This window comes from Bos mutus, chromosome 25, assembly GCF_027580195.1.
Source record: "Bos mutus isolate GX-2022 chromosome 25, NWIPB_WYAK_1.1, whole genome shotgun sequence".
NCBI classification, from domain to species: Eukaryota; Metazoa; Chordata; class Mammalia; order Artiodactyla; family Bovidae; genus Bos; species Bos mutus.
This window is the reverse complement of record NC_091641.1, coordinates 41,181,365-41,319,955: the sequence shown is the minus strand read 5'-3', so window position 1 is coordinate 41,319,955 and position 138,591 is coordinate 41,181,365. Positions and strand designations below refer to the sequence as shown.

The following is a 138,591-nucleotide window of genomic DNA, read 5'->3' as shown; positions in this document are numbered from 1 at the left end:
ACATATTCCAGGGGTGTGTTTCCTAAACACAAGGTGTTCATTCTCCTAAAACTGAAGCACAAGGCAAACTCGGGACGTTAACCTCAGACAACACTGCTGCTGCTGCTGTTGCTGCTGCTAAGTCACGTCAGTCGTGTCCAACTCTTAGCGACCCCATGGACTGTAGCCTACGAGGCTCCTCCGTCCATGGGATTTCCCAGGCAAGAGTACTGGAGTGGGTTGCCATTGCCTTCTCCGCAAACAACACTGGGTGTTCTCTAATCTGAAGTTTGTACTCATACTTCTTTCAGTTCAGTTCAGTTCAGTTCAGTTGCTCAGTCGTGTCCGACTCTTTGCGACCCCATGAATCGCAGCACGCCAGGCCTCCCTGTCCATCACCAACTCCCAGAGTTCACTCAAACTCACGTCCATCGAGTCGGTGATGCCATCCAGCCATCTCATCCTCTCTTGTCCCCTTCTCCTCCTGCCCCCAATCCCTCCCAGCATCAGAGTCTTTTCCAATGAGTCAACTCTTCGCATGAGGTGGCCAAAGTACTGGAGTTTCAGCTTTAGCATCATTCCTTCCAAAGAAATCCCAGGGCTGATCTCCTTTAGAATGGACTGGTTGGATCTTCTTGCAATACAAGAGACTCTCAAGAGTCTTCTCCAACACCACAGTTCAAAAGCATCAATTCTTTGGCGCTCAGCTTTCTTCACAGTCCAACTCTCACAACCATACATGACTACTGGAAAAACCATAGCCTTGACTACATGGACCTTTGTTGGCAAAGTAATGTCTTTGCTTTTCAATATGTTATCTACGTTGGTCATAACTTTTCTTCCAAGGAGTAAGTGTCTTTTAATTTCGTGGCTGCAGTCACCATCTGCAGTGATTTTGGAGCCCAAAAAAATAAAGTCTGACACTGTTTCCACTGTTTTCCCATCTATTTCCCATGAAGTGATAGAACCAGATACTATGATCTTAGTTTTCTGAATGTTGAGCTTTAAGCCAACTTTTTCACTCTCCTCTTTCACTTTCATCAAGAGGCTTTTTAGTTCCTCTTCACTTTCTGCCATAGGAGTGGTGTCATCTGCATATCTGAGGTTATTGATATTTCTCCCAGCAATCTTGATTCCAGCTTGTGCTTCTTCCAGCCCAGCGATTCTCATGATGTACTCTGTATGTAAGTTAAATAAGCAGGGTGACAATATACAGCCTTGACGTACTCCTTTTCCGATTTGGAACCAGTCTGTTCCATGTCCAGTTCTAACTGTTGCTTCCTGACCTGCATATAGGTTTCTCAAGAGGCAGGTCAGGTGGTCTGGTATTCCCATCTCTTTCAGAATTTTCCACAGTTTATTGTGATCCACACAGTCAAAGGCTTTGGCACAGTCAATAAAGCAGAAATAGATGTTTTTCTGAAACTCTCTTGCTTTTTCAATGATCCAGCGGATGTTGGCAATTTGATCTCTGGTTCCTCTGCCTTTTCTAAAACCAGCTTGAACATCTGCAAGTTCACAGTTAATTGTCCCATAATGACTTCTGCACACTTGTTAGGTTAATTCTCAAGTGTTTCATCTCCTTGGTTTCCGAGGTTGATGCAGGGGGCGGGTATGTATTGGTTATTTTGTGTGGACAGAAAACTCTGGATTTCTGTGTGTTAATTTCATGCCTTTGTGAACTCACTCACCGTTTGGGTCTGTTTTCCCCATTGATTCTTTAGGGCTAAGCCTGCTGTCCAATGCAGCTGTCACCTGCAGCTGTTGAATTTTTTTTTAATATTTATTTGGCTGTGTCAGGTCTTAGTTGTGGCACATGGACTCTAGTTGTGGAGTGTGGGCTCCAGAGCAATTGGTCTTCGTTGCCCCCCAGCATGTGGGGTCTTAGTTCCTCAACCAGGGGTCCACTGCACGCAAGGCAGATTCCTAACCGCTGGACCGCCGGGGAAGTCCCTCTAGTTGTTGAATTTTGATGCAAAAGCACTAACTGAAAGATTGGCCATCAGAATACAACTCTGCTTGAGGAAAAGAGTAGTCATGTATGGATTTTTTTTTTCCCAGTAGTCATGTGTGGATGTGAGAGTTGGACTATAAAGCTGAGCGCCAAAGAATTGATGCCTTTGAACTGTGGAGTTGGAGAAGACTCTTGAGAGTCCTTTGGACTGAAAGGAGATCAGACCGGTCCATCCTAAAGGAAATAAGTCCTGAATATTCATTGGAAGGACTGATGCTGAAGCTGAAGCTCCAATACTTTGGCCACCTGATATGAAGATCTGACTCTTTGACAAAGACCCTGATGCTGGGAAAGATTGAAGGCAGGAGGAGAAGGGGGTGACAGAGGATGAGATGGTTGGATAGCATCACCGGCTCGATAAACATGAGTTTGAGCAAGCTCCAGGAGTTGGTGATGGACAGGGAAGCCTGGTGTGCTGCAGTCCATGGGGTTGTAAAGAGTTGGACACGACTGAGCGACTGAGCTGAACTGAACAACCAAGGCGGATTTTTCCCAAGACTCTAAAGTTACTTCACTATCAGAAATTCTATATAGAAAATTAAATTTTGTCAGGGCTTTAAAAAAATATTTATTTATTTTGGCTGTGCTGGGTCTTCGTTATGGCACACATGCTCAGTAGTTACAGTGCCCAGGCTTATTTGTGGCATGTGGGATCTAGTTCCCTGACCAGGGACCGAACGTGGGCTCCCTGCATTGGGAGCTTGGAGTCTCAGCCATTGGACCTCCAGGCAAGTCCCTGTCAGTGCTTTTTTTGCACCTAGGGGGATAATCACGTGATTTTTCTCCTGAAATGTACCTATATAGTGAATTTTCTGTATCAAATTTCTGATAGTGTGGCAACTTTGTGGAGTATTGGGATAAATCCCCCTTGGTGTGGTGTCTTATTTTCCTCATACAGCGTTGTATTCTGATGGCCAGTGTTTCGGTTAGTGCTTTCGCATCAGTATTAGTAAGTCATGCTGGTTTGTAAATGTCTTCTTTCATACTGTCTTTATTGTGGTTAGGTTACCAGTTTTCTTCTTGCATTAGAAAAAGAATATAAAAGTTACCACCTCATTTCAACATTGTGGGATAATTTGTAAAGCTTTAAGACCATTTAGCCCTTAAAGATTTGGTAGAATTTATCTGTGAAATTTAGTTCAGTTCAGTTCAGTTCAGTCACTCAGTCGTGTCCGACTCTTTGCGACCCCATGAATCGCAGCATGCCAGGCCTCCCTGTCCATCACCAACTCCTGGAGTTCACTCAGACTCACGTACATTGAGTCAGTGATGCCATCCAGCCATCTCATCCTCTCTTGTCCCCTTCTCCTCCTTACCCCAATCCCTCCCAGCATCAGTCTTTTCCAATGAATCAACTCTTTGCATGAGGTGGCCAAAGTACTGGAGTTTCAGCTTTAGCATCATTCCTTCCAAAGAAATCCCAGGGCTGATCTCCTTTAGAATGGACTGGTTGGATCTCCTTGCTGTCCAAGGGACTCTCAAGAGTCTTCTCCAACACCACAGTTCAAAAGCATCAATTCTTTGGCGCTCAGCCTTCTTCACAGTCCAACTCTCACATCCATACCTGACCACAGGAGAAACCATAGTCTTGACTAGACAGAACTTTGTTGGCAAAATAATGTCTCTGCTTTTGAATATGCTATCTAGGTTGGTCATAACTTTTCTTCCAAGGAGTAAGCGTCTTTTAATTTCATGGCTGCAGTCACCATCTGCAGTGATTTTGGAGCCCCCCAAAAAATAAAGTGTGACACTGTTTCCACTGTTTCCCCATCTATTTCCCATGAAGTGATGGGACCAGACGCCATGATCTTCGTTTTCTGAATGTTGAGCTATCTAGGCCTAATTTTTGGGAGGGTAGGGTGGATTGGGTGGTTCATGGTAACTTTTTTCCCATGTAAGTAGGTCTGAGTTCTCCATCTCTAACAGTGTCGGTTTTGGTGTGTTTCCCTGGGATGTTTCCTATGTCTTCTATGTCTTCAGACTCATTTGTAGAGCCTGATGCCAAGTGGCCTCTTTTCATGATTTCTATTGTTTCAATGATTATTTGCCCTTATTACTTCTTATTTTGTATATCTGGCTTTCTCCTCTTTTCTCAGTTAAGTTAACTAATAGATGACATATTCTGTTAACTTAAAAATCAGGATTTTGGTTTACTAATCATGACTGTGCTTTTTCAGTTTTTCACCCTGGCATGTCTGTTCTCATTTTTTAGTATTTCCTTTCATATGCTCTTTATTGATTTACTTAGTTCTTTTTCTAAGCTTTTTTTTGGGTTGGGAATTTAACTTGTTTCATATTTTTAAATAAAAATGTTTAATACTGCAAATTGTCTTATGATCAGTGCTTTAAATGTATTTTAAAGATTTTGGTATGTAGTGTTTTCACATCATTATCTTGTTAGAAATTCTGTAATTTTAGCTGTTTTTGCCCACTCATCCAGGAGTGAGCAATTAAAAAAAATTTCCATGTGGAAGTCTTTTTCTGTCTTCTTTTTGATACTTCATAACTTGTGGCCTTATTGCATTATGATCAGTTTTGTAACATTTCCACATAGTGGAATTCGATTTCTGTGACTGTGCAACAGATTTCCACAGCTCGGCTTGAGTCACACCTGTTTACCATCACCTCTGGGCTCCGTGGGTGGGAGCGCTGCCCAGCTCACTGGGCCAGATCCGTGGGGCCGCGGGCTGTGCATATGCTCGGGGGGCCGTGCTCCTTGTGTGGCGGCGTCTGGACCGGCTCAGGTGGGAACCTGGAGCCGGTGGGGAGTGGGGTCAGGGAGCCATAGCGCCTTTGCGCATCCTCTTGCGGGCCCGCGCACACTCAGGGCCCAGAGCGATTGGAGGGAGAGGTGAACGGTTCAGAGGTAGCCCCGAGCACGGTCGTCCGCAGGCGGTAGGTGGGCTCCTTTCTGGTTGTGCCTGGGGGGCTCGGCTGTGAGCTCCTGGGTGAGGGGGGAGAACTCCAGGGGGCGGGTGGGTACTTCCAGGGCTGGGTTGGGTGAGTCACCCATGCTGACCAGGTGTCAGGTTGGTTCCCAGAGGCCACACGGAGGTGGAGGCCAGTGAGGGAGCAGGGCCCAGGGCCTCAGGCTGGGGGCTCGGCCATGCTGGGGGGCGAGCTTAGGTTGGGGTGGCGGCAAGGCTGGAGGCGAGAGTGGAGGAGGGAGTGGGAGGCTTGACAGGGAAGCAGGTGAGGGTTGGTGGGCGTGGCCTGTGGGGGCTGTCTGGCAGCGGTGTGTGCCGGGGTAGGGGAGCCTGGACGGTCTGGGGTCTTCTAGGTTGAGAGGCTGTTGGAGTGGGGTCGAGTTGGGAGCAGACCCCCAGCAGGTTTGGCTGCCCCTCAGGGGCCAAGTCCTGACCACTGGACCACCCAGGGTTTCCTTGCTGTCCTGTCTGGAGGTGACTCCACAGGACAGAGACTGGAGCTAGGGCCCCACTGTCAGAGGCAGCAGCGGGCCCTGCCACCACAGCTGGCATCAGCGCAGAAGTTTGAGTCAGGGTTGTGGGGAAACAGCCAAGGGGAGGCAGGCTCCTCCTCTCATGTGTGAGCAGGACCAGGAAACACATCTGTGTGCTTTTCGTTATTTGTTATTTTTCCCTTGGCCTTTCCTCACTGGCAGAATCTAAGACCCATGTGAAATAGGTTAGATTAGATTAGTGGTTTGAGAATCTCCACGGGGGATGCCCAGGCTGCTTCCCCTCAGTTCTACCCAGTGTTTGCACGACGTGGGGCCGCAAGCAGAGAGGCCCTTGTCCCTCGGTCCAGCTCTGCCCTTGAGCTCTGCCCACAGGCGCTGGACGTCGGTTCGAGTGAGGCCAATGTCCGGAGCCACAGACTGGTCAAGGCAGCTCCAGGGGATGCCCTGTGGCCAACACACAGGCTGTCGGCTCATGAGTACGAAAATCACCATGAAGCTGTCAAAATGGTGGAGGAATGAGGCATAGGGAGGCTGCCTAGACCAGACCTGGTCAGTCGGGGGGCGGGTCTTGGGGCCCAGTGCCAGCCTCTCACCTCCAGAGGTCAGTGTGACAGTCCTGGGGGTCCTGTTGGCATGGTGACGCTCCCTCGGGGTGCCCCTTCCTGGGAGCTGTTGGCAGGCAGTGGCGGGCCAGCACTCACCTTGGCTGAACCTGGACTTGTGGGGTTCACATGGGGATGCAGCCCCTTCAGACCTGGCCTCCGAGGGGCGGGGGCATCTGCAGGCCCACCCTGGGTCTGACCGCAGCTCAGCACTGGGCCCTGGGGAGCGGGGGTGGCTCCCGGGCTGGGGCCCCTGCCCTGGGGAGGAGACCCTGGTGTGACTCTGTGTGGGACGTGGTGCTTGTCTGCCAGCTTCTCCCACTTGGCACTGGTAGCCATCCTGCCTTCTCTGGACTGTCTTCCCCCTCCCACCCTGTCCCAGCTCCTCCAAACAGGGGTCAGTCCCCAGCTGACCGCTGTGTGGCTCTCCCCACTGAGGGGTGGGGGCTGTGGGTGTGTCAATGCCTTTTGTCAGGCTCAGGAACTTCTCATCCCAATTTGCTGAGAGGTGCTTGCTGTTTATCGTGAATAGATACTGAATTTTGTCTGATTTTTTTCCGCTTTTATTGATAGGATTGTGTGGTTTCTCTTATTTGGTCTTTTAATTGATTTTTGACTTTTGAAACAGCTATCCATTCCTAGGCGGATCCCACTTGATCGGTGACTTGTTTTCTATGTTGTGAGGGGGTGACGGTCTCTGATTTTCTTATTTGTCCTTTCTTAATTTGGTTTGGATAAAGCTGACCTGGGAAGTGTTCCCTCTTTTTCTACTTTCTGGAAGAGATCAGGTAGGACTGTTGTTATTTCTTCCTTAAATGTCTGAAGAATCCGCCTGCAATGCAAGAGACCCAGGTTTGATCCCTGGGTGAAGAAGATCCCCTGGAGAAGGAAATGGCAACCCACTCCAGTATTCTTGCCTGGAGAATCTCCATGGACAGAGGAGCCTGGTGGGCTACAGTCCATGGGTTTGCAGAGAGTTGGACACGACTGAGCGAGTAAACCACCACCACTAGAATTTACCAGTAAAACCACTTGGGCCTGGGCATTTCTCTTTTGTAGTTATAACTACAAATTCAATGTCCTCACAGTTATAGGACTATTCAGTACCTGTTACATTTGAGTAGGTTTGGTTGTTTGTGGTTTGGGGGGATTTGGTTCATTTCATCTAAATGATCAAAGGAGAGCTGTTCCTGCGTCTGACGTGGGTGTGTCCAGTGAGGCCAGGGCCAAGGGTGTGCCCCCAGGGCTGACCAGAGAAGTCATAGGAAGCCGGGGGAGGGAGTGCCCCCATCACACCTGCACTTGGGTGGGATGGTGGCTGTGCTGGTGTCCTGGGGCTGCTAAGTCAGATCCCCACAACCCGGACAGCTGAAATCAGGTGACATGCCCTGTGTGCCGTCTCCTCTTGGGGTGAGGACCTCAGCCTCGTCTCCTCTTAGCTCATCGCACCAGAAAGCCCCTATTTCAAGGTTATGTTCTGAGGTTCTGCGTAGATATAAATTTTGGGAGACACTATTCAACTCAACATTCAAAAAACTAAGATCCTGGCATCTGGTCCCATCACATCGTAGCACATAGATGGAGCAAAAGTGGCAACAGCGACAGATTTATTTTCTGGGCTCCACAATCACTGCAGATGGTGACTGCAGCCATGAGATTAAAAGATGCTACTCCTTGGAAGGAGAGCTATGACAATACTAGACAAGATATTAAAAAGCAGAGATATCACTTTGACAACAAAGCTCCATGTAGTTGAAGGGGGTAAGAGGATGAGATGGTTAGATGGCATCTCTGACTCAGTGGAGATGGTGAAGGACAGGGAAGCTGGGTGTGCTGCAGTCCGTGGGGCTGCGAAGTCAGGCATGACTTAGCAACTAACACCAACAAACTCAATCTGCTACTGCCAACCTATAGGCCCTCCCTGGTGGAGTTGATCCCCGTGTGGGGACTGAGGAGCAGGGAACCCCAGGCCTGGGGATGCCTGTCCTGAGACCTGTGGTGAGGGACACACTGGGGTGGACCTGGGACGGCCTCTCGGGCAGACCTGTGCGCTAAAGCCCCGGGGCTGTGGTTGGCAAGGGGCGTGCTTGTGGCACTGGGTTGGAAGCAGCTGGGGGAGGATGGGACCGCTGGGTCTGGGTAGTTGTCTGGGGGTGTTGGCTGGGCCTGATCCCCCAGGACAGCGCATGAGCTCTGAACGTGCCGTCCACTCCACTGGATGTGATGGTAAAAGGCCTCCGGGGCCGCGGTGCCCGGTGGAGATGGACAGACGGGACGGAGGGACGGCCCGGCCGGCTGCTTGCTGGGCGCCAGCCCCTGCAGCTGCACGCGGCCTCAATGGACTGAGGGGCTTTGATGGGGACACAGTTGGCCCCTGATAACTCGCTAATGGCGCTTCATATTTTTTCGTCTAGAAGAATTGTGTGAGTGTGAAGACTGCAGGGAGATGGAGGCCACTTGATGAAGAGCCTTGAGCCCACCCCTTAAAGGAACAAGGCGCGTTTCTCCCAAGGCCCCGACAGCTGGCTCCTCCAGCTCCAGCCCAGTGTATTGAGATGCAAATGCATGCCTGGCGGGAGCGCAGCTGCTGGCTGGCACCGAGGCCCTCGCCCCAGGTGCAGCCCCTCCGAGCCAGCGCCAGCCGGGACTGCCACGCGGACGACCCTTCCAGGACAAACGGAATCGTGGCCCCACGCAGGAGGAGAGGCAGGTGAGAGGCATTGTCTGGTTCTGCCGGCTCTGTGTCACCGCTTGCCTGACTTTCACCCCAAAGTGAGGTGTCCCTGCAGGTAGATGAAGGAAGCTTTGTGAACCTGCTCTGGTCCTCAGGGCCTGGGGGAGAGGGAGGAAGGGCTGGCTGTCTGGGGCTTTTGAGTCCCAGGTTTACAAACTCAGGGAACAAAGCCCTTCGACAACGGGCAAGCAACAAAGGGAAAATGTGTCGGTCAGAACACAAGAGAGGTGCTTGGGGCCCCTACCCGGAGTCAAGTGGGCACACACGGTCTGAGAAAAGACAAACACCCAGCTCCAGACTCTTACAATAAATGCAGCCTAAAAGGTCTGACACTATGACGAAAACAGATTTTTCCGTAGAAAACATTTTAATTGTGGATTGGAACAAATATGGAAGTTCACAAAACGTGAGCTCAGAAAATGTTCACAAACAGAATGTGGGTGTAACTGCCCCAGGAGGTGCCCCCCAGTGTTATCTGTATTGGCCTGCGCACCCATGGGGTCGAGTGAAATCATGTGGCAGAATTCGAGTGCAGTCAGTTGTCCATTCGTGTGGGTGCAGGCCCGTGTGTATTTCTCCACTCCTGAGAGGTGTCTGGGTCCTTAGTGATCCATCAGTGCTGCTGTGACCTCTTGTGCACGCCTGTAGTGCACGGGACATCTGTTTACACTTCTGTTGTGATGCTTCAGACATGGCACCACTGGGTCCTGGTGTGTACAGCATCCGCCTCAGTAGATGTCACCAATCTCCAATGGGGACCAATGCTTCTACTGCTCTCTGGCTTCACCAACACCTGGCATTGAAAGTCTTATTTATTTTAGCCTGCTGTAGTGATGGTTCAGGGTTTCTTACTTGACTGAGGGATAAGTGGTGGCATGCTGGAGCTGGCTTGACCGCCACACGAGACTGACCATGCTCACTGCTTCCAAACTCTGTGCTGAGTGATCTGGTGAGAGTATTTAATCATGGAAATTAAAAAATACTACAAATTAGGGCTTTATCCACAGAGTCAGTCATAATTTACATAAAACAAAATACACCTATTTAAGTGTATAGCTTAACGGTTTCTGAGAAACCCTGAAGTACCTGCCCTGCAATTAAGACAGAACATTTCCAGCTCTTGTAAATACTCCTTGTTTCACTTCCCAGTCAGCCCCTCCCCAGCCCGCCCCCTGGGGTTAACCCCTGATCTGTTCTCTGTCCCTGTAGTTGAGAATTTCCCCCTCCCTACAGCCTCGTATAAGGGGATGACAGAGGACGAGATGGTTGGATGGCATCACCGACTTGATGGACGTGAGTTTGAGGAAGCTTTGTGAGTTGGTGATGGACAGGGAAGCCCAACGTGCTGCAGTCCATGGGGTCACAGAGAGTCGGACGTGACTGAGCGACGGAACCGACAGCCCTGTATACACGGAATTATGCTCTGTGTATTCCTGTGTGTATTCCTGTGTGTATTAGCTCAGCATGTTTTCGAGGTTCAAGTTTGTAGCAATAATTTGATCTGTTTATTGCTAAGAATTATTTGTTGTGTGTTTACAGCACTATGGGTTCATCCACTTGCCTACTGATGGACTCCTGGGCTGCTTCCAGCTCTGCAATTATTATGAGTAAGTCTGCTACGGACCTGCTTACAGGTCTCTGTGTTTTCATACCTAGGAGAGGAATGGCTGGGTCATATGGGAGTACATGTTTAATGTTTTTTCAAAATGCCAAACTGTTTTTCATGTGGTTGCGCATTTTTATATTCTGACCAGTAGTGTGTGTTTCCTCTTCCTCTATTTTATGAAAGTTTGTGTAGGATGATATTCTTTTCATTAAATGTTGGATAGAACATACTAATCAGGCCATCTTGGTCTGAAGTTTTGTGAGAAGATTTTAAATTAAGAATTCAATTTTTAAAATTGTTATGGAACTGTTAGGGTTTTCTCTTTCTTTGTGAGTCAGTTTTAGTAATGTGTACTTTCATGGAATTCTTTTTCACTTCAACTGGCATGTAAAGTCTATTGGAATAAAATTCACAATATTCTCTTAGTTATCCTTTCAGTGTCTATAGGATCTGTAGTGATGTCCCCCCTTTTCTTCTAGATGTTGTAATTTGTGTTTTGTCTCCTTTTTGGCTCGTTCATTGTGGCTAGAAGTTTATCCCTTTTACCGATACATTTTTAAACTTTTTAAAAAGCAAAGATACTCATTTCTTTTCAAAAATGTTTATTATTTTTGACTGCGCTGGTCTTTGTTGCTGTGTGTGGACTTTCTCTAGTTGCAGTGGGGGTCCTCTCTGATTGCGTGGACCTTCTCTAGTTGAAGTGGGGGTCCTCTCTGATTGCGTGGACCTTCTCTAGTTGAAGTGGGGGTCCTCTCTGATTGCGTGGACCTTCTCTAGTTGCAGTGGGGGGTCCTCTCTGCGTGGACTTTCTCTAGTTGCAGTGGGGGTCCTCTCTGATTGCGTGGACCTTCTCTGGTTGTAGTGGGGGGGACTCTGGTTGTGTGGACCTTCTCTGGTTGCAGTGCGGGGGTCCTCTTTGATTGTGGTGTGTGGGCTTCTCATTGCAGTGGCTTCTCATTGCAGAACCCAGGCTTTAGGGCACATGGGCTCCGTAGCTGTTGCACGAGGGCTTAGTTGTTCCATGGCATGTGGAATATTCCAGGACCAGGGATCGAACCTGTGTTCCCTACACTGGCAGGTGGATTCTTAACCACTGGATCACCAGGGAAGTCTCCTTTTACTGATATTTTCAAGGAATCAGAGTGGGTTTCAGTGATTTTGTTCTCTAATGTTTGGTCCTGAAAGGGTTTTTGTTTTATGCAAAGGTCTTTGTTGGGAGTCCCCATGTCATCAGGACTGGGCGCCTCTTCCCTGCAGCCTGGGGTGCACTGTTCTGCCTTTCACGTCCTCCTGTACTGAATTATATTTTGTGTGTGTGAGTTCAGATACAAAATTTGATTTTTTTTCCTCCAGCATTTTTACATGGTTTGAGCCAAAGGGTTTTTGCAGTAGACCAACTCACTATAGTGAGATTTTATTTTATTTAATTAATTTATTTTTTTTGTAGTGAGATTTTAAAGGGACAACTTTTAGGTTAGAAAAAAGATATCATAAGAGAGATAGTGGGCCTCAACCTGGAAGCTAGCACAAGAAGACAAGAAAGAGGGAATTGCCTGGCAGTCCAGTGGTTAGGACTTTGTGCTGTCACCACCAAGAGCCTGAGTTTGATCCCTGGTCTGTTGTTGTTGTTCAGTCGATCAGTCGTGTCTGACTTTTTGTGACCCCATGGACTGCAGCATGCCAGGCTTCCCTGTCCTTCACCATCTCCCAGAGCTTGTTCAAAGCTTGTTCTGTTGAGTTGGTGATGCCAGCCAACCATTGAGTCCTCTGTTGTCCCCTTTCTTCCTGCCTTCAATCTTTCCCGGCATCAGGGTCTTTTCTAATGAGTTGGCTCTTTGCATCAGGTGGCCAAAGTATTGGAGCTTCAGCATCAGTCCTTCCAATGAATATTCAGGGCTAATTTCCTTTAGGATTGACTGATTTGACCTCCTTGCAGTCCAAGTGATTCTCAAGAGTCTTCTCCATCACCACAGTACTGATTTTAGTTCAGGGCTGAACTAAAATCCCACACACTGTGCAGCCAAAATAAACGAATAAAAAAGAAAACAAAGAGCTTCAGGTGGGTAAAAAAGAAATAACACCATTCACTATTTGCATGTAAACTACAGACAACTTAGAGATCTCATGGTTTGGTTCCAGCAAACTGCAGGAAGCTTTAGCGCAATAACGCGCAAGTCGTATGACTTTCTTTGTTTCCCAGCGCATACAAAAGTTACCTTTACACTGTGCTGTTGTCTATTAAGTGTGCAATAGCCTTTTGTTTAAAGAGCAGTGCGCATACCCGCCTTCCGTTTAAAAACGCGAATCGTCATCTGAGCCTTCAGTGAGTTGCCTTGGTGTTGATGTCTGCTGACTGAGCAGGGTGGCGGTTGCTGAAGGCTGGTGGCTGTGACAGTTTCTTAAAAGCAGATGTTTGGCACGTGGACTGACTCTTCCTTTGCGAGTGAGTCCTCTGCAGTAGGCAGGCGCACTGATAGCGGTGCACCCATAGCTGCTGTTCAGTTGCTCAGTCGTGTGGGACTCTTTGCCACCCCATAGTTGAACTTCTTTAAAAATTGGAGGCAGTCCTCCCAAACCCTGCTGCTGCTTTATCAACTAAGTTCATGTAATATTTTAAAGTTTTTGTTTCCATTTCAATAATATTCACAGCATCTTCACTGGAGCTGATTCCGTCTCAAGAAGCCACTTTCTTTGCTCATCCATGAGAAGCAACTCCTCATTCATTAAAAATTCTGTCATGAGATTGAAGCAACTCAGTGACAACTTTAGGCTCCACTTCTAGTTCTCTTGCTGTTTCTGTCACATCAGCAGTTACTTCCTCCACTAAAGTCTTGAACCCCTCAAAGTCATCCATGGGGGTTGGAGTCAGCTTCTTCCAAACTCCTTTTAGTGTCGATGAGTCCTGAGTCACAAAAGTTCTTAATGGCATCTAGGATGGTGACTCCTTTTCAGAAGGTTTTTAGTGACTTTGCCCAGCTCCATCCAAGGAATCACTGCCTTAGGACATGTGTTTCTTAATGACTTATCTTTGATCCTTGGGCTGCAAAATGTATGTTGTGTTAGCAGGCATAAAAATAACATTAATCTCATTGTTCATCTCCATCAGAGCTCTTGGGGGACCAGGTGCATTGTCAGTGAGCAGTAATATTAATATTTTGAAAGGAACTGGAATTTTTTTCCCTGAGCAGTAGGTGTCAACAGTGGGCTTATAATACTCAGTAAACCATGTTGTAAACAGATATGTTGCCGTCCAGATTTTGGGGCTCCATTTATGGAGTGCAGGAGGGTAGATTTCACATAATTCTTAAGGGCTCTAGGATTTTCAGATGGTCAGTGAGCATTGGCTTCAACTTAAACTCACCAGCTGCCCTAGCCTCTGACAAGAGAGTCAGCCTGTCCTTTGAGGCCAGGCCCTGACTGCTCTCCAGCTCTGAGAGTCCTAGGTGGCTTCTTCCAATAGAAGGCTGTCTTGTCTGCATTGAAAATCTGTTATTTGGTGTAGCCGCCTTCATTAATTGGCTCAGCTAGGTCTTCTGGATACCTTGCTGCAGCTCCTGCATTAGCACTTGCTGCTTCACCTTGTACTTTTTTGTCATGGAGGCAGCTTCTTTCCTTCAGCCTCATGAACCTACCTCTGCCAGCCTCAGGCTTTCCTTCTGTGCCTTCCTCCCTTCTCTCAGCCTTCATAGAATTGAAGAGAGTTAGAGCTTTGCTCTGGATGAGCTTTCTTTTAAGGGAATGTTCTGGCTGGTCAGATTTTCAATCTAGACTAAAACTTTCTCCACATCAGCAATAAGGCTGTTTGACTTTCTTATCATTCATGTGTTCACCGAAGGAGCACTTTTAATTTCCTTTAAGAACTTTTTCTTTGTCTTCACAACTTGGCTATTTGGTGCAAGAGGCCTAGCTTTTGGCCTGTTTTGATTTTTGACATGTCTTCCTCACTAAATTTAATCATCTTTGTTGTTGTTCAGTCACTAAGTCATGTTCGACTCTTTGCAACCCCATGGACTGCAGCATGCCAAGCTTCCCTGTCCTTTACTATCTCCCTGAGTTTGCTCAAACTCATGTCCACTGAGTTGGTAATTTCACCCAACCATCTCATCCTCTGTTGTCCCCTTCTCCTCCTGCCCTCAGTCTTTCCCAGTGAGTTGGCTCTTTGCATCAGGTGGCCAAAATATTGGAAAAAACTTTGGCTTCAGCATCAGTCCTTCCAATGAATATTCAGGGTTGACTTCCTTTAGGATTTACTGGTTTGATCTCCTTGCGTCCAAAGGACTCTCAAGAGTCTTCTTCAGCACCATAATTTAAAAGTGTCAATTCTTCAGCACTCAGCCTTCCTTATGCTCCAGTCATCTTTAGCTTGTGCTTTTAAGTGAGAGATGTGCAACTCTTCCTTTCACTTGAACACTTAGAGGCCATTGTAGGGTGGTTGAGTAATTGGCCTAATTTCAGTATTGCTGTATCTCGGAGAACAGGGAGTCCTAAGGAGAGAAAGAGAGCTGGGAGGATGGCAGGTTGGAAACAAATGTTGATCCATTAGGTTCACAGTCTTATAAAGGTACAGGTTGTGGCCTCAAAACAGTTAACAGTAGTGACATCAGAGATCACTGATCACACAGCACCATAACAAATGCAATATTCAAACAGTTATTATTAAGAGAATTAAATTAATATTTAAGTAAATATTACTACTAAAATGTGACATGGAGGCCTGACGTGACAAAATGCTGTTGAAAAATGGTGTCAACAGGCTTGATGCAGGGTTGTTTCAATTGTAAAAAGCACCAATATCTGTGAAGTGAGATGAGACGGGTCTGCCTGTGTTAGAACAAGAAGCTTCAACTTGTTGTGAGGGACGTGCTAAAGATGTCAAGGCAGTTTAGAGCAGTGGGGGCTGAGACCATGAGGTCCCAGGATGTATGATAAAGCTGTTATCATGTGGACCATGCACACCCCTGGGCAGGTGTGACCCCTGGAACAGTGAAGCACACAGCCCAGGGGCTGCAGGGTCAGCTGCTGCTCACTCGTCAGATCAGTTCCAGTGGATGAGGTGGCCACACACCTGCAGAGAGCGGGCAGAGGACCCCAGCTGTGCTCCACCCCGAGGCCTTGCTAAGAATCTCATCTGAGTTGGGAAGAGGGGGTTGGTGGCCTCAGCAGACGCAGGTTTAAGAATCACCAGCATCGCGTAGCCACGACTGCCCTTCTGTTTGCCCACCTTTCCTTGGCCTAGCATTGTGCAACCATGACTGCCCTTATCATTTGCTTCTTTCCTCAGCTAATTGGTAGTCGCGTGTGTGACTGTCTTTCCAAGACCATCAGTGCCCAAGTGTGGTCACAGGCTGATTCTGGACACCCACCTTCCATCCCACCCGCCAACCACAGCTACATGTTTCAGCCTGAGTGAATCCAGCCCTGTGCACACAGCAGTAAAGGGACAAAGCACTTAATCTGCCCTCCCCCAACCCTTTTGTGCCATGTGCTCCACACACATGGCAGCATGAGGTCTCCCAGCCCCTGGGGCAGGGTCTCAGGACACTTAAAAGGTTTTCTTTTTTGTTTTATTTTAAAAAATAGAGATGAAATTGACATTAAGATTAATCATTTTGCAGTGAACATTCAGTGATATTTAGTATATCAGTCTCATGCAGTTATCAACTCTATCTAGTTTCAAAGTATTTTATTACCTCAGAAAGAAGCCCTGAACCATTAGCAGTTGCCAACCCCCCCAACCCACCCATTCTCTCCTCTGGCAACCACTAGTCAGCTTTCTATCCTTATATTTACCTGTTCTAGATATTTCTATAAAAGGAATCATATAACAAGTGATCTTTTTGTCTGGCTTATTTTACTGGGCATAATGTTTTCATAGAAAAGCTATGACCAACCTAGACAGCATATTAAAAAGCAGAGACATTACTTTGCTGACAAAGGCCCATCTAGTCAAAGCTATGTTTTTTCCAGTAGTCATGTATGGATGTGAGAGTTGGACTATAAAGAAAGCCGAGTGCCAAAGAATTGATGCTTTTGAACTGTGGAGTTGGAGAAGACTCTACAGAGTCCCTTGGACAGCAAGGAGATCAAACCACTCTATCCTAAAGGAAATGAGTCCTGAATATTCATTGGAAGGACTGATGCTGAAGCTGAAGCTCCAATACTTTGGCCACCTGATGTGAAGAACTGACTCATTGGAAGAGACCCTGATGCTGGAAAAGATTGAAGGCAGAAGGAGAATGGGACGACAGAGGATGAGATGGTTGGATGGCATCAACGACTTGATGGACATGAGTTTGAATGAACTCAGGGAGTTGGTGATGGACAGGGAGGCCTGGCGTGCTGCAGTCCATGGGGTCACAGAAATGCACATGAGTGAGCAATTGAACTGAACTGAAAGTTTTATCCACATTGCAGTGTGTACTGGTACTTAGAAAAGAAATATTTGGCTGCGTTGGGTTTTAGTTGAGGCACGTGCGATCTTTAGTTGTCACATGAGAACTCTTAGTTGCAGTGTGTGGAATCTAGTTTCCCAGCCAGCGATCGAACCTGGGCCACCTGCATTAGGAGCATAGAATCTTATTAGCCACTAGGCCACCAGGGAAAGTCCCTGAGTTAATTTTTGAATATGGTGTCAGGTGAGGGCCTAACCTCATTCTTTAGCATTTAGATCCATTTTTCCCAGCATCATTTGAAAAGACTATCCTCTTTCCCCTGAATGGTCTTGGCACCCTGTCAAAGACCATTTGACCAAACATGTGAGGGATTCTCTAGGCTCTGCTTTCTATTCTGTTATCTGTGTGTCTACTTTTGTGCTATTACCAGTTTTGATTACTTTGTATTAAGTTTTAAAATCAGGAAGTGTGAGCCCTTCAACTTTCTTCTTTTTCAAAGTTGTTTTCATTATTTGGGGCCCTTGCAATTCCATGTGGACGTGAGGATTGACCTTTATATTTCTATAAAACAGGCCATTGGAATTTTGATAGAGATTCATCAACTTAGTAGATACTTTATTAGTACTGTCATCTTAACAGAATTAAGTCATCAAATCCATGGACATAGATGCTTTTCATTTTTGTACCTTTCAGTGTAGAAGTCATTCACCTCCTTGGTTATATTTATTCTTAGGTATTTGATCCTTTTGGATGCTATTGTAAGTGGTATTGTTCCCTTCGTTTCTTTTTCAGATTGTTCATTGCAGGTATAGAAACACATCTGATTTTTGCATGTTGATCTCATACCCTGAATCTTTGCTGAATTAATTTATTAGCTCCAGTAGTATTTTTGTGGATCACTGGACTTTTCTATATATGATTATATCATCTGTGAATATAGTTTCACTCCTTCCTTTCCAATTTCAAAGCCTTTTAATTATTTTTCTTGACTAATTGCTCTGGCTCAATCTCCAGTGCAGTGCTGAATAGCAGTGGTGCAAATGGGCGTCCTTGTCTCGGTGTTGATCACAGAGGTAAAGTTTACAGTCTCTCACCATTGAGGATGACATTAGCTGTGGGGTTTTTCATGAATGTTTGTTATGTGTGGAAGTGCCCTTCTCTTCCTAGTTTTCTGAGTGGTTTTATCATGAGAGCAAATGACTTTCTTACATCAACTGAAAGACTTTTTTTTTTTCTGCACCTATATTCTGTTACTAGAGAAGGAATGGCAATCCACTCCAGTATTCTTGCCTGGAGAATCTCATGGACAGAGGAGCCTGGCAGGCTACAGTCCATGGGGTTGCAAGAGTCGGACATGACACGGTGACTAAACCACCACCACCACATTGCTAATGTGGTGTATTACATTGATTGATTTTCTTACGTTGAACCACTCTGGCATTTCTGGGGAAAATCCCACTCAGTCATGGCATATAATTCTCTTAATATGCTGATAGACTTGTTTTGCTAGTATTTTGTTGAGGATTTTTGTTATAAATAATTCTGATAACAGAATTATCTCTGTTCATAAAGGATACTGGTGTCTTTGTCTGTCTTTGTTACCAGGGTAATACTGCCCTTATGAGACAGGAAGTGTTCCCTCCTTTTCTGATTTTTTTGGGAAAGAGTTTGGGAGGGATTTGTGTTAACTTTTCTTTGAATTCTTGGGAGAATTCTGTAACAAAGCCATCTGCTTCAGTCTTTTTCTCTGCTGGGAAGTTTGATTACTGATTCAATCTTACGTGCAAGAGATCTCTTCAATTTCCTTTTTCTTCTTGAGCGTTTCATGTCTTTAGGAATTTGTGTCGTCTAGGTTACCTGATTTGTTGGGCACATTTGTTCATACTGTTCTCTTGTGGTCCTTTTTATGTCTGTGATGTAGATAGTAATGTCCCACTTAGCTTTTTTGATTCTAGTTGTTTGTATCTTCTCTTTCGTCAGTAAAAGCTCCTGTTTTGTCAATTCTGCTGATTATTTTAGGAACTTTAAAGGTTAAGTTTTCTGAAATGTGAGTTCCACCTTTGGAACTGAGTCCCTGAGCGCAAAGGTCCATGGTGTCCTCAGGCCACAGGATATAGGGTGGGAGTGGACCTTGGGGACAGGTTGTCATGATGCTGAGCAAGGGAACCTCTCGGCAGAGGGACACAAGTAGCCTTCTGGGAATTCAAGTGTCCTTCGTACCAGAGTCTGTTCACTTCTGAAAGGGGTGTTGACCCAGCGTGCTGGCGGTGTGGGGGCGAGGGGCGCTGGGAGTGACGAACAGGCTGATAAAGCTCAGGCAAAAGGCTGCCTCCTAGTCCCTGCGCGTGAGCACCTCAGTCCCTGCCTCTGGCGTTTGCTGTGTTAAGAGGAGACCACGGTCTAACTCATGAAGCCCTGCAAGCGCAGCCACTGTGTGAGGGTCCTCAGCTGTGCTTAGAAATCGGGGGAACAGTTAGAAAGACAGTAAGTGTGCAGCCTGAGGAGAAGACGGAAGGCAGACCTGGAAAAGGTGGCAGGAAGGAAGAGCACGCGTGCGGGTGAGACAGAGAGCAGGACAGCTGACCTGAGAAGCCGGAGCGGCTGCTGAGAACAGGGGCGAGTCGGGGCGAGCAGGCCTCAGCCCCTGGGCGGCCTCGAGCGGGGCAGTCGAGACAGGTAGCCAGGCACTCAGGGCCGCTCAGGCTTCCACGTCTCCATGGGCCATTCTAAAAACTGACAGCCTCAGGAGATGGTCCTGCCCCAGAGGGGCCACAGGCCAGTGTTTGCCGACCCTGTCCCTCCAGAGCCGGCAGCCTAAGAGCGCGGAACTTCGGGCCATCCCTGCGTGGATGCGGAAGCCTGGATCTGACTGAGGGTGGGCGTGGCCTCAGCGTTTATCATCTCCGAGACAGAAGACCTTCTGGCAAAGGGATGACGCCCAGAGCCCCTTTGATGGAGGCAGGCTCTCACACACCCTGCTCATGGGGACAGGACCTGTGCTGAGCCTTTTGCTCCGTCCTCAAGCAAGAGGGAGGCAGTGGGTCCTCCCTGAGACAGGCCCCCAGCTGAGCCCCCAGCCAGACTCAGTGGGTCACCTGAGCTTAGCTGCTGCTTGGTGACCGGAGGCCCAAGTCCTGTCTTGGAGCAAGAGGGCCGAGTGCAGGGCCCTCGAGTTGGAGAGTTGTGGGGAGGTGTGGGGCTGGGCCTGGGCGTTGCAACCATCACCCCATTCAGACTGAGGCAGCCACAGGGGCAGAGCGCTTTGCAGGGGAGAAGCCCCCAGATGGGGTGGGGGTCTCATCGAGGGCCAGCCTGTCAGGCAGAGGTTTCCATGAGGCGGCAGCTCGAGAGAGCGGGTGGGAAGAACTGACCTTAAATTTCCAGTCCCCTAGAGGGTCAGTGCCCAGGCCACACTCTGCTCACCTCTCTTGCGAGCAGGCCACCCCTTCCTGTGTTGGGAGGATACCTCTGCCCCTGCCTAGAGCGGACTCCTGGTTTTAGAAGGTGAACCTAGGACCCTGTGCAACAGCCCGTACCTGACAGAAATCCAGTTCCCAACCTGCAGCTGAGCTTCTTGTTGAGGAGGGTGGATCCTTACCCACCAGGACCCCCAGCACTCAGTCGCCTGTCCCAGGAGGGGTGAACCAAGCCCCCACCTCATGTCCCTGCCCCGACCTCCCCACCAACAGCTGACTGTCCTGACACTGGACAGAGGCAGCTTCGGTTGGAGCAGACACGCGTGTCTGGGCCTTTCTCTTGCATCAGGTCAACAGTGTATCCAGCACTGGGGGGCCAGCGTGAGCCCCCGCCAACCCGTGTGTGACCAGGAGCAGCTGGAGTCAAGCAAAGGCAGGAGAGGTGGCCCTGAGTGTCGTGAGCACCGTGAGCTCCCAGTGCAAAGGCCCTGTGGCCCCAGGTGGCTGGTGGGTGAGCGGGATGAGAGGACGCAGGGGAGGGGCAAGGTGCCGGGTGGAGACCCCAGGTTCAGGCTCAGGGAGGTGGGCCATGGGAGGGCTTTGCAGGAGGGTGGGCTCTGACTGTCCTCGACAGGAGGGTGTGGGCCTCAGGACAGGCTCTGAAGGTCGGGGTGGGGCCGCTTCTGACCAGTGGGGACCCCTCAGGGACCCGAGCCTCTGGAGGCACGGGCAGGTCTGATGGGCCTTGATTTGTTAGTGGGCCATGCGCCCACCCTGATCGCACCTGGGATGTCCCCAGGGGCGAGAGCACGCCACCGGGTTCCTGGGCCACCTTCCTGCTAGCACTCCTGTCCGTGGCTCTACCCACGGCTCCGCCCAGCCTGCAGGTCTGAGACCACCGTCTGTGTGTCCTAAGAGGGCCCAGGGGTCCTGGGACCAGCATGTCTGGACTGAAGCCGAGAGAAGAGCCCACACCGGGGATCCGAGTCCCGACGGCTCCCGGCCTGATCCCTGGGCGGCGCTGAGCCCAGAGTGTGGTGGGCAGGGCTGCCAGGGCGGGGACCCACCACGGCTCCTGGCAAGGAGGCCACCTGTGGTTCTGGGGCCAGGGGGCCACCCCGAGCCAAGACACAGTGTCTCTTCAGGCCCCCTGCCCGTCCTGGGCCCCACAGGGGCACCCCTGGTGCTCCCACCCACTGGCAGTGTCCCCAGGACAGCCCCCCGGGAAGGGCCCAGGCACGGCGGGCCAGCGGTAGCTCCATGCAGCCATCGTGGGCAGACGTGCTGGCTCCAGGCTCGGTGTCTGAGGCCCCATCTGTCCCGTGGTAGACACAGGGCGCCTGTTCGCCTGCGAGCAGAACACGGCCTCTCTGTTGGCACCTGGGCCGGCTGGCCCCCAGGCAGGCGGGGGGGCTCTGCACAGACTCACGCTTGTGCCCACCTCAGTCTGGTCTCCTGGCCTAGACCAGCTTGTTCTCGTGGGGACCCTCCGCATTGCGGCAGGCGCCGTGGATGACTGGGGGGGCAGGTGTCCACTCACCGCTGACGTCAGGTTGTGGAGGTTCTGGGCTGCAGCCCAGGAGGGTCACCAAGCAACAAACCATTAATCCAGTTCCACCTGAAGTGAGCAGGCCACAGAGCGGCTGCCCTGGGGACCCCGCACCCCAGCGTCCGGGCCGGGGCTGACCGCTCTGCTGTGCCCCCCTGCCGGGTCAGGGTCAGGGAGCAGGAGGCTCCAGCGTGAGATGGGGCACGTGGTCACAGGTGGGGGAGGACCTCGATCAGGGTTGGTGGGGGTAGCCCACCCAAGGAGGACAGAGGCCCTGTCTACACCCTTGGGCATTGGTCACTGCAGGGGACAGTGGGTGCAGGGGTGTGTGGGCTCTGAGGGGAGTCCCAGCTTCTCCCACACAGGCACCTCCTGCATGGAGTGGGGACCCACTCGGGAGCAGGAAGGAGGGGCAGGGTTTTCTCCTGGCCACACTGGCACACAACACGCTGGGCCGAGGACCAGCCCACTGGTGCCAAGGACCCAGTGTGGGTGCTGCAGGCACGGCTGGGGGCAGAGGCTATGCGGGCAGCACTGGGACGCCAGTGCCCGGGGCCTGCTGACTGGGAGTGCAGCCAGGGAGGGGGCCTCAGGACCCCGTGGTGAGCAGCGACGTGGGGCCCAGGCAGACGAGGAAGCGTGGACCCCATCCAGGCCAGCAGCCCCTCCTCTCTCTCCAGCCCTGCTTCCCACACGTCCTTGTGGACGGAGATCCCCACTCAGAGCAACCAGCCACTGTCTTCCTGCTTTATTTCCTGCCACGAGCCCTGGCCGCCTCTACTCGGGTTCCGGGTACGGCCACTCCCGGGACGTGAAGTAGCCCCTCAGGTCCTGGCGGCTGAGCGGGGGGAAGTAGGGGCCGAGCCGCCTGCGGATCCACCACTTGCCCTCGGCCGCGTGCCTGCCCCCGGGGCGGCTGAACTTGTATCTGTAGTGCTCTCCTCGGACCCACCTGCAAGGCGAGGGCAGCGGGCAGCCTCGGCCCCTGGACGGCCCTGGGCACAGAGCTGGGCTGTGCCCGGCCAGGAGCAGCCAGAGGCCCAGCCCGTGATGGCGGGCAGCGGGGCTCGGGAGCAGAAGGGCCAAGCTTCAGGGCCTGCGGACTGAGCCTGCGGTCCTCAGTGGGTATGTGGGGCCTCGGGACTGCTGTGTCCAGGCCTGGTTCTGGGCCAGGCCGGTCCCCAGGGCAGAGCTCTGCATTTAGGGGAGAAGCCCTGAGGGGCAGCCGAGGCTGCAGCGGGGCCTGTCTGGCAGGGGCATCTCACCTGGGGGGGTCCCGGCCCTCAAAGGGGTTGCGGGCCAGCAGGGACAGGGCCTGCGCGTCGTTGGCCAGGAGCTTGCCCGCCAGGTGGATGATCCACTCGTTGTGCTCGTAGGTCTGGGGGTGAGGAGAGGACGGGGCACTCGGGGTGCACACAGCTGAGAGCCCCCACGTGTGTGCACCCCGCCCCTCCCTCCTGACGGCTGCCAGCCTTCAGGCTGCCGGCCTGGGGGCCCTGGCGCAGCACGCTTGGCAGTCAGCTCTCCTGGGTGGGCTTTCCTGGGGGCCAGAACCCCGGGCTGTTAGTCCTTCCTGTTCTCGCCGCCTGCTTGCTCTCCTGGGCGCCTCCCCACTGTCCTGTCCTCGGAGACCTGGGTGGAGTGGGGCCAGGCCTGGCTTTGTCATTGGCAGGACCAGGGGTCCCAGACACGTGACTGAGCCTCCCAGAGGCTGTCGTCCTGGGCGGGGGTCACAGTCCTGCCGGTTTGCTCGGGTCTGAGCGAAGGTTCCGCGGATGCTGGCTGCCCCGCCGCTGGCCATGCCTGCCTTGTCTGCTCTGGGGGAAGCACTCTGAGAAGCCGACAGGGAGGCCCGGCCCTGGGCACCCACAGAGCCCCAGCACAGACTCCCTTACCTCATCCTGTGTCTGCAGGGCCTCCCCGCCGAGGGCCTCACCTGGAAAGCCGCGAACCACATGAGCCAGTCCAGGCGGTGGTGGTACGGCGAGATGAGGCAGGGGCGCCGCCTCGGGTCCCCGGGCTTGCACTTGAATTCGTAGTCCTCCCAGGCAGAGTCGGGCGCACTGGCATTGGCGCTGGCTGTGCCCTGCAGGATGACCTCCGTGCGCTCCCTGGTGATGCTGGCAGGGACGGGGAGGGGCTGAGTCAGGGCTGAGCCTCCCCACCCTGACCCCCGACCCGAGCAGGCCACGGTAAGGCTGGGGATGCAGGCGGGGGCTGGCCGCATGTGCAAGTCTCCCCCGGGGTCTCAGTGGCCCTGAGGTACCTGCCAAAGGCTCCGTACGTGTTGACGATCCGGAGGGGGTTGAAGGAGCTGTTCATGACCTGCCGGGGGCTCAGCAAGTTGAGGACCACCGGGATGCTGAGCCAGGCTACCAGAATGCCCAGCGCCAGGTTGACCGTGCCCCGTGCCACGCTGCCTGCTGGGAGGGGGCACAATGGGTGGGCTGTGGCCCCCAGGCCTGGCCTCTCTGCGGCCCCTTGGGCCCACGGAGACCAAAAGAGGTACAGCTGGTCCCTTGGGGAGTCTGGGAAGGGCTCCCACCACGTGCAGCCCCTTCTCCCTAAGCCTAGGATACCTTCCAGGCTGATGTGGAAACACAGCCGCTCCTCTCAGCCCTCCTCCAGCCCCCAAGCTGTCCCAAGACCTGGGCTGGAGCACCTGAGGTCACTGTGCCGGGGACCAGGACACACCGTCCATACCACGCAGGCGAGTGACCCTGCCCAGGCGTGGAGACACTGCTCTATCTCCCAGGCCACTGGGGTGGGCATGGGGCTGGGTGCCATAGCCTCAGGGGTTGATTGGCACCAGACACGGAGACCACCTGGACTCCCCAGCCACGCCCGCCTTCCAGTGTCACCCACCGCGTGTCCGCGGGGCCCCGGCCCCTCGGGTCTCCTCCTCCTGAATCTTCAGGACTTGGTCCTTGAGGCGGCCAGGCCCTGAGGGAAACAGGCCGCCCAGGGTGGCATCATCGAAGCAGGCGAGGCTGGGCACGATGGTCAGCCAGTTCAGGAAGCTCAGGTTCCCGCTGATGATGAGGACCACCTGCGGGGAGACAGGCTCCAGCCACTGCACCTCACGAGCTGTGGTGACGCACGGGCCCGGGTCGCACCCTTCCCGAAGCCTGTGCTGATCCCAGGTGCCCAGCCCCCTACCCCACCCAGGCCACTTGCCCTGCCTCCCTCAGACTGGCCCAGGGATGCCCATGTCCCAAACGACCTCAGAGGTGGACTCTGCCCTGCGCCTCTGGTGAGACCCCTCCTGCTGACCCTGAGTCTGGCCTTTGCCCCCGTGTGGAGGCTGCTGGGGTTCTCAGCTTCACAGCCGGGAAAGGACAAATCTGTGTCTGTGGCAGCTGTCACTGTGACCAGTGAGCAGCAGGCCCAGCGTGGCTTCGACAGCCAGCCCCGGGGCCCTGCAGCGCGTCCCTCCCTGGGACGGGGTCTGGATGGGGCTCCTGCTGCTCCCCTGGACCAGGACTGGGGAATGCGCTGGTGCCTGCGCCTGTGCCAGCCCGGCTTCCACCACGGAGTGACCAGGCACGAGGCCGGCCCTGGGCCCGAGTCTTCCCCGGGACAGGCAGCCTGCGGGGCAGGCCTGCACCTGGACGCGCCTTGGCTGGACCTGTCTTCGTGAACCTCCCAGTGCTATCTGCCGGGTGGCTGCCCGAGAGTCTGGTCACTGCCCGTCTTGAGAAGCCTCCATGGGCCCAGCTGGATCCGGCGAGTGTCCCTGTGAGCCTGGATGACCAGGGTCCAAGAAGCCCACACGTCCTCAGTCCCTGGGGCTTGGCCCTGAGCAGACAACTTGTGAGAACTAAGGCCCCCCGCGTGCGGGACGGAAGGGGCGCCGCTCCCCGGCCCGTCCACGAGTGCTGCCGCCTGCGTCCGGGGGTGCCTCCCAGCCAGAAGCTCCACAGGGTCCCTTCTGGTGACCGCATGTCTGTCAGCTGTTCTAGAGACTCAAAGTGGCACATTCTACTTGATGCAGGCCTGGCTGTCAAGGGTGTGGCCGGGAGTGGGGTGGTCTTCACTCAAGGCAGAAGAGGCTGCAGGGTCATGCCCGCCCGTGTGCCCGGAAGGCGCCTCTGAGCACAGGGCCCCAGGGCCCCAGGCCAACTGCACACAGAGCTTCTGGGTCCCTACAGGAGTGACAGACACAGGGGAGGAGGCTCCAGGTGACTCAGCAGGGGGCTGGCTGGAGGCCAGGGAGGGTGAGGGGAGCACCCGGACACCCCAGGGCCTCGCTGAGTGCAGGTCCTGGCAGAGACTTTCATTATTTGGTTTTCAAAGAGGTGACATTTTCCACTTTCAGGAAGTCCAAGTTACACTTTTAAAAAACTTTACAATTTTGCTTTTTGCGTCCCATCTAAGAAATCTCTTCTTCATTCAGAGATACAAAGATCTAAAAATTTTCCAGGTCTGGCTATTATGTTTAGGTCTCGGATCTATTTCAAATTAGCTTTTTGGGGAAGGTGTGAGATAAGGGTCACACTGGCTCTGCTTTGGTCCAGGCTCTGCCCCTGGGGGTGGTGGGGCTCAGACCTGCAAGGAAGCAGGGGCTCTGGAACGACGGGGGTCCCAGGTGTGGGCGGTCCATGCGGCGGTGTCTACAGGGAGACTGCCTCAAACACCACCTCAGAAAAGGGGAAACGACACCAGGAGCTGCAGGTCAGCAAGGTAGAAGGAAACGGGGATCAGTAGCACCAGCAAGTAAACAGACCCTCAGTGACAAGAGACCCTCAGTGACAGCAGACCCGCAGTGACCACAGCGCAGTCGCCATGGTGATGAGAAGAGTAAGGAGGACTTCATCAAGTTCAGCTGTCCAACCAGATGGTCACATTTCTGCAGAGCAGTCAGACCCGGACCAGCCAACAGCCCCCAAGTAGCAGAGTGGCCAAGTGCCCACCCAGGTCGTTTGCGTGCGTATCTGCCGCCCATGGGCTCCTCTGCTTCATGGGTCAGGGTTGAGTGGGGTGTTGAGGGAGGAGGTGAGACCACAGGCCCAGGCCGGAGCTGTGCAGCCAGGTGAGGCTCAGCTGATACCCACTCCTTGATTTATCGTTAAAGCTGCGTCTCCATCCTGGTGACCAGGGAGAACATGTGGTCACAGACACCAGCCTGACCCAGGTTTAGCGAGGAGCTGGGTTTTTGACCAGTCAGTTTCATGGACCATATGGGGTTTCACAGAGTGTGATGTGAGATGTGGAGTCACAGCTCTCCCTGGATTACTTTGGGATTTTTTGGCTGTGCTGCACAGAGGGGGAATCCTACTCCCCCAACTAGGGATCGAACCCGTGCCCCCTGCAGTGGAAGTGCGGAATCCGAACCACTGGCCCACCAGGGAGGTCTCTCCCTGCATTACTCTGGAAAGCTAGTTTTCCTGGTTCTGAGCCTAAAAATAATTTCTATGTTTCACTGTCTAGGATGTTAACAAACCCTGATGCCCAAAGTGGCCCCACTTGCGCCTGCCCTAGTCTGGTGGTCTCTCCCGCAGCCACGCCCAGCCCCTTGAGGTCCCTGGGCCTCTGGTCTTGAGCTGGCAGGGCTGCTCGGGGCTGACGGGGCTTTGCCCTGGGGTTTGCTGAGACCGCAGGATCCTGAGGGTCTGGGCTGGGGTGCCAGCAGGCCCTCCACCACCACGGGGGCGGCAGGGGTCGTGCGGCCTGGGCCCAGCTCCCCCTGGGCAGACCTTGTCTCCAGACCAGCAAGTCCTTAGATGCTCCACTGGTTCCTCTGTGTCAGCACGGGCTTGGGGGGCTGTCCCTTCACCCCTCCTGACAGCCCCGCCAGCGCACTGTGCTTGCGGGTGGGCTGCTCAGCCGGATGGCCGCTCTCTCCGTGGTTCAGCTGTGCAGCACGGCCACTGGCACTGGAGACGGAGGTGGGGACACGCGGGGCCCGGGGCTGCCATCCGGTGCAGCTGTGGGGCCACGTGGGTGGCAAGCCCTCTGCTTACTGCCCAGTTCTTGGCTGAGACGGCCGCCAGAGCTGGGGAGAAGCCCCTGGCGCACTGCAGCCTCCGTCGCGAAGACACCTCTGGGTCTGGCCCTGGGGGCCCTGCCCATGTTCCACAGCCCTTGAGAAGGTGCGGGGAGCAGCCGGCCCCATCCATTGTCACACTGCCCTCGGGCCTAGTGACTGCTCGGGCCCCGCGGGCAGTGGATAGGCGGCATGTGCTCAGAGCCGCAGGGCTCTGGGAGAAGCCACCAGTCCCACCACTCCAGCCACACTCAAACTGCCCCCGTCACGCTGCGGAGCAGGGCAGCTAGGGGTTTCCTGGAGCCACCCGCCCACGTTCACCCCAGGTGGCCCAAGGGCGGACCTCCCAGGTGTGGCTGGTGCAGCCTGCACCCTCACTGAGCCATAGCCTCGCCTTGCGGCCACATGGGCTCCCGAGACCCCAGAGGCGTCCAGAGAAACCGAGGCAGGATGCTGCTAGCCTGAAGGACCCCGAGGAGTGAGCATTATCTGCTCCTCTGCACCCTCGCATGTACACATGCAACGCTGAAACCCAGACAGGCGAGCAGCAGAAGGAATGATGCTCAGGGAGAATCGTGATCTGGGAGACCGAGTGGGGGCTGTCTGTGATGTGGCGCAGGCGCACGAGGCCCTTTGAGGGAGATGATGCAGCAGAGCCAACAGCTCCTAGACTGACTCCCGGACCAGAGCGGGCGGTGCTCTCGGGCCTGAGGAGGCCTGGGATGAGGGTGCCTGACAGTGTACTGGAGCGAGACCTCAGCCCACACGTGTTCTGGCCATTTCCCATTTCCGAGGATGAGTCAAAAGTAAAACAGTGTAAGCCTTTAGCCTGAAAAATGTTAAAAAATTAGAAGAAAGGAAAGAAAAGTGAGGAAGGCAGCCCAGGGAGGCAGGACACCTGCCAACTGAGCTTGGAGCCCTTCAGTGGTCTCCACTCAGCTCCAGGAATGAGAGGGAGGTGGGCAGCAGCAGGAACGTGAAGAAGGGTGATCAGGACGCAGGGTCCCTCCTGAGAGCTGAGCTGAGCATGAGGCCTGGCAGTGTCAGGACCCGCCACCCCTACCACGGACGAGGATCGAGAGCAAGGCCCAGGGACACTGGCATCGCCCCTGTTCCCCGCACACTTCCTCTGCCCTGCTGAGCCAAGTTTGCCAAGACCCCACCACCGCCGCCTCCACCCCAAGAGCAGGGCTGCACCTCAGGGCTGTCTGCCTTATGCTCAGAGGCCACACAAATGACTGCATTTGGAAAAATGAAGCATCTGAGATGCCGGGAGCTGGAGGGGCTGGCTCGCCACATGGGCACACGGCAGGGGGCTCAGGAACCGAGAGCTGCAGTCCCGCCTCGGTTCCCTCGGCCACGGAGCTCGGAGGATGGGGCCTCCTCTGTGAGGCCGGGGTAAGTGCTTGACCCACCCAGGGCGTGTCCTCACTGACCTTACTCGGGTCTGGAAGACCCCTGAGTCCTGGGAACTCATGTGGAGAGACACTGTGTGTCCAGGAGGCTCACAAAGCGATTTGTAAGGGAATCAGCGGCTGTCAGGAGAGAATCCGCAACACTGGCGTCCAGCAGTGACTGAAAGGTAACAGCCTGGAAGTGCTGAGTAGCCTGAAGGCACAGGCAGAGAAAAAACCTGCCCGGGGCAGAGTCAGAAGCCAGAACGGGCTGAAGCCGGTGGCTAAGAATGTGAAAACAGCTACTGTCAAAGATTAAGGGGCTTAAGACAGTCCTAAGTAAGAGAAATATGAAAATGCCAAAGAACTGGGCGGTAACTCGAGAGTTTAAAAAGTAACATATAAAACAATTCACTGGATAGGCTTTTGACAAAACTGACACTGTAGAAGAAGGAGTTGGTGAATCTGAGCCAGGACCACAGGAGCTCTGTGAAGTGAGGCACTGGGAGAAGCAGACCCGAGCAGGGCCTGGGGGACACAGCCAAGCAGCCTGGCAGACTAGTGACCTAAACCCCGGGAGGGGAGGGGCGCAGAGGAACATAAAGAGACTTCTCAGTGATGAGAACTACATACAGATCACGGAAGCCTAGGAAATCTCAAAACAGGATAAACTCGAAGAAAGCCACACCCAAGGCACACTGAATCAACATGCTGAAAAACTGAAAAAGAAAAATCACAGAGGCTGCCAGAGGGGAGGAGTCATGGCCAGAGGGGTGGGGCTCAGGGCCCCCAGACTCCCCAGCAGAGACCCCAGAGGGCTGAAGGGAAGTCACTTGCCAGCAGCCTCTGCTAAGAAATGTTAGAAAACTACGGGACACAAAGGGAAAGTGGGCGAGCAGGACGCGCACGCCGGCAGGCAGGGGCCGGACACAGCAGCCTGTGGGCTGCTTAAATGAGGCAGTTGCGCAGCGTGGTCGCAGCTGCTGGAGTGACGGCTGCAAAGCTTTAACAGTGACTGCGAACTTGTGGTTGTGACGAGAAGACCCCACATGCCCAGCAGGGTTCCCTGGGGGCCTTTCTTCCCCTCATTTCTGTTCCAAGCCAGTTATTTCCCATTCGGGATGAGAGCCATCGGAGGGGCCCTGGGTGCCTCTGGACCCACGAGGGCCACGGCCCTGCATGGGCGCAAGGCTTCAGCTGGCGTGGCTCCCACAGCGATGACGCTGCACATGCCCCCCCAGCTTTGGTCTGGGACCCCATCGTCTCACTGGCTGTAACCCAAGCCCTCCTGGAGAGACAGACACCAGGCCACCCCTGGGGGCCATAGTCTCTCCCAGCCGCTCATGGCAAACATGGCTGGTCTGACGGCAGCCGTTGGGGGCCAAGGAAGCACCACAGGGAGGGGTCGAGTGGCTCAGCACAGGTGGGGCTGGGACCCCTGGAGTCAGCTCAGACCCTGTGTTTTCTGAGGGGGGTTTCTCCATCTTTGAATGGCCCCACCAGTGTGAGCCCTGGCACTCCTAGCCAGAGCTGTGGGGGCCACAGGCCTGGGGCCACGCAGCCTTCCGAGGTCTGGGGCAGTGCGTCCACTCGGTGCCTTGGCCTTGCTGGCTCGGTCTTTGAGTTCTGTGTCCTGAGGAGGCTTTGCTGGTTGGCCTCAGCCTTCTGCCCAGTGACCTCGGTGTCCCGGCTGCAGACTCAGCTGTAGGAGTTACGGTATGGGGCCAGCGCCAGGGTGGTCCTTTCTTCTGACAGCTGTAGGAGGGCCAGGGCCACAAGCTGCCCCCACGATGGCCGGCGTCTGGCTAGCCTGCCCTGGGCGTGGTCCTCCGGCCACTGGCTCAGGCTCCCCAGCTTTGGAGCCCAGGAGATGAGGACACTCCCTCATTGGCACGGCCACCTGAGTGGCTGTGACCGTCTGGATGTGGCAGGAGGGGCTCTTGTTGGGGGGGTGAGGCAGGGCCCCAGGTGCTGGTCCACAGGCCACAACCAAGAACGCCCTGGCCCGGCAAGTTCCTGAGGCCCCGCAGTTTCGGCAGCCTAAGTCTGTGTGTGGCCCTAACGACCTCTGAGCAATGCCTAGCTTTCCCATCCCAGTCCTGCCTCAGTGGGTCCCCTGGGCCCAGAGACACCCCTCCCTGTCACTTCACTGTGTGCCCAGCTGGGGGGTCTGACCCAGAGAATGAGGTTCACCAGAGCGTTTGGGGATGGAGGCCTGTTTCTAACATGGCAGCGGGAGCCCCAAGGACTCAGGAGGCTGTCGTGGCACCCCTGTCCAGCACACGCTGGCCATGACCCCGTGCCAGGGGCCAGTGGGAAGATGAACTGTGAGGTGTGACCTTGGGCCCAGGAGTTGCCCCTCAAGGAGGGGTGGGTGCTCGTGGGTGATATTCTGTGGCCAGAAGCCCCGGGCAGTTGCACTGTTACCCCAGATGTGGAGAGGTCACTCAGGCTGGTGGGGGCAGCTCTCTGTGCCCAAAGCTGTAGTGATGTCCCCACAGCGATGTTCCTTGGGCTGTGGCTGATGTCATGGAGTTTAGAAAAAGCCGGACGTGGTGGGAGGTAGGGACGGGAGTCTGGGATGTGACTTTGAGTGGACCAGGAGCCACGGGCCTGGTTCACGTCGGGATAGGAGGTCCTGCTGGGCCCACAGCAAAAGCTGACCACTGGCCTTGCAGGGTCTCTCCTTGGCAGAGCATGGGGGTCCGAGGTCGAGGTGGTGCGCCTCCCCATGTAGACAACAGGCTGTCTCTGGAGAACTCGCAGAACCTTCCGGAACAGCTGTGCAAACTGAGCGTGGGAGGAGGTGCGAGTGCTCACATCCTCAGCCCTCTCCTGGGGAACAAACGGAAACAAACAGAGCCAGGGACCCTCGGGGTTGCGGGTGTGGAGACAGAGCAACATGCAAACCCACAGCACCCAGTGCCATGCCTGCAGAGGGCCGTGTTCCCGGGAGGCGGGCTTGCAGAGCCGGGGGCCATTCATCCTCTCTGCTCTGGAGAGCTGAGGCCTGGCCCCAGGAGGGCAACAGAGCAAGCCTCAGAGAAGAGCCGCAGCCTGGACCTGTCCTGGGCACCATGTGGATGGGGGAATATGACGCTGGGACATGCCTGGACCGAGGCTCCCAGGGCCTTGGGGGACGGAAGGCGAGTGCATGGCTGGCCTTTGAGAGTGACGTCCAGGGCCACAAGTTGGCCTGATCTTTCAGGGTCCAGCTCTGGCTCTTCTCTGCCCAGTGTCCGTGTGCCACCACCGTCTACCACTGTCCACCCGGGCAGCAGACCCAGAGCTGGGTGGAGAACCAGCCATGTGGCCTGGGAGCCATCTACCCCTGAGCCCCTCAAGTCTGCATGGCCCCCACGGTGGAGGTGCCAGCACCCTGGCCCAGGACACACTCAGCCAGGCCAGTCCAGTTAGAGGGTCCTCATCCTAAAATGCCATGAGACATCACGTGCACTGGGAACAAACAAAGGCATTTTGAGGCTTCTGGGTCAAATGTCAACATAAATACCTTCCCAAATCCTATTTTCAAGTAGCTAAACCCGTCTACCTGCACCAGTAACCCAAACTTCCTTCAATTATTTTTTTGTGACATGGCCATTTGCTTTTGCTTACCGCTTGCCAGAGCTGGGCTCAGATTTCTGTACAGAAACTAGTCAGTGAAGCCTGAGGGATGCCCGGAGGGCCCCTGCCACGTTTACAGCCCTGAGAGGGTTCCAGTGGTCCCAGGCTGGTGAAAGCAGCTGAAGCAGCAACTCATCAATGCCCCCACAGCCTCAAGAGCGATTCACGGTCACCCTGGTGACCATGCAGGCTGAGCAGACCCAGGTGCCCGTGGAGGCTGTGCTCCAGGCAGGTCCTCCGAGTTGCCTCGGGAGCAGGATCCATGTTCTTCATCGCCAGAGCAAAGGGGAGCCAGCAGTTGGGCATCCTTTGCCAGTGGAGGACCGTCCAGTGTGAGGCTGTGTCTGTGCTGCTGGACCTCAAGGGTGCTTGAGCCTTTGCCTGAGCTGAAGTGTGTGCACGGCAGGGACGTGGAGGAGCACCCCTGGGCTCCTGGGGGTGTCCCTCCTCAGAGGCTGTTGGGAGGAAGGGTCACCGGCCAGCCAGGGTTTTGCCCTAGAGTCAAGTCCGGAAGAAGCTGTGGTGCATCCAGACAGTGAAATATCAGTCAGCAGTAAGAGATGAGCTCTCTACCCACAGAAGGACACAAGCAACCTCAGCTGCACGTCACTAAGTAGAGATGCCAGTCTGTAAGGGCCAGTCTGTACTCTTAGCTCAGTTTTTCTGTAAATCTAACACTGTTCTTAAAAAGACGGTTGATTAAAAGCAAAGTAGAGCTTAAAATACTGGCAGCAAAAGCAGGTGGGTAGGGGAGACCATGACGGCACATTGAAGCCACAGGACCGTCATGGCGGCAAGGACAGGGATTCAGCATGTGCTCGCCTGAAACAGTATACTTGGTAATTAGGAGAGGGAAAATAACAGAATGAGAGAACCCTCAGAGGAGAGCTAAACAAGGGCAAAGAGAAAACAAAGCTTTGGAAATAAATGCACCTGCTGAAGTACAGGAACTTTTCATTGAACGAGCATGAGGCTGGTTGGAAAAGAATCTGCTCTGAGCATCATGAGTGACAACTCCCAAGAAAGGACACAAATCCAGACTGCAAAATAGGAGACTACCACACTTGTTCCTTGACCAGGACGTCTAAAAGCAGATAAAACGGACAAATTCCAAGGAAAATGTTTGCCATTAAAAAACCTACAGAAAACAGAGACCCTTAATGTTCAGCAGCCACGAAAGGTTGTCAGTGGCCACACAGACCCCGCTCCGCCCACCACCCCCTGCCCCGGCCGAGTGGAGATGTCGGAGCAACAGTTCCGTCTTGTCTGCGAGGGTGAGAGTGAGACCCAGAGCAGAGCCAGACACGGCCAGTGTGGACGGAAAACCACTGAAGAACCTCACTGACAGTGCGAAAAACCCAGACAAAACGGTAGCAAGTGTACCCAGCAACGTGTTGGCATGTACGCAGCACGACTGAGTTTGATTCATTCTAGGAAGGTAACTGACTGTGGCTGCATTTTTGCTAAACCTCACCCACTCATGACTAAAAATACCCAAAACAAAAAACACAAAATTTCTAGTAAACAAGAAACAAGAGAACTTGGTAGAAGCAGGCATAGTAAACAACCAACCAAGCCGCAGGCTCCCTCCTGGTGTGGGGTCCCTCCCCCGCTGGCACCACGGAGCCCACGTCTGGGGCAGCTCGACATGGGCCCCATGCCGAGGAGCGGGAAGATGGGGGCACGGTTCGCGGGGCGACGGGGGCCCTGCGGGTCCACCCCCACAGGTGCGGCAGACGGGATGTGGGAGCTCAGGTTCTCTGTGGGCGCGGCTGCTCACCTGGAACAGGACCTGCAGGGCCCCGTGGACGATGCACATCCGCCGTCCGAGGAAGATGAAGAAGGGCACCACCAGCTCCAGGAAGTGGTTGCTGAGGGTCTCGAAGCGGTGGAACCACCACGGGGAGCGGTGCAGGAAGTAGGCCACAGGGTTGGGCACCGGTTGTGTCTGTGGGCGAGGGAGGCCCGGAGCTGTGCCTGGAGGTCCCCGGGGACCCGCCCCCTGCACCCTACCCTGTGCGCCCCCTGGTGGCCCTGCCGGAGAGGCATCCCCTCCAGCAGCTCACGCGGCCGAGTTGGCACTCCTAGACTTCCCGTACTTCTGATGCCGACCCCTCAGGGACCCCCGAGGGCCCTGGTGACCAGGTGCTCAGAGACGGGGCGGGGGGCACTTGTGCTCACAGCGCTGAGCTACTCGGGCGCTGGCAAACCCCCATGAAGGGATGGGGTGTGGGGAGGAGGCGGGATGGCGGGAGCTCACACGTGGAGTTCCTCTCCGAGGACATGCAGGCTGGGGGCACGGGGTCCCGGCCCCATGTGTGTGTTCCTGGGAATGGCCTCCACATGTGTGTGGGGTGGGCGGGCGCGGCAGGTCCCCAAGGCCTGTGTGTTGACTCAGCCGTGGCGCCGGCGCCCAGGGCCCAGCTGACGGGCCCTGTCCTCCCTGCACATGCAGCCGTCCGCAGAGGGGCCAGCTGTGCCGATGCTGTGTGGGGCCGGGGCAGCCGCTGTGGACATCCAGCTGTCTGTGAAGGGCACGGTGCCGGGCGGGACACCAGGCTTCTGCGGCCCCAGACCCAGTGGACCCACAGCCCCACCGACTCGGAGTGCGCCTCTCCGTGTCTGTGCACAGCGGGTCTGACAAGGGCACTGGGGTCTGCTGTGCACTCCCCCTCCGGGGCCCTGTGTCCTTTGCACACACACAGCCCACACGTGCACGCATATAGACAGCATGGCTGCCATCAGCCATCAGAGGAAGTGAGTGTCAGTCAGTCGTGTCCAACTCTTTGCAACCACATGGTCTATATGTCCATGGGATTCTCCAGGCCAGAATACTGGAGTGGGCAGCCTTTCCCTTCTCCAGGGGATCTTCCCCAGGGATGGAACCCAGGTCTCCCGCATTGCAGAGGGAAGGGCTGGGCCAAAGGTAAACGGTACTCATGGTGGTAACTCCCCCTGGACACGGCTTAGAGCCCGGCGAAAGGAAGCACTCTCCTACAGCTGCCAACCATGCGGCCCGTGCACCCTGGCCCTGGGTGTGGCTGAGGCCTGACCCTCTCCCTCCCCGCCATGGGTATGATTCCTCGCGGATTAGCTGTGGACGCTGAGGCGCCTGGTGTGCGGTGGGCACATGGAGATGCCGGTCAGAGTGCGCAGGCCCAGGTGCCTGGAGGGTGTAGTGTCCCACTGGACACAGGGAGGTGGGGGCTCCAAGTGCGACGCCCCAGGGAAGGGCCACCAACCCCCCTTGGGAGAATGTCTTCCTGCTAACTTCTCAATTGGACATGATTTCCATCTTACAGAGAAGTCGTTGTTTAGTTGCTCAGTCATGTCCAACTCTGTGACCCCATGGACTGTGGCCTGCCAGGCTCCTCTGTCCACGGGATTTCCCAGGCAAGAATACTGGAGTGGATTGCCATTTTCTCCTCCAGGGGATCTTCCCGACCCAGGGATTAAACCTGCATCTCCTGCATTGGCAGGCGGATTCTTTACTGCTCAGCCACCAGGGAAGCCCAGAGAAGTTGCAAGAACAGTAAAGGAACCTGGATGCCCAGCTTCCCAGGTGTCCCTCTTCTTCCAGCCCCTTCCTCCTCGGGTAGTTTTCTGTGCCTCCTAACACTGAGCTGTGATGACCTTGTGTGGGTCTCGTAGGAGCACAGTGGCCATGACGCTCTTCTGCTTGTTGCCGATGACGTCCTGGTCATGAGAGCAGCCGGGGCCTGGGACCCGCCAGCTCCTGCCTCTCTAGCCCCCTTTCTGGGCACCAGGACCCTGACTCTGGGACCCCCAGCTCCTGCCTCTAGCCCCCCGTCTGGGCCCCGGAACCCCGACTCTGGGACCCCCAGCTCCTGCCTCTCTAACCCCCATCTGGGTGCCAGGATCCCGACTCTGGAACCCCCAGCTCCTGCCTCTAGCCCCCCATCTGGGCACTGGGACCCCAACTCTGGGACCCCCCCACCCCCTCGAAGGGAGCAGGCCGAAGCCGCCCCGGGGAAGGAAGACATCCCGCCTGACAGGTGGTGCCCAGACCGGGTGAGAACGACAGGGCTGGTTTGAGGAGCTCAGGCAAAGAGGGCTGAGCCGACGCCAGGAGAAGGTTGTTCTGAGGCCAGATGCCCTTGGGTGAATCACGGAAAGGCCCCAGCATGAGCCTGAGTGTGGTCAGCAGGAGCAGGAACAGGGATTTGGAGGGCCCGTCCTGAGGGGATGGTGGGCTCAGCCTGCACCCACGCCCCCACCCACCCCTGGCCGCCCTGCTCACCTCATAGTGGAAGTCCATGCAGGTGAGGTCCTGCCAGCACTGGTCCCCTCGGATCTTGATCAGGCCCTGCAAGGATGGAGAGGACCGTGAGCCACCCCTGGACAGACATGCAGGGGTGACGCAGAAGGGCAACTGCAAACAGTGTTCCTGGAGGGAACATTCAGCGTCTCAGGAGTAACAGCAAATGCAGGAAAAAGAAACACTCTCCATTTTACGTCAGTTCCTCCTGTGTTTCTTTAAAACCCAGCTTTTAGACTCTGAGCGTCATCACAGTAATGCAACTGTGAGGTTTTAGAAAAGGCAAATTCATAAAGCACGAGAACACAACCTGACTTAGAAATGCCAAGATGGGGGAGGGACGATGTCCCACTGGGCCTCAGAGAGAGTATCCACCCGCCGCTGACATGATGGGAAACAGCACATGGGAGACCCCAGCACTCAGGCACAGCATGAGGGAGACCTCGGGCTCAGGGACTCCTCTGCCACCCAGTCCACTGGGCAACCCGCTGCAGAGAGGGGCTCCTATGGGTGAGCTTCCCGGCAGCTCTGCCAGTCTCCCCGCCAGGCAGTGGCCAGCATGCTGCTCTTCAGTGGCCATGAGGGCAGTCAGCTCCCGTGCCTGCCACACATCCTGTTCACTTGCCTTTGGGAATCACAGCTCCACCTGACCCCCACGTAGTCAGAAGCCATCTGTCCCCTGGCAGGAGTGAGGCTGTTGCTTGACACAGAGGTTCAGCCCTGATGTCTGTCTCAATGGACAGCTGCCCTGGAAGGTGAGAACCGCGTCACAAAGACAGCAGCCTGTATGGGAAGGACTCTGGGACGGTTGAGGGCTCTGAGCCAAGAGTAGACAGTGTGAGTTGCCCCACCTGTGGTGGCCAGCAAGGCGGGATGCCTGCCCAGGAGATGAGACGTGCCCCACTCCGGCCTGGCTGGGAGCAAGGAGCCCACAGGACGGGCCGAGGACACAGCCAGCTCCTGGCCTGGGCCCCTGTGGGAGGCAGGGATGCCGTGGCACCCGGAATAGACACAAGAAACAGTGGAGCCCTGTGGCAGCCACACTGGCCAAGTACCTGTGTCCTGGCCGAGCTCACAGGCCAGGTGAGTCTGCCGTGGGGCCCAGCAGCGAGTTCATACGTGTGTCCCTTGGAGGCCGCAATACCCAACTGTCCTGGGCACCATCCTCCCTGGTGGCTGTCCAGCAGTGCCCCCGGGGGCCTGGGCGCCTCGCAGTCAGGTGGAACCACGCCCGAGGACCTGCTTGCCATGTCTGCAGACTCTCGAGACAGGTCACTCTGGGGGCGGGGTTGAGGCTCTGGAAAGGGGGTTTGCTGAGATCACGGACGCGCTGAGGAGACAGCTCCCAGCATGGACACCCCAGACTCGGCTGCATCTGCATAGAAGCAGCGCTGCAGACCCCAGCATCCTGTTGGCCGAACGCCCCGCTGGCTCCTGAGGACAACGTGCCAGTTCACACGACGCTCCCCGTGAGCATGGCTCCGCTCCCTACATCCCCCGGAACCTGAGAGTGGCACTCTTTGGAGATTCACGCCAGGCAGAGAAGAAAAAAAACAAAATAATTAAAATGTCATTCAAATTCTAAGCTGATATGAGACACTTAAAAATCTGAAATGTTCTTCTGGGAGCAGAGGATAATTATATTCCTCCCATCTATTGATTTCTCTCTACAATGCAGATGTCAGATTTTCCACGGATTTTTTTTTTCTTCCAGAGTAAGTGTCAAAGGAACAAAGCCTTCTTTGAGCCTTTTTCAGCCCAAAATTAATTCCAAAAAAATGGCACAGACAGGCCAGTAAGACACCAAGTGACCTGCAGCTGTCCGCCCAGCCCCTGCTCTCCTTGGGGAAAGGGCAAGTGCCAGGACCTGGGAACATTCTGGGGCGGCTGAGGGGGCCCAGGCCTCACCTCGTGGGCAGCGGGCGGGGACAGTGCCCAGGGGACGCAGAGGGGCTTCTCTCTGAAGCTCACAGGTCCCAGAACTCGCTTCTGAAAATCTCCCCCTTGGAAATGGGAGAAAGAAGGCCTTTGGCCACAGAAAGAGCATCGCTTGCTTAATGCTACATCAGCCCCACACCTAACTGGGTGAGGGGCTCCCAGCCTGTGGCAGGGGGAGGGGTGACGGCCTCAGGTTCCGAGCCAGCACCAGCTCCCTCGCCAGCGCCCCAGTGTTGCACATGCCCTGCACCCCGTTCTCCCCTCCGAGTCTGCTCCAGGAACCCCACTGTTCATCTGTAAGCACAGGTGGCCGCCTTCTGCCTGCTCCTCCCACAAGTGGACACAGCACATCTGCAGGTGCAGGAAGGGGGCCGGCTCTCCCTGGAGCAGGCCTGCTGGTTGGGGATGTGTCCACAGCTGTGGGCATGCGGGCTGGGGTGCCTCAGTTCTGATCAAATCTGGCAGCGCCCTGCATCTTCTCTGGCTGCGGAGCTGACCCACGGGACCCCATGTGCTCTGTGAGAGGTGGGGGAGCCCTGTGTCCCGTCTCCTGATGACGCAGCATTTGAGGGTCACGGCTCAGCGCTCAGACCTCACCTGAGTGCACATGGGTCTGCTCGGGGTCTCAGGACTGAACAGTCCACATCTGAAGGGGTCCCAGCCAATCCGGGGCCACCACGGGCCCCTTCTCTCCAGGATGGGGCAGTGTCTGCTTTCAGAATCCCAGGTGGGGTCAAACAGAAACCTGCCCTCTGAGCTCACCAAGGCAGCACGCAGGTGAGGGGCACTGCATCGGCTGTGGGGGACTCTCTGGGCTGAACGTGAAGGGAGGGAGGGAAACTGGATAATGCTGGTGGGGGGGTCATCATGCCCCCTCCCCAAACCCCGGAAGCCTGTGAAAATTGCCCAGATGACCTCTGCCAGGGACAGACCTGCCAGAGCTGCAGAGCGGGTAGGGGGGACGGTCCAGGGCCCCCCACCACTGCAGGTCCAGGCACCGCTGTCCTGCTGTGGCTGGTCAGAGACGAGGGACGGGGAGGGGAGCTGCTGTGAGGGGGTGCAGCTGGGTAGAGGTCAGAGCCCTTGGACAGTGCTCCTCAGGGTCCCAGGATGCCTCCCAGGAGCCGGGGTGACAGACTGCAGGCTCCACAAGGAAGTGGCCGGGATGCCTACTTGATTTGTTCTTGGGGGGTGTGATGTGTTGCATCCCCGTGTTTCTTTTATCACGTTAATAAGATTTTTACTGCAGGGACTAACTTCGGGAGAGGACGCTCTTCCTACTGAGCATCTGATCTTCTTTGTTGAAACGGCACTCAAAGCTCATTTTCTCCTTCTACACAGACACCCAGTGATTTTGGCACTGTTTGCAAAATTGAGTTTCCTTTTCCCTTGACCTGACTTGGTACCTTGGCTCAAAGTCAGTTGACAGCAGAGGTGGGTCTCTCTCCAGACTCTCCTCTCCTCCACGGATGTATTTTTGTAGTTTAGATCAACCTCATACTTCAGCTTTAAATTAACCTTAAGAATCAGGAAGTGTGAGTCCTCCAACTTTGTTATTTTTCAAGATTCTCTTTATGTGAATTTTAGAATTGACATGTCTTTCCCTCAAAAAAGCCCACTGGGCTTTTTTGATAGAAATCACCCTGAATGTATATATACATCCAGGTGAAAAAGACATCTTGACAATACTGAGTCTTCTGCCCCATGAGTGGGGGACACCTGTTTGCTTACGTAGGTCTTACGTTCATATCAGCAATATTTTGCAGTTTTAATGCATGTCTTCTACATCCTTAATCAGATTTATTATGAGGCATTGGAGTTTTCAAGCAATGGCCCATAGTATTTTCAGAATTTTATTTTCAAATGACTTCTTTATAGTATATGATGGACCATTCATTTTTCACATTGACTGTATCCTGCAACCTTGCTAAATTAATGTATTCACTTCGGTAGCTGCTTTTTAAGATTCCCGGGGTTTTGTATAATCACATCTGTGAATGTTTCACTTCCTTTTTTGGAATGTTTGTGCCTTTATTTCTTTTTCCTGTCTTATTGCACTGGGATTTCAACACAGTGTTGGAGAGCAGCACCAGAAACAGGCAGCAGGCCTGTCTAATCATGCGTGGATGCTCTCCCTCATCACGGCGCAGGAGCCCCCCCCCCCGAGATGACCTTGCGTGGGCTCCTCGGTGTGCTCTGTGCTGAGACGGACAAACAGCTCTTCAGCTTCATTCTGCTGCTGTAGTGAAGTGTGTTTCTGAGGTAAGCCACACCTCTCATGGCCGGGCTCGATCTGCCGGTGTTTTGCTTGGAGTCCCCGTGTCTCTGCTCGTGAGGGATGCTGGTTGGTTTTCCTTCTGCGCTGGCCTCCTCGGGTTCTGCTGGTCACGTGAAAGGACCTGGGGAACGGCCCCGCCTCCGCTGTTCTCCCGGGTGTGTGTAGGACTGCCCTTACTTCCTCTTTAGATGTTTGATGTCACTGCTGAAGCCATCTGTGCCTACACATTCTTTCTGGAATGGTTTTTTACATTTTGTTACAAATCCAATTTATTTACCAGATAGGAAGCCCTTTCGATTTCCTCTTTCCTTCTGTCTCAGTTTTGGTGAGCTACATTTGTGAAGGAATTTGTCCATTTCATCTGTGTTGTCAAATTTACTTGCCCAAAACTTTCATGATAGTCCGGGTGACTTTATGGCTGAGTCTCAGACAAAACCGCCTTTATCTGAAGAAAGTGTTTTCTCGTGGGCCTTCAATCACGGCTTGCCCTGCTGCATCCTGGCCTCTGCACAGTGGGTTCTGGGGGTGTCTCTTTCTCCAATTTAGATGCAGTTTTGTGTGTTAACCAGACAGGTGTGGTCTGCACACCAAGAGCTGGGGATCCCAGGGTGTGTGTGCAGGTGTGAGGCTGGAGCTGTGGGCGGTAACCAGGCCCAGGCTGTCCTCCGCAGCCTGCAGGCATGCGGGTTGCCCGGTGCAGACAGAAAAGCGCATCCTCGTGCTGCCCCTGGGGGGCCCGGAGGCTTGTCCTCCTGCCGCGATTCTCCGCGGTCTCCTTTCATGCTGTGACCTCTCCATTTACGTCAGGTAAAAACCACCTGCGTCAGGGACTTCCCTGCTGTCCGGTGGTTACGGCTCGGTGCTTTCACTTCTGGGCCCCGGTTCAGTCCTTGGTCAGGGAACTAAGATCCTGTAAGCTGTGTGGCATGGTCAAAGAAACCCCAAAACAAAACAACAAAAAACACCACCAGCTCCGGCGACAGCAAAGATGCAATTCTCGGTGAAAACTGCTGACTTTAGCGGTGATGTTGCTTAGTGAGAATTTAGGGTCCTAAGTTCTTAAGTCTTAAAATGTGAAGCAATAATAAAAACAACATGGTACCTGGGGAAAGGTAGTGAAAGGCGTTGGAAGAACTGTAGAGAGAACACGCAGGAGAAGAAAAGCCACACGAACAACCTAGTTAAGCGGTGCAGGCCGACAGGCCCCCGCCCACACCTGGCAGCCAGATGGTCTCCCCACCCTCCCCCAACATCCACCAGCAGGGCGCCCCCACTGACGTCCAGCAGCAGACAGGTTCCTACGGCCCTTGCTCTGGCGACACTGCGTCTTCTGGCTGCCGTCCTCGTGGGCCCTGGACGTCTCTGCGAGGCAGCCCCTGCCCCAAGGCAGGTTCCTACAGGAAGAAGGCCCGCGGCCCCCACCTGTGGTGACGCCCCTGCCCCCCGGCTGCTATGGGGACAGTTTGGGGCCGTCATGTCACCTCCACGTCTGTGGAAACGAAAAAGAAGATGAGAACCCGCGAAGCACAGGCCAGGCCTGCAGTCTGTGCGGGAGACAGGCGGGAAGCGGCGGCACCTGGCGGGGCTGCCGGTCAGTCTTTCCAGGGCTTGAAGGATGTGGCGTCACCTGCTGCTCCACCCAGGAAAGCCCGGCCCTGGGGTGTGTGGGGCTGTGCTCTGTGGGGCTGACGGGCACCCAGCGCGGGGACGGCTGTGTGCACACCCGCCTGTGCTCAAGCCTGCCCAGATCGCTCCCTCTCCTGAATGACCCGTCGTCAGTGGGGGCTGCGTCCTTCCCAGGCTGCACACAGAGGCTCTGCCCGCTGTGTTGAGTGCGCCCCCAGCCTGTGGCTCGCCGTTTCTCAGTGGTGTCTTTTGAAGAGCTCAAGATTTTAATTGTCCAGTTAACCCATGTCTTTTCATTAACAGTTAGTGGTTTCTGTGCTGTGAGCAGGCTTCACCTCTCCCAGGACTGCAGATGTTCTACATTATCTGCGAGAGGTGTCTTGGTTTTATGTGTTTGTCCACCTCAAACCGCCTGTTGTGGGAGGTGTGGTGGGGCGGGGGTTCGTGCACCCAATGGACACCCAGCACCTCTTGTGGAAGCTCCTTTCTGTCGTAGCCGACTTGGCTCGCTGCCTTGTCCAAATGTCACCTGACGCTAATGTCAGTGTGGCGCCGTCTGCACGCACTGACCCGCCCGTCACTGCAGCCTCGCCTGACGTCAGTGTGGCGCCGTCTGCATGCGCTGACCCGCCCGTCGCTGCAGCCTTGCTGGCGCCTCCCTGGCACCTCGAGAGCCACGGTCCCTGGAGCATCCGGGACCCATAAGTAGCATGAAGCCAACTGCTTTACTCCCACTCAAGACTCGGTCCTGGGCATTTCCGTGCTCACCAAACAATCAGTTCACCGATTTTGAAAAAAAACTCTTCTAGGATTATGTTGGGGCTGCATGAAATCTATCGACCAGTATGGGGACAACTGACTGCTGGCCACGAACAAGGAAGACCTCCTTGCCCAGGGCTCCTCTAGGCACCGTCTAGGGGTTTTCAGGGCCCAAGTGTCACACTTCTGTGAGTACTTCCTAAGTATTTTATGGTTGTTAGGGTTTATCTGCGGAGATAAAGGCAATGGCACCCCACTCCAGTACTCTTGCCTGGAAAATCCCATGGACGGAGGAGCCTGGTGGGCTGCAGTCCATGGGGTTGCTAAGAGTCGGACATGACTGAGCGACTTCACTTTCACTTTTCACTTTCATGCATTGGAGAAGGAAATGGCAACCCACTCCAGTGTTCTTGCCTGGAGAATCCCAGGGACGGGGGAGCCTGGTGGGCTGCCGTCTCTGGGGTCGCACAAGAGTCGGACACGACTGAAGCGACTTAGGAGCAGCAGCAGCAGCAGCAGCAGGGTTTATCTGTAACTTTGTTTTCTGACAGTTTTTGCTAGCAGGTGGAAACACTGGCCACATCCTGCATGTGGGTCAGCTTCACTCCCTAATTCTGCAGCCCATGTGATCATCCATGTGTGGGATGAACACAGATGATTTCACTTCCTCCTTCCAGTCCTCAGGGCTTTCATCACTTTTTCTTTCTTTAAAGACAAGCTAAGATCTTCAACACACTGCCGAGTAGCCATGAGGAGAGTGGCCAGCACTGCCCTGTTCCCAAGCTTATAGGAAAAAACATTCAGTCTTTCACCATTTAGTCTGATGTCAGCTGTAGGCAGTTTGTATATTATCTTTTATCAGGTTGAAGACATTTCCTTCTATTTCCAGTTTGCTAAGAACTTTTTTGTTAATTGTGAATACGTGTTTAACACTGTCTAATGCGTTTTCTACATCGTATGAGACAAATATGTCGTCTGATCTCTTTCTTCCTTATGTCTGGCAACGTGGTGAATTACCTCGGACTGCAAGGAGATCCAACCAGTCCATCCTAAAGGAAATCAGTCCTGAATATTCATTGGAAGGAGTGATGCTAAAGCTGAAACTCCAATACTTTGGCCACCTGATGTGAAGAACTGACTCATTTGAAAAGACTCTGATGCTGGGCAAGATTGAAGCCAGGAGAAGGGGATGACAGAGGATGAGATGGTTGGATGGTATCACTGACTCAATAGACATGAGTTTGAGTAAACTCCGGGAGTTGGTGATGGACAGGGAGGCCTGGCGTGCTGCAGTCCATGGGGTCAAAAAGAGTCAGACATGACTGAGCGACTGAACTGAACTGAATTCACGTACCACCAGCCTTGCATCCTGGGAAACCGTGTGGACCTGAACCCTCCAAGTACTCTGGACCACCTGCTGACCGTTCCTTGAGAGTTTCTGTTGTGCTCTTGAGGAACACTGCTCTGGAACCTCCCTGTCTGAAATATCATTGTCCACTGGCCTCAGGAGTACGCTGGGAAGGGTTCCCTCTCGTGTTCTCTGAATGAGTGTGTGTGGGTTTGTATTGATTCTTCCTTAAACATTTGACTGGACTCGTCAGTGGAGTGGTCTGGGGCTTTCGGTGGGAGGTGTTCACTGACTCAGTTCACACGACAGCTCAGCCCCGCAGGCCCTCTCGTGTCGGTGCTGCACACCCACCTCTGGGTCCTCTCAGTGCCCACTGCCCACGCACGAAGCTGCTCATGCTACTTCTCTTTAACGTTGTATTTTGAAGAAAACCTTAGACTTCAGGAGAGCTGTAAAGATGGCACGGAGACCCTGCACACGTGTCCCTGCTGCTTCAGCCCCGTCCGGCTCTCAGCAGCCTCCCACGGACGCCCTGGCTGACGGCTCCTCAGGCTGTAACGCACGGTGTGACATGGATCCTCGAGATGCTGGCAAAGACCATCCAGGACGACCTGCCGGGCTGGTCCCGGGGGCGTAAGGCACCAGGTCTGCCCAGCTCCCACGGACAGACCCCTGCTGCTGCCCCTCCTTTTCATCAAGCCAGCCCTGTCGCTCTGCTTTCCTACAAAGCACGGCGAATAATATCCAGTGTACAGATAGAATCAAGTAATTACAACTTCTACTGCACCTGATAATCTTTTATCCAGCTGGTGCTCACTGTCAATCAAAACTCCATAAAAGGTGCTTTACAACATGCTAATGATTCACCGCCTCTGAGGCGTCGTGGGAGTTTGCTCAGCAGCGAGCTGTGCTCAGCAGCCCGACGGCTCCGCCACCCTGGGCTCTGCACCCGCTTGGCTGGGCTCCACCCTGGCCCTTGGCTTCAGTGCCACACACGAGGCTGCCATCATAGGAGATCCTGACATAGGCCTTTGAAACACTGCGTACGTTTTCATGCTTTTTAAAGCCAGCTGAGAGAGAAGCCAGAGTCGAGCCCTAGGTGGGCAAGGAACTGCTAAGACAGATTTGAAGCTAAGAATGCCTTTGCGCTGTCAGGACAGCTCGTGGTCTCCTGTTTCATCAGAGGGACCCGTGAGCCATACCCACTCCAGTTACGTGTGAATGAGGGAAGCACTGCACTCACCCTGGCGCCTGCACACACGGTCACCCGATGCAGGGTCTCCCAGTGCCGCAGCCACTCCTATCTGATTGGGTCAGGAGCCCGTGCCACCCCTCTGACCGCTCCCTACGGAGCTCATCCCTGGCACCTGGTGTCGGGGCTTGGGCAGTGTGCGGAGCTGAGAGCATGGCGCCTCGTCCTGGGGGCATGCCGTCCTGCTGGAGGACCGACGCTCACTGCAGCCTGCAGGAACGAGGGTGTCGGACACTGTGCTGCAGGGACGCGGCCCCCCTGGTGTAAGACACCCTCGAGTAAACGGAACACGGGTGAGGAGGGGCATAGAGTCCCGCCGAGTCACAGTGGCTGCTGACGCCTGGAGAACTGCGGCTCTGAGGGGGCCGGCAAGGCTGGGGCAGGGACGCGCCCGCCACCTGGGCCCCACTCCCTGCAGGCGCGTGGTTGCCCACGAGGAACAGCTTAGAGCAGATAGACGCCAGCCCGTCTGCACGGTGTGACTCTAGTGGAACAAGCAGGGCAGAGGTGGGAGGCACCGACCACAGAGCTGCGCGGCCTCTGCCTGGTGAGTCCCCTCACTCCTAGTTTAAGCTTCTGGAAGCTCGCAGGTGTAGCTAAAACTGAGATGTGCTCTTCTGCCGGCCGCGTAGTGGGCAGGGGCCTGGTCCGAGGGCTGGGAGGAGCGTGCGGCAGGAAGGGGGACGCGGAGCATACGGCCTTCGGGAGCGACACCGGTCACACAGGCAGGTTGGGAGGAGAGACAGGAGGCCTCCCTGGGGTGGGGTCGGACACTCCGCACACCCTAGGAGGGCAGGGGGCAGGGGTGACAGGGGCCTCCCTGAGTGTCATTTGTCCCCTGGGCCTCGGGGGAGTCACGGGCTCAGAAACAGGTCCATGGACCTCAGGGAAGTGGCAGGAGGGCATGTCCCCCCCCGGACGTTAACGGGTAAAGGTTGTACTCACCGCTCCAAGCATGATTCTGAAAATCAGCCACCGGAAGCCCCACATGACGACCCGGGACGTGGGGGTGCCCCTGGGCAGCGCAGACAGCGTCCAGAGAGGGCACAGGAAGATCCCCAGGAAGCCTGTCTCCAGGAGCTGGGACTCCCACCCTGAGGAACAGAGAGCACGTGAGCAGCAGCTTCCTGGGGCACCCGCGGCAGAGCCCAGGCAGGATGGCCCTGGGAGGTGCTGAGCGCAGAGCAGACCATGATCCCGGCTGCCCCAGGGAGGGGGAGCCGGTTGGGAGTGGGGGATGCAGGTCCAGGCCCTGAGTGGCTCAGCCCGGTCCCACCGGGTGGGGGCTGGTCGCTCTTCCCGCCGGGAGCCCGTGTGAGGGACACAGGTGTGGGCAGCACACCCAAGTGCTCAGTGTTTGTGAACATCTTCCTCAAAACCCAGACAAACCTGAATGAATTCTGAACCCCGTCTGCGCTGCTCGCTCTGAGACGCACTGAGTGTTCAGAGGAGAAACGCACAGATACGGCGACGCCAACGAGTACAGCACCAGCCAAGGCAGGTGGAGCTGGTGGGTTTGTGGGTTTTCCCTGCACAACTGCTTGAAACTCGGCAGCTTGAAATTTTTCCTAGTAAAATATGGAGGCAGAAATCCCACTGACTCTCATTCGCTTTGTCTGAAACTCAGTTCTCCTCTTGTAAAGAAGCGGGCGAGTTTGCTTTTTAGCGGCACCTGGGAGCGGCGGTGTGGGTGTCACGGGGTGGCCCCGCCCGCCTCGGCCGAGCCTTCTGGGCTGTGGGCTCTGAGGACAGCAGTGCACCCCACGCAGTCTGGAGGTGATTCCAGAAGCAGAAGAAGCCTGGATGGTGCCGGGGAGGCGTGCTGTTAGGAGGGAGCTGAGCAAGGTGGGCCCCAGAGCCCCAAGGGGGCTCTGTGATCAGGAGAGGAAAGCGGAGCCCAGGGTGACTGGCCAAGGGGAGAGGGGCCCGCTGGCCCCCCAGGTGCTGCAGCCAGGACAGCAGGAAGGGCCTTCCCCGTGTAGAACCTCGAGGGTCCGCACACCGGAGCCACCCACTTCACGTCCAGGCCTTGTCCTCCTTGTGGACACGGATGACCTGTGCTTCTTAAAGCGCTTCAAACCCCCTTCCTGTCTCAAAAGGAAGCAGCAGACTCTTCCTTTCTTGACAGCTTCTCTGGTGTTGTCCTGAGAGGTTGTGATCATTAAGTCTGGACTGCTTTCCAGCGCCACGGGGACATTCTATAACCTGCGGTCTACAGCAGCAGAACGTGGAGCGGCAGTAACGTGGCTCCGGGCGGACTTCACTCTGAGAAGGGCCCTCACAGGCTGCTCAACCCCACCCGCCTCTGCTCGGCCCCGCGAGTGGGCAGACCCCAGAGAGGCCAAGGCAGGAGCAGCACATGCCCACCCGTGAGGGGCCCGCCTCCCACCTCCCTGGAGGCCCTCCACAGCTCGCAGGGCCCACGTGGGTGGGTGGAGGGGGTCCCCAGAGCCCGGCCTGCCTTCCCTGTCACCTCGCTCTGCACAGACGCGACACACAGAATTTTAATGTGCTGCCTGAGTGACACCCATCAAAGTGACGTGCAAACGGCGGCGCCCAGAGAGCTGCTAAGTGCCGGGAAGCAGGTGACGGGCCTGCCGCACCCCAGGGACGCACGTGTCACCTGCTCTCCCGCCTGCTCCCTGCTCCCGGAAGCTGCCTCGCCCTGCGGGGCGTGGGCACCCCGTCTCGCCCTCCAGGCTGAGGCCTGCTGCCATCAGCGCTCACTGGCACCCACCTGCTCTGCATCCTCCACTGGGTCAGCAGCTGCGGCGCACACAAGGAGCCCCATTGTTCTCTGCGGCCCGGGACAGCCCTCCTCCAGACGCACACCCTCGGCCCTCGCCGAGCGCAGGCCCGTCGTGGGGCTGGAAGTTTCCGCCTGCAGCAGGGGACCTCCTGCCAGGGGCTTTGGGGTGGCGGTGAGCAGGCGGCCAGGAACCTACCTGACCACACCGCCCGCAGCTCACACTCCCACCGCTGTGGCTCCGGGCTGGCTTCCTGGACACTGCCCAGGCTGGCCCAGCATGTGTGGGAGGTGTCCTTGCGAGCTTGAGGGTTGGCACCCCACCCTGCATGCGGGAGAGGAGAGCGTGGGTAGCTCCGTGGTCCCCCTTTCCCGAGGAGCCGCTTACCCACCGTCTCAGGGGACAGCCCGACAGGGACACGAGGTGTCGACCCGTCCCGTCCTGACCGGGGCTCAGGCCGGCCGCTGACGGTGGTCTCCATTTCTGAGTGCAGACACACTCCCCACCCTGCAGGCTGCGGGCACCTGTGGGCCAGCTTGGCTGCAGGTGGGCAGACCGGAGCTCCCAAGCGCCTCTCTCCTGGCCCATGCCTGCCGGGGCTGCTTGCGGCCAAGGGAGGCCCATGGTGTGCTGAACACTGCCCTCAGCCTCTCGGCTGACCTCACTCCCCACACCTGGGGCACCTGCTCCCCAAAGAACTGCTCCTGGACAAGGTGCCGGCGTTCAGCCCTGTCCTCCGGGCCTGTGAAGAGTGGAGACGTTCTTATGTTGAGGACCAAGGATCAGAAAATTCGCCCCCGGGTGGCCTGCGTCGCAGAGCACGTGGCCACCACAGGGTGGGCATCGCGCTGCAGGACAGACGTGGGTGGGGCCAGGCTGTTCCTGTGAGAGATGCTTGCTGACCGTTGGGGGCTCAGAGGGGGCTCCCAGGTGCTGTGGTCAGTCACCCAGGGTCATGGGCAGCACACACAGGGAGGAAAGGTGACCTAAAGCAGGTTTCAGCGGCCATGGCCGCCCCAGGGCTCCGAGAGCAGCTGAAGCCTCACAGCCGCCTCAGAACTGTGACAGTTACTTAGGAGAGGAGTTAAGTGCGGCAGGCGAGGATGCTTTACAGATGACAGCGCCCTCCGTGGGGTGAGCAGGAAGCCCATTAGCCTCACGGTCAGGAGTGGGAGACGGCGAAGGCGCCTCCCCAGGGCGCGGGGCTGCAGGTCTCCAGGCAGAGCAGCCATCCACTGCTGCTGATGCCAAGGAAGGGCCGTTTCACACCTGGGACATGTCCTGGGGACGCTCCTCTGTCCTGAGGCCACACCTCCTTCGAGGGGGTGGAGGGTGGGGGCTGGGGTCACAGGTCAGCCGGGAGACGGAGGGGCCGGAGCAGCAGGCGGCCCCCCCTAAGGAACACAGTTCCAGAACGAAGGGCAGCTTTGCTGTGCGGTGTCCGGCCAGGGGGGCGAGCCGCACAGCGGTTAGCCGGACACTGAACCTCCACCCGCCCTTCACCCAGATGGGACCCCTGCCAACACCGCCGTCCATTCAGCACTCCCTGCCCAACATGCAGCTAACATGCCTCCCTTCTCAGTTGAGACAAAATACAAAATGAGACCAGGTGAAAAGCACAAGGGAGGCCACGCAGAAGCTGAGGGAAACTCTCCCACTGGTGTTTACATAGCCGCCGGCCGCCGCACGTCATGGGACACGCGTGTCCATCTGTTCCCGCCTGGATGGGGCACCAGGAGGCCGCGAGCCTGTCCAGTGAGGGCAGGAGCCCCTCACGTCTACCTCGCACCCCTCCCAGAGGCCCCACGTTGCGTGGGGCCTTGCCTAGGTCCGCTGACCCCTCCAGCTATTGGAACCGCCGGCAAAGATGCCCTGTCCTCAAGGAAGCTGGGCCACCCTCAGGCCCCAGAAGTACTACCGCTGCCCGCCTAGACGTGTGGCTGCTCCTGCTCGTCTTCCGTCCCCCCACTGCCCCAGGCTGGGTCTGGCCTCCACCCCAGGACCCCATCTGCCCAGGAATCCTCTGGAGCTGGTGTGAGCTCGCAGGTCTCCTGGGATAGAAGCCTCCTGGTCACTTCTCACATCTGTGAAGATTTCAGCCAGAGCTTGGATGGTGAATTTGAAAGAGCTGGTTAAAGGCTTCACGCTTTAAATAAAATAATTTTAAATTGCACGCTCCCAGTTAGGAAGCATTTAGCAAATTGCCAGTCTGGGTTTCACGGACATCCTTGGGCGCTGCAGGAACAGGAAGTGACCCGTGTGACCTGCGCGGTGACCCTCCTCCCGCTGCACTTGGTCACGGTGCTGGTTAATACTCGGTTGCTGTGGCAACCAGACTTCAGCGCCCCAGGTGTCCCGCTGCTCTGGTCCATGCAGGTGTCACCAGCCAGCCCAAAACAAGATCCACAGTAATGACCTTGGCTGGCTTTGCGGGCTTGGGGTAACACACAGGAATGCTTCCTGTCACCGGAAATGAGACTTGGCAACAGATTTCTCAGGATTAACATATTCCGAACATTTAACATATATCAGGCTGGAGGGCACGGTGCCTTACTGTTTCTTTGTCTTTTGTTTCCTGTGCATGAGAATTAGCTGGCTCGTCTCAGAGAGCCGTGTCAGACTCCTCGCGAGAGGCGGGCGGTGCTACACGGGCCCACCGGACCGAGGGCGAGTTCTGATCCGCCTCCGCGCTGGCCACGCAGGGCCGACGCTCTGAGACTGGAGGAGGTCGGGGCGGATCTGCATTGTCGGCTTCAGGGGACAGCTCCAAGTCGCCGTCCTGGGGCTGTGGTGCTGAGTCTGAACAAAGTATTCAGGTGTAACTCTGAACACAAAACTTATTCCAGAACAAAGCAAGAGATGTGTTTTTCAGAGTGATGGCTTCCGTGAGGAGGCGGACGTGGGCTGACGGATGCCTCTGACCGTGTTTCCACTCGGGCAGTGCAGGCGCCACCAGAGGCAGGAGTGAGGGTGAGCAGAGCCCGCCCCGAGTGTGCGACCCACAGCCCCCTACGCAGAGCGCAGACGCGCGGGAGCTTGCGGGAAGGAGGGCAGGACCCGGGCACGCCGCGTCCTCTGTGCAGCAGGGGCTCTGCGCCAGTTCAGGTGCAGGTGAGACAGAGGGCGCCGCCCAGGGCCGCCGGCTCCCAAACCAGAGCAGCTGCTGCCGCCCGCACACCCCGACCTTTTCCAGCGGAGGCCGCCACGGGCGCTATGGCAGCACGGCTGATTCTGGCACTCTCAGAAGGGAAAGAGAGGAAGAGAGCTATCCAGGTACTGAAGATGAGCCAAGCGTTCACGGTGCTGGCTGTCCCGAATGCGGGTCCTGAACCAAGTGGCAGAGTGGTGGGGGCGGGAGGGAACGCACGACAGTGTTTATGGCGAAAGCCTGACCCTTACCTCACTGTCTTGTGTAATGGACCACAGAGAGACCCACTCCCTCCATTCTGGACGGTGCTTTTCACCAAGTTAAGGCCTGAGCATCTCATGGATGTATCAATAACAGACCACCACACAAGCCTCCGGACAAAGCCACACACACACATGGAGCACAGGAAGGAGGGGCCCAGCCACAGAGGGTCCGGGAGGCCTGCGGCTGGAGGGCTGCCTGCAGGTCGGGGCCTAGCTTCTGTGCTTCCATCCCTGGGTCCCGCTGCTGCTCTTGAAGGAGATCAAACATCTCTTCCTTAGATGAAAGGAGATTTCTCACCGTCCAAACGGACAGAACCCGAGACACAGCACAGACGGCATAGGCGTAGACTGAGCTTACCGGGCGCCGATGCAGCGCGAAGTGCCTGGCGGGGTCCCAGTGACCCCTGCCCCCAGCCCCGGCCTCGGGCACAGAGGAGGAGGCAGCCAGGTGAGGAGCTCTCTGCACCCGTTGCTGGGCGTCTGGAAGCTCAGACCTTGAGATCGTCCCAGCCCCATCCTGCCTGCTCGACTCCACGCCAGAGGGCCCTCTTGTAAGGACTGTCCCCAGGGAGGATGGCCCATTTGTGGGATGCAGGCATCCCTGGGCAGCACCTCCTGCCAGGCAGCGGTCCCAGGAGCAGGCCAACTTTGGGACTGGCCAAAGACGGGTCCTATTTGGCGGCTGGACACCCTGCTACCCTCCAGCCCTGAAGACCTGTACCCTCCTAAATCCCAGGGTGCTGGGCCCCGCCCCAAACCCAGGTGGGGCCTGAACCTTGCCTGCACCCCACCTTCGCCTCCTCTTTGCTGAGACTCTGAGACTCGTCCCAGGGCGTGAAGCCCCTCCTGTGAGGTGGAGACACTCCTCCAGCCTGGACAGCCACCAACAGGGCTTTTAGAAGCTCTTGTGGATAACCCTGGCCCAGCTCACGTCCACTCACCTTTGACTTCACTTATTAAAGCTAACTTATTAAAACTAACATTCATCCTTAACAGAAAGCAAAAACGTTTAGTGAAGATAACTCAGAACCAGAGAGAAGTAGGAAGCGACCTGCTCACCCAGGGGTAAAGCTGGTTAACTCCTTGGTCATGGATTTCAAAACAGCTTCTAGAGGCAAGATGGAATAGAGGACACACTGCTTAACGTGGCGTAAACATGGCCCTGCACGCTGAACAGCACTGTGCTGAGTGAACCTTATCGTGGAGCACGGGAGCAGAAGTAGCGTGTATGTAACCAGCTCCCCACCTGAGCCTCAGACTCCCCCACAGTGGGGCGCCCTCCCTCACCTCCTGGTCCTGCTGCAGGAGCCCGAGGGGCAGGCCACCGGAGGTGCACGACATGCTCCAAAGGGGCGGGCACCAGCCTGCCCAGTCCTGAGAAAACAGCTGCTGCTGCTAAGTCGCTTCAGTTGTGTCTGACTCTGTGCAACCCCATAGACGGCAACCCACCAGGCTCCACCGTCCCTGGGACTCTCCAGGCAAGAACACTGGAGTGGGTTGCCATTTCCTTCTCCAATGCATGAAAGTGAAAAGTGAAAGGGAAGTCGCTCAGTCATGTCTGACTCTTAGCGACCCCATGGACTGCAGTGCACCAGGCTCTTCCGCCCATGGGATTTTCCAGGCAAGAGTACTGGAGTGGGGTGCCATTAGCAGACAAGCCCAATTTAGTCTCCAGTCCAGCTGCAGTGTCCAGGGCTGGCTCAGTAAGATGTCCATGGAGCGGCTGGGCGGAGGGCTCCAGGGACTCTGAACAGACTGGGAAGCCACGTCAGATCTTTTTGAGGCCGTGTTGACACTTTTCATCAGGATGAGCTGCCTGGTGAGGGTGGACTTGGGAGCTCTGCCTCAGCCGCCCCCCAATATTGCGTGGCTGGGGCTGTGGCCCATCCCACTGCCGACTGGGCTGCTGCTCAGGGGCTCTGCCTGCAGGGCTTCCACCCAGCGTTCCACCTGGGTCCAGCCCAAGACCCGGCCTTTGTGCAGAGCCCGAGGAGGCCCCCAAGCTCCAGACACCTCACAGCAAGCACAGCTGCTCCACGGACACTCAGGACACGAGGACTCGGGGTTCTCGACATGATGAGCAAGCGCACCACCAGCCCGGCTTCTGAGCCAGGTGCCTGGAGCCCCACTGAGACTCCTGTCTAGGGGGCTGCCCGCTGCTGCCAGTGACCGCTCAGAGGACCTGAGCCCCACGCCCCCTGCAGGCTTGGAGCTGAGACGCGCTCCAGCGGGAACCAGGCCGATGCGCTGTGGGGAGGGTTTTGGCACCCACCAAAGACCTACATCAGAGGTAGTGGGGGTGCAGGCCAGAGGGGGCTGGAGGAGCCCCTGGGGAGAGCAGTCCCTGCTGAGGCCCACGTGGGTCCATGGACACCACGCAGGTTTCACCCCTGAATCCGGTCTGTCTTCTGAATGCTCAAAAGACAGGCGCTGAGGCTGAAGCCAAATGGAAAACCGTGTCAACTGGACATGAACTGGAGACGAGCAAGCATCCCATGACGAGTGCAGAATCCTGGGTTAAGGAGGTGGCCCCTCCCCGGTAAGCGGAGGACATGGCCGCCGGGCCTGCTGGATGCACTGGGAGCTGCTCACGGGAGGAAACTGTGCCGGTGTCGGTCTCCGTTCAGCGGGTCCACCCGGACAAGAGCTGCTATTGTGACAGCAACAAAGCATGGCTTCCTAGTTTAAAATTGCTGTTTTAAAATATCAAAGCTTTCACAAAAGGAACTGGCACATAGTTGCTGACCCAGGCCGACCTAACAATGTCTCTCCCTGTTACCGTGCTGGCAGAGGGTAGGCTTGCTGACGCTGTGTTCCTCCGGCGCCCAATGACGGGGCGTGGGAGCCAGATGCTCCAGGGACGCACTCCGGACTCGGGCCGCAGTGGGCTCAGAGACAGGGCCTTCTCCATGGGCCGCAGTGGGCTCACTGAGACTAAGGCCTTCGCGCGCTCCTCAGAGCCTTCCAGGCTCAGGACACAGGCATGTCCCTGGCACGGGAGCAGCGCCGGGGCGATGGGAATGAAGCCTGCCTGTTGGCCTCGCCTCAGACGGGTGACGATCAATGCTGAGGAAACAAGGACGAGGACCATCTCGCCAGCTGCTTTTAGCTGTTCTGTGCAAATGTGATCAAAAAAAGGGCTTCTTAAAAACGACCCTGACGATGCACTCCAGGACACCTCCGGGAGGAGGCGGTAGGGAGGTGTTGCGCCTCGGGCCTCATGCCAGCACAGTGAGGCTCCTGGCCCTAGACCACAAGGGCCCTGGGATGAACAGGGCAGCGAGTCATCAGTGGTACCTGCTCAGACAGAGCGTCCACCTGCCCACTACCCCAATCCAAGGCCTTGGAAGTCCCCACTCCAAATGGTAACACTGCGCAAGCAGAGCCTCTGTGGACTGAGGGGCACTGACAGGTTCTCACGTGTCACATTGGTAAGAAATAAACAGTGTTGGGAGGGGCCGAGCCGCTGTGCTGGCGAGTGTGGAAAAGCTGCTGAGTTTAGCATGATCAGAGATGAAAAACAAGGCAAAGGAAGAGGCAGCCAGGGAGTGCCCTGGCCATCCAGTGATTAGGGTTCTGGGCTTTCACTGCCTGAGTTCACTCCCCGGTTGGGGAAATGAGATCCCACAAGCTGTGTGGATCCCGCCAATTAGAGAAAATTATTACACTTCACTATCAGCTTAGCACTCAACAATATTCACATAGTTGCAGTGTAAAGACCAAATATTAACTTAATGACACTTGTGATGGCTGACCTGAGATGGAGGAAGAGCGTTAGGGAGGTGGGAGAAAAACAGCGGGAAGTGCACGGAAGACGTCCAGAGGCGACACAGCAGAGGCACCAGACGGAAACACGACCGGATAACAGAAACACAACCAGATAAACACAACCGGATAAACCCAACAGAAACACGACAGGATAAACCCGACAGAAACATGACTGGATAAACCCGACAGAAACCCGAAGGAAACACGACAGGAGAAACCTGACAGAAACCCGACGGAAACACGACCGGATAAACCCAAGAGAAACACGACCGGGTAAACCCAAGAGAAACACGACCGGGTAAACCCGACGGAAACACGACTGGATAAACCCAATGGAAACCCAAAAGGCAGAACTGCTTGGGGAGATGGAGTCACCCCGAGAAGACGACGGGGTGAGCGCAGGAAAACCACGGTGAGCTGTTTGTATTACAGGTTGTGTAATACGTCTTGAATTTCTAATCCCTTCACACACCTAACTTAAAGAATAATGAACAATCTTCAGGCCATACTCTCTGGTTGCAGTGTAATAAAATCAGAAACTGACCAACCAGAGATAACCTACAAAGCCTTAAGCGTTTGGAGTTTCTGACCCTCTTTAAACAGCACCTGGGCTAAAGAGGCAGTAACACCTGAAGGTTATGAAATTGCGTGTCTGTGCCTTGTCGGGGACACCGGGCCTCAGCCCACAGGGGCCCAGGACCAGTCACAGGGGGGTGACCACCCGTCTCCACGCTTTCATTTCAGGTAAGAAGAGTGGACAAGTAATGAGTTAATCAACTCAAGATCTTAGAAAATACTAAATTCCTTCCTCCCAGAAGGAAGCGACCTATAAAAACTAAAATTTAATGAGCCAAAACACATTTTAAAAAATCTGATAAATAAAACCAGTTCTTTGAAAGGAGCCACATGGCTACTGTGCAGTGGGAGGGCGGAGGGGCCACACAGGCTCTGGTCGTCGCAGGAGAGTCGCGTGGGGCTGGGCTTGGGGGCAGGGGGAGGGCGGCTGGTCAGCAAGCAGACTGGGGCTGCAAGACCAGCCGCGGGCCTCTGGGAACCGGGTGCCGATGAGCCTGCCTCGACAGCCTGGGCGATGGCACCCAGGAGTCTTCTGCCCATTGCGATGCTCATCATCAGCTATACTGTGAACTGAAAAGGAAACACTGGCCCAACACCTACGCGACTGGATAAAAGTACGAGGCAATTTAGAAGATTCCAGACAAAAGCCCTCAAATTCAGGGTTTCTTCAGTATTCTAGAATTCTGCTTATTCTGTTTTAGAAACAAACGGGTAACGAGATGTAATGGGAGAAATTCAGAACAACTAAAGCCTCAATAATTATGTAAACAAGAAAAAAGTCTTCAAAATATATTTTCTTCTCAGTTCCACTAAGTGACGGTCACCAGATTCTGCCAAGTGAGAAAAGAGAAAGGCGGGACCCGACATGGTCGTGCGGGGATGCCAACAAGCTGTGTCCACGCTTACAGAGTTGAGCAGGCTCCAGGTGAGGACGGAGGTCAGGCAGGTGCTGAACATGGGGTGGCGCCTTTGGTTCCCCCACCCCAGCCCCTCCCCTGGGCAGTGGGTCTCCTGCACTGTGCTCCCTGTGGCCGGGAGGGGACAGAGAGGAGACAGCAAGGCCCAGAGCATTCTGAGGAGGCTCAGGCCAGAGGGGCAGGTGGCGCTGGGACCCCAGCGAGGGCCCCTTCCCGGCCACGCACGGTGAGGACACAGTGGCGCCTCCTGCCTCCCTCTGGGAACCACCAGCTCCTCTGGGTGCATGGCAGCCCCGAGTCACCTGACCTAGGCTCTCAGTCCTTTCCAAGGACACGACCAGACACGAGGCCAGAACCACACAGCCCAGCAGCACCCACATCTCTGGGAGGTCAGAGGGCTGGGACAAGGGAGGCAGGGCTCGCTGGAAGGGTGAGCTCATGGCAGGGTGTCCTCAACTGCCTCTGATCACGGGAATTTAATCACAAGAAACTGCTTTCTGGGACATGGGGCTGATGTGAGGGCCAGGCAAAGCTCGAGCTGGCTGGCAAGGGTCTGAAAACGCTTTGGTGGCCTTGCTGTGGCCGTAGCAGCTCTGAACTCGAGGCTGGCCAATCGCTTCCTGCAGGCAGGCTCCACTCCAGCACTGACGGGTTTTAATAAAAACTTCCAATTGGGCCAGTAAAGCCCTCATTAAGCTGTTTTTAAAGCATGAATTTAAGAGAGGTAAGGGTCACAGGGAGCCTTTAATTTGCAACAGCTGGCGGGAGGTGCCGCTGTCACAGGGAACGGGGGTCAAGCATCCAGGCCACTTAAACATGCGGCTGCCTGACCAGCCTGGAGGCAAACCTAACAGGCGGGGGCAAGGGCGGGCGCTGCTCTGCACCAGAGACCCGGCGGCAGGTGACCCAACTCAGCCGGCCCGCAGCCCAGGCTCCCTGCCAGACCCCTGCCAGCCCCGCTACGGCCTCCTGCACGGCCCACTCATGTTTATTTCAAACACTGTGGTTCACCACTTGAGGTGCCGCCTGGAGGATCCGCTGTGCTCTCGGCTCACGTGCACAACACGTGGCACAGCTCACGTGGGTCACCCCCACCGGCTCCGTCGGGGAAAACACGCCAGCTCAAACCTTCGTTCTCCAGTAAAGCCTGCTCTCCTATGCTGTGACCTACTACAACTTGATAAAATATGCCTTTGTAAACAAAGATGAAAACATTTTATCTTTCTCTACTTGATCCTGCCAGAATTCGCTTTCCAGCTGGCTCTCCTGTGGACTTCATGGTTTATTGCAACTGGATTTTAACTAGTTACACGAATCATTGTTTTGTCTCCAAATTGTTTGTGCTCCATGTCTCCCTGCTGCATGGTGGCTTTGTCAGGGGTGCTGGTGGCATTACTTGGATCCTGTTGTCTCTTAAGGCGCCCACTGTGTAGCCTGGACGCTACTGAGGATGGTTAAACATCTTGGGGAAACAGATCACATTTAGGATTCATGTAAAATAACTGTGATAGTGTGATTCCCAGGCATGGGAAGAAGCAACAAGGGAAAACATTTCCTGGATCATAGTGGTAAGTAATAAGATGGAGGATCCAGAGAATCTTTAATTATCAATGGGGCCTAATCCAGAAATTAGCAGCTGGAACAGCATATCAACAGGAACTTTCACCTGACGCAGGATGAGCCTCCAGTATCATGGGACAGAACTTGGTCATGTAATGTCTCCCAAATATTGGTCGAATTCCAGATCAAGAGGAGGAAATTGAGAAATGGAGTATTTCCTGCCAAATCAGTAAACAAAGGCTGTCACAGCCCTCACTGATTGCACCCCTTCGATGTGAGCTGGTGAGCCCCGAGGATACTCAGGATGTGGAAACTCGGGACACCAGCGCCAAGAGCTGAGGTGCCCATCAAGGAGTGATTCAGTGAGAGCAGACTCATGCGTCTTCCCACACACAGAGAAGCGCTGAACTCGGCATATCTGGTTTTCTTTAATTTACAATAATCTTTTGACATTCAGACAGCTCAGTTTAGTCGCTTAATTGTGTCCAACTCTTTGTGACCCCATGGACTGCAGCACGCCAGGCCTTCCTGTCCATCACCAACTCCTGGGGCTTACTCAAACTCATGTCCATTGAGTCGGTGATGCCATCCAACAATCTCATCCTCTGTCGTCCCCTTCTCCTCCCGCCTTCAATCTTTTCCAGCATCAGGGTCTTTTCTAAGGAATCAGTTCTTTGCATCAGGCGCCCAAAGTATTGGAGTTTCAGCTTCAGCATCAGTCCTTCAGGACTGATCTCCTTTAGGATGGACTGGTTTGATCTTGCAGGCCAAGGGACTCTCAAGAGTCTTCTCCAACTCCACAGTTCAAAAGCATCAATTCTTCAGCACTCAGCTTTCTTTATGGTTCAACTCTCACGTCCATACATGACCACTGGACAAACCATACCTTTGACTAGATGGACCTTTGTTAGCAAAGTTATGTCTCTGCTTTTTAATATGCTATCTAGGTTGGTCACAGCTTTTCTTCCAAGGAGCAAGTGTCTTTAATTTTATGGTTGCAGTTACCATCTGCAATGATTTTGAAGCCCCCAAAAATAAAGTCAGCCACTGTTTCCCCACCTTTTTGCCATGAAGTGATGGGACCAGATGCCATGATCTTCATTTTTTGAATGCTGAGTTTTAAGCCAACTTTTTCACTCTCCTCTTTCACTTTCATCAAGAGGCTGTTTAGTTCCTCTTCATTTTCTGCCATAAGGATGGTGTCATCTGCATATCTGAGGTTATTGATATTTCTCCCAGCAATCTTGATTCCAGCTTGTGCTTCCTCCAGCCCAGCGTATCATATGATGTACTCTGCATGTAAGTTAAATAAGCAGGGTGACAATATACAGCCTTGATGTACTCTGTTCCCAATTTGGAACCAGTCCATTGTTTACGTCCGGTTCTAATTGTTGCTTTTTGACCTGCACACAAATTTCTCAAGAGACAGGTAAGGTGGTCTGGTATTCCCATCTCTTGAAGGATTTTCTACTGTTTGTGGTGATCCACACAGTCAAAGGCTTTGGTGTTGTCAATAAAGCAGAAATAGATGTTTTTCTGGAACTCTCTTGCTTTTTCTATGATCCAACAGATGTTGGCAATTTGATCTCTGGTTCCTCTGCCTTTTCTAAATCCAGCTTGAATGTCTGGAAGTTCTTGGTTCACATACTGCTGAAGCCTGGGTTGGAGAATTTTGAACATTACTTTGCTAGCAGGTAAGATGAGTACAATTGTGCGGTAGTTTGAACATTCTTTGGTGTTGCTTCTTTGGGATTGGAATGAAAACTGACCTTTTCCAGTCCTGTGGCCACTGCTGAGTTTTCCAAATTTGCTGGCATATTGAGTGCAGCACTGTCACGTCATCTTTTAGGATTTGAAATAGCTCAACTGGAATTCCATCACCTCCACTAGCTTTGTAGTGATGCTTCCTAAGGCCCACTTGACTTTGCATTTCAGGATGTCTAGCTCTAGGTGAGTGATCACACCATCGTGATTATCTGGGTCGTGAATATCTTTTTTGTACATTTCTTCTGTGTATTCTTGCCACTTCTTCTTAATATCTTCTGCTTCTGTTAGATCGATACCATTTCTGTCCTTTATTGAGCCTATCTTTGCATGAAATGTTCCCTTGGTATCTCTAATTTTCTTGAAGAGATCTCTAGTCTTTCCTATTCTATTGTTTTCCTCTATTTCTTTGCACTGATCACTAAGGAAGGCTTCCTTATCTCTCCTTGCTAGTCTTTGGAACTCTGCATTCAGATGGGTATTATCTTTCCTTTTCTCCTTTGCCTTTAGCTTCTCTCCTCTTCTCAGCTATACCATTGGCCCTTTGTTACAAAACTTCTACATAACCTGGCTACTGCCTCGGCCCCCTTGGAGGAGTCCTCTCAGAGTTACTAGAGATGCTGCCTCCTGGGCCTAAGTCCTAAAAACTCCCGCCTGATACAACATGACTCCCCACCTTCAGGCTGTGACTGTCCTTCAGGCCCACGTCTTCAGGTTTGTTAGTGTTTTCCTCAGGTGTGCCCACTCTGCAGCAGGCCTGTTTCTGTGGGCTGTGCATCTCCAGTAATCTGTCATGGTGTCAAACACCGTGTGTGGAGAAACAGCAGCTACTGAGGTAAAAACAGTCACCCAGAAACGTGCCCCCTCCGTGGGCTGTGGCCTGCGCCACCGCCCTGAGGACCACAGGCTGCCCGGTGTCTCAGCACGGCTGCTGCACCGCCGGTTAGCTTACACTTGACTTCTGCTCCCTGTAAACTTCAGTCCTGTCCCTGCTTGTCCATCCTGCCCTTGTGGGTCCCCTGGATGGGCACTGAGTACTGGTGCTCTGGCTGCAAGTACACTTTCCTAGGGACACAACGTCCACCGTTAACTTCTCAAACCTACCTTCAGTTCACACCGAGTCACTCCACAGAGGAGGAGGGTCCTGCCCCCACCGTGTCTGTCACAGGCGTCCTCCTTGCAAGACACGTGCCTACTTTCGCTTTAAACCTTCCTGTACTTTATTTTTTACATCTGTTTATTTATCTGGTTGTGTCGGGGCTTAGCTGCGGCACGCAGGACCTGGGGTGCAGCACATGGACTCTAGTTGCAGTCAGTTCGGTTCAGCCACTCAGTCGTGTCTGACTCTTTGTGACCCCATGGACTGCAGCACGCCAGGCCTCCGTCCATCACCAACTCCTGGAGTTTGCTCAGACTCATGTCCATTGAGTCAGTGATGCCAACCAACCATCTCATCCTCTGTCGTCCCCTTCTCCTGCCTTCAGTCTCTCCAGCATCAGGGTCTTTTCCAGTGAGTCAGCCACGTCAAATGGCCAAAGGATTGGAGCTTCAGGCTCAGCATCAGTCCTCCCAGCTGCATGGGCTTCACTGCCCCAAGGCATGTGGGATCTTAGTTTTCCAACCAGGAATCAAAGCCATGCCCCGTGCACTGGGACGCGGGTTCTTTACCCCTGGGCCACCAGAAAGCCCCTGTCCCGTGTTTTGGAGCAGGAGAGGGGGAAACGCAGGTTTCGTGTCCCGGCAGGTGGATGGTTCCCCTCCTGCCACCCTGCCCCTGGACTGCGCCTCCACAAATAGTGCCCCTCGGCCCCCTGCACCTGTGCCCCGAGGTGCAAGGCCCTTTGGGCTCCCTGTTCCTCCCCCCAAAGGCTGGGCTCTGCTCCTCAGTCCAGGTCCCTGGGCTGGTGGCTCCTCCTCCTCCATTCATTCCTGACCCCGCCCCCTGTATCCAGCCCTACCCGTGAGCTTTTATTCCAGACATTGTAGTTTTTTCCCCTGTGGCCCTGGTCCTTCATCCCCTTGTGCTCGGGATCCTGCTGTGGGTAAGGGTGTGACACCCCTGGGAGAGCACGTCTGTTGTTTCAACTGTGCGGGCAGCCCCTGGCAGTCCACCTGTACACGCGTGTGCAGGCCTGGGGTCAGCAGGACTGGCCCAAGCCCACAGGAGAATCAGTGGCTCCTCCACCGGCTCCCCCCGACCCCCAGCTCCTCCTGGATCCTCAGAGCCGAAGAGGACAGGCTTCCCTCAGAGAACCGTATGCCCACGCCAGCCTTCAAGAAGCACTCACACTCATGGAGACCCCACCCAAGTCTCCACCCCGACACCCCCGCCTCCATCCTCACCCGGGGCCTCTGTCCAGCGCCAGCCCCGCCCCACGGCCATTCTTCCCTTGGGAGCCCACTGGACAGAACCCAAAGGGAACCCACACAGAACCAAAGAGAGATGATGTGCGCCACTTTGTCCCAGTAATGGCTGCGAGACAGTCCAGGAAGCCCATCTGCAGTCCCTGCTCGAGGCCACAAGCCCCAGGTCATCTGTCCTGCTCATCGCAGGTGGCCCTGCTCTGCTGGTGAGGGAGTGACCTTTGAGGAGTGAAGCTGAAGACACTGACCTCCGACAGAGGCCAGACAGAGACCATGACGGGGGTGGCCCTGGATGCTGAGGTGAGGCCAGCGCAGGAGGTCGCCCCCACCACCACCCAGCGTGGGAGGTCACCGCCCCGCCGCCCCCCACCCAGTGCAGGCCTCAGAGCCACAGGGAGCCCCTGCTTCTGCTCCCAAGCTCAGAGGATTGGGGTCCAGACTGGCCACACTCCCCAAGCCCTGCATTTCTGCCAGCTCGGGGGCCCGTGGGGTGGCGCTACCCACAAAGCACAGTGGGACCCGCAGTCTCCGGCAGAAACCCAGGAAGACCCAAGCCTGTGGGGCCCCAGGAATCCTGCGTCTTCTGGGGTGTCCCCGTGCACGCCGGGGAGTGAGGGCCGGCCTGCAGGGCACCATGGCCCTTCAGTCACCAGCAGGAACGCCAGTGTCGACATCCTGGACGCCGGCTGGGTGCCCACAGCCAGCATGGGAGGCGTGATGGGCAGAGGTGTGAGGCGGCATCTGGCCTCATTTGGCGGAGACTGCGGGTGAGGACTCAGGCCCGAGGCAGCCGGTGCAGCCGCGGGAGACGAGACCCATTGGCGTGAGCAGCCGACACCCGGATTATGTGACCGCCACTTACCAAAGGAGTACCTGAAATACAAGAGGAGAAGAGCTGTCACCAAACAGCTTCAAATTAATGCATCGCTTTACCTGCTAAAGAAAGACTGACCCACTGTCTCCAAACAGAACAGGCACAGGTTGCAGAGGTCAGAGGTCACATTACTGAGCCACAAGGAAGAAGGGCCCTCAGGTGGCAGAGCAAAGTGGAAGCCAGGGGGAGAGCGGTCTTCAGAGGTCTGAGTGGAGGTGAACCTGAGGAAAATCTGCACTCAAGTGTCTGAGTGGGGGGCTCAGTGAGGCGCACCTGCCCTGGGCGTCTGAGTGCAGGTGAGGTGAGGGGAGACCTGCCCTTGTTTACTGAACCTGGGGCACACCTTAGGTTCCCAGGTAACCGTCACTGACAGGAGTTTCTTACTGGCCCCACCGCACAGTCGCACTGCAGGCCTATGCCCACAGCAGGGCATGAGTAAGTATGTTTGGAAAAGTACATGTAACGCTCTTCACCCCTGAACAACCTGGAGCCAGGCGGGCTGATGCTTCTGCAGTGGAGTGGTTTTTCTTAGAGGTTTGGTGAAAAGCCTGTGTAGATAGATGGGGCTCAGGCAATTCTGATCCCCGTTCAAAGGTCACCTGTGCTTGGTTTCACTGCAGTGATCTCCTTCAAGCACTGTGAAAATGTCCTACCCCGGAATCGTTCATTTCAAATGACACCACGTTACGCTGAGCACAGATTATTAGAAAAGCAGCCCTAAGGGGAGCACGTGTCAGACATGCCTTCCCTGAGGGAGTTGGGGCCCTGGGGAGCACACACGTGTGTGACCCCAGGTCATGGGAGGGAGCCCCACAATGTAACGTGAGTGGACCCAGGATACTCCTCACACCATGAATCCTCTCCCCAGGTCAACACGACGCCAGCAGGCGGACCCCGGGATAAAGGGCACAACTGCCTGGCTCAGCGAGTGCCCGTGAGTGAGGACCAGGCACTGGCCTTGGCTGCACCACGGACAAGCCACATGCCTGCTCGGTGGTGGCAGCCAGACGCGGAGGCCACAGGTGTCCCCAGCCGTGTGAGGCACAGACAGGACACGGAGAGCGGTGCCGAGGGTGAGTGGGGACGCAGGCTGAGGAAACGTTTTAGAGGTAGATGGTGGCTGTTCTTGCATAAGTTAACTAGTTACATTTTGTGGTATGTAAATAGAGATGCTTTAAGACAAACATTTGTTCAATGAAGTATTGACACGTGAAAGGACAGGGAGTCCGAGATTTGCAAGCCCCCAGGGAGGGGAGGGCAGGTCCGAGGGGCCCCCGAGCGCCTGTTTCCTACACCAGGCACCTTCCCCCGGAGAAGGTAGGACGCAGACCCCATCAGCCTGGCAACCAGACACGCGGTGAGGCCAGGGGCCCTTCCTCACGGAGTTGGGGTGCTCATCCATCCAGCCCGAGAGAGGCGGGCTTCCCACAGGGAACACCGCTTGGAGGAGGAAGACAGGAAACGGCTTGAGCTCTCTGATGAGCAGGAGCCTTAGTTTCCACAGTAAACCCTTTACAACGGCCAGTCACACGCTGCCTGATGGAAGAAGTAAATTCTTCCAATAAGTGACCTTGGTGAGCAGAGGAGAAGAAGGGGCTGACTGTCCGAACCTCACGGAGTGGACGCTGCCGGTGTCTCTCAGAACCAGCTGGAGGAGCCTGGGAGCTGATAGGGCAGCTGGCCAGCCCGGCCCCCGCCCACAGCCTGGCCACAAGAGCAGCGTCCCTCAGTGGACTCGATGACAGGCCTCTGCTGAGGGCGTTAGGAAATGCCTTCTCGTATCTGCGCCTATTCTGAATTTTAAATCTCAAGGCTGCCTGATACAAGATTTTTAAATAGGTAGTTACATCTAATTATGTGAAAAGCTAAAAGGTATTCATTAGACTTTTACAGCTTTTATTGTATTTTTAACAGCCGGAACTTATGTTAGAAAAGGTAGCCATTCACAGAACCAGTTTGGGGGATGGTCTATTGTTCTGGTTTTTAAAGAAACTCAGGTGCACCCTATTCTAAGAGATTCAGATTTTGCTCCCAAATGGTTTGTGTGAGCGCCTCACCTCCAACTGTCTGCTAGAGACAACACTGCCACCACCACCAAGGGTGGCCCACAGCTCACTGACCACTCATCTCCACCGGCAGGAAGGCAGAGAACTGAGGTGGGGGAGCCCCCCGCCCCCGCTTCTGTGTGCATAGCCCTCGGCCTCGAGTCACCCAGAGGCCTTTGCGCCAGGTGATTGGAACACTGAACCGGGTTCCTGGAGATGTTTCACTTTGTAGGAGGGCATCAGGGATAAATATTTTATCTGCTCTCCCCTGGCTGGTGGCAGGGGGCGAGGAGGGGCAGCGTTGAATCTGCGTAATTCTTCCTGCCTGTTGCAGAGGAGCATTTCTCCACTCGGGAAGCAGGTGGACGGGAATTTCTAACAAAGCAGGTTCTTTCAGGCTGAGCCTGTGAGCGCCCCTGGAGACAGCTGAACAGAAGCAGCGCTGGACGGGAAGGCCAGAGGAGCTAAAGCAGTGGCCTGGCCATGCAGCCAGTGGGTGACGGCCCCTCCTCCCCAAGCTAAGGAACACAGGAGCCACCATGGCACAGAAGGCCACGTCCAGTGCCGTCAGCGGGAGCAGAGAAGGCCCATGTCACGTCCGATGACCACGGGCAGTGGGGAGCCACCATTCCCGCAAGGCCTGGGGTGTCCCCATGGGCACAGGGCCCCCCTGCACAGCCATGCGGTGGGGATGGCACTGCACTGCTGCCCAGACCTTGAAAAACCATAGCATCAAATCCACTTCTCCAAATCAAATTCGTCTATACCAGGGCCGCGGGCAGGAGAGCCTGGACATCTTGGAGTCTTAGGCCAAGATAAAGTTTTCCTCCTTAGCGGCCACGATGCAGGGGTCCCTCAGCACCTCTGCGGCCCTTGGGCATCAGCTCCCAGCCCTTTGAAGTCGATCCTCTGTCCCTTCTGCCAGAGGCAAGTGCCAAGGCGGCTTCCTCTGCAGGAAGGGACTCCTGGAGCGCCCAACCTCGCTCCAAGTTTCCAGAGATAATCCTTTCTTCCTTGTGGGGGCCGGGAAGGTGGAGAGCGGGGAGGGCGGCCACACGCCGCCTTAAGCACAACAAAGAAGCCCTTCAGGATTCCTGCCATGGCCAAGCACAGATAACAGAACCAGAAACCCAGCCTCTGGGGGAGCTGACACTAACCGAGGAGCCTGGGGCCGAAGGGACAACTCGGGCTTCCCGTGCATCTGAGCCGGTCAGTCCCTGCGAGCCACTTGCAGCAGCAGTCCCTGAGCTCTGGCTCTGCGTCTCTTCAGTGTCCCTGACCCCCAGGACACTCAACTCCCCCATCGCACAGTCCCCAGCGCAGGAGGCGGGCAGCATGGTCTCAGGTGCGGCCGTGGTACTCCCAACAGAATCAAAGTCACTCCCGAAGCAGGAGGCTCCTGGGTTTGGGCTGAATGCAACCAGCAGTGCCCCCAAAGCCTAAGAAAACGGGCGGTCTTTTCTGAACTCATATAAGAAGACAGTTTGCTCACTCGCTCCCGCTGCCAGGAGGCCTTGCTAGGCTCAGCATAATGCCCCTGGGGCCCCGAGTCACCGTGCCCCATCCCAGGTGCCCCATCCGCCCTCTTACCAGATCTGTCCCACGTTGACCAGGGACATGTAGAGGACCCAGAGTGCAGCCATGAGGACCATATTGGCGCAACCGGAGACCAGGATGAACGAGGAGATGCCCAGCCCTAGGAGAGCCAGGGCGTCCAGGTTGGCATCCATGTGAGACCAGTCCAGCAGCCAGAGGATGGTGGGGGCGTAGCTCAGGGCATCCCAGCTGACTCGCCCTCCGAAGTGCCGCTGCACGCTCTGCAGGTACGCCCTGCAGGGCAGCAGTCCCCTGTCTCCGATCAGCTGCTTGTTCTGATGGAAGGCCACCAAGAATGCCACAACTGGAAGGAAGAGAAGACAGAGCAGTGTGAGCAGGAGCACAGATGTCTGTGGACACTTCCCGGACATGCGGGGCCCGGCCACGGGAGGAGACTGGGCAGGGTCTGAGCAGCAGTTTGGAATCAAAGTGTGGACTCGAGGAGTCTGAGTGTTTCACAAGTCTCTGGGGAGAAAGTAGAAGATCCGACCCGGAAAAGTCACAGGAAACAGGTATAGGCACACACACCTGTGTGCTGCTCCTGCGTGTGCACGGTGTATGTGTGCATACACAGCACACACGCGTCTGTATGAAGTATGTGACCGCTACACAAAATGGTTAGGTAACCATCCCAGAGGGAACTTTGCTTAAAGAAAATTTACAATAAAACACTTATGTCAGAAACGTCGAAAGGCCTCAAATCTAAACTTCTACTTTAAGAAATCAGAAAAAAGAGCAGATTACATATAAAACAAGCATCAGAAAAGATATTTTAAAAAAGAGGTGACATCAATGAAATTGAAAACAGGAAAAAGAAAACCAAACCATCAAAATCTTATCCTTCTTCGATAAGATGAATATAATTAATAGAAGTCTAGTCAGAATAACCAAGAAAATGAGAGAAGACACCAATATCAGGGATGAAAAAAGGGACACTGCTAGAGATTTCACAGACAAAAAGATAATACAGGAATACTGCAAATCTAAGATCATAAATTTGACGACTTAGATGAAACAGACCAATTACTTGAAATACATAAACTACCAAAACTCACAAAAGAAGAAATAAAGATAATACATCACAACCAACCAATTTCATCTCAGAAATGCAAGGCTGGTTCAACTCTCAAAGAACAACCAATGCAATCACCATACTAACAAGCTAAATAAGAAGACCATATGATAGTATCAATAGACACACAAAAAGTACATGAAAGAATTTATTCATTCACGATAAAAAATTTTTTTTAGCAAACTAGGAATAGAAGGATACTTCATCAATCTGTAAATGGTGGCTACAAAAAACCTACACCCAAGTTCATACTTAGAGATTAATGGCAATACTTTTCCCTGAAGCCTTGAAACAAAGCAAGACTCTCTCTTCTCTCATTACTCCAGTAACACTGCATAGGAAATTCTAGCCAGGGCAATGAGGCAAGTATAAAAAATAAGAGCTATATAGATTAGAAAGGAAGGAAGGAAACTATTTCTATTAATACACTGCCTCTGTAGAAAATCCCCCAAAATCAACCAAAATTGAAAAGAAGAAAAAAAAGCCCTCATAGCACTAATAAGTGAGTTTATGAAAGTCACAGAATACAAGATTGACAAACAAAAGTCAACTGTATTACTATATACCAACAATGAACTATTGTAATCTGAATTTTTAAAAAATTACAACAGCCACCAAACACAGGGTCTAGACTAAAAACACTGACAAAATATACACAGAATCTGTATGTGGAAAACTACAAAACATAATGAAAGCAATCTAAGGAGATCAAAATAAATACAAAGATTCATTGTGTTCATGAATTGGAAGAGTCAGCATCATTAAAAAGTCATTTCTCCCCAATTTGATCTATAGATTCAACGCAATCTCAATCAAAACATCCAGTAAAGTTTTCCGTAGACACGACAAGCTGATTCTGAAATGTGTATGTAAAAGTAAAGGAACTAGAATAGGCAAAATAATTCTGATAATGAACAAAGTTCAAGGCCTTATTTTACTCAACTTCAAAACTTACTACAGAGCTATGGTCATCAAGACAGTGTGGTATTAGCCAAAGTATAGACACATAAATCAATGGAAGAGAGTCTAGAACCCAGAAGTAGACCTACCCAAAGATAGTCAACTGACTTTTGACAAGGATGCAAAGACAGTTTAATGGAGAAAGACAGTCTTTCCAATAGGTGGTGCTGGAATAACTGGCCATCATATGCAAAAAAAAAAAAATGAACCTTGATATATAACTCACATCTTATACAAAAATTTATTCAAAAAGGACCAGAGACTTAAGTGTAAAACATAATAGTATAGAACTTCCAAAAGAAAATATAGAAGAAAATGGATGTGACTTGGGTTTTGCAATACGTTTTTAGATAAGAACAATCAAACCATGATCCATGAAAGAAAAAGCCAGTAAACTCTATCAAATGAGAAAGTTTTGCTCTGTAAAACATATTTTTAAAAGAATGAAAAGACAAGTTGCAGATTAGGAAACGTATCTGTAGCTCACATATCTGATGAAAGACTTGCATCCAGAATACTCAAAGTGCCATTAAAACTCAACAAGAAAACAGACAACCCAGGTTTTCAAAGGGCAAAAGATCTGAGCAGACGCTGAAAGTCATCTGCTTCACACAGAGGATCCACAGATGGCAAATAAACACATGAAAAGATGCTCAATATCATTTGTTGTTGGGGAAACGCCAATTAAAACCACAATGCAATATCATCACACACCTATCATAACAGCCAAAATCCGAGAAACTGAAAATACCAAATGCTCCAGAGGATTCAGAACAAGGGGAACTCTCATTCCCTGCTGGTGGGACACACACGGTACGGTCACTCTAGAGGACAGTTTGGCAGTTTCTCATAAAGTTAAACACAGATTTACCATGGAACCCAGCAATTATACTCTTAGGTATTCACCCAAGTGAACTGAAAACTTAGATTTACACAAAGGCCTACATGTTCATAATTGCTAAAACTGGAAACATAGATGTCCCTCAGTGTTGGAATATGTAAACAAAGTGTGGTGCGTCAGGGAGCATCAGTGGAATGTTGATTCACTCAACAGCATGGGAGGACCTCCAGGCCGTGTTGCTGAGTAAAGGAAGCAGACCCAAAGGCTCCTGGGAAAGGCGGACCCCGGGGCCGAACACGGTCAGAGCGCGCCAGGCGCTGGTGTGGGGAGCAGTCGGTGACGCGCCCGGAGGACTCTGAAGGGATGGCACTGTTCTGTCTAGTCCTGGGGTGATGGACTACTATGCATCTGTCAAAACCCATAAAACTGTACATCACAAAACAGGAACCTTATCTAAACTATCAAAACAACCTAGCCAGGACCCCAGGGGATGCCAGGCTAGAGTGCAGACCAGGACACGTGAGTGCAACTCTGCTGCTGACGTACAACACGGCCACGCAGATGCAGCATGGAAGGCGGGAGGGAGGGCTGGCCTAATTAACTTCGGAAATCGTTTTGAGTAAAAACTATGAAATGTAAGGTCAAAGACAAAGGGCTCCGTAGAGAAACACTGGAGTCTTAAGTGGGGGTAGGCTCAGACGTGAGACTCCTGCCCAAGTTCTGGATGAACTCCTCTGGCCCCGCCCAGGCTGCAGACTCCAGGCCCGTGTCTGTGCAGACACCCCCAGTGGGCCCAACATGCACCCTGTGGGAACCACCAACCTGCTGCGACCCCCCAGCTCAGGCCAGAGCCTGAAGCTAAATGAGGATCCAGTGGAGAAGCTGAGCTCCTCCCCGGCCCCAGTAGGGCTCTCCCCAGACCCACAGCCTGTCCAGTCTCCAGAGGACCCCAGATGAGCCCAGCCTGAAGAGCGTCCATCAAACACAGGGCCAGGCCCGCTCAGAACATCAAGGTCATGAAGAGCGGGGAAGCCCAGAGATGCCGCAGCCCTGAGGGGACAGAGGAGCCGTGATGGTGTCGCGGTGCGGGGACCCGACGGGAAGGGGCGCTGGGGGGAGGCTGGGTCGAGGCCGTGGCTTGGTCACCCGTGTTTCCAGTGTGAGTGTGACAGATGCCACGAGGGCGAGCGGACGCCTCAAGAAGCCGCTAGGGGCTCGGGGTCCAGGGAATTGCTTGGTGGTGACAGCTTTTCTGTAAACGTGAGGCGTCCCCACACCTGAGGTGTAGATGCCGTCCTGGCTTGTGAGGAGCTCTGGCCCCTGTGTGGGCGCGTGTGGTGGTCGGGGACAGCTCTGCGGGTCCCAGCCTAGTTCCTGTGCCCAGGCTGCAGCAGCTGGACAAGGAAAACAGCGAGCTGAGGTCCTGCACGCCCTGCCTGAAGGCCAACATCGAGTGCCTGGAGGTGGGCTGCCCGCCGGCTCCCCGCGCTCCTCCCGGGGTACTTGCGGGCCGCCGGGACCTGAGACAGGGCTGCCAAGAAGGCGGAGCTGCCAGGTCGGCAATGGGCCTGTGGGGGGCATGGCTGGCCACGGGGTGTACCTGCCAGCAGGAGCAGACTGGTGACCCAGGAGCCAGGACAGGCGTGGCCCTCCCTTTGCTGGAAGGTGTGAGGCGCTGCCCGGTTCCTGGGGCTTAGATTAGGGGCCTTGCAGGTGGGCAGTCTCTGACCTGAGTGTCACACCCAGGGACTGGGGTGCGGGGTGCGGGGGGGAGGACACAGGTGGAAAAGGGTCTTGTGGTGGCACAGAGCAATGACAGAGACTGAAAACAGTCAAGGGAAATTTATGGAGCAGGAGCCGCTCCCAGAAGACAGAGGCCAGAGGTGTTACACACCATCCCCACTGCAGGAGCCCCCAGGGAGATGCACAGACAGGCAGGACAACGGCACTAAGAACCCCGTCACGTGTGCAGAGGGCGCGGAAGCTTAAGGCCCATCACTCAGCCTCCTGGTGGGTTACACTCAACATCAGGTAGAAGGTGTGGACCCCACGGCCTTGTGGGAAGTTCCTGGGACTTAAGTTATGCTGAGGTTGCTGGCAGTCCCCAGGAGACCTGCAGCCTCCAGAAGAGACCAACCCAGGACGCTGCCTACTTGCCAGCCGTCTCAACCAGGGACCCTCGTCGCCGAAGATGGTAAACTGGTTCCTTAAGGCGGCTGACAAACTCCAATCCTACTCCACATAGTGAGAAAAGGTAGGTGGAGAAAAATTTCATGTGCCAAAGCAACTCACTCTGTGCTCAGCGCCAGGCTTAAACTATCTGCCTGATCCAGCGGTTCAGAACGGTTTCCTTCTGAACTGAACTGAGGGTCCTCGCGAGATCAAAGCCAGCCGGGCTGGTTCTATAAGCTGCGCTCTCTGCTCGAGGCGCTAGCGGGCTTTTCCCACTGTTAACGGCGCCAGTTTAAAGGTCTATTAAAGCCTCGCAGATTAACATTGTCTTGACTTCATCTTTCCCTAAGTGACAGCTCAAACGTTTAGAATGCCTGTTTAATCCCGTGGAGGATAGAGCATAGCAGCAAGAACTATTTTTTGCAGTAACTTAGAGCACTGGAGAACAGACGAGAGTCGTGGCTGAGTTGCCGCCCCTCCCCTCCCCGGACCGGGGCCCCTGGTGCCCACTCTGGGTTGGCAGAAGGTCGCCGGGCAGAGAGCGGCACGCGCGCCCCCTTCGAAGGCGTGTGCGGAAGCGACTCAGAAATGACGCGGGGACGCCCGGTGCCCAGGGCCCTCTGGACCCGCTGGGACCAGGCTGCCCACGGGCCCAGGCCACTCTGCCGGTGGCCGCCCCCAGCCCTGCCGGCCCCGCGCTGCCACGTTCGTTCGAGAAGCTGTTTGGCGTCGGGTGACACTGCTGGTCTCGGGGGTTTGCGCCCCTCCGCGCGTGGGGCCGGGGCGGGGCACGCACACACGCTGGGGGTCTCCGGGCGCCCAGTCGTACTCTGGCGGGCGGCCCGGTGGGCGAGGCCGGCGCGGGGCGCGCGGCTCTCCACCTGCTCACGCCTGGCTCGGGCTGCGCCCCGCAGGTGAACCCGCACTTGCTGCCCGGGCACCAAAGCTGCGGGGCCGCAGTCACCGCCTCACCGGCTCTGGTCAGCGCGGGATCGGCCGGGGAACCCCGGGACTCGGCCGCGAACACGCTTCAGGGGCGCCCTGGGCGTGGCGGACGGGGCGCGCGCGGAGGGGCCACGCTAGGGGCCTGGCCCAGCGGACTCACAATAAACGAAAGCGAGGGCCCTCAGGAGCACGATCCTGGTCAGCCAGAAAGTGCCCGCGCGGAGGCGGCCGGGCGGCCCTTGAGGTCGCGCCCCTGCCCCGGCGGAGCCTCGGGCTCCGGGTCCCCAGCCCCAGCCTTGCGTCTCCTCAGCGACTCCCTGGGCGCCGCCATCGCTGGGCCAGCACGGCGCATGCGCCGGGGCGCCGCGAGCCCCGCCCCGCCGCGAGGCCCCGCCCACACCTGAGGCCAGGCCCGCCGGCCGGGGGCGAGCTCCTGGCCCGTTGCCGCGCGCTCCGCTAGGCCCCGCCGCATAAGCGCGTGGGAGCCTGTACAGCCGCGCCCCCGCCCCACCCGCCCGTTCATTTACTGCCTCGGCCACCGTTGCAGGGGCTTCCTGGGCACTCCCCTGCCTAGGCGCCCGCCCTCCGGGACCCTCACGGTAGAGAGGGCGGAAAGGCACTTAGGAAGCAGAAATGCAACGTGAAAGAGGTGATTGGAAAGCACGAATCTGACCGCAGGCCTGGTCCGCGTCCACAGTGGCTGAGATGTGGGCATCGGGAGGCCGCCGGTGGGTCCTGCGCTCCCTCAGCGGGCCCTGGCTGTGTGCGGACGACTGGAGCAGCCGCTGCGCCCCAGGGCTCCAGGGGTGTGTACAGGTACCGCACAGGTGTCTCCTGCCCAGCGCCCCATCTCTGCTGCCTGAGGAGGGCGCTGGGGGGACCCTGACAGAACTAGTGAGGGACAGTGCGGGCTGCGTCTGGCCCTAAATCTCAGACCCTCCAGCTTCCTTGCCCTCCCCCTGGCCCCAAGCCCACAGCTCTGCACTGGACAGCAAAGCCCCTTTAGGCAGTCAGCGCTCCTTCTGGCCCTCCAGACTGGCCCTCCAGCCACAAGGGACAGTGGTGGGCTGAGGATTCAGAGGAAGGAAGAACTTACTGATGAATGAATGACCCAAGCATCACCCCAGTGAGGACACCAGCAATGCTACCTTCTGAGGACACAGGAGAGGTGCCTCTGAGCAGGTGGAGTCGCAGGCATTCCTCAGAGCAAACAAGAGGTGTGCGAAAGGGCAGGCATAGAGCCTTTGGGGTTACTGGATGAACTGTGGAGCACCTGAAAGGAAATGATTGAGACAGGTGTGGGTTTTTCTTATTCATTTGCTAGAGCTCTTTATGTATTAAACATACTCTTTAGGGCTTCCCTGGTAGCCCAGATGGTAAAGAATCTGCCTGCAATGCAGGAGGCCTTGGTTTGATCCCTGGGTTGGAAAGATGCTCTGGAGAAGAGAATGGCAACCCACTCCAGTATTCTTGCCTGGAGAATTCCATGGACAGAGGAACCTGGCGGGCTACTGTCCATGGGGTCACAAAGAGTCGGACACAAGTGAGTGACTAACACACACACACACACACATATTGCTTGAGATTTTATTTTAGACTATCTTTCCATTCCAAAGTGGAAGTAGAACAGTGTCCTCAATTTCTAAACAGATCAAAGTCCATGAGGTATAGCTCTCATTGTAACTAATTATTCCCTGAGCATATGCAGCAGTTTTGTGTTGCTCACTGAGAATTCAAAGGTAAATATGAAACAGCTCTTGATCTTGAAAGAATTCACAGTCTAGCCGGGGAGGGACAACCACCTTGTCATACCATGTGAAATGCCCCCAACACATGCCCAGACGAGTGTGTGGTGAATTTTGTCAAGAAAGATCCTCTTCTTCTATGTATGTTACAAATGTTCATTCTGGGTTTTTTGTCTTGTTCCTAATGTTTGGTGTGTTACCAATAGTTATGTGGTCAAATGACCAGTTTTCCTGGCTTGTTTAATTCTATCTTCACCACCTGTCATGTGGACTCCATGAGGAGAGGGGCTGCCTCTGAACAGAGGCTCTCCCAGATAGGCTTGATCAGCAACTTCTGGACCCCCCGCCCCAGCCTCCGCTGTTGGTGTTGGTAGCATTTTGAGTGAAGGAACTGAACTGGGCTTCCCTGGTGGCTCAGTGATAAAGAATCCACATGCAATGCAGGAGACTCGGGTTCAATCCCTGGGTTGGGAATATGTCCTGAAGAAGGAGATGGTTACCCACTCCAGTGTTCTTGCCTGGAGAATTCCATGGACAGAGGGGCTACAGCCCATGGAGTTGCAAAGAGTTGGACACGACTGAATGACTGAGCGTCCATACACACATGCTTCTTACAGTGTGTGTTTTTCTTTTAAAATGCTCCCTTTTCTTTTCCATGAAAAGCCCTCCCTTCAGACCTCATCTGTAGAGTAGCACCTCTAAGAGTTCTGACAGAGGTGCAAACACCCGCAACGTGGAGAGCCCCCAGCAGACAAGTGTGTGCCCAAGGACCTGGTCAGGCCTTGCTTCCAGGTCCTTCCACAGGAACCCACATGCCGCACTTCCCCCATCCTGCCTTGTCACCCCCCGCAGTGGGCCATGAGCCCACGCAGCCATCTGGGGGGAGCGAGGGAGAGTCCAGCGGCCCTGGCCCAAGCCTGCCTGAGCATCCCTGGGTCCTCACTGAGCGCTCCGAGCAGTGGGAGCAGCGCAGGGGCCGGGGGCGAGGAGGGCTGCGCTGCTGCCAGGTGGGACCCCGGGCACTGCCTTTCAGGTGGGGATGGAGCCACAAAGGGCCCTTTGTCCTCAGCCTCCCCTGGCCAGCGCTGCATTGTCCCCCCCCCCTCAGAAGGGCACAATGGGACATTGTGCAGAGCAGAAAAGGGCCCCTTGTCCAGCCTCCAGCTCCCGGGGCTCTGGGCTCCCTCCTCGGGTCTGCCCAGGGTGGGCGAGGCCACCAGAGAGGGCTTCTTGGAGCTCATGTTCTCATGTCCCCTCCAGGGTCCTCCTTCCTGAGCTGACCACAGAGGTCCAGTCCATCTGAGAGTCTAGAACCTCCATGGGAATGAACGCTGACGAGCAGGACCTGGCCATAGAAAGGCCAGCCAGAAACTCAAGTTCTTGGCTGTTTCAACCTGCATTTAATAAAATGTGCACTGGTGTATTATTCAGCCATAAAACAAGAGATAGGTACTGATGTATCTACAACATAGATGGATCCTGAAATGTGTGCAGTGAGAGAATTCAGACACATAAAGCCACGTATTATACGAGTCCATTTACATGAAACATCCAGAGTTAAGTCCATCCACAGAGACAGAAAGTGGACCAGTGGCTCCAGGGAGTGAGGTGGGGGGTGAGACTGCTCACAGGGGCAGGGTTTCCTTGTGGGATGAAGGAAACACTCTATAGAGAGGTGGTGCAGAACATGGCGAGTGTACGAAATGCTACTGAATTGTACGCCTAAACATACTTACTTCTATGCTATGTGGGTTTCACCAAAATAAAAAAAAGATATCTGCTCTGGTCCTAGTTTCAGAATCACTTAAAAAGGCACTGCTTTACCAGTCACAATAGGTCTTGTCATTTATACTAAACTTACATCTTGATCTATATTGCTGTTATTGAGTCGCTCAGTTGTGTCCGACTCTTTGTGACCCCATGGACTGTAGCATACTAGGCCTCCCTGTCCATCACCAACTCCTAGAGCTTGCTCAAACTCATGTCCATTGAGTCAGTGATGCCATCCAATCATCTCATCCTCTGTTGTGCCCTTCTCCTCCTGCCTTCAATCTTCCCCAGGGTCAGGGTCTTTTCCAATGAGCTGGCTCTTCACATCAGGTGGCCAAGGTGTGGGGAGTGGCTAACAGTTGTAAAATAATCTTAGATATTATTGTGCCCCACAAGGGTAACCCACTCAGAAACAAACCTTTTTCTGCAACCCTGAGCCACAGGGCTGTGGGCCTGGTGCTGGATGGCGCTCTGAGGTGCCTTCTCTGGCTCCCCAGCTCACGCCTGCACGAGTATCGGTGGAGCTGCCAACTAGCCAACGCCAGGGCCTGGAGAGGCTCTTGAACCCACATTTACAAGCAGATTACTGTATGAAAATAAGTCAAAAAGATACGAGAAAGGCCAGAGGTGCTGAGAAGAGGCCTGACTGCCCTCTCGGCTGGTTGCAGGAAGATCCGGAGCCGACCCCACCTAGACAGAACCAGAAAGGGCCCAGAAAGAAGGGGAGGAGAGAACAGGGGCCCCCTGAGAAGAGCCATCAGCTTGAGATAGGCTGGGGTCCTGGGAACCCCGGGGTGGGCCCGGAGCTGGGGCGCACGGCTCATGGCTGGCGGTGCTCCCAGCAGCTGCGGGGCGGCTCCACGGAGGAAGGGCCACGTCGGCACCTCGTCCAGCTGTCCCCGGGCACCCGGGCCGAGCAGCCCCCACTGCATCAGGGCACCTGTCCCCGACGTGCCTTTGCAGCTGTCTCTGGCACCCACAAGAACCCAGCTTGCACCCGAATCTAATCATGCACCCTTCATTTACCCCAATTTTTCATGTCTTGACATCTGCTGACGGGAGGGGCAGGACCTGCTGGCGCTAACATCTGTCACTGTCTTCTGGAGGTGGTCAGTGTGCACCAGCCCCACTCTGTCCAGCAGCCAAAAGCCCCTGGTGAGGCTGGCAGGTGCGGGAGGGGGTGGACGAGCAGGTGCGGGCCATTTGTGGTTGTTCTGGAACGGTGACTCACGGGCGGCTGTTCTGCTTGGCTCGCCGTTTCCTGTCCCCGCGGCTTGGGCAGTCTACCCTGCACCCCCAGAGGAGCCCAGCCCCGTGCGGCCCTGCAGGGCGGTGGGACATGAGTATTGCCAGGCAGAATGGGCAGAAAGTTACCCTCTCTGGCTGCACAGCCCTGAGGGGAAAAGAACAGACAGCTAAGCTTGTGGAATCACATTCTGAACGGGAAAAAGTCTTGGAAACCTCCAAGGTCACAGTCAGGACCCCATAGGTGAATCTGGCCCATGGGGCTGTATCAGTTACCAAACCCCACGGTAATGCCATATAACAAACAGCCTCAAAGCCACAGGTCACGGTTGGTGGGCAGTGCTCCCCAGCCAGCCTGGCACAGGCACCTTACAGCCTCGCCCACAGTGGCCTCCACGCCCACCTCCCTGCCTGGCTCCTGAAGGGACCTGCCTCCAGGACCCCTGATGTGGCCCAGACCTCGGGGTGCTGAGGGCTGGGCGGGGGAACCTGTGTCCAGGGCCAGCCGCACCTGGTCGTGCCTTCCTGTGACTCTCGCCCAGTGGTGAAGCAGAGCCTGCACTTCCGGAAGGGGCGAGCAGCACTGTTGTCCCGGGCTCTCCTGCAGGACGCCCAGCAGACCTGCCCATGGGCAACGTGCCCGGAGAGCATCCAGCTTCCTGTGACGGAGTTCACAGGGAGGACACAAGACACATGGGGTGTTGTCCACGGCACACCCAGCATCCTACGGAGCAGGGTCACTCCCGCAGGTGTCGCGGGCTCCCTGCTGCCCAGAGTAATGCCAGAACTCGCCCGAGCTAGAGGCCAGAGGATGGCATCAGGATCCGCAGCTGGGAGCGCCCTCCTTGAAGGGACCCCAATGCCCCCCGGGGGAGCCCCACAGCCCCCCAGCGCAGGAGGTTGGGCGGGGACAAGCCTTCAGCTCCTGTTCACAGGCCGGCTGGGAAACCTCCAGCCACACCTCCTGGAACGCTTCACAGGCCAAGCCTCTGCAGGGCCAACCCCGCGAGTGTCATCCGCTGTCCCAGCACCAACGCACGTCTGGCCTGGAAGCCCTGGAAGTGTTTGCAGAACGAGCGACAAAACACATCACACTCACCCCCGATCTAAGCTCACAGACCTGCTCAGTGGCCACGGGTGCTCTCCGTTTCTTAACTACAGAGTGTTGAAAGCTGTGGAAGACTGCCTCTAACCTCTCGGGTTGATCCTCTAGTGGATGCTCAGGGGTTCCATGGTCAAGAGCCTTGGGAGTCGGTGCATCCAGGGCCCTTGGCATTCAGCTCCACACAGCCTGAGCAGGGCCCTGTGTCCAGGGGCTTCGGAGAGGGAGCAGCGGCCCAGCCGTTAGGAGGCTGCGATCCATCTGCCCCCGGGCCCCCAGCTACCTCCTCTGATGACTGGCCGGTGCCCTGCTTATGCCTGGCCAGGGAGCCTATTCCTTCTCAAGCTGACACCAGGTGACTGGGCGGCGACCACCAGTGTGAACGGCAAAGCCGGCCCCCATCTCGCAGTCCTGGGGTCCCGGGCACAGGAGCAGGCGGCTGCTGCTCGTATCCTGCACGCGTCCCACCAAGAAGGGGGTGAGCTGGCTGCTGCCCCGCCAGGCCCGGAGGCCCCGAGGGCTCTGCCGCAGCCTGGCGCCCCAGGGGCAAGGCTCTGCCTGGCCCGCGTCTGAGCACCTCCCACCTCCTTGCGGGAGAACTGCGACCCCCCAGCATCTCCCCCAGAGAACACCTTGGTTAAACCCCCTTCACCGTGCTCAGAAAGACAAACACCTGAGTGAAAATCTGTGACAGAGTGTGCTTTAACTTGCCTTGGACACTAGTGGGTCTGTGAAAACTTCCAGAGGTGTCCAGGGCCTGGCCAGCCGGAGCCCCTTACTAGGAAAGGGGATTTTCTTTGTGACGTGTCTACTTCCAGCCACGCTGGCCCACCCTAGGCTCACCTGACACAGGCTGGTGCTGAGCAGTTGAACTTGGACAAAGTGCGTCCTCTGTCGCTCAGTCAGGTTCGACTCTGCGACCCCATGGACTGTAGCCTGCCAGGCTCCTCTGTCCGTGGGATTTCCCAGGCAAGAATACTGGAGTAGGTTGCCAGTTCCTTCTCCAGGGGATCTTCCCAACCCAGGGATCAAACCAGCATCTCCTGTGTCTCCTGCATTGGCAGGAGGATTCTTTACCCACTGAAGCACCTGGAAAGCCCAACTTGGACAAGTGAGTGAGTGAAAGTCGCTCAGTCGTGTCTGACTCTGTGACCCCACGGACTATACAGTCCACAGAACTGTCCAGGCCAGAATACTGGAGTGGGTAGCCTTTTCTGTCTCCAGGGGATCTTCCCAACCCAGGGATTGATCCCAGGTCTCCTGCATTGCAGGCAGATTCTTTATCAGCTGAGCCTCAAGGGGAGCCCAACTTGGACAAGAAGCCTCATTAAATCAGAAAGTCAAGCTTGGAGGGAAAAGCATAGCTCTTGGCAGCCTGTTTGGGCTCAGAAAGCTGTTTTTCTGAAGTCAGTTTCAACACCCTGGTCCCCCTCCTTCAGGTGGACTGAGGAAATCCCTCCAGTCCCATTGCTGGGGTCCCCAGGGTGAGGGCCCAGAATGGGGCTGGGGTCCGGAGATCCAGGAGTCCAGTGGCATGCAGAGCCCTTCTGCAGGGACAGGGAGTGGATTTACCAGCTGATGGGAGGGGCCGTCCAGAGGCAGGCAGAGCCCAATGCCTCCTCGGCGCCCAGTTACTCCGGGGAAGATGCTGCTGGCCCTGGCTGGACCCCCTGGGGCTCCCTCTACCCTGGGGACCCCACCTGAAGGCAGCTTTGGCAGCAGAATCACCCTCTTCCTGCCATCAGAGACCTAATGGCTGCGGGTGGAGCCAGCTCCAAGCCTGCTGGCTGGAGAGAGACGGATGGGCACAGCCGGAGGCTCGGGGACCTGGGGTGGGGGTGGGGGGGTGAACGCAAGCGGAGCAGAGACTGCAGCTGTCCCGACACACCTGTGCGCACATCTCACTGGGCAGACACTGGGCATGGGGGCCCATCTCCTTGGGTTGAGCATCATCCCTCCCCAAAGAAGAACGGCCACAGCACGGGGGTCCCACTGGCAGCCTGCAGGCGCCCCCAGGCGCTGTGCGTTTATCCATCAGGAGGCCTTGGAGCTGGTGACAAGGTGCAGAGGGATAACCTGGGCTGGGCCCTGTGCCCGGAGCCCGGGAGGCGCCTGCGGAGGTGCCCGCTGGATGCAGCGATGGCTCAGGACCTGCCCCTGCCATGGGCGGCCCCGAACACCCGCCCTACGGGCAGAGACGGGAAGATCCAGGTGCGACCTTCTAGAGTCCTCCACACAGAGTGATGAGGGCCACCACTGCCCACCCCTGGGGGACACCGGTCCAACCCAGGGGCCAGTTTCCACCCAGACCAGAACTTCCACAGCAGCTGGCAACGATGCTGGGGAGGGGGGCTTGGCTCCGAGCCCCGAGGGTCTGTCACCAGGGCTGCTGGAACCCTGGGGCGCCTGTCTTCTCTCTCCGGGACCTGGTGGGCCAGGATGAGGCTGCCTCCATGGGGCCTCTGCTCAGAGCTGCCCCCTCATCTCTGGCTTGGGTGTTTGGTGTCTGCAGACCGGCCAGTAATTAAAAGTACCAATTAATCCCTGAGGTTCAGCTGGGGTTCCCAGGATGTCATGCCAACTGCCTCGGGCTGCTTGCCAAGAGGCCCAGGCCGGGGCTGCGGACGCACAGAGGACACACGGCCGCTGGGGCTCAGGGGCCCACGTGGCCTGCCCCACAAGGCCAACTACAGACATGGCTTCCCTGACAGTCGGCGAGGAGAGCCAGCCAGGGGACGGACGGGGATGGGCAGGGTACCCTTCTCTGCAGTGGCCTGGGGCCCTCAGCAGCCCGTTCAGATAGGGACTTCCCAAGCAGGTCCAGCAGCTGCGGTGGGTGGGCCGGGGGGGGGTCTCTGCACCTGGAAGGGGTTGCCCTGCAGCTCTCTAGCCCTCTGCTGGCGGGCCTCATAGGCACAGGGGCGCCTGGCAGCCCACACCCCCTTCTCTGCAGGGCCCTGGAGCCTCTGCCAGGGGATGCTGGCCTAGAAACCTTGCTTACATCAGTGTTCCCAGGCTGATGGTCGAGGGTCAGGGTCCTGCTCCAAACCTGGCCCATCGGATCATCTCCCTGAAACGGCACAGCCCACTCTGTAAAGGTGCAGCATGTGGACTGGGGTTGGCAGGACAGGAAGGAAGAGCTAGGAGAAGGGGGGGCCAGGAGGGGAACTGGGAGCTGCCCCCACCTCGCTGTGTTCACAGACCACCAGTGCTTTTTGCTGCCCCAGGGCCTTGACACATGCTCCGTGCCCCCTCCTCACCATACTCTTTCCTCTCTGATTGGTCAGAAGCTTCAGGCCTCAACTTGTCACCTCCTCAGAGCCGCCTTCCTGGACTACCCCGCCCACGCCCATGCCCACCGGTGGTAAGATCTCGCAGCTTGGTGTGTTGGCCCTCCTCAGACGCCAGCACCTTCTGGGCTGGGACTGTGTGTTGCCCAGAAAGGCCGCCGCACACAGCGGGCACCTCATTGGTACAGGAACCAGCTATGGCCCTGCCTCCTCTGCAGGCTGCATCCCGGGTCCACTCAGAGACTGCCTGGAAGCTCAGGAGACGAACCCAGGTCAGCACCCATGGGTGGGGCTGGAGTGCACCCGGAGAATTTTACAGCCTTCACACCAGCCAGAGGGTTTGAGGGGCACTTCTGGGCATCAGCAGCAGGAACGAGCCGAGCCCTGGCAGGGGTCTGCTGCCCCATGGTGGGGAACGGTGGCCTGCACATACGTGACAAGCTGCCCACAGCACTGTGTCAGTCCCAGCCACTGCAGCCTGGGGATGCCCAGGGTGGTCACATGCCACACACTGTGGCCTGGATCAGGCGCTGGGCTCCTCTAGCTCAGCCTCTTTTCCTCCAGGGGTCCCATCAGTCACCGGTCTGTGTCCTAGCTGTGCGGCGCCCCTCCACAGGTCGGTGGGAGCAGGGAGAGGCCGCCCTGCCCAGTGTGCCCAATGCAGCCTGGGCTCCATTCTCCTCTTCATGGAAACACAGACCTGGTGCCCAAGGGCACACCCAGTACAGCGGGATGGGATCCGGGCCCCAGGGCAGGTCTGTCATCCCTGCCGCCTTCCCCTCATCTACAGGATGCCTGGGTCCCTATGGGCCAAAAGTCCGGCGGCTGCCCTGGGGTACCCCCCCCCGACCCCGCCTTGGGCCTCTGGCTGTAGGGTGGGGCCCCAAGAGGAGGGCAGGGCCTCAGGAGGGAAGCCACCGGATGAGGGGAATGTGACTCTGCAAAGATGGGCAGGCGATGGGAGGGGAGGCACAGGGACAGGCCCCTCTGGAGGCTGGCTCTCCCTCCACCGTCGGGGCCTTCTCCAGCACCTTTAGAGCAAGGCGCCTCAGGGTGCTTTCCTGGGAGACTGGAGACCAGGGTCACTGACCCAGGGCAAGTGGGGCAGCCCGTCCCTGACCCAAAAGTGGCAGGGACTTGCCTCTGGGCCCTGGTGCCAGCGGCTCCAGATGTGAGGCTGTGGGGTCCAGGCAGCCCCCGGAGCCCACTTGGCGTCTGCCTGAAACTAGGCCTTCTCCAAGGTGGAGTGTGCAGAATCTTCATTTCTAAGGGGATCACAGCCCAGGTGCTCGGGCTCTGTGGGTAGGAAGGGGGAGGGACCGGGTACTGGGGGCACCGTCTGGCTAAGGAGTGGGGTGAGGGCAAGAGGCTCTCCCTACAAGGTCAGAGGCTCAGTGGCAGCCCTCAAGTTGGTAAAAGCATCACCGACTTTCAATTTGGAGTTATCCGACCAGCCCCTTCTACTCCTTAGGCTGCACCGCTGCTAGTCAGGGAATCATGACCCGAACCAGAGGTGCGTGGTTGGGGACTGGGCACCCTTGCCTTGGGTCACTCGGGTTGGGAGGGCCACAAGTTCGGAGACAGGCGCGTTCAGAGTTGGCTGCCCAAGGGGTGCAGTCTGGCGAAGCCTGGGCGGCTGGTCCGTCGTCTCAGGGCGGGTTTGGCGAAAGAATCCGAGCCGCCCTCGGGGACGGCCGGGCCCGCGGCCAACTCGCGGGGGCGGCCTCGGGCGGGGACTCAGAGCCGCGGCCCGGCGCTTGCCTCCGGGGAAATGTCCCCTCTCCGACCCCGCGGTCCCCACCAGGGCGGCACACCCCGCCCCCTTCTCTCCTTGGCTGGCGCGCCCACCTCCTCCACTCCAGGCGCCCGGAGCGACCTCCGCCTCCGCCAGACCACCCAGGACCGCCCCGCCGGACGGCCTCGGTGCCCCCAACCCCCGGATCACGTCCGGAAGGCCCTAGGCCCCCGCGTCCGGCCACGCCATCCGCCGGGCCGCCCTAGGGACTCTGCAGCGAGGGTCAGCCCAGGCCCCGCCCAGCGCTCCCGCCCACTTTGGCTGCCGCTGCTCCCGCGGCCGCGCCCCCGCCGCACTTTCCACGCCGGGACGGGACCGGTCCTGAGGTCGCCCAGCTCCGAGCCGTGTCCCCTGAGCGCGCGTTACCTGGACGTGCGCGGCGTGCAGACTGGCGCGCGGGAGGCTCCTCCACTTCGCGCCGGCCTTGCGGGCGGGGAGCCGATCCCCGCCCTGGGCCGCAGGCTGGCGGGCAGTTGACCCCGGCGCCTCTGGGCTGTGGGCAAGACGTCGGGGCTCGACGCAGGCCTCGGGGGGGGGAGGCTTTTGAGGGCCCGCCTCCTCGCGCAGCGGGCAGCGGGGGCTGGGGGCTGGGCCCAGGGCCGGGACGCGCCAGCAGAGGGAGCGCCGCCGAGCACCCCAGCAGGGACAGGGCGCCCCGAGCGCTCGGTGCTCCCCGCCGCTGCCCCCTTCCCCTTCCCTCCCCGTCTGGAAGGGGGGCCCACGGCGTGATGCACAGTCCGGCCTCCGATCGTCGGCTGCCGGGCGCGCCGGCCCCACGTGGTGAGGCGCCAGGCGGGGCGGGCGGGGGCGCCGCGGGAATCGCGGCGCTTTCTTTAAGGTGGGGGGAGGGGGCGGGGGGCGGCCAAGCTCCGCCCCCAGTGGCAGTGGGGTGCGTGCCGGCCAATGGGGAGCAGGACGGAGGGCGGAGCCTTGTGGCAGCCGCTTAAAGAAACTTGTTGCGGGTCGCCCCGCAGGGACCGATCTCCGGCGGCAGCGGCGGCTGTAAGCGGGCTGGGGTCGGGCCATCGCACGGCAACCTCGGGTCCCAGAGCGGCTGCAGCGCAGCGGCCATCGACCCGGTGCGCCTCCCTGGTGCGCGCTTCTCCGCGCGCGGCCCCGATGCTGGACATGAGCGAGGCCCGCGCCCAGCCGCCCTGCAGCCCGTCTGGCACTGCCAGCTCCATGTCGCACGTGGAGGACTCGGACTCGGATGCGCCGCCCTCGCCCGCCGGTTCCGAGGGTCTGGGCCGCGCGGCGGGCGCGGGGGGCGGCGGCCGGGGCGACGCGGCCGAGGCGGCGGATGAGCGCTTCCCCGCCTGCATCCGCGACGCCGTGTCGCAGGTGCTCAAGGGCTACGACTGGAGCCTGGTGCCCATGCCCGTGCGCGGCGGCGGCGGCGGCGCTCTCAAGGCCAAGCCGCATGTGAAGCGGCCCATGAACGCCTTCATGGTGTGGGCGCAGGCAGCGCGCCGCAAGCTGGCGGATCAGTACCCGCACCTGCACAACGCCGAGCTCAGCAAGACGCTGGGCAAGCTGTGGCGGTGAGTGCCTGTCCTCAGGCCGGGGGCGGGGACCGGGCCCTGGGGTGCCTGGAGCTGGGAGGTGGCGCAGCGCCCGGCCTCGGCCCTTCTCCCAGTGGCTGTTCCCAGGGCGAGTCCTAGTGGAAAAACCCGATCTGGCCAGCCGGTCGGGTGCGGGGTACAGGACAGACTGGGCAGGCAGAGGGCAGCGGGAGGAGTGTGCCCCCGAGAACACGCCTAGAGTCCAGAAACAGCCCCCTCTAGGCCATGATGGCAGGCTGAGTTAGGGGACCTCAGCTGTGAATGGCCCAAGAGCCTGGAGGCCTGTCCCTCCCAGTGGAAAGTGGCCTCTTTCTAGAAGCAGGACCCATCTCTGGAGGTGCCCTCTCCTTGGAAAGGACGCCCGAACCACCCCATTGCAGGAGTCTAGAGGCAGATGGAAGGGTGTGGTTTGCCTGATGGCATCTCCCTGCAGCTTCTCCCTCTTCTCCACCTCTGCACCCTCAGCGGGGACAGAGGGGAACGCAGGGGCTGTTCAGCGCTGGTGCCCACATTGGCGTGATGAGGCTGGCCATTCTGTAGAAAGTAGCTGCCCTACGGCGGTAGTGGGCCTCAGCGACAGGACTGCTCTTCGTTCGGGGCAGCCCACCCCCACCAAATGCTCTCTACTGGGCTTGACAGTGGGAGGCTTGGGGGTCAGGGCACTGGTCCCCTTTCCTGCCCCTCACCTTGCGAGTGGGCACTCAGACCTTGTGTTTGTGTCTTCTGTGCTCCTGCCCCTGTCCAGTTAGTGCTGTGCCCCCAGACCCTGGCCCACAGGCAGTTAGAGGGGAGCTCTGGAAGGGTATGCAGGGCAGTGTGTGTTCACAGACTCAGTGAGGACCACTGGCTCATGCCAGTGTTTCTGGAGCCCTGGGAAGCCAAGCTGCCCGGAGTCTCGGCTTGGCTCCCAGGAAGCCTCCCTTTGTCCAAGTGTATGCTCAGCTGGGTCCTGGCCTCTGCACCCGCCTGCCTTAGAAAGTCCCAAAGGGAGGGAACAAACAGGCTCGGGAGGGGAAGTAAGAGGGAGAAGATGGAAACGGGAGGACCTGAGTCTTTCCTGGCTCATTCCTCTGATCTCCCCTGGCTTACTCCCGCCCAACCTCGGAGCAGGGGCACACGGCCTGGGGCCCCCACCCCCACAGAGGTGCGGGCAGGCACACAGCTCCCCTGGACCTCCCAGGCTCACCGATGTGGTGCCGGCCGCCTGCTCATCCCACCCCTGCCCTCTGTCCCGCAGCCTGCTGAGTGAGAGTGAGAAGCGCCCCTTTGTGGAGGAGGCGGAGCGGCTGCGTGTCCAGCACAAGAAGGACCACCCCGATTACAAGTACCAGCCGCGCCGCAGGAAGAGTGTGAAGACCGGCCAGAGCGACTCGGACTCGGGCGCCGAGCTGGGCCACCACCCGGGCAGCGTGTACAAGACCGACGCTGGCCTGGGGGACGCGCACCACCACAGTGACCACACAGGTGGGCTCCCGGGGCCAGCGAGCAGGTCAGGGCCCACAAGAGAACCAGGCCTTCCCCGGGTCCCCTGAGAAAGGCCTGTAGCCCCGAGAGGCAGCTATTCCGACGCCCACGGGGCCTGCTCGGCCTCCTCTGACACTGGGTGCCTCAGGGCTCATCCTGGCCCAGTGCCCTGTGACTTGGGCGTTTTCTGTCCTTCAGGAAGGCCTTTCTGCTCCCCTGGCCTTTTTACTGGTTCTGACCTCGGGTTCACTCATGCTGCTGGGCTGGTGGTCAGCAGCTCAGTTTCAGGATCAGACTGACCCGGGTGGAATCCCGGCCAGCTGAGCAGTCTCAGTCGAGCTGGCGAAAGCAATGGGCCTGGGGAGACAGGTTTGGTGTGGACCCTGTGGTTGCCATGGGTGAGGGACGGGGTGCTTCCTCTCCTCCCCCCCACCCCCACCTTGGTGGTCACGACAGGGCCTCCCTGGCCCCAGGTCTTCCCCTAGAACAGTGCTTAACGGAATTTCCTTGGCTGCGGAGTGAGGTCTGGGTCTGGCTTTCCTGGAATTTCTGGGAAATATACGGGAACAAAAAGCCGTTGATTCCTACCTGCGGCAGTTAGCGGGGCGGGTTTTCCTCCCGTGTGTGTGTCGCCAGCCCAGCTGCCCCCTACAGAAGGGGCATTCATCCCTGAAATGTGCTCTGTCCCCAGGGCAGACCCACGGGCCGCCCACCCCGCCCACAACCCCCAAGACTGACCTGCACCACGGGGGCAAGCAGGAGCTGAAGCTGGAAGGCCGCCGCCTGGTGGACAGTGGGCGTCAGAACATTGACTTCAGCAACGTGGACATCTCCGAGCTGAGCAGTGAGGTCATCGGGAACATGGACACCTTCGACGTCCACGAGTTTGACCAGTACCTGCCCCTCAACGGCCACTCGGCCCTGCCCGCTGAGCCTGGCCAGCCCGCGGCGGCCGGCTCCTATGGGGGCACGTCCTACTCGCATTCCGGGGCGGCCGGCATCGGGGCGTCCCCTGTATGGGCTCACAAGGGCACTCCGTCGGCCTCCGCATCGCCCACCGAGGCGGGCCCCCCACGGCCGCACATCAAGACGGAGCAGCTGAGCCCCGGGCACTACGGCGACCAGTCACATGGCTCCCCGGGCCACGCCGACTACGGCTCCTACAGCGCGCAGGCCAGCGTCACCACCGCCGCCCCCGCCGCAGCCGCCAGCTCCTTCACCAGCTCGCAGTGCGACTACACCGACCTTCAGGCACCCAGCTACTACGGCCCGTTCCCTGGCTACCCGTCAGGCCTCTACCAGTACCCCTACTTCCACTCGCCCCGCCGGCCCTACGCCTCGCCCCTGCTCGGGGGCCTGTCTGTGCCGCCCGCCCACAGCCCCCCCAGTAACTGGGAGCAGCCCGTGTACACCACCCTGACCAGACCCTGAGGGTGCGGCCGCGGGAGGGGCGCCGGCCGAGGACCTCCTCGCCCCGGTAGAGACACACAGCCTCCAGGGGCTTGGAAGGTGCAGCGAGGGCAGGAGTCGTGGCTGTGTCAAGTGCCTGCCGAGGTCCGTGAGGAGCCAGGCTGTGTGAATGAGCCCCCTCTGCTTCCAGATTCCCAGACCCCCATCCACGGACAAAGCCCTCCTTCCCTTCCCTCTCTTTTTGTGGGGACTGCGGCTTGGAAGCCCAGCCGGGCCCCTCTTCCGAGCAGGCACGGGAGCCTGGGTTTTGCCTCTCCATGGCTGCAAAGCGGCAGCCACAGCACAAAAGACAAAAGGAGGGAAGAGGCGCGGGGGCTCCGGGCCCCCTGAGCTCCGAAGGCCCGGCCAGCCTTGGTACTGAGAACGGGCAGGGCCCACGGATGACGTTCCCGTGGCCGGGAGGCATCCGAGGGAACACCTCCTGGGACCAGCCCATTAGACTGGAGGTGTTCCTTGTAGTTAGGGTTCTTCCGAGCAAGGTTTGGCTGTGATTAACACTTCTCTCTTTTTATTTTATTATTTTTTTTAATTTTTATTTTTGAAGCTTCAATGTGTTTGATTTGTTTTGAAAGCTGTTAAAATGTATTTATGTTCTGTGTTATTTTATCTTTAATTAATGAAATAATCTGTGCAGAGAGTAGAATTTAAGACGAAACAGAAGCCGGAGAGCTGAGGGTGAGGCGTGGGCGGGGCAGAGGGTGGGGGTCCCTGCTCTGAGTGGCAGGGCCCCAGCTCCGGGTCCGCCGGAGGTGGCCGGAGCACCTGGGCAGGAGAAGGGGCTTGTCTTGTGGTTTCTCTGATCAGGTTGGGGTACCCCTGGCACGGGCATTAAGTCAAGGTTTAGGAGGCAGAGCGCCACTGAATTTCATCCCTGCACGGGGCCGTGCCAAGTGGTGGAGGCGGGGATTTCCTGGGACTCGGTGGCTCCAGAAACGCATTAATCTTGGCTCTTAGGAACCAGGCGCCACCTACAAGCTGTGAAACTAGAACCTTCTCCACTAAGCGTTTTTAGATTCTTAGTTTTAGAAGAAAAATGCCGGATTTACCTGTCCTGCTTCCGCTGTGCGCTGAGCGACGATAACCGCCTACTTCCTGGAAAATTGTGCCTTTAAAACTTTGTAAATTTAAGTACATCTGAGATGTTGCTTCTTTTTACTTTTTCTACTTTTTCCTACCTTTTTCTAGAACAAAAATTTTTTTTTTTTGCATATGTCTTCCTGGGGGTGGGGGCAGGGGGCTGCAGCAAACTGTTTTTTATGCAATCTATTTTTTGGTGTCAAGTTTGAACTTTCGCTGTCACTTACCTGCTGTGTTTCGCTCCTTTCTGACCAAGCAACGCTAACTTTTGTACAGATTGATTTGATAAAAATTAAAAAATGCTTTTTATCTACGTGGGCTGCATTTTGTGTGTTGCTTCCTGTAAGCCTGGGAGCTGTGGGTCTCCAAGACCGAGGGGGTCCCGTTTTAAAGCGGGGCTCTGTGAGGGTTAACCCCAGGCTCCCCGGGAAGGGGCCGGCTGGCTAGACCACCCTCCATCTTCCTGCGGGTGTTGGGGGGAGGCTCCTCAGGAGGCAAAATGGGTCCAGATGAGCCAGATTCGGGCGGCGGTTTCCTCCTGGGCGAATCCCAGAGCTGGTCTCTGGGTGGCTGACGGCATTTTTCGGGCGCTGGCTCGGAGCCAGGCCGGGAGCTGGATAAAAGCCGCCCCGCAGGCCCTGGGCAGGGCTGTCTGGTAAGCAGAAAGGGTTTCTAGGCAGAGACGGTTGTGGGAGCAACGACAAGCGAGGGGCCTTTCCCGCACATGCGGCTCATGCGGGGGCTTCACAAGCCCGGGGGCACCCACCTCTGAGCTGCGCAGACTCGGCTGGGTTGAGAAGGTTGAGAGGGAGATTATACTTCTCATGAGAACCGAGATACGCCAGGCAGCTGCCTCTGTAATTTTAATGGGGCAGCACAGGCAGGGGGGCGCACACCCCGTCCCCTCGCCGGCCCAGCCGCCCACGTGGCTGTAGTCCAGGGCGCGTCCCTCGCCCCGCGCTAGGGAGCTGCGTCCAGGGCCTGCCAAGAGCAGCGTTTGGGAAGAGCTGCCCGGATTTATGAGGGTTCGTGAGGTCAGTGTGTGCCAAGCTTCCCAGGTCTGGGAAGGGGCTGCAGAAAGCCAGGCTCACGGATGCCCGCGGCCTTCACAGCCGGCTGCCTTCACAGAGCCAACCCCGCCCGGCCTGTGCCTGGCCAAGGGCTGTCCAAGTCCATATGGCCTTCCGAGCCCTCATACTGATGCCCCAAATCGAGGAAGGCCCCGGCGTCCAGCTTGCTGACAAGAGGAGAGGAGGCCTCCCTTGTGCTGCTCTGGGACGGCCCTGGTTCCCGAGAGCTGGCGGCTCTGCTGGTTTTGTCTGGACTTGGAGGGGCTCCTGTGAGTTAACTCCCCAGGGCCCGGTCTTCTCCCGCCGACTCACCCTGGGTGGGGTTCCCATGGGTTTCAGACCTCTGAGCTCCGGAGGCTCAGAGGTGAGTCCCCACCCCTGCCTGGCCTAGGGCCTGGAGATGCTGTGTCCTTGCCCCTCCAGGGGCTCCCTCCCCTTTTTGGGGGCTAGGCTGGTGGCTCACCTCCTGCCCCCGCCGGGAGCATTTTCCAACATCACAGGTTGAGCCCACAGCCAAGGGCCTTGAAGTGATGGGAATCTTTGTTTCCCCAAATGCCAGACCCCTCAGTGACACTCTCAGAAGGCATCCAGGGTGGACACCTGAGAGGTCAGGGCTGCTGGGAGGGGTCCCTGGCCTGTCCTGGTCCTCAGGCTGGAGAAGGATTTTTTTTCTTTTTTGGCCATCCCACGAGGCATAAGGATGCTAGCTCCCCCACCAGGGATGGAGCCCGAGCCCCTTGCAGTGGAAGGAAGAGTCCTAACCACTGGACCCCCAGGGAAGTCCCTGGTGAAGGGTTTTTGAGGAGAGCTTGGCTAACAATGTTCCCTCCAAGGTCGGCCTCACCCGGCCTCACCCGGCCTCGCCCTGAGTCCAGGAGAGCCGGGCTGCAAGCTGGTTCGGAGTCCTGTTCTCGGGAGGCCTCCCACCCCAGGGCCAGCCTGGCAGAAGTTCCTCAATTTTCACTTCCTCACCCAGAAGCGAGAGCATTGCCTCTGGTGAGGGAGAAAGGGGAACTGGCCTTCACGACCCAGCCCTGCTCAGGTGAAGTAGGAAGGCCCTTCCTGGAATGACATTGGCTCTCAGAAGGGGACTTCCTGCTTGGATGGGAGCTCACAGCCCACGTGGCGTCAGCTCCCGGGCAGGCCTGGGTCCTCTGGGCAGCTGCCTGGGGAAGGCCCGAAAGCCTGCTCACCTGCAGATCTCGAGGCTTGGGCTCGGGACCCACCCAGCCTGCTGTGACTTTGGGCCACATTTAATGGGACAACAGCCTGGATGGGACATTACAGATGGAGGGTTCTGGCCTGGTGTGGAGCCACTCTCTCCTCCCCGACGTCTGGTCTGTGGCGTCAGGTGGGGCAGGGGCGGGGGGTGGACAATGTCTCCAGGTGGTGACTCAGGGCCACCCGGCACCAGGCAAGCCCTCACACCCTGTGTGGATGGCCTCCGTGGACACATTCCAACAGGCTTCATGGAAAGCCCGTGTTGACCACGACCCAGTCTGGACGCCACAAAGCCAGCGGTGCCAAGTACCCCACCCTCACCCCGGGGCCAGTGTAGACCCGAGACAGGGCAGACGGGGTGCTCTGCCAGGCGCTTGGGGTGAGGAGGGTTCCTTCTTGAGGAAGGAGGTGTGTAGCCATACTCTGCCCTCAAACTCAGGCCCCTGGCCCCGATGGGGCGTGGGGGCCCTCCAAGGAGAAAAGCCAGGGAGGGAAGGAGCAGAAGGCAGAAATACACCCAGGGCTGCGGCCCCGCTGCCACCGAGGACGGTCCTGCAGCAGGGAGCAGGGCCGCGGCCTGGCCCCGAGGGCCCAGTGCGTCCACCCTGGACCGTGTGCCGGGCACCCAGGCTCTGAGGCTGTCCTCTCTCGTGCCTCTTCCAGCTGGTTCTGAGGCACCTGGCCTCCCTCTGGGAGCCTTGGCTTCCCCACCTGTAAGATGGAAGTGACCCCCTAACATGCTGGGCAGAACCAGCAAGTTTAGGGCCTGAGCGGACGGTTGACAGCGGCCCCTGGAGCCATTACCACCTCCAGTCACACCATGCGGCTCCGTGCTCAGCAGAATAAGGCAGATTTGCTTAAAAAAATCAAGTGAAAATGAAATGGGCAGAGAATGTGCATTCCAAGGCGGGGGGCCTGGGATGCCCGCTCCCAGCCCCGCCCCGGACCCCTCCTGCCGCTCTGAGTGCCTGCAGGAAGGTTGCCGTGCCAGGGGCTGGAAGCTCTGCCCCTCTGCGCCCATGACCACGGGGTGGCGACGGCCTTGCCAAGGTGCCCTGAGGGTGCATTCAGAGAGGCCAGGGCCAGCACGGACAAACAGGACCAGTGCCCTCCGGCCCCCTCCTGCGGACGGACTCGTCCTGGGCCCCTGGGGTCTTCCCTCCCCTCATTTCCCCCCAGGCACCCAGTGACTTCCTCAGCTCAGCCCCAGACCGGCTGATGGAGGCCAGGGTGCCTTCCTGCCTCCCGCCCGGGCAGGGCTATCCCAGGATGCAGGGGGGGCGGGGAACAGTCCAGTGAGCCGTAAACATCTCCCTGCGCCCCCCAGCTCTCTTCAGCCCCTGTTGTTCCTAGGGGGCTGAGGCCAGAATGTGGGGGGCTTGGGGCTCCAGCTGCCCTGGGAAAGCGCAAGGTCCCTGGACAGACCTCTTCGCGAGGCCCCTCCCCAGGTCAGCTCGGCCCTGCTCACCCACTCCCAGGCCAGGGTGCCCCCCGCGGGACCCCGCAAAGGGTTAAGGTGCTGGAGGCCGGGTGGAGCGCAGCCGGGCTGGTGCGGGGCCAAGAGCAGGCGAAGGCGCTGCATTTTAATGAATCATTATTGCCGGGAGGCCTTTGTCTTGCTTTATCCGGTGCACAATAAAAGAATTAATTAGACAGAAAATGGCAGGGCAAGGAACTGACAAGTCATTAAGGGCTGCTGAATGACCGATGAGATGCACGCAGGGGTGGATTTCAGCTCTGGAATCATAATGGCCGGGCGGGTGCTTTGTATGCGCGACCAGCCGGCCTGGGCGGCATTGTGGGCCCTGCCATGGTGGTCACGCGGGCAGTGGGAATCGGCTGACAAAATCGATGTATTAATTTTTGTGTGCAGACACAGCGTAAATATTTGGCGGCAGAGGGGACTTTAGGGTGGCCGTCCTGGCCTCCAGACTCGACTCCCGGCTCAGGGGACAGAGGCCAGCAGAGGGGGTGCCCCCCACTCCCTGCACTGTGAGAAGCAGAAGGCGGGGGTTGGGGAGAAGGAGAAAGACTGAAAGGAGAGGAAAGAGGAGGAGACAGGTGAGGAGAGGAGGGGGAAAAAGACAGGAGAGGGGGCGAGTGCAGAGGGGAGAGGGAGCCTGGAAAACCCAGAAGCAGCTCTCCCGAGAGCCAGGCTCCACCAGCGCCTGCTGCTGCTGTCATGGTTATTCAGACGTCACAAGGAAAAAAAAGTGCCACCTACAGATCCAGCTCTCCCACCCAGAAAAGCTGAGCTGCTCTGGGAGGGCAGAGCAGAGAGCCTGCGAGTTAGGAGTGCACCGGGGAGGGTTGGGGGAGGCTGGCCGGCCCCTCTGTGCACCCACTCCCCAGGGGGCTGGAGCTGGTAATTGCTAGAAGCCCCCTGCTCCTTCACAGAATGGCCTGTGCCCCGCGGGGTGTCCTCTCAGGGGTGGGAGGAAAGGGGTCTCCCCACGCAGGTGATGGGAGTGTGGGGGGCCAGCAGGGTTTGTCCCCTGGATGTTAAGGGACAGGTGGCACCACCCCAGGACTGCTTGCCCAGCTCGTGATCTGGCTGACGGAGGAGGAGAGCCCAAGGCCGCGTCCCTGGTCTCGGCACTCAAGCCCAGGCCGGGGGGCTCCTGGGCTCCTGAGACCTTCACAGGAGGGACGGTCAGCCCCCTGCCGCACACCCTGCCCCCGCACAGGCGGAGGGGGGTGCTGGCTGCCTTTGAGGGTGGGGGCTCTGTCAGATCAGGGCTGCACGGAGCAGAGGCCACACCTGTTTCCAGATGACCTGGTCCTGTTGGCGGCAGGGCCTCTGGACAAACCACCCCCACAATTGTGTTAGATGTGTATCCCCTCTGACACACAAGTGTGGGACTGAGGCGGCCTGGACCCTCTGGGCATCACCCCTAAAAGGGGGCCTCCTCTCCCTTCTCCCCCCTTTCTGGGGCCACTGGGGTCCTCTGGGGAACCGGCTCACTAAAGGACGGGAAGGGAGGGATGAGATGAACGTGGAGAGGGCCTGAGTGACCCTGGCTCTAGAAACTGGAGGCGTCTACCTTACCCAGACAGGAAGAGAGGGTCATCTCGGCGGGGTCCGGTGCCCGGCGTTGGGGAGCTTGCCCCCACCCCTGCCCAGGGCCTCTCTGCCCTCTGCGGTCCCACTGTAAAATGAGAAGGATGATGTGGACCACCCAGGAACAGGGCTCAGAGGCATGGGAGATGCAGGTGGACAGTGCTCAGCACGGGACTGGGTTCGGAGCAGCCAGCAAACACATCCCCCAGAGTGGATCTCGAGCTGAAGTTGGGATCACACCTCAGCCAGGGGTCGGCCTGCTGGGCAGGGCTGGCCCTGTAAATGGTACCATCCTACGCACACTCACTCAGTGCCAGGGGCCCATCTGGCTGGTTCTTTTCTTGCTGGGCGTGGGTGGGAAGCAGCAGTGAGGAGACACAGCCCCAAGCCATGCCTGGGGCAGGCAGAAATCTCCAGGCCAGGACTCAGGCGCAGCCTCTCACAGCTCTGGGTCCCAACTCATTCTGGTTTCTCCCAACACTGACTGTCACGTGTCCGAGAAGGCCCTCTGTCCCTGGAGAACCTGAACGATGGTTACCCAAGAGACAGGGGTGGGAGCTCACACACTGCCCTGCTATGGAAAACACACACTTCGGGGTGTGGATGGGGGCAAGGGGAGGAGTAACCCCATCCCAACACGGGCAGTGAGCCCCTGGGTGGCCTTACGAGCTCAACAGGGTCAGAGCCTTGGCTGTGCTTGAACTTCACCTTTGACCTAGGCTGTTCTGGGCACAGACCAGATCCTCAGGGAGTGTTTGCTGACTGTGAATCCGTGCATGAATGGAGGAAGATGGGGCAAGTCTCAGTTCTCCAAAGCCTGAAGTCAGATGACTGCCCAGTTGCCCCAGAAGGGCAGGAAGCCAGGCTGTTTCTCTTTCAATAGGCCTCAGACAGCGGCTCCCTGTACAGGCCTAGCAGGGAGTGAAAAGGGGTGGCTGGTGGGACCAGAGACACAAAGGAACCCTGGGCACCCTGGGCATCCCTGGGTGGTAGGCTGGTGGCCCACACACAGTGGTTGTTGTGGGGGACTGGCCTGCTCTGAGCTGTTTAATAGAGAATGATAAGGATCACTGATGATCGAGACCTCGAATGATCGAGAGACATCTGAAGCACGTGCTGAGCTCCCTTCTCCAGAAGGCATGGCGGGGAGGGCGCCTGCCAGAACGGCCAACATTTAGAGAAGGGAAAACATGAAGCTCTGGAGAGGACGTGGGGACCGGGGCCTCATCCCTTGAAATGGGCTCCGTCCTCCAGCAGCGAGCATGCGCATACCCTGTGGTGTGGCAGCCCGCTCCAGGCACGTGCACACCCATGAAAGCACTCGTGCTAACGAGATAGACGGGGAGCTTCCCACATGCCCTTCAAGTAAGGAAGGGAATGTCTTTCCACACGTTGTGGTCCAACGCAGCTAGGAGAAGGAGCTGGGCTCCTCGGGGCGGGCCCCCAGGGGCAGGGATCTCGCAAGACTCCATTCACTTCCAGGATGAGGGCTTTTGCTTTCTTGTTTTTAAAGGCAGGGCAGTGAGAAAAACACACGGAAGGATTTCTCCCAAGATCAACCCCAAATTCTGCTGACCTCTCTACGGGAAGTGGGGTCTCTGGAAGTTTTTCTCCCCACAGTGGGGGGACCCACATCCCCAAGTCTCCACATTCTGGAAGGTTCCATTTCACTCAGCAGATGGAGAGAAACTACGCTGAAGACAGGAGAGTAGTGGTGAGGAGAGCCTGTGTCCCGGGTGTCCTGGGCACCTTTCTTCTGCTGGGGGCAGGGGAGGGCAGGAGCCCCCCGCACAGCTGCCTGAGGCCCCAGAGAGGAATGTCCAGGCATGAGCGCGGTCCTGTGAAAGGAGGACATCTCCGCGCTCTGCTGTGTGAGAATCTGGGGAAGCCATTTACAAGGGCTGGGGGGCAGTTGGGTGTGCTGGAGGGGGCAGGGGCCGTGAGGATAGCGGCCACCAGCCGGGTGAGCTGGGCGGGTCTGTGCTATCTCAGCCAAGGCCTGAGGGTCTGTGATTTCCCCACAGGCACCCTGCTGGCCGGCCCAGGCCAAGCCCCGGGCAGAGGAACAAAGTGGGGCGAGGCCCGGGGGCGGGACGGGCCAGGCTCTGCTGCTGTGAAGATGGACGCTGCACCGTCTGCACTCCGAGAGGCGTGGGCTGTTTGGCCCTGGCCGGCTGGGAAGGGGAAGTGCCCTCGCCCCGGCAGCTGGACAGAGGGGCTTGTGGGCCAAGGCGCTGCTCCCAGGCTCGGCCTCCCTGAGTCCCACCCAAGGTCCCACTGCCCATAAGCCCCCTGCGCTGGCATCACCCGCAGGGGACGCGTTCTTGGTGTCTTAGTTAAGAAGGTTCTGGATCCCTCTGCCCGCCCCGGGAGCGCAGTGGGCACGTCTGGATACTCAGGCTGGCCCCTGGGAGCCGGCCGGGTGTGGGGCGCACACCGGGGGGTGTGGGGCGCACACCAGGGGCTGCGGGACTTGGAGCCGGACCGGCGGGAGATGCCCCGGCACCAGGACCCGATCGGGAAGCGCCGGCGGCAGTGTTTCCTCCCTTGGAACACCAGCCCGGCCGCTCGCGGGCAGATGGAAGTCGCAGGCCGGCCGAGCGGGGGTTTCCATCGCCTCGGGAGCGCCTGCAGCGAGCAGGCGCTGTCGCGGAGGAAGCCGGCTCTGGGGCTCCGGGAGGTGGGCGTCCTGCTTCCATCTGGCATGGAAGCTGTATTCTTGCAAAGCAGGACGCAGCCCGCTCCGGTGCCTTTGGAAAGCAGACCAACTCCTTCTCGACGGTGCTGGGTCGATGGGGTCGCGGGCCCTCGCCCCCTCCCGCCTCCAGCTCAGCACACCGTGTGTGCGCTCGGCGGGGCTGCTACCCTATGCGGGCGCCCGTCACCTGTTCCTCCCATTTGCGAGCTAATTCCGCAGGGCGCGTGGGCGGCGGCGGGCGCGGCAGATCCGGAGTGTGGGCGCGGCTGCTCCCCGCGCCGGTACAAAACAGCACGGCGGAGGCGCATTTGCATGAAGCTCGGGAGAGGCCCCCACCCAAATCTTCCTTGGTGTGGAGCCCCTGAAGCTTGTCTGCAAAATGCAGCCCCTCGTCCGCCCCGCCACCCCGCCATCCGGAAGGATGCTGGGACCCCAGCCAGAGGCCGCTTCTGTTCCCTGCTGGTTCGCACCCCACCCCACCCCCACCCCCCGTGCCGGGCGTGTCCCAGAGGCTCAGACTCGGTTTACTCATCTGGGAAATGGGCACCCGGGTCCACCTGTCTGGGCACCACGGGGGCCGAGGGAGCCACCAGGGGAAGAGAAGAGCGATATTCCCGTGGGCAGCCAAGGTGGTCAGCTTGAAGGAGCAGAGGCTTGGGCCCCACGGAGCCTAAACGGAACTAAAACGTGAGATTCCTGCTCAGCCGTAGATGGTGGAGAAGCCAGAGCCACGGTGCTGGGGCCCGCACCGCAAGGCTGGGGGCCCCCAGGGAGGAAGCTCAAGAAACGCCTGCGGAATGGAGACAGCTCGGGTCCTGGAGGCGCTGGACCAGGCTGAGGGGCTCCCTGAGGGAGATTCGTGGAAGGGGGACTCCTAACCGTGAATATAATTAACTTGCTGTGCGGACTGGCTCCCGACTGAGCATCAAGCGACATGCAGGGGGGCCTGGCCCGGTGGGCGGGGCCTGCGGGGCTAGCGGAGGAGGTGTGTTGGGGGGGGTGAGTCCAGAGGGAGAGCCCAGCCGGCTACCCGCAGGCCCTGTACCCAAGACAGAGATGGAGTAGCAGGAAGCCAGCTGGCTCAGCTGGAGCCAGAATGGTCATTTCCGCTTCCCAGGAGACCTAAGGGGACTGAGAGGGCTACCTGTTTGTTTTCAGCATCTGGGGAGGAAGGGTGGGACTCAGTCCTGCCCACATGCCATGTGCCCCGAGAGGGCAGCAGGGAGCCTACTGTGGTCATTGCTGACCTCAGCACCTCATGCAGGCACATGAGCTGACCATCAGGGTGGACAGGGGATCCGGGGATAGCATCTGGGTGGGAGGTCCGTGGGCTGAGCTCTGGCCAGCGCCCCTCATGACATCACTCAGACTCCCTGCCTGGTGGGGGTCTCCCCGATCTGTCGATGGAGAATGGGGTCTCATGTCACAAAGTGCCTGGTGAGACCTCTTGAGTTGCCCTTCAGCTGATGTAGGTTTAGGGGACTGATCCTGGGAGAAGGAGGGCTTTTCTTGTGATCCTAGTCCCGGGAGCCCACCAGATTCCCCCAGATTGCTCCTGTGGACTTCCAAGAACCTGGCTTGGGACAGTCTGCAGGAGCCCCTGGGGACCCCAACATAGACTCTGGGTGACCAGACCCTTCCTGCTGTCTTTGGACTTGGGATGCTCCAGCCAGAGGTGTATACAAGCGACACCTCCTGAGCTCAGATGAGACGAGTGGGCACAGGTCCTTGGGAGGGCCTCCCCTCTGTCCTCACGCCCGGCTGCCCTGGCATCCTGCCTGTGCCGGGGAGCTTACCACCTGGCCAGGCCATCCTAGGCCATCCCAGGCCGGAGGCGGCAGCTTGACCCCAGCCTGACCTCCCGGAAGCCCCACGGGGTCAACTCTTTCCCTGCCCCAGTTTCTCAGTGACCTCGATAAGTGGCCGGTGTGAGCTCAGCTGCTGGCTCTGTCTGAAGTGGGGCTGGAGGAGCCCCAGGCCCCAGGGAGGGGCTGCCTGTCGACAGCTCCCCCCGTGACGGCTGCGTCTGGCTGAGAAGCAGCGAGGGGCTCTCGGGCCGCAGGGGCTGAGTTCGGGGTTCTGGCTGCCCCAGAAAATCAAAACCACATTTTCTCTCCTGGAGCTTCTCAGAGTGCTTTAAACCAGACTCGGAAAACTCATTTGGACGGACGCTGTTTCCACCCGGGAGGGTCTGATTTTCCTCGGAATGCCAGCAGGATGGTCAGCTGGAAGCCGAGCTCAGGAGAGCAGAGAGGGACGCCGGACCCTGGGCGGGCTAGGGGCTCGCCTCCTAGCTCTGCTTACGGCCGGCCGCCTGGTCTTGGACACGGCTCTCGGCCTGTCTGGGCGCTGCTCCTCATCGGGGTGCTCCCTGGGGATCAGGTGACAGGACACAGGCAGCCCCTTTATGCCGGCCTCAGAGCCTGCTTCTGGAATGACCGGGGTTGCCCTTCGGTGGGGACAGCAGGCATGTGTGACCTCTGCAGGCAGGGAATTAATGCCTCTGCATAGAGGAGCAGCCGGTATAGCCCCCAGGACCCCGATACACCGTGTGTGTGTGTGTGTGTGTGTTCACCCAGTCACTCAGTCGTGTCCCACTCTTAGAGACCCCATGGACTGTCGCCCGCCAGGCTCCTCTGTCCATGGGATCCTCCAGGCAAGAGCACTGGAGTGGGTTCCTGTGCCCTCCTCCAGGGAATCTTTCCCACCCAGGGACTGAACCCTCATCTCCTGCGTCTCCTGCTTTGCAGGCAGATTGTTTACCACTGAGCCACCTGGGAAGCCCTGATACGCCTCACCGGGGGCTGATTAAAATGATTCCAATCCAACCTGTTCTTGGAGAGCCCGTGCGGAAGATAAACGGGTGCGAAGCTGACACCTGGTGTGCGCCGGCCAGGTTTGTGGGCCAGGACCGCGCAGGGAGGCTCGGCCGTGCGCACTGCCGCAGCCCCGGGACAGCGGGTGACACCAGCCAGGCCAAGGGGGAGACGTGTGTGGCCCCCTGCACACAGAGCCTCACTCGGCCCCGAACAGGGAGTGTGGGCGCTCGCTATGGTAGGAGTGTGCCTCGAAAACACGACGCTGAGTGAGAGAAGCCAGACGCAGAAGGCCACACGGTGAGAGAGCCCCGAATGTGGAGCGTCCTGGGCAGGCAGATCCGCAAAGAGGGTGGGTCAGTGGTCCCCGGGGTCTGGGCAGGGCGTGACCATCCTGGAGCTGCATGGAGGTGGTGGTCGCATCACGTCGAGAATGTTCCTTGTAAATGGTTAATTTTGTGTTACGGGAATCTCACCTCGATAAATTAGAAAGATTCGTGGCAGCCAAGATGACTCAGGTGTGGGGCTAACTCATCCAGAGCATTTGCACTGTGGTCGCTTAAAGACAGATCCAAACTTTTCCACAAACTGAAAGACCCAAGTGAGGTCGCTTAGGCTGAGGAGGAGAGAGGCACCCTGGCTGAGCAGGGGCCGGGCTGGCTTTAGCGCAGGGGTTTCTCCAAGGCAGGAGGGAACTGGAGCGTAAGCGTTCCGTCCCCCAAGCAGTGGACATAGGCTGGGCCACCCCAGGGCAGGGGGCGGCTTTGAGAAGTGAGTCTTTGTCGGGCCTGGGCCAGGCCAGGGGTGTGGAGAAGCCAGCGTGGAGAGGGGGCTGCAGAGGCGCACGAAGGGCCTGGCCTCTCTGGGTTCGGCCAGTGCCCAGGGATCCTGCCCAGCGCCGAGGATGAGGCTCAGAGTGCGGGGCTGGGGCCGGACCAGACCCTTACCCCGGGGTCTCCACGTCCAGCCCCGAGGGCTTCGGGCACCCCTGCGCCCACATTCATCCGCGTGTCCCTTGGGGCTCAGAGCTCACTCCCCGAGTCGCACACTCTCTGGGGCAGGGGTGGCTCCAGGGAGACTTCCCAGGCTTTACAGAAAGTGCTGCCGGTGGTGGGAGTCCAAGACGGGCCCCTTGCACCGCCCGGCGGGGCTAGAAGCCCAGACACAGCCCCAGAAGGTGCTGCAGTGGCCCTTGGTCACCCGGAGCCCCGCTCACCCAGCTCCCCAGACAGCAGCACGTGGCAACCTCCCACCAAGGGCCCCATGCAGTGTCCCCTCCCACCACGTGCTGGCTGTCAGACCCCAGTAACAGTTAGGCAGAGGGCGGTGCATCTCCATGGGGGAAGGCCTTGGTCCTCCGGGAAGTGCTGGCCTCAGGCAGTGGCCCCTGGAAACCCGGAGCCTGTGACATCTTGGGAGGCCGTGCTCCTCTGTGGTGTACAGGCCAGGCCTGTGTGGCAGGGGTGGGCACAGGCAGCAGCCCTCCTGGGGAGAAGAGGCTTCCCAGGGCATGGGTCACTCGCACCCGTCTGCGTGCAGCCTCTGGTAGGAGCCGTGTGCTGTCCACCTGCCTCTGCACCTGGATGTGATTTCCTGATCCGTGATGGTGATGACAGGTGCCCCAGACAGGAAGCTTTTTCCAGCCCCGGCCAAAGCGCCTCTGCCTGTGACCTCCAGGTTGGGGGATGCTGGTTGCACCTACTTTACAGATGGGAATACTGAGGCTCAGAGAGGGGTGGCACCTGGCGCAGGCCCTAGGAATCCTTGGGGGTACAGAGTGAGTTAAGAGTCATCTCCAGTCTCTCCCTCACCCTGTGGTCCTGCCTGTCCCCTGGGATTCCCATAGCAGAGGCCCGGGACTCTTAGACAAGTGAGTGTGTCCCCATGTCCACGGGGTGGGGGATCCCGGTGCCCTGTTTGTAGGGCTGAGGAGGTAACGCGCCTGCACAGCTCTGAGTGCCCAGAAGGTGACGACTTATTTATCTACGGCTGTGCTGGGTCCTTGTTGCTATGTTGCTGTGCGGGGTTTTCTCTAGTTGTGGTGAGCGGGATGGGTGGGGGTGGCTCTTCACTGTGGAGTGTGGGCTTCTTATTGCTGTGGTTATTCTTGCTAAGCAGGGGCTCTAGAGCGCAGGCTAGGAAGTTGTGGTGCACGGGTTTAGTTGCATGTAGATCTTCCCGGACCAGGGTTCAAATTGGTGGGATCGAATTGGTGTCCCCTGCATTGACAGGCGGATTCCTAACCATGGGCCCACCAGGAAAGCCTGCGGACCAGGACTTGTCTTCATCGCCCCCAGGTGACTGTCAGAGACAGAAGCGCTCATGGGCAGGGCGTGTCCCTCAAGTTCCTGGTTAATCCCTGGTTCCCCAAGGACGTGACTGTATTTGGAGAACAGGGCCTTTAGAGAGGTGGAGAAGGTATATTGGGGTTGTTAAACATAAACATAACATAAAGGATGCTGCAGTCGTGTCCGACTCTGTGCGAACCCATAGACGGCAGCCCACCAGTCTCCCCCGTCCCTGGGATTCTCCAGGCAAGAACACTGGAGTGGGTTGCCATTTCCTTCTCCAATGCATGAAAGTGGAAAGTGAAAGTGAAGTCGCTCGGTCCTGTCTGACTCTTAGCGACCCCATGGACTTCAGCCCACCAGGCTCCTCCGTCCATGGGATTTTCCAGGCAAGAGTACTGGAGTGAGGTGCCATTGCCTTCTCCGAAATTGGGGTTATTAGGGGGGCCCTAATCAACATAACCGGTGTCCTTTGGAGGTCAGGACACAGAAGGGCACAGGGGAGACCCCGGGGACCCGGGGAGAAGGCGGCTGTGTGCTCCCTGAGGACAGGCCACCAGAGGACCAGCCCTGCCCACCACCTGGTCTCTATGTCCAGCACCAGGACTGGGAGGAGACACACTCCTGCCGTTGAGCCGGTCTGTGGGGCTTTGCTCTGGCGGCCTGAGCCAGCAGAAGCCACTGAAATACTTGCTGGTCAAGCACAGCCTAACACAGGCAGCTGTGTCCACACCCTGGGAGGGGTTCCAGAAGCTTCTGTGACCTTGACATCTGCCCATCGGGGTTCCAGGCTGCCTGTGCAGCCCCCCTCCCCCTGCAGGGAGCTTGGTGTGGACACACACTGTGCCTGGTCTCACACTGGCCCTCCCCCAAACCAGACCTTGGCATCAGGACTCCAGGAGAGGCCGCCCCGGAATGTTCCGCCCTGGCTCGATGCCTGCCGGGCCGCGTGGCGGGCACAATGGTGCGGTTCACACCCCTGGTGAGTTGAATACCAAGGACTCAAGGTTTCTTTTCCTCCAGAAGCCCTTAACTAACTTCATGAAGAAAAAAAAATGTTATTTTTCCTGATGTAAATGTGGAGCCCAGAGTGGGTTCTAGTCTTCCATAAACATTCAGGGGCCCGGGAGCATGGCAAGCGTGAGTGACTCTGCAAGCTGCCTGTGGGCCGCCAGGCCCCCCACTCCCAGGTCAATACTGATGCAGAGCAGAGGTCGTGCCCAATAGGCCTTCAGGGTACGGGGAGCCCACAGGACGGCCACGCAAATACTGCCAGAGGCCCCAGGCCTGAGCTGGACAGAGTCCTTGGGCTGGGCAGAGAAGGGGTCTCTGTGCTGGAATGTGGGACTGTAAGCTGGGATGGGGTCTGTGTGCTGGGATAGGGAGTCCGTAACCTGGGATGGGGGTCCGTGAGCTGGAATGGGGTCTGTGCCCTGGGATGGGGGGTCTATGAACTGGGATGGGGGGTCCGTGAGCTGGGATAGGGTCCGTGCCCTGGGATAGGAGTCTGTGCCCTGGGATGGGGGTCTCTGAGCTGGAATTGGGGGGCTCTGAACTTGGATTGGGGGGCTCTGAGCTGGAACTGGGGGGCTCTGAGCTGGAACTGGGGGGCTCTGAGCTGGGCAGAGATGGGGCAACAGCACCTGCATGGGGCACCCCTCCCCCATCTCACATCCATCAATTCTTTTCTCTGCAAAACAAAGTGGGGGAGAATTTTCCTAATTTATTTCAATTAAGACTCAGATGATTAAACATCGATATTTGGAGGGTGTTGGAGCTGAAACTGTTCCCGTTTTCTTGAGTGCCCTGCGGGTCCAGGTCCCACAGAAGCCCCTGGGGGCTGGTGGCCGTGGAGGGACGTCACCCAGGCCTGAATTGTGCTTTGGAGCTGAAAAGTCGCTGTCTCACAAGACCCAAGGCAGTAGGGTGGTGAGTTGGGCCTCTTGGCAAGGGGCTGTGTCTCTACCATGGATGTGTGTGTTGGGTCAAATTCCCACCTTCGCAACCTGCCCACCACCTCCTCCTAAGTCCTGGCCTTGGGCAGGAAGACACAGCACTGCCCCGTGGCTACAGACACAGGCCTGGGCAGCACACCACGTCTGAGCAGCGAGACGGGCACTTCTGGAGAGGCCCAGGTTCACCTGGCCCAGCCTGCTCTCTGGGGTCCCCAGCTTCTCCTTGCTTACAACCAGAGACAGGGGGCTCACTCCCTGTGAAGGCACCTGGAAGGAGGATGTCTTGAAGGGCAGGCCTCTCCTGCCTTCCTGCTGGGCTGTTACTAAACTTCCCGCCTGCTGGGGCCTGTCCCATCACATCAGGGGGCTGGGGAACTGGGCTGAGGGCAGTGTCTTCCTGGTTCTGTCCAGCAGCAGCAGCCTGCCTGGCTAGAGAGGGAAGTCGGCCATGAATGAATGAACGGGTTTGCTGCAGAGTCTGTGAGGCTTCAGGACATTTTCTGGGTGAGGAGCCGGCCGGGGAGCGCGCCCACCTCTGCGGCAGCTCCGATTGGCGCGTTTTCTCCAGCCTCCTGAGCAGCCTTGCCAAGTGTCATAAAAATACATCAGTGCTCCGGCCGCCCAGAGTCGTACTTACTGCCAGCGGGTCGGGGGGTGGGGGGGGTTGATAGGTTAAACAAATTCCACCCCAGAATTTACTGCGCCCGTTCGTCTTCTGCCTCAGAGCAGGCCCATATTTCACGCAGAAACACCTCCCTGAGTGTCCGAGGGGGAGGGTCCAGCTCGTGGAAGGCAGCTTCCAGATTTTTGGGTGAACAAGGGTAGCTGTATAAACTGGCCAAAAACACGTCCTTTACAGAAAGGCGTTTGTGGAATTGCTTTCCAGTAACTGGTACATCAGGAGTAGGACGGGAACTGCAGCTTGAATTGGGCAGAAGAAATTTCCTTTTCTGGCTTCTGTGCATATCTGAAGTCTCGGAAAACGGGGTGGGGAGGAAGGGGAGGTGATGGAGGTGGGTGCAGGTTCTGAGTTTTGCTCTGCCCTGTGGGCAGAACCCCTCATTGGGATCGGAGGTGCTGGTGCCCACAACACCCAGCATGGGGCTTCTGGCTGGCTTGGGTTCAGGGTTGCTCTGAGGGGAGCAGGCGCGTGTGTTGGGAAGGGCCTGACCCGCAGGGTGGCATCTCAGATTCAGCCCCAGAGCCCTTCCCTCGCACCCACCTCCCAGCCGGGTGCCCGTGAGGGCTGGGGTCCCGGGACCACCAATGAGAACTCATGCCGGCCCCAAGGGGCATAGGACCTTGGCAGTCTGCGGTCTTGTCCCCTGGGGCGTGACGGCCAGTTGGGGACCAGTCTCAGCATCTGACCCTCCCACCGTGGCCACAGCCCTGGAGCCGGTCAGTCCCACCCCGTCCAAGGGGACGCTGTCACCATGGCTGTCCTGGCCTCTGGGACCTTGGCGGTGGGCCCTTCACTCAATCCCCCAGCATTGGGGGGCAGTCTGAGAGCTGGCCCAGAGCAAGATGGTGTGCTGCGTGGTGGGGGGCGTGGACCCCAAGGGAGCATGAAGAACGTCGCTGCACGTATGACTTCTTTTATCTGGTGGGGATGTGCGTTGGTACCCGGGGGCATAAGGCTGGGCCCAGGACCCCGGGAGGAGCAGCCTGGTGGCCCCTGCCCGGTGGTCCTCAACACCAGGGACTCCCTGCTGTGGGCCTGGGCGAGCAGCCCCTGGGGGCCGCCCTGCACTGAGCCGGCCAGTGGGCCAATGGCGGGCGTGAGTCACCACAGCACGCAGGGCCAGGACGCCCCTGCAGGGAGGGCCCTGTGGGCGGGGGCATGGCTCTGTCTGGCCAGACGGCTCATGTCTTCACCAGGCGCCTGAAATAGCTCCAGCGGCATCCAGCATAGGGAGGAGAGCATGGATGCCCAGTAGGACGGACGTGCCCGGAGCCTCGGGCAGCTCTGCCAGGCCAGGTGACCAGAGCCTGGCGGGGACACCCTTCTGGCCCAGGTGCAGCCCGCAGGGGGCAGCTGGCTGTCCCCAGTCCTCCTCGGGAGGCTCCATGCCCTCCTCCCACTCCTGCGGGCTCTGCCAGGCCCTCAGTGAGGGAACCTGGCCCAACTGCCTGCTTCCCTGGGGCCGTGGTGGGGCTCCTAGGACCCATGAGGCTCTGCGGGTCCCCAAGCCCCCAGGGTCTCCTGTGCCCTCCACCTGGGCCTGCAGACTCTAGGCAGGGGTCTTCATCCTGGTCTCTCAGGCCCTGTCCCCCAGGCTCCTGGGTCCACCCGTGACCGGGGCATCCTGGCCAGTGTCCTACCCTCACCCCCCGCAACCCCCATCAGCCTGCCCAAGGGAGGCAGGACCTCATTGCTCACAGACCATCCTTCAGGCCAGGCCAGGGGCTGCTCTTGGGGGCACTGGGGCCTGTGGGCAGGAGGGACCCCCAGGTGAGGTTGGAGCTGCCTCCTGGGGGTACTGGGGGTTCCCGATGGACCAGGCAGATGGCAAACCCAGAGCCTGTTCTGCAGGTGGTCTGGCCTGATTTATTTATTTATTTTTTGGCCGCACTGTGCAGCCTGTGGGATCTCAGTTCCCTCACCAGGAATTGAACCTGTGCCCTCAGCAGTGAAAATGCAGAGTCCTCTAGCCGCTGGACCCCTGGGGAATTCCCTGGCTTGTGCTTTTAATAAAAGGAGAGGAAGTTGAGGGCAGAGCCTCCTCCCCGGGGATGAGGGCGGGGTGGTCTCGGGTCCTGTTGAGAAGAGGAGGCAGTGGAGGGCACGAGGCGTCCTGGAGTGAGTGTGCACGCTCGATCTGCGGCTGGACGCCCAGCAGGTGTCCAGACAGGGGCCGTGGAAGGGGCTCTGTGGGAACGAGAGGACACCCTGATGCTGGCAGAGGGAGACGCGAAGCCCAGGAACGCTGTGGTGGTCAGAGCCCCGTCCTCCGCATACCTGCAGATCACATGCCCCCGGCCTGGGGCGCCTGCACAAGGACAGGTGGGCGCAACGCCCACCAGGCGGGTCTCCTGGTCCTTCCGGAGGGAGGAACATAGGGTCTGCCCAGGTGGGGCTCCGGCCTGGCTGCGGGGCACCCAACTGGCTTGCTCCAGACCTGATGAGGCTGCAGCAGCAACAGCTTCAGGCACGGCTGTCGGCCAGCACGGCCCATCCGAGGCTGTGTCTCCAGGCGACCAGTGCCCCATCCTGCATCCAGATCCAGCATGTCCACCCACCTCGGCCTCCCTGGGGTGGGGCGGGCAGGGGCATCTGGCGTCTTGAGTGTGAGGCCATGAGAAAGGCCGGGCGTGGAGGGACCTTGAAGGACTTCCTGTTGTCAGTTTGAGGTGCCGGGTGCTGGACTGTGGTATTAACCCTGAGTTTAAAACAAGGCTGTTAACCAGCAGGGCAGCCCCTGGGACACGCCTGCGCCAGATGCGGAAGCCAGACAGCGCCACAGCGCAGGTGTGCTCGCAAGCATGATGGGTGAGCGCGCAGCGCGGTGGGTTCCCCGGCTGCTTCCGCTCCGGGGTAGCGGCGATGCATCCACATGGCCTGTCGGCGGGCAGGAAACCCTCCCCTCCATGGGAGAAGGATCAGAAATGTGTGGCTACTGAGCTCTGAGTGTGTCTCCCAGCCAGCGTCTCCCCTCATTGGTCTCCAGGTGTCGAGGGAGCTGGTCTGAGCCCAGCATATCCCAGCCTGGGTTCTGGAGACGAGGATTCCAGGAGGACGGGGATTCCAGGAGGACTGTGACCCCAGGAGTGCTGGCAAGCAAGCAGCTGAGAGCCATGGGCAGTGGGCTCCGTCTGTGCAGGACAGGGCACCGCCCGGGCTCACCTGCCACGGGAGACGCTGTGAAGACACGGGGGAGGACAGCTGTGTCAGGACAGGGCAGAGGCCGGGGCCATGTGGCCACCAGGGGCCACCAGGGCCGGACGAGCCAGGAGGACCCTCCACTAGAGCCTCAGGAAGAACTCAACCCTGCTGACCTGTCGATTTCCGAGCTGGCGTCCAGAGTGCAATAGAGTATGTTCCCATTTTAAGCCTATCTGTGATCCTGGGTTCCTGGCCCACGTCTGCTCAGGTTTCCTGCAGCTGCCTGGTCTTGGGACGTCTGTGGTGCTCCTGGCTGGTGGCCGCATCCCTTCAGTCTGTCTCTCTGTCTGTCGCTGGCTCCCTGCCCCGCACCACACAGCAGGGTAGGCTCCTGGGGGGTTAACTCTGTCCTGACTCCCATGGCCCTGGGGCTGAGGAGGGGTGAGCAGGCATGTGGCCCCCGCGGGCTCTGTGGGAGCCTAAGAAGCCATCTCTGTGCTTGACCGGCTGGGCATCCATGAGGTCAGGGGCTCAGCTCCCTCCCCCTTGGGCTGTGACCTCACTCGCCCCCCAACCCAGGTCAGGAAACCTGGGGGCTTATCCGGCCCCTGCCCCAACCTCAGAGGGGACCCCAGCCTCTGGGCCTCAGGGATGACATGCTTCTCTGCCTGAAGCTGCTCATGGGATGGCACAGAGCTGGGAGTGTTGTAGGTGCTGAAAGACGCCAGTGAACCTGATCTGCCTGCCTGACACCTGTTTGGATGTGACCGCACTCAAGGGGGATGTTGTCAGTGCTGTTTGCCTTGCTGGACCCGTGGCGGCCTGGGACCTGCTTATCTTCAAGATGATCCACTTGAGTTCAAGCCTGTTAGAAAAGAGGCTTCCAGAGGTGGTTCATGATGCTGGTGGAGTTCTCTTTCTGGCCCACACACACTGGAAGAAGCACAGACCTGCTGGCCAGTCGGATTCTCACTGAGGCCCCTGATTGCTCAGCGTGGGGCCCGTTTGGGGTGAGGGTAGCTTGCTGACACCCAGGAGCCCCCACAGGCAGGCGGGCCTGAGTTTGGGGAGGCCCAGTGCAGCTCTGCCTGAGCACGGTGGGGGCCACACTGGGAGGGATGAGGGCTGGTTAAATCGAGTGGAAAATCAGTCTTCAGGGCTCCCCGGTGGCCACCATGTCCCCGGGAAGGCGCGGATTACCCGCACAGCCTGGCAGCCTCCGCCTGTGTTTCCCAAGGTGATTTGATAGCTGGACAGCTGCTCCGGAATCCACACTCTGGGAAGGCAGCCTGGGATCGCCACAGAGCGCTGCAAGGGGCCACCCGGGGTCCTGGGACACAGGCGCATCCCCCTGATGTTACCCGGTCCTGGGACAGGCCGAGCTGGCTCCCACCTCCCTGGCTTTGTTTGTGCCATTGCCCACCCCCCTCCCACAGGCCCTCCCACGGCCACAGAGCAGGCAGGGGGACGGCTGAGGGGGTGAGGGCCCAGGGCCCCGCCCAGCCCACCCCAGGCCCAGGGCCAGGTACCAGCAGTGTCCACGGAGGACATGTGGCCATGGCCTACAGGGATCCTGGGGCTGGGCTGGGTCCTCCATGGCGCCCAAAGCTCTCCGGAGCACTCCCAAGTTAGATGCACACACATGTATGCACACGTGTGCACACAGTGCTGAGCTCGCCTGCCTATGTGTGAACACACGTGTACACACAGTGCCGTGCTCTTGTGCACACATGCGTGTGCACACACACAGGGACCCATGCAGTTAGCAGGTACAACATGATTCCCTTGGCACCCTCCTCTGCCTGTGAAGCAGGTGCCAGAGTCTTCCTACTCGAATGTCCTGCCTACCCCAGACCCACTGGGCATCCGGACCCCTAATGGCTTCTCCTGGGCTGTTCTGACCTCCAGCGGCTCCAGAAGGAGCTGGCCGAGGGTGGGGAGCACAGGCTGGTGGGGCCCAGGGGAGCAGTCCAGTTCTGCTCAGTCCCAGCGGCCAGGAGACCTTCCCTCTGCCTGCATGTGACAGGTGTTGATGGGGCCCTACTGTGTGCTGGGCTCTGAGGAGCTGGGCTGGGGGGTGGGCTCTGGGTCTGGGTGAAGCTCTGTTTCTGAGCAGCGTAAGGCCCTGGGCGCCTTAGCCAGGAGGATGGGGCAGTGAGTAGGACAGGTGAGGTCTGTGGGAATGGGCAGTGGCTGGCTGGAGGGGTCCCTGGGAGAACCATGCTCACTTGATAAGGGGTGGGCCCTGGAGACCCACCCGAGCTGCGCTTCCTGGAGACGGGCCAGGGGCCTGGGGCTCCTCCAGGCCTGATAGTTCTCGAGCAGCTGTTTCCAGCTCCTGGGAGGTGGGGGCCGAGGTCCAGAAGCCCCACGCAGTAGCAGCCTGAACACTCTGGGTGTCTACCCACCTCATGGCCACTCCCTGAGTCTGTCCCCAGGGGGGATGGTTGAGTTGTCCCTGGGGGTGGGGATTCAGGGGTGGACCTCTGAGCTGGTGGCCCCTGTGAGCCTCAGTCTCCCTGTCTGAGCAGGGGGCTGGCCTGGAGCGCAGTGCACGCTGCCCAAGCTTAGAGTTTGGGGCAGCTTGACCCCACCAGTGTCAGTGATGGAGACAGTACCCTTGCCTGCTGGTGGCTGCTGCCCTGGGGTGCTGCTCACAGCCAAAGCTCGGGGCCATGTGTGTTGGGTCTGGGCCCACCCTCTGTGGCCGCATCTGCTCGGAGCAGCTGGGATGGCTGGCTCTCGGGCCAGGGTTGGCAGAGGACAGAGGCCTCCAGGGCCTGGGGTGGTACAGGAGGGTGCATAGCCCTGTCGGGATCCCATGGGCCCCCATGAGCTCCAGGGCCCCTAAAGCGGCCCCAGGCCCTAGCCATGAGGACAGGTACGTTCAGAGCCCCTGTCACCCAGCAAGGTGAGCGGTTCTTACTGAGATGGCGCTCATGGGGTCTGGCCTTTCATGGTGTCAGGTGTGTGGCCGTCCTTCTGCGGAACCGTCCGTGGCGCTAGGCCGGCACTCAGTCAGAACGCTGTGTGCCTGGTTTGCTGTATCTGTGTGGCGGCTCAGGGCTCTGGGCCTGGTTGTGGGATCCTGGGGCCCCAGTGGGCAGGGGTGCGCTGGTTAACAAACCACCACACTCAGCGCCTTAGGACAGAAGCTCATTCTCTCCCAGGCTGGCGGTTGCAAGCCCCACCTGGGCCTCAGGGGCTGAGATCGGAGTATCTACAGGCCGGGCTCCACAGAGGCTCAGGGCAGAAAACGTGCCCTGCCTTCTCCAGCGTCTGCAGACGCTCCGTCCCTGGCTTGTGGCCCCTCCTCCACATTCATAGCTAGAAATGGCCGGTTGGGTCCTACTCATGGCATTGCGGCTCCCTGGCCCCCTCTTCTATGTCTGAAGACCCCTGAGATGACACTGGCCCACCCAGATGCTCTCTGGTCCCAGTGCAGCCCATGGGGACTTTGCACCCCTAGGAACCACGGCCCAACCGCCCCCCCCCGCTCCCCGAGCCAAGCCCGGGAGAGCTGCACTCATGCTCAGGGTCTGCACCCAGGCCGGCAGTGGTGGTGGCCAGCACCACTCCTCAGATGCAAGTCATGTTGATGGTGGAATTCTGGCAGGAGTGTTAAGGGCTGAACTGTGTCCCTGAATCCCTGTGCTGAAGCATTGACCCGCAGGACCTCCAGGTGGGCCTCATTTGGAAACACAGTCATTGCATTAATAGTGAAGCTAAGTGGTGGCTATGCCTGAGTGAGGCGGACCCTAACCCAGGGGATTGGAATCCTTGGGGAAGGTTGTAGACACAGTGCATGCGGGGAGACTGGGACTTATGGCCTGGCACCTGGGATCTGCCAGCAACTGGACAGGACCCAGGATAGACCCTGCCGCAGCCCGGGGAGCCTCCTGCCCTCCCGTCCACCCCGGGGGCCCCTTCAGAGCTTAGTCATCGGAGGTCAGGCCTGACCACTCATCTAAACTCCAGGCGGCGTTGCTGCAGGCCTGGGCGCTCCCTCCTGCCGCAGTCCTGTAGAGGGAAGCAGGGTGCAGGCAGCAACGTGGCTCCCTTTGGCAAAGGGCCTTGGGGTTTGCGGGGCCCTGGCCCCTGAGCCGGGCGCTGCTGGAGACCTGAGGTCAGCTTGTCGCTTGCGGGACCACAACGCCGGGCATTTGCAGATGGGGCAGAGTCCTGTGCTGAGGGCCCCAGGAGAGAGAGCGGGAGAAGTGCAGACTGTGGGGACCCCAGCCTCCCCCTCTGGGGGGGCCCAGCCAGGGCTTCTGGGGAGGCCTCTGAGGGGCCGCTGGCCGTGGGAACTGTGGCCTCCTGGCGCCCGCTCCCCCCTCTGCTAGGGAAAAGTGGTGAAGAGGAAGACACCACTGAGACCACAAGCCCAGACCCCCCCAGGGCCCGGGGCCTCGGAGAGACAGCCACGTCTGTAGGGTTGCTCAGATCCATGGGGTGCCTGCATCTGTGTACACATCCGAGGGGACCCGGCCGATGACCTCAGGAGCCAGGGTCTCCCCACCCAGGGACCAAGACGCTCCCAAACACCCTTGGGAATGGTCCTTTCGTAAACGCCTCAAGGCTTCAAGCATTCTTTAGGCTTTAGTCACGGTGGTGACCGGAGGCAGCCTCTCTGGCCAGCAGCCATCTGTAATGAGCCCTGGAGGTGCTCCCTGGGGCTGCCCCCACCGCTGCCCTCTGTGCAAAGGACACCGGGCTAGTCCCGTGGGTCACCCTGTCGGGGGTGGACCCCTCCCTCCCCGCCCTCAAGAACAGGTTACAGAACCCCCTTTGGAAAGGCCCTGTGTGGCACCTCTTGCTGGTGGTGACCACGCACACCTCCATGGACACAAGCGGGCAGGTGGGGTGGCTGCAGACTGTGCGAAGTGCCTGCCTGGGCTCTGCTGCTGGCCAGCTCGTGACCTTGGATATACCTCGGGGTTCTCCGCTGTGAAGCCAGCCTCCTGCCCACTCTGCTGGGGTAAAACTTGACAGACACAAGAGAAGTGCCTAGAAGCAAAGGGCATCATTGTGAGCATGTTTCTGTCTTTGCCCTGCCCACCAGGAAGCGCCAAGCAGAGGGTGTGACCCAGCTCAACCTGCCTTGGGGGCTCTGGGCACTCCCTCAACGTGTTGGTTTCTTTCGATATTTCCTCTTCCTCTCTCCACTCATTATTCATTTCTTATTAATCATTTCTGTTGTTATACTTCACCTGTGGGCTTCTAAGTGGTGCAGTGGTCAAGAACCCACCTGCCAATGCAGAAGATGTAAGAGATGCGGGTTTGATCCCCGGATTGGGAAGATTTCCTTGGAGGAGGGCATGGCAACCCACTCTAGTATTCTTGCCCGGAGTATCCCATGGACAGAGAAGCCTGGTGGACTACAGTCCATGGGGTCGCAGAGTTGGACACGATTGAAGCGACGCAGCACGCACACGTCGTACTTCATCTACATAAGATTTGCCAGTTTAAAGTGTAAGACTCAGTGGTTCTTGATCCTTGTGACAGATGCTAGAGTCAGGCAGCCAGGATCACAGCCAGTTTTGAAACGATTCATTATTCGCTGAAGGAGAGCCCCCACCCCTCGGCCAGCACTCCCTCAGCCCCTCTCCCTAGACAACCACTAGTCCACGTTCTGTCTCAGCACACTTCATGGGGGGGCAGCCGCATAGTATGTGTCTCTGTGTCTGGCTTATGTCACTGAGTGCGATGTTTCCGAGGTTCACCCGTGTGTAGCATGTATCAGCGCTTCCTTCCGTGGCTGAATCAGACTCACTGTGTGGATGGGCCACTTTAGGGTCATCCACTCCTCCGTTGGACGTTTGGGTGGTTTTACCACTTTGGGCTGGTGTGGATCACGCCATGAACACGTGTGCAGAAGTTCTTGTGTGGACGTTTCCCATTATATTGGGTGCCCACCTGGAATCATGGGTCTCGTGGCAGCTCTGCGTCTGTCCTCTGGAGGAGGCACAGTGACTGTCTCCCCCGGGGCCGCGCCGTTCCCGTCCCCACCAGCAGGGCACAGGCTTCCGCGAACCACATCCTCCCCAACACGCGTCATTTTCTGGGGTTGGTTTGTTTTGTTTCTTGATCCTGGCCTTCCTAGTGCGTGCGAGGTGGTATCTTATTATGGTTTTAGTTTGCATTTTCTGAATGAGTGATGATGTTGAGAATCTTTTCACGTGCTCACTGGCCACTTGTGTGTCTCCTTTTGGAGAAATGTCTGTTCAAATCCTTTACCCGTTTTTTAAAGTAGGCGGTTTGTCTTCCTGTTGTTGCGTTGTTTGAGTTCTCTGTGTATTCTAGACCCCTTTACCATTCCTTTATCAGAAACCTGATTTGCAAACGTCTCCTGACCTGCAGGTCGCCTTCTCCTTCTCCTGGGGGTGCCTTTGCAGCACAAGTTGTGGTTTTTTTTTAGCTTATTTATTTTTTGGTGGTGCTGGGTCTGCACTGCTACGCACCCAGGCTTTCTCTAGTTGTGGTGAGTGAGGACCGCTCTTGGTTGTTGCGCACGGGCTTCTCCTGTTGCGGAGCTCAGGGCTTCCGTAGTTGCAGCGCGCAGGCGCAGCAGTTGTGGCGCATGGATTTACCTGCTCCGTGGCACGTGAACCCTCCTGGACCAGGAATTGAACCCGTGCCCCCTGCATTGGCAAGTGGATTCTTACGCCCCCAGGGATCTCTCAGTATGCTAGCTGTTAGTTTGCCGAAGTCATTTATCTATTTTTTTTCTTTTGTCATCTACGCTTTTGGTATCTTTATTCCTTTTTTTATCCGACTGTAATGGACACATTTTGTAAGGTGAATCCCTCATGGGTCCTTCCCTGAGGGTAGTGGGGAGCATAGGCTCGGTGTTGGCACACGTGGCTGTCAGCGGAGCTGAGGGAGGCCGAGGTGGTCAGGGAAGGCTTCCTGGAGGGAGAGGCTGGTCCTTCTCACTGCGGTGTTAGGACCTGGCCCCTTCAGCTTGGCGGGGCTCCCTGGGGCAGAAGTGGGGCCCCAAAGTGTCCTCCAGGTGTGGGGCTGTCTTCCTCTGCCGCACCTGCCTGCCCTCCAAGCCCCTCGTTTCTGAGCCTAGCCCCGGAACAGCAAGCGGAGATGGAGGGCTGGAAGCACACAGGGTAATTAATTTTGACTTACAGAAGCTGTATTAAATTGGATAGAAACTGGCGAAAATAGGATTAGGAGAGGAGCTGAGCCAAGAGCAAACAGAAGGAAAAGTCCCCGGGCCGGGCAGCCCAGCCGTGTCCTCGGACGCGGAGGCGAGAGAAGGCCTGGACATTTCTGGGCGATCGCGTCATGTCCGAGGCTCGGCCTCCCCTCGCCACCCCGCTGGAGGCGGCCAGCCCCAGCCGGGAGCTGGGAAGGCGGCCGCTCCCCTCCCTGCGATGGCTTATCTGCGCTGAGCTCACTGAGTCCGAGGATTAATTTGGAAACAATTAAAATTCTGTGCAAAACAAGCCGAGGGCTGGGCTACCCGGGGGCTGGCACGCACGGGGCCCTTTCACCACCAACGCAGAAATCTAATTAGTGCGGGATTAAGGCGGCCACAAACCAGCAAGCAGGGGACCCCGCTCTCAGAAGGCAGCTGAGCCTCAGCGCGCCGCGCCATGGGCCGGCGGCAGACAGGGCAACGGCCGGCCGGGCTGGCGTCTCGACCCCCAGCGTGCCTACGGCTGGGCCCACAGGCTCACCACTCCCTAGCCCGCCAGCCGAGGCCATCTGCACCCACGTGGATGGACGGCAGAGCCATCTGAGTCCCAGGCGGAAGGTGCAGGAGGGGCTGGGGTCCTCCTGGACAGCCTTCTCTCTTCCTGCATCTTCAGGAATTGTGGGGACCCTGCCACTCTTGGTGGGGACCCTGAGATGCTCACGGTTGTCTCACTGCAGTCTGGAGGTACCAGGGTTTGGCTGAGACAGTGGAGCCCAGTGGCCCGCCCCCGGAGGATGTGTGAGCTCGGTAATCAGGTCACTGGAGTCCAGGTGTGCGAGGGCGGGGCCGGCCCCCCTGTTGGACACGGCCTGAGGGATGCCAGCAGCTGTCCTGGACCAGCCCTTGGGGCGGCCTCCGGGGGTGTGGCCGTGATTCCCCGTGCCCTGGAAGTCTGTGGGGGCACCAGCCCTCCCCGGGGTGTGGCCGACACCTGCCCTGCCATGCAAATGGACAGGTCTGAGGCCGGGGTGTGTGAGAGCCCCAGGCAGCCTCGTGGCCAACCTGCGAGGGCATCCCGCCCTGAGTTAGAGATCTCTGAAGGTACAGACTCACCTCCCAGGGCAGTGCTCTGACAGTTTCTCTGTCCCCTAGGCTCCTCACTGGGTCGGGGGCAGCACACCACCTCCCTCCCCCGCCAGGCCCCCACCCCCGCCCCGGCCTGGCCAGAAAAACAGCCTCTGCACCAGGACTCGCGAGGCGGATGCAGGATGTTGGCCTGAGGGTCTCTGCAGCTCCTCTCCACCCTGTGCTTGGAGCAGGGCGTGCACATGCATGTGGAGTGTGTGTGCTGCCGTGTGGCGGGCCAGCAGCTGGGGGGTGGTCTGTGTGCAGACATCTCCCGCCACCTTGGGTCTGAGGGCACCGTCTCTGGGGGGCCTTCCAGGTGTGGGGGTGGAGGCTGGGGGGTGAGCCGTGGCGGACCCGGGGCAGCCCTGGTCTGCATTCTGGCCTCACCCCTAGGCCACACCAGCTAGTGGGGCTCATACTCAGGGTGACTGCGGCCCAGGGCCTGGTGGCAAGGGTGGGGCGGGGCGGGGGTGGGGGTTGTAGGTCAGACCCCGAGGGAGGTGCAAAGACCCCACTTCTGGGGGCAGGAACCTGACCAACGAGCTCAGGCTGAGCTGAAGAACCACGGAGGGATCTGAGCCCCCTGACCAGACCTGGAGGGCTGGACGGGGTGCAACACAATGCCCGCTGCCCATCCTCCAAGGCGGCCTTGTCCACCAGAACCCCCTGTGTACCAGGGAGTTCGGAGGAGGGCTGCAGCGGGGAGGAGGGCCGCGATCCTTCCCCGAGGAGACCCGGGAGGTCAGGGCTGGAGGGCATCCTTGGGCCCCGCCTTGAGCTCTGCGTGTGCTAATGAGTTTGAACTCTGGCCCCGGCTCCAGCCCGCTGGCGGGGTCGTCCCAGGAGGGGCTGGGTTATCAGCCCACCCGCGGGCTCCACGTGAGCAGCTACTGGCCTCTCCGGGGCTTGGAGCCAGGGTACACCAGGAACTGATAGATTAATTGGCCGCAGCCCCTCCCCAGCAGGCAGGTCTGGCGCCAGAGGGGCGGAGGACAGACCCAGCAGCCACTGCCCCCAAGTTGGGAGAGGGACCCAGTTAGCCAGGGTTTGCAGCCAGGCCAGCGCAGGTTCAGAGACATGGAGACCCTGATCCTTGACCCGTGTCCCCTCCACCCAGAAGGAATCGGCTCAGCCATCGAGACCCCCGGGTTGCACTTTGAGCCGTGGTGTTAGGGGTTCCCTGAACTTCCAGCAGTGAATTCTGTGCCCAGGGGCCTGTCAGGGGCGTGGTGTGGAAGGCTGTGTCCCTCACCCGGCCGTGACCCTCACCCCGCCGTGACCCTCACCAGGCTCCCAGGTGACCTGAACACACTTCTGCTTCTGGGCAAACCCCAGCAGAGAGAGGGAAGCGGGGTTTTCCTGGCTGGAATGCAGGGTGCGCAGGGGGTTCTGGTGGCCAAGGCCGCCTTGGGGGATGGGCAGCGGGCGTTGTGTTGCACCCCGTCCAGCCCTCCAGGTCTGGTCAGGGGGTCAGATCCCTCCATGGTTCTTCAGCTCAGCCTGAGCTCGTTGGTCAGTTTCCTGCCCCCAGAACTGGGGTCTTTGCACCTCCTTCGGGGTCTGACCTATGACCCCCCACCCGCCCCACCCTTGCTCCAGCCTGGGTTCAGCTCTGCAGGGATGGGCCTCACCCTGGAAGGTGTCCTTTGTCCCTCCCGCCTAGGCGCGGCGTGGCGGGCTCCCTGACTGCCCAGCACATGGCTCCTAGCAGCAGGACACTGGGAGCAGGGTCCAGGGGATGCAGCCAGCGGGCCCCGGTAAAGGTGAGTCCGTGGGTGGCTCTCCTTCCCTGCCTGGGGGCCAGCCGTGCCTCCCCTGCCCCAGCCCCAGAGGGCTGCATGAGGAGCGATTTCACTTCCTGATCTGCCTGGAAAACACCCTGGAGTCCACTTGGCAAGCAGCCGGGGCACCTCTATAGGACATTCCTTCTGCTTCTAACAAGAGCAACGGGGCCCAGAGGCCCCACCCTGCTGGATGTGCGGTGGAATTCCATAGGGTGACTCATGGGTGCCCAGCTCCCAGTTCTGTGGGGCTGGGGGTGGGGACGCAGAGCTGGTGGGCAGGCAGCCCCTCCTGGTGCTTGAGGGCCCTCTGTCAGGACGTCCTGGGCCAGGGACCCAGGCTTCTGCTTCCTGGAGGGAGCGTGGTGCAGCTGGGAGCCCAGAGGCCCACCCCAGGGCATCTGGGTTGGGCAGAGGCCTCAGATAAGACCATCCTTGTCCCTCAGCCCTGAGATGCTGGCTGGGGCCGGAGGCCGCTGACCCTGTGCAATGACTGGCCAAGTCAGGGACTGGTTGCAGACATCAGGCCTCCTCGAGGAGCTGCGGAGCTGCCCTGAGGGGCGGCTCAGGCTAACGCCAGGGGAGACCAGCCTGCCGGGCACTGCAGGGCTCTCACCAGGCCTCGGTTTCCTCCTTGTGGGACGTGCCCCACCCCACAGCACGGGCTGTCCATCCACTGAGCAGGGAGCTGGTGGGGACCCTCCTCCCAGGTGGTCCCCGGGGTCTCTCAGAGCCTCAGTCCTCAGATGTGAAGTGGCCGCACCGACCCCTGGCCTTGCTGAGGAGACCCCACATGTGAGGAGTGGTCACGATGAGTGTTAATCAGGAGGCAGAGGAGACAGGAGCCAAACACCCTGGGTTTGAGTCAGCGCAGCCCCACCAAGCAGGGGTGACCCTGACCTGACCCCGAGCCTCAGTTTCCCTGTCTGTAAAAGGGGCGCCAGCACCCAGCCCCAGGGCCAGCATGGGATCCAGACTCTGGAGACTGGAGTGCTGGGACGGCGGGGGACCGGGGGCAAAAGGGTCTGTGTGCCCACCCCAGGGTCACAGCCAAATGCGGACGCTCTAGTGGCCTTGCCTGCAGGCAGGGAGTGGGTGGACATGCTGGCGTCTAGCAGGTGAAGGGACCCTGTGGGCCAGGGCTCACCTGGGATCAGCTCACCGACTGGGACGCCAGGCACCCCTGAGAAGCCACTGTCTCTGGGGCATTGAGGCTGATGTCCCCATGGACACGGCTGAGGCCCAGGGGGTACCCTCGGAGGAGAGGTGTGGGCAGTGTCTGCGTCTCTCAGGAGCGGGGCGGTGGCCTCTGGTCCAGGCGCGCTGTCCCATGCCCCAGCCCCTCTCGAGCAGCGTGACAATGTGATCAGGACCCCTCACCTGAAAGGACACGGCAGGCTTCCCACCCACCTGCCCCCAGAGACGCAAACTGTCGCGTTAGAAGACCAAAGGCAAGGAGCCAGTCGGAAAACATCTTCGAGGACAGTCTCCTTTCTGAAACATCAGAGCTGTTGACTTCACCTCGTCTTGGTGCAGTCTAAGGCACAGCATGGTCAGCCGTTGGACAGTCAGGGCTTGAAGGGGCCACTCGGCTGCTGCCCCGCAATGTGGCCTGTCCGTGTCAAGATGAACCATCTGTGTGACATGCTGGCCAGGTTTGCAAGACCGAGAGCAAGAATGTAATGTGGCAGCCCACGTGATGAGACATTACACAGCCAGAAGAGGGAATGAAGCGCTTACACAGGCTACCCCATGGTGAACCTCAAAGATGCGATGTTCAGTGAGAGAAGCTGGATGCGGAAGACTGTGCGGTTCACGTACAGGAAGCATCGACAACAGGTATGTCCATGGGGGGAGAGCGTGGCTCAGTGGTGCCGGCACTGGGAGGGGAGCGGGTGCTGGGGGAGGCTGCTCTTTGTGGGGATGAAAATGTCCCAAAGCTGACTGTGGAGGGCCTTCCCTGGTGGTCCAATGGCTGAGACTCTACGGACCGCAGTGCAGGGCAGGTGGCTGGGTACGATCCCTGGTAAGTAAGGTCCTGTGGGTCGCAACTAAGATCCAGCACAGCCAAACAAAGTATTTAAAAAGTAAAAAATAAAATTGAGATGGTTACATCACTCTGAATATATTAAAAGCCATCGAAGTGCAGACTTTCAGTGGGTGAACTGTATGGTATGTGAGATATATCTCAGTAAAACTGGTTTGAACATCTGTGGGACCTCCCTGGGGGCCCAGTGGTCAAGACCCTGGCTTCCATTGCAGGGGGTGCAGGTTCGATCCCTGGTCGGAGAAGTAAGATCCCACATGCCTCCTGGCCAAGGAAACAAAACATAAACCAGAAGCAATGTTCAAATAAAGACTTTGAAGGTGGTCCACGTCAAAAAATCTTTAGAAAAATAAATGAGGAAAATGTAAGCCATCTCATCAATAATTTTAGTATTAATTACACACGGTAGTGATGGTATTTTGGATGTAGCCAGTGATGGCATCTCAGTTGGGGAAGATGAGGACAGAGGACGTTCTGAGACAGGCGGCGGTGATGGTGGCACCAGTGAGAACGTGCCTGAGCTGAGCACCCAGAAGTGGCTCCCGGCCTCCAGCGGGTCTGCCCCGGCCTCCAGCGGCTCCTGACACTCAGCTGCGTTTGGGCTTCAGGACCGGGTGCTACCTGCCCTGTACCGTGTGGCCTGGGCTCTGTAAGCTGCCCCATGTTTGTCAGAGGCAGCTTCCTGACTCAGGGGCTCTGCTCACATCCTGGGACGCTGCACAGGCCCCTCAAAATCCACCCAGAACTTCAGAGAGTGACTTTGCTTGGGAAATTGGGTCTTTGCAGTCGAAGCAGGTTATGTTGAGGTCGGACTGGAGTGGTTGGGGGAAGGTGGCTGATGTCCTTGCGAAAAAAGGGAGAGCCGATAGACACCAGGGAAGAGGGTGGCCATGTGACCACGAGGCAGAGGCTGGAAGGACATGGCCACAAGCCTGGGGACGCCGGCCGCCCAGAGGCTGGACGAAGCAGGAAGGGCCGTCCCTGGAGTCTTGGGTGAGCCCGGCCCTGCGACACCTCGATTTTGGACATCGGGCTGCAGACTTCGAGAGATTAGTGTTGTTGTTTCAGGCCGTCCAGCCTTACAGTCCTTTGCTCCAGTGGCCCCAGGACTGAGTGGCTGACCCGCCCACCCCCTGCTGGCGGGGCTCCCAGACCAGCCCAGATCTGGGCCACTGGGTGTGAGTGAGGCCGTGCTCCGTGGGCACAGTGAGCCTGTGAGTCTGTGCCACGGGGTGAGGGTGGGGCCGGGGGGGCGGCGGCGCCCCGTGGCAGGGCCAGGGGAGGCCGCTGTCCTTGCGGGGCACCCGCCAGCCCCAACAGCCCCTCCCCTGGCGGGCTGCGCCTCCCGGTTTGAATTGCTGCCTGGTCGGGTTCCCGCTGCTCCCCGGCGGCCCCCCTGGCTTGGCAGTGAGGTGTCCTGGTCTCTCTTTCCAGCGGGTGTGGGCCGAGCGGAAAATGACCTCAGAGGGTGGGGAGGCCGGGGAGGCCTGTAGAGCTCCGAGGGCACCCTGGGGGCTGGGCTGGGGTCCTCCACTGGGAGCCCTGCCACAGGCACCATGCCCTGAGCCCCGGGCTCCGGGGTGAGCCTGGACCCTCGTGCTCACAGCCCTTGAGAAGACCCCTTGCCACTCAGCCTGGCCCGTGTCGACCTGTACCAGGGCCTGTCTGGGAGGAGGGGGTTGGGGGCCGGGTGGGGGGCACTCCCATGACCTAGATCCCTGAGGACGCAGCAGGACTCAGGTGCGAGCGTTTGCCTGTGTCCTTGGCCTCAGGAGGCCTAAGGTGGAGGTGGGGCGGTCGCAACCTGTGGCCCTGGGCCGTGGGGGGAGTATGAGGCTTCCTGGCAGGATTGCCCTTCACTCAGGGTCCTGCTGAGAAAGAGAACCCCTCCCAAGGCGTTTTCATCAGAGGGAGCTGAGTCCCCCTCGATGGGGGTGTGGAGTGGGGTGACGCGTGCAGGGATGGGCAGCAGCCGCCTGGCCCCCCCAGGCAGGAGGGAGGGGAGGGGGAGTGGTGTGGGTGGAGCTGGTGGGCTGGGCCCACAGTCTCCCTCCAGGCCTCCTCCCCAGGGCTGGGGGTAGTGTGGGGCCGGTGGAGCTGCTGCCTGGGGCTCAGGGTTTGGGGAGACACCCAGGACAGGCGCCGGGCGCAGCTGGTGAACTGGGTGCCCAGCCTCCGTGGCTGGGGCCAGGCTTAGGGGGCAGGGGACGAGCAGCCTGCCCCGGGTGGAGGGAGGAGGTGCTCTGGTGGAGGCTGGCGATCCTTGGTGCTCCTCGGCAAGCAGCCGCCTCTTCCCCTGGGTGTCTCTTCCATCTCTTCTGAAGACTTGGCGCTCGATTTGGGGCTGGCCAGGGCAATCCAGGATGACCTCATCCAGGGAGCCTTAGCTTCATTGCATCTGCAGAGACCCCTTTCCCAAACATGGCCCCATCACAGGTTCTGGCAAACACAAATTTGGGGCTACCATTCAGCAACCCCTGGCCAGGCACACAGAGGGGTCCGGACGTGACAAGGACTGGAATCCACCCAGGGCCTTCCTGTCCTGGGTGCCCGTCACCCAGGAGGACAGAGGTTGCTGCCTGACCTCTGAAAGAGAGAGCCCAGGAAGCTGTGGGGTCCCGTTCGATGCGCTCACCTGTAGGACCCCCTCGCCGAGTTCAGAGGCAGGTTAGGATGACTCAGGACTCAGGCGAGGGCTGGGCTCAGCCCCCAGCTGGTGCTTCTGTCACCATGAACCCCTGAGAAAGGAGCTGAAGGCTCTGCACCGCCCCCCCAAAGCCTGGCCAGACCACTGCCTCCCAGGCCCTGTTAATTTGGTTCATTTGTCTGTCCGTCCATTCACCCAAACATCCATCTGTCCCCCATTCACCCGGCCACCAGTCCATCTACCCAGCCGTCTGTCCATCAGTCCATCCGATCGTCTGTCAGTGTTTGTCTGTCTGTCCCTCTCTCGGCCCGTCCCTCAGTGTCTGACCTTGGGTGACTGAATGAGTGGGTGGGGAGGGGAGCCCCAGACAGACCACAAGGTCCACCCTCCCCGCCGCCAGGCAGGCGGCCCAGCCTGCAGCTGTGGGCTCTGGGTGGGAGTCTGGACCTGCTTGTTCTGTCGCTGCAGTGGAGAAGTGTTTCCAGTTCACAGCAGCGTAATTACTCACCCTCCTTTGGACGGGGTGGGGGGTGGCCTCAGGGCGGGAAGATGTGTGTGCTGGTCCAAGCTGATTCAGACCAGGGAGAGGACAGAAAGGCTGGACGAGGGAGGTTTGGGCAGAAGTTCAAGGGCACAAGGAGGTGGCTGTGAAAGTGCAGGGGTGCCAGGTGGGAGAGACTCCTGCAAGCTCCCAGCATCCATCCATCCAGGCTCCGCGGGGGCCTGAGGACATGGTGCCAGCCTTGGGGGACGGGTTGGCTGAGGAGGGGGAGCTGCTGGCCAGGGCCCTGGGAACCCAGCAGAAGGGTGCTGGGCCTGGGGTGGGGCTGGCTTCACGGCACAGACACATCACCGGGGCCTCTGGCCCCAAGTGGATGCTCCCTGGGGTGTAGTGACCTCTGACTCCGACCAGACACCCTCTCTGCAAGTTCCTGAAACCAGCATGGATGAGCCAAGGCTGCTAGGCTTGGAAGTGATCCTTGGGCTGCCCAGGGGGCCAGTCTGGAGCCTTGAGGGGAGAGTTGGCCACAGGCAGCTGCAAGGAGTCCAGCACCTTGGCTTCAGATGAGACCCTGGTTTTGGGAGGGATTGTGAGCAGGGGAGGACGTTTGCCACCCACACGGCCACTTCACGCTCCCAGACTCCCTGGGAGGTGCAGGGGCGGTGTGGCACCGAGGCTCTGGGCCACGCAAGTGGGGAGTGGCAGGGCCGACGTTCTTGGCTGCCACTGCGGATAGAGGCCAGTGAGAGGCAGGGGTGGGTGGGCCCATCCAGAGCCCCATCCTGGGGGCCCCTCAAACCGGCCGGCAGCCCCAGGAGCTCAGTGAGCAGGCCAGCGGCCTCTTCTGTGGTCCTGCCGAGCCCGCGTGTGCTCGGACGGTGGCCTGAAGTCCCCGCCTCCCAGCGTGGGCCTTGGTGGACAACGGAGCCCTGTGTGGACTGGATGAATGGGCATGGGGGTGGGGAGGGGCTGGCACGGGGGAACTTGCCTGCCAGCCTGCTGTTAACCCCTTAGGGCCGGGCAGGGAGCGGGAGAGGGAGCAGCTTCCCTCATTCACTTTGCTTTTCACTCCCAGGAGACTACCTGCATTCATTAAGCACCTACTGTATGCCTGAGTGCTCAGGAATGGTCCCCTAGCTATGCTCTCTGCCCTGCACCAGGGACCCACAGTGGGCACTGCCAGCCCCACAGGGGTGCTTCCCTCTGCTTCTGCCACAGCTGGCCAGCCCAGGAGCCCTCTGGACACTGGACAGGCCCCGGGAATTGGCACATAAACACCCCGGCTTCCAACCCCACAGATGCGCTGGAGCCCCTCACTGGCTGCTGTTCCTGCCCTGTCCCCTCCCCCCTACAAAGAAGCTCCAGGAGTTGAGGCCTTGTCTGGGGTTCCCCTCTGGCACTCCTGCCCAGTGGCCCAGAGGGCCGAACTGGGACCCCCACTGCTCCCCATGTGCTGCTTCATGTGGGATCTCAGAGAGGGAGGGGGCTGGGAAGCTTTGCCTTGTTCCCCACCTGCCCATGGGCCCCCAACTTCAGGGAGGGGTGTGAGAGACCACCCCTCCATGTCCTGGGGCTCATCAGGGTGTCCCTCTCACCCTGGGGGACCTCAAATGTGAGGGAGACAGTCCCGGCCGGGAAGGGGGCTGTGTGTCCAGCAGCTGTCAGGAGGGGACCCTGGAGCCGAGTCCCGGGGAAGTCGCCCCACGGCTATAACTCAGGTTGCCCTGTGCAGCGCTCCGCCCCAAGCGTGTAATCGCTCCATTTCCGATGGTCGGTCATCGCTGCTCACTTGTAATTAGCAGGACTTGCTCCCCTCGCCGCCAACCTCAGGCTCCAGCCAGCAACTTCCGAAGGAAGCCGCGACGTCTGCGGGGACCGCGGGCTTCCTGCGGGAGAGCCAGAGTCCTGGAGGTGCCAAAATGAGGAGGGGGCGGAAGTGGGGCCGCCCGGAGGCGGCTCGGGAGGGGTCTGAGCGGGCGCTGAGAGCCGGATGCGCCTCCAGATGCCCTCGTCCCTGGGAGGTTTGTGCGTTCCCTGCTTTGGGGATTTGGGACAATTTCGTGCAGCCATTTGTGGTTTTCCCTGGTAATTGCTGGTTACAGCCCGTGACTGACAGGGGGGACCAAGGCCAGAGGGCCAGAGGCTGGCGGCACCTGGTTGGTGGGGCCCGGAGGGTCCTGGGCAGGCCCGGCCTCTACTGCCCGCAGGTGGTTTCTGCTGCAAGGCGGGGGCTCAACCCAGGGCGTCCCCATCCTATCCCACCAGCCAGGTGATCCCCAACATCCTCCTGTACCTCCATGGGGTCCCCTGTCCTCCCTGCACGGCCATCAGCCATGGAGGTTCCAGGAGCCGCCAGGGCAGCGGCCACCATGACACATCTCATGACTCGGCCGGTGTGCTGGGTTCAGGGTCGGGTCGGGGCTCCAGGGAGCGTAGGTGCTCACATGCAGCGGCATCTGCCTGTGCCCAGTGCCTGCCGTGTGCTCGGCCCTCTTTCTGGGCCTGTCGTCATGGGCACAGCGCACGTGAGCACACCAGGGTCCTGACTGAGGCAGACTTCTATCCCCACCTCCTCCGCCCCCAGGGCTTTAGTGCTACAGGGAGGAGGTGTCAGTCTTAGGTCTTAGCCGAGAGCCTGGCTCCCGTACATGACTTTCTTCTCCTGCTAGTGACTATCAGTCAGCTTTTCTGTGTATAGACTTGGCCCTGGTGCCAGCAGAACCCCCGGAAGGAACATGCCCCAGTGCCTTCAATAGGGAAGGAAGACGGAGCCGGGTGCCCAGCTTCAGAGGTGACCATGGATGATGAGAAGTTTCGCACTGGAGGACTAAAGGCCTCCTGCCTCCTCAGGAGGCCGGTGAACTCTGGGAAGGCTGGTCTGACCCCCTGCACAGCCTTCAGCTTCAAGGTCGGGCCTCGGGCATCTCTGGTCTTGCTCATATTCTTCATCTTTTGCATAAAGCTTGAAACTGTATTATACAAACAAGACAGGCTCATCACAAACCCTTTTAGAATGCGCAACTACAGCAAAGAGAGCTCCAAGATTTCTACCGTGGCTGCCAAACACACACGTGTGACCCCAGGGAACCCTGGGATTCATGTCTGTCCAGATGACTTTCCTATAAATGCAGCTGGAATGTTCATTTTGTTGTTGTTTAGTCACTCAATCATGTCCAACTCTTTTCGACCCCATGGACTGCAGCACGCCAGGCTTCCTTGTCCTTCACCATCCCCTGGAGCTTGCTGAAACTCACGTCCATTGAGTCAGTGATGCCATCCAACCATCTCATCCTCTGTTGCCTCTTTCTCCTCCTGCCTTCAATCTTTCCCATCAGCCGAGTGTTTTCCAGTGAGTCGGCTCTTGGCATCAGGTGGCCAAAGTATTGGAGCTTCAGCTTCAGCATCAGTTCTTCCAGTGAATACTCAGGGTTGATTTCCTTTAGGATGGACTGGTTTGATCTCCTTGCAGTCCAAGGGACTCTCAAGAGTCTTCTCCAGCACCACAGTTCAAAAGTATTAATTCTTTGGTGCTCAGCCTATGGTCCAACTCTCACATCCATATGTGACTACTTGAAAAACCATAGCTTTGACTAGATGGACCTTTGTAGCCAAAGTGATGTCTCTTCTCTGCTTTTTAATATGCTGTCTAGGTATGTCATAGCTTTTCTTCTAAGGAGCAAGTGTCTTTGAATTTTGAATTCTTGCAGAGCATCCTGGGATCAAGTCTCTGTAACCCCAGTGGGCAGCCAGCCTCCAAGGTGGTCCCAGTGGCTCTCATTCCCTGGTGCTCCCACTTGGTGTGGGCCCCGTGCTGAGTAGGGCTAGCCTGCATGGGTGGCAGGAAAGGGCAGTGACAGAGTGTGCTGTCTGTCTCCAGGTCCTAAAAGCCTCTCTTGGGTCACTCGCCTGAGGGATGCTGGCTGCCGCACTGGGAGAACGCCAGAGGGTGCTGACCTGCCCACCAGCACTGACCTGCCAGCCCCCCAAGTGACAGCTGGGACCAGTAGAAGCTGACCCTCCAGGGCCCGTCCAGCCTCCAGAGGATGCCGCCTAGCCGACAGCGTGATCCCGTCTTCACGAGGACTGGGAGCCAGACCCTCCAGCTGAGCCGCTCCCGGGTTCCCGGACTCGAAGCTGTGTGGACAGGGGGTGTGTCTAGTTGTTTCAGGCAGGCAAGTTTGGGGGCGATTGTTCGCACAGCCCCCCTAGTGTGTTATGGCCCCCCTCCCCCAGCAAAGCCCCACAGACGGGACGGTTTATACAGTGGAACTCTCACTGTCCCAGAGAACACAGAGATCCCGACGGCGGAGACCAGGGTGTGGCAGGGCCGACTCCTCCTGCGGCTTCTCTCCTGGGGGTGCAGACAACTGTTCCCCCGCCCCCCACCCCGTGTCCCCCTATGTGGTGCCATCTGCACATGTGTGCCCTGACCTCTGCTTCCCACTGGATTAGGGTCCGCCCGCATGACCCCATTGTACCTTCACTACCTCTTCAAAGACCTACTCTCTAAATACAAGTGCATCCCAAGGAACTGGGGGTTAGGGGTTCAACATAGGAATTGGGGGCACGCCCAGCCCCCAGCAGCAGTGGGGAATACACCACACCACCCTTTTTTGCCCTCATTCTGGCCTTTGCCTCAGTGTGGCCTTATTTTGTCCAGTGAGTTCTCGTCATCAGCTGGCCCATCCTGCAGAAGCATCCCCCTTTACGGGCATCCGGGGTGTTAATTTTTGTGCACTGTGGTTGCTGTTGGGTGGCAGACCACGTCCTGCACCCCATCCACTTGTGACGTGTTTCAGATCGGACCCTGGGAATATGGGTGCCATGGCAGCGGGGGAGGGCGTCTCTGGGTTTGCCCTCCCAAACCCTGCACTGCGTGGCCCTCCTGGATGCAGGAGAGAGGCCTTATTCCCATGTCCATCTTTTATCCCTGCTCACTTGGTAACCGTTTTCCGGTGAGGTTGAAGGTCACGCCCCCGGCGGCCTGCCCCTCCTTGGCCTCAAGCCCCAGCCTGGCCCTGGGAGACGCACTTAGTAGAATTCCCGCCTTACTTGCTCAGAGAGGTGAAGCGACCTGGCCAGAGTCACACAGCTGGTGGGTGTGCTGGGCGGGGACTCCAGTCCAAGCCCAGCTGTAGCCGAGAATGAGGAGGCTCTGTCGCTGGGCCGAAGGGAAGCGGCTCTCGGGGGCAGATCCTGGCCTGGCCGTGGGAGCCCAGCGTGGGACCTCAGGGCGCAGCCATTCCCACTCCACCAGCCGCGGACGTGTCCGGGGTCCCCTGGGGCCCAGAGCCCGGAAACTTCCCTCTGAGACAACAGGTAGGGCGAGGCTGCCGCCAGGCTGGCCCACCGCGGCCCAACGTGTAATTAGGGAAGTGGGCTTCCAGCAGGGCTGGGGCCTGGAGAGAGGAGCGTCCGAGAGCACGTCAGCCGCTGCTTGGGGGCCCGAAGGGTGTTTGCACGACACCCCATGCTGTGAGGGGCTGGGGGACTGCTCAGGCCGAGGAGCCTGGGGCCGGGGCTCCCCAGCTACCAGCCAGTGACCCCAGAGCCTCCTGCCTGAGCTTGAGCAGGAGGTCAGACGCCTGCCCCGCCTTCCTCCGGGGACCCCCCTCACCTCTCCTCCCAGGATGCCTGCCCACCTTCCCCCCAGAATCTCCATCATGCCCTCCCCACTTCCCTCTGTCACCCAGGAGCTGAAGGCAGGTGAACTCCCTCTTGCCGGATGGGAGCCCTGACGCTCCGTGTGAGCGCCCTGGGGCGCTGACCTGTACCTCAGACAGGGTATTGTTGCCTCACACAAGTGTCACCCTGAGGCTTCCTGGCCTCTTCGCCGTGTGGCCACAGCCCTGCCACACGGAGCTTCCGGTTTTTCTCCCCGCCGGGCACTCGGCATCCGTGTGACTAGACGGTCCCCGGGGCCTGTGAGCTGGACTCGGGGTGACGGGCTGCCTGGGGGTCCTGTGTGCTCAGAGGGGCCCCGTGCCTGTGACCGCCAGGTTTTCCTCCATCTGCCCTCCTGAGCCCTGTGCCCCCTGGAAACAGTGACGGCCAAGGACCCCCGTCCCTTCACGCCCCATCAGGGGCCAACCTCCCAGGACCTCCTGCCCCCGTGTCTCTCGAGCTCAGACTCCCGCCCTGCTCCCAGCGGCTCCTCAGGCGATGTTGCCACTGTTTGTAACCTTCTCCAGCGCGGGTGGCAGGGCCACTCCCGAGGTATCGGATGCATCCGTGAGGGGCCGGGGTCCGCCCCCTTGGCGTCAGGCGCCACGGGCTGGACTGCAGGGTTAGTGCTCACTTTCTTGGCCGTGTTAAGCGCCACCCCTTGGCATTCACGGTGTGTGTGGCGTGAGGTAGGGATCTGAGCGTACTGGTGTTTGCGGGTAGACGGTTGTCCCCACACCCGCACCGGTCGCTGGAGAACCCCTGCTTCCCTCACCGACTCTCAACGCGCTAAGTTTCCATGTGTGAGACCTGTTGCTGAACCCTCTGTTCCAATCCATCAACTCAAATCAACCCGCAAAAATGAATTTAACCAGCCCGGTTATGCGTGACTCTGAAACAGCTGGTTAATTCAGTGAGAAGAATCACGTGCCAGATGTCAGCGGATCATGTAACCAAGCGGCTGGGTCGCTATTTTCCGTTTAGAGGGGGTGCTGAGGGCCGCTCATGCACGATTCACAGGGCGTCACACACTGACCACCCTCCGAGGGTCAGGGCCGGACTGGACCGCAGGGTCGTGACAGTGCGTGGAGCTGAGGTGCAGACGGTCTGGAAGGAGATGGGCGACCCGGGTGAAGACACGAGATCAGAGGGCCAGGGCGGGGAGAGGACAGCACAGTGTGGCAGAGTGGCTGGTTAGGAAGGGCTTCTCAGCCTGTGTTGTTGTTTAGTCACCGAGTCATGTCCAGTTCTGTGACCCCATGGACTGCAGCACGCCAGGCTTTCCTGTCCTTCACCATCTCCCGGACTTCGCTCAAAGAGATGCTGTCTAACCATCTCATCCTTTGCTGCCCTGTCCTTCTCCGTTTGCCTTCAACCTTTCCCAGCATCAGGGTCTTTTCCAATGAGTCGTCTCTTTGCCTCAGGGTATGCTGTGGACCAAATGTTTATGTTAAATCCTATCCCCAAGGTCACGCTGTCAGGAGATAAAGGACACTAGGAGGTGACTAAGCCATGACGCTTGCAAATGGGACTACTGCCCTCTAAAAGAGACCCCAGGGCCCCTTGCCCTTCCATGAGGAGGACACAGCAAGAGGTTGGCCATCTCTGAATCAGGGTTAGGTTCTCCCCGGATGCAGACTCTTGCCAGCACCTTGACCTGGGACTTCCAGCCTCCAGGACTGTGAGAAATCTAGGTTTGCTATTTAAAGTGCTCAGTCTGGGATGGTTTGTCACAGCAGCTGGAGGGGACCAAGACACAGGAGGTGGCCTCGTTGCTTGGCTCTGATGGTCAGGCCGAGCCCAGGCACAGCGCTCTGGGGTGGAGCGGGTCCAGGAAGAGCGAAGGCCCTGGGGCTTCCCATCACCTGGGCAGGGCCCCGAGCAGGGAGGGGGCTGGAGGGGCCACCAGAGAAGCGGGAGGCATCGGCCCCAGAAAGCGGGACCCGTGAGCCGAGAAAGATCAGCGAGGCGGCCAGGACATCCTGTCCCCAGGCCCGCTGTGCGTGTGGCTGTGGGGGCCCGGAGCAGGCTCCTCGCAGATGCGGCCCAGTGGAGGGAGGCTGAGCTGCTCCCTGGCGCGGGTGGCCCCATGAAGCCCAGACGGTGCTGGGGCCGCTGAGTGGGAGCCCAGCTCAGCCTCTGCCCAGCTGCCCACGTGCAGTTTTCAGGTGCACCCTCCTGGCCAGGGACACCCGTCCAACCAACATGCTCGAAAGCCAAAGCCGGTGGCACATTTTAAAATCTGAGAACTCTGGATGTGCCTTGTGGTGTCACTCTGCAGCCATGGAGCCCACGTTTGGGGGGCCCCATGTCTGGACAGACACAGCATCCACTGGAGCAGCTCTGGGCAGCTGCCAGGAGCCCTGCTGGACGGAGGGGCCAGCCTGGTCCTCCAGGGACAGCACGGGCCCACCTGGCGTCCAGTGCCCGCCTCTCCTGGTGGGGGCCGGCGGAGGGGGCAGTGGGCAGACTGAGCTGCAGTTGGAGGGGGGAAACTCTGGGGCCTCTGGGGGCATCAGGCTGCCCCCCGCCCTGAGCCGCAGGGCGTGGTGGATGGGAGCGGGTAATGGGCCTTGGCTGTGATTCTCGCTGGGGAGGGCGGGGCAGTGGGGAGCCGGCTTGTTCGGCGTCAAGCCTGGCTCCGCTCCGCCAGCCGTGGAATTCTTCCTCTGATCCAGCTCCAGATGGGCCCAGAGAGGAACTGGGGGAGCACTGATTTGTGCCCCATCCAGGACTGCAGGCAGGGAGCCCCCTGCACGTCCCCCGCCATCCTGTCCCCGTCTCTCCCCGACATACCCCTGGGACACCCCTGGACAGCCTGCTGGCGCCACCGGGAAGGTGGAGCTGGGAGCAGTGGGTCGGGCCCACCCACCGGGGTCCTGCTCACCCCCAAAGGCAGGAGACCAGCAGGGTCTCGAGGTGGCTTGCTCTGCCAGCCAGCACTCAGCTGGGCACGGGACCCAGGGACGGCAGTCATGCCCTGGCCTGAATCCCCCGAGGACAGAGACACGCCTGTGGGGAGTGTCAGAGACTGAAGGGCATCTCCAGGCCTGGGCAGCCGAAGTCAGAGATGAAGGGAGGCCATGGATGGACGCAGCCACTTCCCCTTCTTGGGCTCTTTCACAGCCTACTGTGAGCTTCAGGGAGGGGAGGGCGGCCTTAGGCAGGCTTCCTGGAGGAGGCAGCCCTGAGCTGGTGAGGGGCCCGGTGACAAGCAGCAGCGGGCTGGGCTGCAGGGAAGCCACTCAGTGGGCCGGGCCCTGGGCGGGCAGCCCTCAAGGCTCCGGCTTCAGTGAACCAAATGTGCTCTTCCCACAGGCCCCGAGGCGACCGCACGCCTCATGCCTGGCTGAGTGCTCTCAATCGCCCGGAACGTCTCTCCCCAACGCCCGGCTTCCCTGAGCGCCCGAGTCGCCCAGCAGGCCCCGGGGGGCCTCCTCTGTGGCCAGGCCAGGGCGGGAGGAGGCGGGCAGGGCTGCCAGGAGGCTGAGCCAAGAAGCCGGCTGGGGACGGGGGCCCCAGGCAAGTCTGGCCGCCTGTCCCTGAGGGACTCTCTGTGGGGACCTGGCCCTCAGTGTGCAGGGGATGAGCCCTGGAGCCTGAAGGGGCGGCCCCTCCGCAGAAGGAGGCCGTCGGGGCGGTCCAGCAGCAGCCCCTGGGCCGTGGCGGACTCTGGCCTCGGTGTCATCCTGGGGGTTGGGGCCGCACCTGGGGCAGCGGCCCCCCCGACAGTGGCCGTTCGCAGCCCCGACCCCGGGTCCCGCCCCTGGGATACTGCGTTCGCCGTGGCAAGACCTGGGTTGGTGTGCAGTTCCCGCACTCCTGGGGGTGTTCAGGCCCTGGGCCAAATTTTATTTTTACTCCAATCTTGCCACTGGGGCTGATGATTCTCACCTTTTATTTCCGTTACATCCTGAACGTTAACACTGTGTTAACTCCAACCTCTTGTTCTAGGGACAACTGTACTAACAGCCCAGAGGGGGGCTGCCTGCTTGCTGGCCTGGGCCCTGGGCAGCCCTTTCCGACTGCCGGGTGGGTAAGGAGGGGCGGCCTGATCCAGAGTCCCGGGCCAGCTGGGGAGCAGTGGGGAAACCGGCCCAGTGTCCGGTTGCCAGAGGCCTGCCTGACCGTCGGACCCGCCAGCCTCCCCGGCTGGCTCCAGCTGTCCTTACCTAATGCCGCCGCGGGGCGGGAGGCCGGGCGGCCGCCCCCACATGTGTTCCCGGCCGCCGTGGGGTTGGGGGCCGGGTGGGAGCCAAGCCCAGGCCTCCCGCCTTCCCTGGAGTGGCCTGCCCAGTGTCCAGAGTGGGGCGGCCAGGCGCCGGCTCGCTGCTTGCATGACAGGCCCCGGGGGGCAGGGCTGGGAGGAGCTGGGGGCCAGAGAAGGCCGCAGGCCGAGGCCCTCCTGGGGTCCCTCCCTGCCAGCTGCCGGAGTACCAGCCAGCTTGGGGGAGAGGGGGCTTCCTGGGGTGATGGGGGAGGGGAGGGCTGTCTGGCCTGTGCTCGGCCCTGAAGGGAGGGAGGAGCCCCCAACCCGGGCCTGTCGGTGGGCGGCCTCATGTCACGCTCCCCACACCTCCAGGTGACCCTGGGGCTGTGTGCCTTCCGTGGGCAGGGAGACTAAGGCAGAGAGGGGCATCCACTGTCGGAGCCCACGGTGGCCAGGAGGGCGGTGTCTGTGCTGCTCTGTCCGAGGGGTGTCCCACTGCCCTAGCGGGTCTGACAGCCGCCCTGGATCCTGGGAGCCTCCCTGTCACACTGGGCCCTTCTGAGGCCCACTTCTGGCTCCTCTCACCTCTCACCACCTCCAGGAAGCCGCTGGGACTGCTCTGCTCAGAACCAGCCCTGTGTCCCCAGCCCCAGCCGCTGGCAGGCCACAGCACCGGCATCCGCGTCCTGGGTGCGGCCGGGCACTGGCAGGGGCCTGCGGTGGGGTGGGGGCCGCCTGGCTGCATGCTGTCCAGGCCGAGTGGGCGGGGCTGGGCCAGGAGAATAGGCGCCTTCATGCTGCAGCCCCGGCTCCGTGTGTGCCGCGCCCCGGCCTGCCTGCGCCCCCCGCCCCGCTGGTGCCCGCCGTGCCCTCCTCCGCTCGCGCGGCTGGCGGCAGGGCCTCCCCGTGTGGGACCGGGCAGCCACCTGCTGCCCACAGCCGCAGCCACACAATGGGGCCCTTGTGCGCCGGCGGCCGGCGGGCGGCGGGCAGCGCCTCCCGGCCCACCCCAGGCTCAGAGCCCTGTTGTGTGGGGCGGCTGCCCGGGCTGGGCAGCACGGAGCCGGACGGGCGGGCCCCACCGCCCCAGGCCCCATGGCTGCCAGGCCTGGGCCCCCAGCCCCGTGTGGCTCCTGCCCCTGAAGCCCATTAGGGAGAGGTGGGCTTCCCCAGACTGAGGACTCTATGCCAGGGCCCCTTCCTGGGGAGTCTGGGGTGTCTTGCGGCTGAGCACCCACCATGAGGCACTGTCTGCCCCTGGCCCCCAGACCTTGCCTTCTCAAGGCCAGGGTAGGGAGGGTGGTGGTGGGATGTGCTTTGTGGCTCTAAAGCCACCCCAGGAGTTATCTCGCAGCTCCCAGGGGTCTGAGGTGGCTGGTGGACACGTCCTGTTGGGGAGGGTCCCCAGAGAGCCAGTGAGGTGCTGCTCTGGGTAGGGGGGCACCCGGCAGAGGAGGGCTGGCTGTGCCCCCGGGTGGGGCTATTGGGACGCCAGGCACAGATAGCTCGGGACACGGGGTGTTCAAGGCTCAGGGCTGAGCTGCTTCCTAGTGTAGCTGCGGAGTGCAGGGCTCTCATCCTCGGATTTTGCCGAATACCCTGGGGTGTCACCCAAAAGGCCAAGGGTCTCTGCTGGCACAGAGATGCCCCATCTGTAGGCTGACAGCTCCACGTGCCAACCCTGCGACATTAGAGGCCCACAGGCCCTCCCCACTGGCCACCTTGGCTCCATGTGGTGGACAGGGGCTTTATCACAGAGCCTTCTTTTCCACCGTGGATGTGACATGTGACCACGGGGCCAACCTGAGCCACCCCAGAGCGGGACAAAGGAGAGATGGGTCCTCCCATACCCAGGAGCTCAGTGCGTGGAGGGGGCCATCTTCCCTGGATAGTGAGAGCACAGAAATACTGAGCCAAGCACCTGGATCCAGCCATGACTGAAGCTGTAGCTGCAACTTCGTGATCTGGGAGCTGGTGCTTTTCGCTTATTTCCGGGAGTCTGATGCCTCTGTCCTTTGCTCCAGGATGTGGGGTGGGCCCTGGGTGTGGGGAGGGGCATTGGGACGCGCTCAGGACACGTGACAAGGAGCCTGGCCCCTTCTGCTCTCTGGGTGGTCAGGCTTCAGCAGCCTGTGCCCTTGCCCCTGCATGGGCCTGAGGAGAATCACGGCCCACTCTGGCCCACCACCCCTCGGGGCCCTCAAATAGCCCCCCTCCTTGGGGACCTGCCCCTCAGGGCAACACTTAGCGGGCAGGGAGACCCTGCGGCCGCCAGGGGCCCCATGAGGATGCATCCGTCCAGCAGGGCCTGGCGGGGTCTCAGCAGCACGGACTGCACCTCCAGGCTCTTAGGGTCACTCCCGCACCTGACCAGAGGCCAGCACCCCTGGGGGGTTGTCCTGTGTCTCCTGATCACCCCAGGCCACGGCCGTGTGGCCCCCAGACCTGCTCCAGGGCAGCGGGGAGAGGGGCCATGCCTCCCCTCAGGCTCAGGACCCTGAGGAGCCCCTTCTGCCCCCACTTCCGCCCTCAGTGGGGGCTGCACCCAGAACCTGGCTGTCTCAGGAGCCAGGGACGCGGTTCTGTCCTGGCGAGGGGAGGATGGACAGTCACAGCTGCTCAGGGCAGATCGTCCCTGCCCTGAGGTGGAGGTGCCCCCCCAGCGATGCTGACACAGGCCCCTCTAGCAGGTCTCCTCAGTGGCTGAGAGCAAGTTTGCTGGTGGAAGAGCAGCCCCTGCCTGGCCTCTCTTCAGGCAGGGTGCCCCCAGCCCAGCCCAGCCCAGCCCAGCCCCCAGGAGTGGGAGAGCAGGGCCCCCGCCGGCCGTGCTCCCTCCCAGCTGTTCTAGACTAGCAGCATCCCCCGGGGCCTGTGCAAAGCTGAGGATTTCCTCCGGCCCGGGGGCCCACAGCTGCGCTCACACGTGTGCGAGATGAGGGGTGAGGCAGGCTGCGGGCGGGCGCTCACTGGAGCCCCTCCCGCCGGGCAGCTCGGGGGGGCCTGGTGGGGGCTGGGGCTGAGCGCCGTGGCCTGAGAGCCTGCATCTGCGGGCAGAGGGGCTCTCGGGCTGCGTCTGAGGAGGAAGCCTAGTACCACCATCTGGGGGACCTGGCTGGGCACACACAGACGGCCTGGAGCTCGGGGCCACCCTCGGCCTCTCCTGAGGCTCCTGACCACCCGCACATGTCTCCTCTGCACTGGGCACCCAGGTCTGGGTACGGGCTGGTGGCAGGAGGCACGCCCACCGGTGGCACAGGGTCCGGGACCCTGCATCGGTGCAGCGGGGTGCCTGGGGCTGTTGGGGGCCAGACCAGCTGCAGCTGCTGCTTCTCGTCGGGGCCAGGGGGGTCCCCATCGTGTCATCCTGATAACCTCGGCTGCCCAGGACCTGTACCTGACCCCGCGCCTCCTGGGTCCCCATGACCTAGGGGGTCCTCCAGGGGCCCAGCTCCCCCAAGGCCAGCCGTCCACTCTTCCAGCCCCAGGACTCAGGTGGAGAGAGGAGACCCAGCCTGGTCCCCAGCCATGGATTCTGTCCAGGGTGGGGGTTGCTGGGCAGGGCAGTTTAAATTAAGGTGCTGAGAAGGGCTGGGTGAGCCCAGGAACACAGGGCCTGCAGCTCTGAGCTTTACAATCCAGTTTTGATGGCAATTAGCCAAGTCTGTCATGAGACAGGGAGGGCCTCAAGGGTGTGGGACCCACAAGGGGGACAGTCCCTCAGCCCTCCCTGCCCCCCAAGGCAGCACGTGCCTGGCCCGCCCCACCCAGGCCCCTCCATGTCTGGGCCAGGAGGGTACCCCCAAGCCTCCTCAGTCAGTAGATTTTCCTAAAGTCGCCCCTGAACCCCTCCTCTTCATCAGAACCCCTCCCCCAATGCACACACAGCAGAGCAGGGGGAGGGCACAGCCCAGTTGCCCACCTGCCACCTCTGGTTGCCATGTGGGTGCTCAGCCTGTCTGGGCCTCTGTTCCCTTATCTGGGGAATGGCTAACAGTCATACATGTGTTGGATTGTGGTGGAGAGAACGGGGCACATTCCGTGGAGGCCTTCCAATGGTGCACAGGAGCGCTCTAAGAATTTGTTAAGTAACCGCCTCTCTGAGCCTCGCACCCCTCCTTATGAAGGGAAGGCCACAAGTGTCAAGTTTAGAGATGGACAAGCCAAGCCAGGGGCACACAGTAGGTGCTTAATGAGCGCTAGT

At 58.4% G+C, this 138,591-nt stretch overlaps 3 protein-coding genes across 6 annotated transcripts; 1 reads left to right on the top strand and 2 right to left on the bottom strand.

The window, feature by feature from the left end:
* Positions 1-22,446: 22,446 nt before the first annotated feature.
* Positions 22,447-47,301, bottom strand: LOC102277720 (lipase maturation factor 1). 4 transcript variants are annotated; one of them, XM_070363034.1, is made up of 9 exons: positions 47,143-47,275; positions 38,052-38,514; positions 36,979-37,044; positions 34,498-34,665; positions 24,579-24,762; positions 23,980-24,136; positions 23,650-23,833; positions 22,979-23,091; positions 22,447-22,665 (listed from the first exon to the last, which is right to left on the bottom strand). In XM_070363034.1, the coding sequence occupies exons 2-9, from the start codon at positions 38,244-38,246 to the stop codon at positions 22,491-22,493; spliced, it is 1,242 nt and encodes a 413-aa protein (XP_070219135.1). In that variant the 5' UTR covers positions 38,247-38,514; positions 47,143-47,275; the 3' UTR covers positions 22,447-22,490. The 4 variants fall into 4 exon arrangements, with proteins under 4 accessions (XP_070219135.1, XP_070219136.1, XP_070219138.1 ...); XM_070363035.1 differs by having other exon boundaries at positions 23,980-24,133; XM_070363037.1 differs by lacking the exon at positions 47,143-47,275 and adding an exon at positions 37,622-37,744 and having other exon boundaries at positions 38,052-38,175.
* A 12,286-nt stretch (positions 47,302-59,587) lies between these two features.
* LOC138985598 (uncharacterized) lies at positions 59,588-76,795 on the bottom strand. The gene is made up of 6 exons (XM_070362598.1): positions 76,498-76,795; positions 76,367-76,430; positions 74,483-74,568; positions 73,970-74,428; positions 67,814-68,123; positions 59,588-64,177 (listed from the first exon to the last, which is right to left on the bottom strand). Exons 1-6 carry the CDS (start codon positions 76,793-76,795, stop codon positions 63,724-63,726), a joined length of 1,671 nt encoding a protein of 556 aa, XP_070218699.1. The 3' UTR covers positions 59,588-63,723.
* An 8,856-nt stretch (positions 76,796-85,651) lies between these two features.
* On the top strand, positions 85,652-90,630 carry SOX8 (SRY-box transcription factor 8). The gene is made up of 3 exons (XM_005886874.3): positions 85,652-86,297; positions 87,556-87,782; positions 88,474-90,630. Exons 1-3 carry the CDS (start codon positions 85,660-85,662, stop codon positions 89,211-89,213), a joined length of 1,605 nt encoding a protein of 534 aa, XP_005886936.2. The 5' UTR covers positions 85,652-85,659; the 3' UTR covers positions 89,214-90,630.
* Positions 90,631-138,591: the final 47,961 nt, after the last annotated feature.

Coding starts and splice junctions, on each gene's coding strand:
- SOX8 (XM_005886874.3), top strand. CDS start 85,660: ATGGGGAGCAGGACGGAGGGCGGAGCCTTGTGGCAGCCGCTTAAAGAA. Junction 86,298..87,555: donor ACGCTGGGCAAGCTGTGGCG/GTGAGTGCCTGT, acceptor TCTGTCCCGCAG/CCTGCTGAGTGAGAGTGAGA. Junction 87,783..88,473: donor CCACCACAGTGACCACACAG/GTGGGCTCCCGG, acceptor CTCTGTCCCCAG/GGCAGACCCACGGGCCGCCC.
- LOC138985598 (XM_070362598.1), bottom strand. CDS start 76,795: ATGAGCTCCAAGAAGCCCTCTCTGGTGGCCTCGCCCACCCTGGGCAGA. Junction 76,431..76,497: donor CCCACTGCTCGGAGCGCTCA/GTGAGGACCCAG, acceptor CGCTCCCCCCAG/ATGGCTGCGTGGGCTCATGG. Junction 68,124..73,969: donor GGCCCTCGCTTTCGTTTATT/GTGAGTCCGCTG, acceptor TCTTCCTTCCAG/TTGTGGCATTCTTGGTGGCC.
- LOC102277720 (XM_070363034.1), bottom strand. CDS start 38,246: ATGGCAAGCAGGTCCTCGGGCGTGGTTCCACCTGACTGCGAGGCGCCC. Junction 34,666..36,978: donor GCATGGACTTCCACTATGAG/GTGAGCAGGGCG, acceptor CCTCGCCCACAG/ACACAACCGGTGCCCAACCC. Junction 24,763..34,497: donor CCCTGCAGGTCCTGTTCCAG/GTGAGCAGCCGC, acceptor GTCTCCCCGCAG/GTGGTCCTCATCATCAGCGG.